Raw genomic sequence first — 144,179 nt, forward strand, 5'->3', positions numbered from 1 at the left:
TAGAAACCTTAACATAGGGATTGTATGCATGACAACTTCTAGGCTCGAGTCGTAGTCTCCCTAGTAGTTTGTGTCTCCCTTTGTATCTGGTTAGGTTAGTCCTTTTTCCCTGTTAAGGGGAACTACGTCGCCCTGATCCTCATATCAGATGAGGTACGTAGGCAGGAGATGAGCTGATCTCTCCGGGCGCCCTTTTTCTTTTTCAACCCTTTGTGTTGTGTGGAGTCTGACGTAAGTCCAGCGATTGGCAGTTGGTTTCCTGCGTGTGTGTTTGTTGGTTCAGAGTCTGATGTAAGTCCAGCGATTGGCATTCGATTTCCATGTTTGCCTGTTTGTGTGGAGTCTGACGTAAGTCCAGCGATTGGCAGTCGGTTTCCTGTGTGGGTTTTGTTTGGCGTGCGTTAGCCGAGCTACGAGTGCTCTGATTCTTCCTCAGTCAAAGAAGATACGTATGCATAGGAGGCGATATCCTAGCAAGCACGTTTCCCCTGTCCCGAACTACGTCGACTCTGATGTGTGTGCCTGACAGACTATGTAGGCCCAGGATGCGATATCCTGCCGAGTTAGTTTCTTTTGTCTTTCCTATGTCTCTTTCCAGCCTTGTGTGTGCAGTTTGTGATCAGTTTTTAGCAACCTTATCCTTTCTTTTGTGCGTGGATCCCTTCGAGTACGACGGATGCGTAGGGGTGCTAATACCTTCCCTTCGCATAACCGACTCCCGATCCCATCTTTCTCTGGTCGTGAGACCATGTCTTTTCCAGGTTTACTTCGAGCGTTTCCTTTCCCTCTTTTGGGATAAATAACGCACGGTGGCGGCTTTGTTGTTTCATTTTCCCGCCGATTTTTTCGCGTAATGCGACAACAGTGAACAAAAAATTTTTGAATGCAAAAAGACGTCCTTTATTTATGATAAAAAATGCAGGTATTCGCATAGATGAGCCCTGCAATGAGTCATTACGCCCTTGGCGGAACGTAAGACTTGGACATGCATGAATAAACAAGGAAAAATTACTCTTCAAGAAGAGTGACTTGAATAATCTCCTCAGAAGACCAATTGTTGATGACTTCACCCGGGACCCTCGGACGCACCCAATTATCAATGTCGCAATCACTATCCCCATCTTCATCGTTGATTGCAGAGATCTGACCATACTGAATAACGTCAGCGCTGGAGAAAGTAATCGTCCCCTGACGAATCTGAGACGCTGAAGTTGTAGAAGTCAGAGCTGGCTGATACCCAATCTCGAACTTGTCTTCTTTCACAGGTAAATCCAACAGACGTCCCCAACCGGGAGCAACACCTGAATCTACCAAGGCTTGTGCCTGCTTGAAGGACGAGATAGAGGCACCTACTTTAACCTCTTCCATCGGAGCTACATCTTTGACTTGAACTGCCTGGAAGGCCTGACAGAGAGTCTCATGAATTTCACCTTCTACCTCTACATACTTGAATGTAGACAGGTTACTGTCCAGAATGTCCTCCTCACCACACACAGTGATAATTCGTCCGTTGACCGGGAATTTGATCTTCTGATGTAGAATTGAAGAGACTGCCCCAACACTATGGATCAAAGGACGACCCAACAAGCAACTATACGAAGAATTGATATCCATCACATAGAAGACGGTGTTGAAGGTCTGTGATCCAATCTGAATTGGAAATTCTACCTCCCCAAACACCGACCTCTTAGAGCCATCAAAGGCTCTCACAACAAGATCTGAAGGCTTCAAGACCAAACCTTCTACTTCTAACCTTGACAAGGCTCTCTTGGGTAGCACGTTGAGAGAGGAGCCTGTATCCACCAGAACATGAGATAACACAGTGTCTTTGCACTCCATCGAGATGTGCAAAGCCTTGTTATGATTGCGTCCAGCTGGTGTCAAGTCAGAATCAGTAAAACCCAACCCGTTGCTTGCATGAACATTTGCAACGATCCCTTCTAGTTAGTTTACTGAGATCTCCTGAGGCACATATGCGGCATTTAGGACCTTCAGAAGTGCCTCCCTGTGTGCCTCCGAACACAACAGGAGTGAGACAATAGATATCTTAGACGACGTCTGAATCAGCTGATCAACTACCTTGTAGTCGCTTTTCTTTATGATTCTCAGAAGCCCGTCTACATCCTTCGTGAAAGTAGGCTCTGAGCCAGTCTGGGGTGGAGAGGTACCCTCATTCACAGCTTGTTTGCCCTTGGCTTTCGCTGCGGTGTCAGCATTATCAGCTTGGGTAACAGGTGGTGAAAACAGTCTACCACTCCTGGTGAATCGCCCGATTCCACCAACATTGTCCACTGCGGGATCTTTTGTTTCCACCTCAGATTCAGACTTCTGATTCTGCACCTCCTCTATTTTCAGTGGCTGTTCCACTCCATGATCGTGCGTGTATACACTCCCCCCATAATGCCAAGGAATGGCCCTTTCGCTGGTGAAAGGTAAAGGACCAGGGGTTGTGATGGTCATAGTGGATGGTCGCACTGGTTGCGCTTCTAGCACGCTGATCTGAGCAGTTGGATAGAAAATGGTGATAGTAGCAACATCATAGTCATACTCAGAAATCTCATTCATTGAAACATAAACGTCCGAAATATCGGAATCAAGTTCAATAGGTACATCAGAATCAACCACATTGTTTGGGATATCAGCAACAACATTGGGAAAATTAAATACGTCATCAGGAATTACAACATCATCAGAAACAACATTCGAAAATTCTTCCACAGCATCTTCAAACACCTCTTCGTCAACCCCTTCAACAGTCTCTTGGACAGACAAGTCTTCAACCTGGAGGATACCATCGTCGAGCAAGGCCTGGATACCTTGCTGCAGCTTCAAACAACCTTTGCTCTGTGTAGTACAACCCAAACAACCGTTCCCACAACCGGGGAAAACATCGGTCTTCAGCAAGCAGTCTTTAATCTCCAACAGCGGAGTCTTCAACTTCAACACATCCTTGATGGATCTGGCTTCTCCTTCCACCATATTAACATTTGCACCACCATGCTGCAGCATGGGATTGTTGACGACATTAGGAGCCGGCGCAAAGTTGATAGCCTTTGAATCTATGAGGTCCTGAACTACGTGCTTAAAAGCTTTGCAGTTCTCAATATTGTGGCCAGGTGCCCCATAGTGGAAACTACACCTAGCATTGGCGTCATAACCCAATGGGAGTCTGCCAACCGGAGGAGCCAAAGTGTGTAACTGCACAAGTTGTAATTGTTGAAGGCTAGGGAGCAACTGGGCGTACGACATTGGAAGAGTGTCGAAACGCCTGTCCATCATCTTTTGCCTCCGTTGATAGGCGGTTCTGTTACCCAGTTGCTATTGTTGGTAATGAGTTTGTTGGCGATGTGATTGTTGTTGTTGTACTGGTGCTGCAGCCGGAATGGTCACAGCTGCAACATAGGGTTGCTGATGATAATTCTGAAAACTGTTTCTCCGGATACCCTTGTTCTGATATGAAGACAAATAATTCGCATCCCCCTCTTTCCGCTTCTATCCCTGCATGAACGGTTTCTTCGCCCCTGATGATGATCCAACTCCATTCTGGATCTTGCACGTCTTCAAATAGTTCTCCACCCTCTCACCGATAGAGACTACACCAGCAAAGTTGGAAGCGTTGCAACCCACCAGACACTCCAAGTAAGACTCGGGCAGAGTGTTCATGAACATGTTGGCAATCTCCTTCTCCAACATCGGAGGCTGAACACGGGAAGCTGTCTCTCTCTAGTGTTGAGCATATTCTCTGAAGCATTCATTGCTTTTGAGAGATAGATTCGGAAGTTGGGTTCTATCAGGCGCCATGTCTGTGTTGTACTGATATTTCTTTACAAAAGCCTCAGCCAAATCCCTCCAGCAACGGATGTGGGCTTTGTCCAGCCTTATATACCATTCCAAGGATGCCCCAGCTAGGCTGTCCTGGAAGAAGTACATAAGCAACTTCTCATCATCAGAGTATGCAACCATCTTGCGGAAGTAGGCTTACACATGAGTCTTCGGGCAAGAGTTGCCATTGTATTTGTCAAATATCAGAACCTTGAATTTTGGTGGCACCCTCACACCTGGGACCAGCCCCAAGTCGGAAACATCTACTCCGAGAGTATTCTGTCCTTCCACCGCCTTCAATCTCTCCTCCAATCTACTGAACATGGGGTCCATGCCATGGCCCATGCCAAAATCCTCCTGCATCAAGGTGAAATGATCCTCCTGATCATCATGAATGGGTTGTTGATCAGGGTTAGCACGTGGGACTGGGATAGGCCCCAGACCACTGGGTCCGTTAACTTCTCCAACTAGAGGATCAATTACCGTCTCTGGTTGAGTAGTGGCGGGATTCCTTTGTATCATCTGTCTGAGCTCTTGCTGTCCTTGAGCCACCCCCTGAACCACATCCATAAACTGAGTCATGCGGATCCTCATCTAGGCGAGTTCTGCTTGTAGGCCCTCCATAGCTCTCTGTTGGTTTCTGCGGGTACCGTACCGGTGAATTCCTGAGTCAGCTATCCTGCTAGTGGAACATCAAACAAAATGAGAACCACTACGGCGGTACCTGTTATGCAAGACATGCAAATGAATATGTAAATGCAATGACATGTTTATCGATTCCAAAGGGTATTCTAACCCCTTGATTCCAGTCTCACGAGAAGATCGAGCCATGGATAAACTTCAGAGGACCAAGATGCAATAAGGAAAACCATCATATAAATGAGTTCAAAGGGAAGAGCCTTAGCCAACAGTACACCCAAAGAGGATCTCCACAACAGGCCTGTGGATCATCACTACAAAGCAACAACACAATAAGTAAAGAGAGGAACAAAAATCAGGAACCAGCCTCCTGTATACAACCCATAAGGACTGCTCCTCACTTCAGCCAGTAATGCCACCGTGTCAGGATGATCTGGAGATTATGTCAAACGCCGGATAAGCAAATTCCTCTTGTGAATAATCCCACCCAGTTCGTTGATGTGCTCTATGTAGTAATTCTCATCATCCTCTCCGAAAACCTCTTCAAGTCTGGATTTCTTCAAACCCGCCAGCACCTTGAGTTCTTCAATCTGTTCTTGAGCCTTGCCGAGTTGATCCGTGATGTAACCATTGGTTGAGCGGGCACACAGAAGTTCATTGTTCTTCTCCTTCAGCAAAGTCTTCAATTTCTCCATCTGACCAGTCAATTCGGCCACCATATCCTCCTCTTTTGCTTTCTGAGAAGCTGAAAATGCATCCCACTGCTTTTGCCACCCCGCTAATTTACCATGAGCATCCGTTAACTGCTGCTTGACTCGCCTCAACTTAGAACTGGATGACCCCAAGGCTTTGTCAGTCTTCCTGAAGAAGTCCACCTCCACAGCCAATTTCTTCTCTGCTTCCTCTTGCAATTTGATAGCTTCCCCCTTCTGATATTCCGCCTCATGGTACAAGTGCATACAGTCTTGCAATTTCGCACTCAAATCCGAGTTTTCAGTTTGAAGTTCCTCCATGGCTTTCTTTAATTTGCCATACTCCTCTCGGCTCACCGTTGTTGACTGCTCAGGAGTAGGTGGATACAAAGGTTCTTCAATAGGAAACGACAGACCAAACTCTTCAACTCTCCCCTGAACCCAATCTTCACACTGAGGGTAAGTCCTGCAATCTCCTTTTCCAAGCACAGTCCTTCCTCTCTTAATCACCTTAAGCTAGCCTCAGCTGCCTTATGGGACACAGTCAGATCAGATGACGAATGGAAAAATAGAGATTCTTCCACATCTTTTTCCAAAGGCGGAATTCTTAAAGCATATCCAAATTGTCTGACTGCTAGAGAAGGATTATAGTTGATTCCTCCTCTTCTTCCTACCAACGATACATTCGGGAAGTTCCCACAACTATGAATAATATCCACCCGAAGCAAGTTCTAGTCTGACCACCAAGAAACATCTTTAGCCCTTATCCCCATCAATCTCTTCGACCAACTCAACGAGTCCTTGAAATCAACAAACGCTCCTGACTTGGGTAAGTGAGAGATGAACCACTTATAAAACAAAGGTGCACAACAATTCACCAATCCTCTTTTCCTATTCTCGTTCCTATGATGCACTGAATGAAAGAAATCCCCCGGCAAGGTCGGCACTGGATTTCCCAACACGAAGAGGCGTATTGCGTCTACGTCCACAAATTTTGCAACATTAGGGAACAGGACAATCCCGTATACGCAAAGAGCCAACACAGCATTGAAACCCCTCAAATCACCATCTTCAAGCTTCTTCTTGGCTTCTCCCACTAAGAAACTCAAATGAAAACCACTGACTCCACCCTTCTAACACATATTAGACTTCAAGACTGACTTCCCCAAATATGTGGCTGAAGCAACCATGCTGAGATCGGGAAGGAACTCAGAACTGTAGAATAGCAACTGCAGCTTGATAGGAACTCTGAGTGAACTAGCAACCTCCTCCAGAGTAGGGACCAAAATATAATCCGGGAATGTGAAACACCTCAATGGGGGGTCATAGAACTGCAACAATGTAAAGAGAGCATCGTGTTGATCTTTGGAGAGAATCGTGACGAAACTTAGAATCATCCCGTAATCCTTCCGGAATCTTTCTAGCGAATCTTGATCCATTAACTTCATCAGCTGTTGAATGGGCTCCAAGCAAACCACAGGAAACTTGTAGGGGACATGTCTCTTTCTGCCAACATCCATCTCAAAAAACCAGAGAACCCCGATCGGAATCAAGAAGAAGATATAAACCCCTAGAAGTAGATAAACATGTGTTAAATGATATGAATGCAAGATGATGTGATGCAATGCAGTGACATGGAAATCAGGACTGCTGTATCTGCTTGAACCACTGACAGGTTGCTTTGTCTGAAAAGAAACCCATTGAGGAATATAATACGAGATCTAAGCTCTGCTCCAGAAAACCGGGTTGGTTGAAGGTTAAGGTTTCCTGAATTTAGCGCGCCCCTCACCGGTAGGTTCTAAGAACAAAAGTTTGTCAGCTTTAGCCCTTCAGTCAAGAATAATACGTTTACGACTGAAGGTTTGGCATTATTACGGGATAAAAGACCTCCACTGATTCCCCTCAACAGGACATCCTAAAGCAAGTTCCCAGTCTCGGGGTCCTCGGATTGAGCAGCGAGAATGCGCCCACCAGAGCTAACATAATCACGTCTCGGAGGAGAGGCCTTGACTGAGTCCTCGGGAAATGGTTACCAGAGTCGACGATTTCTAAAGGAATATCTGTCGTTATGGAACACCCATAGGACATAATATATCCAACAGAAACCTCGTCTGGGTGTGGGTCTCATGAACGACTTAACGTAGAAACATACTACGCAAGCCTCATGACTATCCACTCTAAAACCTGTGTGTACGCTCAAGCCTGGGTAGTGGGCTTATCTCTCATAGAACATCCCATCCCAACAAACAACCAACCCACAGAACCCACAGATATAACAAACATATGTACATGAATGCAATAAGGTAAAGCAGGTAAATAAATAACTGTACAAAAGAATAAACACCCAACAAACAAGAAACCTACAAAAGCTAGGAGGGACTCGCATAGGGAAACCAATGTCCCCAACAGAGTCGCCAGCTGTCGCAACCTAAAAATAGAATGATGCGAAAAAACAACCAGCGAAAAAGAAATGACAGAAGAGTCGCCACCGTGCGTTATTTATCCCAAAGGAGGGAAAGGAAACGCTCGAAGAAAACCTGGAGAAAGGAAAGGAAAAGACAAGGTCTCGCAACCAAATCTTGGGTTCGGGAGTCGATTATGCGAAGGGAAGGTATTAGCACCCCTACGCATCCGTAGTACTCTACGGGATCCACTCTTGTTGTTCTTGTCTAAAGGGTGTGTGTTTATCTAAGGTACTATTTACTAAAAGAATGGTCAAAAGAAAATGACTTGCACGGATGTCGCATCCACTGCATACGTATCTCATCTGAACATGAGAATCAGAGTCTTCGTAGCTCGGCTACCTATGTGTTAAAGAGAAGTGTGCTCGCTAAGACATCGCGTCTTATGCCTACGTATCTCATCGGGATGAGAATCAGAGCAAAACGTAGTTCAGCTAACTACGGGAACAAAGGTCTCGATTGCGACTAGGGCAAGAGAAAGGGAAAGGTCTCGATCGCAACGAGGGCGAGAGAAAAAGAATCGCAACAAGGGCGAAAGCAAGCAAGGATTAGTTGTTAGTTATCAGTCAAAACTCGGCAAGACATCGTGTCTCGTGCCTACGTATCTCATCTGGAATGAGAATTAGAGTTGTCGTAGTTCGACTACATAGGGTTAAGGATTGCCATCTGAACATGGACTTACAAAGGCGGACACCACTTGTGTCAAAGGAGAGTGAGCAATGTGTTCACGTCCTAGCAGTAGGTGTCGCAGCTCGCTGAATCGAGTCTTAGGCAGTTACCTCTTTGCAATAGAACGGACTACATGCCACAGGATCGGAGACACACAGAAGGACAAGGAAACATTCAAGGAATATGCCCAGAGGTGGCGAGAAGTGGCAGCACAGATCGTGCCTCCGCTAGAAGAGAAGGAAATGACCAAGATCTTTCTGAAGACCTTGAGTCCATTCTATTATGAGCGGATGATTGCTAGCGCTCCTTCTGAATTCACCGAGATGGTGAATATGGGGATGCGTTTAGAAGAAGGGGTTAGAGAAGGACGTCTGACCAAGGAGGAAGGCTCGTCTGCCAAACGTTATGGGGCGTTTGTAAAGAAGAAAGATGGAGAGGCACATGTTGTGACCTCCCATATGAAACCTAGAAGACCCTCTGTGAGGAGGAAGACTGTGCGTTCCGCCAGTAGCCAGCACTAGGTGGCTCATATAGCACCTATCTTCAGAGAAAATCAGCAGTATCAGCAGCATAACAATAATCAACAATCGCATCAGCAATATCAGCAACAACAGCACCGTCCGTAACAGCAGGCCTACCAGCCTCGAAATAGTAATCAAACCAGCACGAGTTACGAGAGGAAAAAGGTCACTTTTGACCCTATTCCGATGTCGTACGCAGAATTATATCCCTCTTTCATAGAGAGGAAGCTGATTACTCCGAGAGACCCACCGGCTATACCTGCTAACCCCCAGTGGTGGTATAAGCCCGAATTGCATTGTGTATACCATTCTGGTGCTCCCGGCCATGACATGGAGAATTGCTATCCTTTGAAGACCAAGGTTCAAGACCTTGTAAGATGTGGCATTCTGTGTTTTGAGGACGTAGGTCCTAACGTGAAGAAGAACCCATTGCCCGAGCATGGGAAATATGTCAACATGGTCCAGGGATGCCCTGGCAAATACAAGGTCAAATATGTTAGTCATATTCTACAGTCTCTGGTTGAGTTGCATCGTTTGTAATGCGAGTACAGTCACTATGAGCACGATCATGATAGATGCCGAATCTGCCCTATTAACCGATTGGGTTGTTGCCAGGTGCGTAAAGATCTTCAAGAAATGCTGGATGAAGGAGTTATTGAGATCCTTCAAAACAGAAATGTCGACGAAGATGAGCCTGAGGTCAATGTAATCTCCCCGGTGTTCCGGATGCTCGAACCTGTTATCATCAAGTATGATGGTAGCAAGCAGAAGGTTTCTCCTTCTCTGATTATTAAGCCTACCGGTCCTGTGCCGTACTCATCTGAAAAAGCAATTCTCTTCCGTTACAATGTTGTTGCTGTAGAAGATGGGAAAGAGGTGTCTTTACCATCCTCCTCCGTTGTAAATATCGCTGATGTAAGTTGTTTGACCCGCAGCGGTCGTGTGTTTTCAGCAACACCAAAGCCTCAAGCTAATGCTGATTGTGCTGTACGCCCGATTGGGAATACGGTGAATCCTCCGAATCCGGCACTTGCTGTTAAACCCTCCTTTGTACTGAAAACTCCTACTTCTGTTGGCCCTAGCGGCAATGTTAAAGAAGACTGTGATGAGATGCTGAGGCTCATCAAGAAGAGTGAGTAGAACGTTGTAGACCAGCTTCTACAAACGCCATCCAAGATATCCGTGTTATCACTACTTCTGAATTCAGGACCACATAGAGAGGCTCTGCAGAAAGTTTTGGATGTGGCATATGTAGATCATGATGTCACAATAGAGCAATTCGATAGCATTGTTGCAAACATCACCGCTTGTAACAATTTGAGTTTCTGTGACTCTGATCTCCCTGAGGAGGGAAGAGACCACAACTTGGCTTTACACATTTCTATGAACTGTAAAGACGACGCCATGTCCGATGTGCTGGTGGACATTGGGTCATCCCTGAACGTATTGCCAAAGTCCACTCTTTCAAAATTGTCATATCAAGGGCCTCCCATGAGGCAGAGTGGAGTTGTTGTGAAAGCTTTCAATGGGTCTCGAAAGGCTGTGATTGGGGAAGTTGATCTCCCAATCAAGATTGTACCAAGTGATTTCCAGATTACCTTCCAGGTTATGGATATCCACCCATCGTACAGCTGTCTCTTAGGCAGACCATGGATTCACGAGGCTGGCGCCGTGACATCCACCCTACACCAGAAGCTGAAATTTGTGAAAAACAAGAAACTGGTAGTGGTAGGGGGAGAAAAGGCTCTCCTGGTTAGCCACTTGTCTTCCTTCTTGTATATAGATGCTGAGGATGAAGTTGGATCTCCTTTCCAAGCTTTATCTATAGCTGAGCCTATTGAGAAGAGAACTCCTTCATTTACTTCCTATAGAGATGCGAAGTTGGCCATTGAGTGTGGTGCAATTGGTGGTTTGGGAAAAATGATTGAGTTGGAAGACAATAAGTCCCGGGCTGGCATTGTCTTTTCTTATGGGGTTTTCAACGAGAAAGGATTATTCAAGAGTGGAGGTTTCATCCACGATGGTCAGGATGAGGAAGCTGTTGCTGTCTTGGAAGAGGATGCAGAGGATTCGGGCAATTTCATTATCCCTGGAGGGATCTGCAATAATTGGGTCGCTGTGGATATTCCTACAGTTGTCCACAAGTCAACGTAATGATCACTTTGTTTAAAAACCCTTCTCCCATGCCAAAAGGAGAAGTGATGACATTGTTGGCAACATAAATACAATGATATTTGCATTCAATAAATTCATGTTAAATGTTTGTTTTTCCAAATTATTTTCCCTTTTTGCTTTTTGCATGAAATTGGTGATCACATAAAACCCTAAAAAAGAATAAAATCAATCTTTTCATCTACATAATGATTTGCCTTGTTTGAATTCTAAAGCTTTTCATATCCAAAATCATTATGCAGGTTGATTTCTAGACCCATTGAACATAATGATCCAACGCCATCTCCCAATTTTGAATTCCCTGTATTTGAGGCGGAAGAAGATGATGATGAAGAGATTCCTGACGAGATTACCCGTCTGCTTGAGCACGAAGAGAAGATCATTCAGCCGCATCTTAAGAATCTGGAAACAGTCAACTAGGGGTCTGAGGATTGTGTGCGAGAGGTGAAGATTGGGGCACTCCTGGAAGAATCTGTTAAGAAGGGGTTGATTGGATTGCTACGAGAATACGTCGATGTCTTCGCCTGGTCTTATGAAGACATGCCTGGTTTAGATATTGATATTGTGCAACATTTCCTGCCACTGAAGCCTGAGTGCGTGCCCGTGAAGCAGAAACACAGAAGAACTCATCCTGATATGGCAGTGAAGATTAAAGAGGAAGTTCAGAAGCAAATTGATGCGGGGTTTCTGGTGACTTCTACATATCCCCAATGGGTGGCCAATATTGTGCCCGTGCCTAAGAAAGATGGAAAAGTCCGGATGTGTGTGGACTATAGAGATTTGAATAAATCTAGTCCGAAAGATGATTTCCCCTTACCACATATTGATATGTTGGTAGACAATACAACTAAATTCAATGTCTTCTCGTTTATGGATGGATTTTCCGGATATAATCAGATTAAGATGGCACCCGAGGATATGGAGAAGACGACATTCATCACACCTTAGGGAACATTCTGTTATCGAGTGATACCCTTCGGTTTAAAGAACGCCGGAGCCACGTATCAACGAGCTATGACCACTTTGTTTCATGATATGATGCACAAGGAGATTGAGGTATATGTTGATGACATGATTGCTAAGTCAAGAACGGAAGTTGAACATATAAAGCACCTGTTGAAGCTTTTTCAGCGTCTGAGGAAATATAAGCTTCGTCTGAATCCCAACAAGTGTACATTTGGAGTCCGTTCTGGCAAGTTATTGGGCTTTATCGTCAGTGAAAGAGGTATTGAGGTTGATCCTGCAAAGGTCAAAGCAATACAAGAGATGCCTGCGCCCAAAACTGAGAAGCAAGTCCGAGGGTTTCTTGGTCGCTTGAATTATATTTCCAGATTCATATCCCACATGACTGCCACATGTGCGCCGATATTCAAGCTCCTCCGGAAAGATCAGTTTCATGATTGGACCGAGGATTGCCAGAAAGCCTTCAACAGTATTAAGGAGTACCTGTCTGAGCCTCCGATTCTGTCCCCGCCTGTGGAAGGAAGACCATTGATTATGTATCTGACTGTTCTTGAAGATTCAATGGGTTGTGTCCTTGGTCAGCAAGATGAATCAGGGAAGATAGAGTATGCTATCTACTACTTAAGCAAGAAGTTCACTGATTGTGAGTCTCGATACTCAATGCTTAAGAAGACATACTGTGCTTTGGCCTGGGCTGCTAAGCGCTTACGCCAGTATATGATAAATCATACGACTTGGTTGATATCCAGAATGGATCCAATCAAGTACATCTTCGAGAAGCCTTCTTTAATAGGGAGAATTGTCCGTTGGCAGATGTTGTTATCTGAGTATGATATTGAGTATCGAGTTCAAAAGGCTATTAAAGGTAGTATCTTGGCTGACCACTTGGCACATCAGCCGATCGAAGATTATCGGTAAGTTCAGTATGACTTCCCAGATGAGGAGATTCTGTATTTGAAAATGAAAGATTGTGATGAGCCTACACTCGATTAAGGGCCAGAGCCTGGTCCCGATGGAGTATGGTGTTTGATGGCGCTGTAAATCAGTATGGAAATGGTATTGGGGCAGTGATTATTAATCCTCAGGGCACACATATTCCTTTTACAGCAAGGCTAACTTTCAAATGCACGAATAATATGGCTGAGTATGAGGCCTGCATTATGGGATTGGAAGAGTGTATTGATCTCAGGATCAAGCATCTTGATGTTTATGGTGATTCGGCCCTTGTTGTTAATCAGATTAAGGGTGAATGGGAAATGAATCAGCCTGGCCTCATTCCATATAGGGATTATGCGAGGAGGATTTCAACATTCTTTACTAAGGTTGACTTCCATCATATTCCTCGAGATGAGAATTGGATGGCAGATGCTCTTGCTACGCTAGCCTCGATGATTGTGGTTAAATATTGGAATGAAGTTCCCAATATCACTGTGATGCGCTTGGATAGACCAGCTCATGTATTTGCGGTTGAAGAAGTAAAAGATGATAAGCCATGGTATTATGATATCAAGTGTTTCCTTCAGAACCAGACTTACCCGCCTGGGGCATCTGTGAAAGATAGGAAAACTTTGAGGAGATTGTCAGGCAGTTTCTACCTCAATGGAGATGTGCTTTATAAGAGAAATTTTGACATGGTTCTGCTCAGATGCGTGGATAGACACGAAGCAGACCTGTTGATGACTGAGGTCCATGAAGGTTCATTTGGTACTCATTCCAATGGACATGCCATGGCTAGAAAGATGTTGAGAGAAGGCTACTATTGGCTGACAATGGAGTCTGACTACTGCAAATATGTGAAGAAATGCCATAAGTGTCAGATTTATGCAGATAAGATTCATATTCCTCTGACACTTCTGAACGTGATTTCATCACCATGGCCTTTTTCCACGTGGGGAATTGACATGATTGGCATGATAGAGCCGAAAGCGTCTAATGGACACAGATTTATTCTCGTAGCAATCAATTACTTCACCAAGTGGGTTGAAGCGGCATCATATGCAAATGTGACCAGACAGGTGGTCGTGAAGTTTGTCAAGAATCAACTCATATGCCGATATGGTGTGCCAGATAAGATCATTACTGATAATGGATCTAACTTGAATAACAAGATGATGGAAGAGCTGTGTAGTGAGTTCAAGATAGCACATCATAATTCTTCTCCTTACAGACCAAAGATGAATGGGGTTGTTGAAGCCGCTAATAAGAACATCAAGAAGATTATCCAGAAGATGGTTGTCACGTATAAGGATTGGCATGAGATGTTGCCATTTGCTTTACATGGGTATCGTACATCTGTCCGCACTTCAACAGGGGCAACCCCTTTCTCTCTTGTTTATGGCATGGCGGCCGTGCTCCCAGTAGAGGTGGAGATCCCGTCAATGAGAATCTTGATGGAGGCCAAGTTGACTGATGTTGAATGGGTTCAGAGTCGTTATGACCAGCTAAATTTGATAGAAGAGAAGAGATTGACTGCCATGTGCCATGGTCAATTATATCAGTAGAGAATGAAGAAAGCTTTTGATAAGAAGGTCAAGCCTCGTGTGTTCCGAGAAGGTGACCTTCTGCTCAAGAAAGTCTTGTCTTTCGCGCCCGATTCCAGGGGCAAGTGGACTCCAAACTATGAAGGTCCACATGTTGTTAAGAGAGCCTTTTCAGGCGACACTTTGATACTTACAACTATGGATGGGGAGGATTTCACTTGTCCTGTGAATTCAGATGCAGTCAAGAAATACTTCGCCTAAAAAATAAAAACAGAATAGCTCGCTAAGTTGAAAACCCGAAAGGGCAGCTTAGGCAAAAATGAGCGTCTCGGTGGATTGAAAACCCGAAAGGGCGGTCCAGGCAAAAGTTAGAGACATGAAAAAATGATGAATATTTATATCCTGCTAGGTTGAGTACCTCATCCTGGGGCAATCTAGGCAAAAATTAGGGATTTGGCAAGTAACTGCATCCTGACAAGACTTTGTTCTACATCTGTCACCCGTCAGAGATTCTTGTTCATTCGTCATCAATCGAAGCTTCGAATACATTGAATTCAGAATTGGTGGAGAAATGGTCATTATGTTCAATGTAGCCCTTTTCCAATATATATCACCAACTTCAAACTTGTAAAGATCTATGGAGTCTTGCCATTTGCAGACTACCATTCCATCAAATAAATTTGAGCCTTTTATCCAGTTATTTGCACTCTTATTTGTTTCTATTCAACAAATGTTTTGCAGGTTTTAGTTGAGAAAATATCATTGTTTTAAACAAACAAATTTCTTCATAAATTGTTTTAAAACAAAGTGAACATTCACAGAGACAAAAGGATACTTAAGAGATCCTCAGTGCTCTCCCAAGGGTAGTATGGTCTCCAACAGGGTAAGACATTTGTTCATATTCCTGGCATGACAGTATCCTCTTCCTCCCAGATATTGTTGTGGTTTATCCCACCAAGTGGAGTGCTTGTTGAGGTTATTTATCTCTATTCCCTTCAGCAGAGCAGTTGATTCTTTCCTCCTCAACAAATGTGCTCTCTCTGGAAAATTCGATTTCTGGTGGTTGGTCCCCAGAATCCCTTTATCCCTCGGGTAGATTCCCCAGTAGAGTGGCTTGGGTAGCATATTCTACTTGTGCATTAAGCTATTTTCCCCAACTGAGACTAATGATTCATCCCCTGCAGAGATTTTGTTGTCTCTGATCCCCGACAGATTGGATACTCTCCGGTGATCCTGGCTCTGTCTCTTGAGATGTAGTACCGGGTGGTTGATTCCTGGACCTGTTTGTGTTAGATATGTCTGTTTGTCAGCATTCATCAAACATAAATCACGCATATACATGCATAATTATAACATTCAAATATTCATGCTGCATTTCTTTGCCATATATCGTTTGTTTGTTGTCTCCTGCTATTTGGTGGTATATATTTCCCCAAGCAGATGTGTGCGTCTGATCTCTCCATATAGAGTCAGCTCCATAGGCAGAAAGCGTATATCCCTTTCTTCCATATTCCCCACTGAGATACATCCTCGTGGATGACGATTGTTTCCGTTTCCTCCCAACACATATATTGGGATGGGTTCCCCAATTGAGTTATATACTCATTAGGGCGAGTCTTGATTCAGTTTGCCTCTTTGGTTTGATCCTAAATTGGCATCTTATGATTGTTTCCTTTTGCTTCCCTGTGGTATAAATGAATAATTACTCATGATTAGTGATCTTTCATATTACCCCGGCGGAACCTGTGGTCTTCTACCCTGATACCGGTGGTTGTAAACCCTATTCTCTTTCCCTTGCAGAGTTAACCTTTGATTCATCATAATTGATGACGGTTACTTTTCTGTGGTTTCTTATCCAGTATCCAGTAGGTGTAATCCCCTCCTTGGTGGTTATCTTCATTCAATATTTGGTGTTGATATCCCCTTATTTTCCTGGATAATTGCTCTGATTTCGCAATTTATCCCCAGCGAGTTATCTCTCGTCTATCCTGTTGTTGGTAACGATTGTTTCTCTCCTGAATTGGTCATCATTATATACCTAGTTTCGGTATCCCGATGCCTTTTCTTTTCGGTCGATTTATCCTTTATTAACCCAGTAACCGGTTTTGGATAATCTTCCATGCGAGTATATTATCTACGTTCTGACGGTAATAGATAATATATCTCACGCACTCTTCGGTCGAAGCCTTTTGTTCTTCCCCAGTCGAGTAAGATTCGTATCCCCTTTGCGGAATCGAATATCCACCCTGTAATCGAGTTTGCTTTTAGCCCTCTGTTGGATGATGAGTGTCTTGGGAATATTCCCTAATTCACGCATTGGTTGGTCACCTATTATATGCCCAGTAATCGGTATCCCTGGTGTTCCTCCCTTTCTGCTCCCTTTTATGACTTTTGTCCCCTGTGGAGTCAGATTTCCCTGAGTGGAAATATACCTTTTAGGTCTTCCTCAGATGTTTCGGAGTTTTGATATCTCTCACCCTTATACTGGTTTTAGATATTCATTTCTTCTCGAGCATGTTGTATCTCTGACCCTTATGTCGGTGTTCAGATCACATGTCTCATTGAGCATGTTACCCAGTAACCGGTAACACCTCATCTTGCTGCTTCCCTAGGGGAGTCTTTTTAGACATCCCCAGCGATCTTTGAGTCAGCTCGAGTCTTTCCATTGGTTTATCCCCTCTGGAATTCTGCTCCCCAAACCTTGTGGCATGCCCTGCTCACGCATTTCTTTCTTATCCCCATAGGAGTCCCCAAGATGTTTGGTCTCGCAGAACATTTTGCTCATGTGGATTGTCGGTGTCTCCTGTTTGTCTTTACTCCTTTGTGGATACATATCCCCACAGAGTATTACCCTTTTGCATACATACATTTGCATCATGAAGTCTCTTAGGGACCAAAATTCGTCTCTTTGTTATTATTTAAGCCCATTATACCTCGTCGAGACAAAGATTTTAACCTTCCCTTCTCCAGCTAGAATGACCTTAAATAAGGGCATCTGTAAGACCCCAATTTTGTCCCTAAGATCCCTCATGGCATCATAATATTGCATTTGCATAGCCTCAAGGATCTTTGAGCATCTTGGTTCCCCTTGCCTTTGGGTGGGACTCCTTGTGAGTGGTTTGAGATCACCAAGCATGTTTGAATTGTATATCATTGCTTTTCTCATTTTATTCACTCACCAAAAGCACAAAAATATGTCACTAACATCTTTTGTTTGTAGCTTGAGTAATCATAAGGCCAAAAGCTTCAAGGAGGTCATTGGTACAAATGCATGGCCAAGAGGAGGTGGAAGCAAGCATGGTAATGGTTCCCAAAGCTCTCATCCATCAAATATGCCCCCTAATATCTCAATTCATCATGTTTGATCAAAGCAAGTCAAAGGGTTTGAGGTTTGTTCCCTAGAGAAGCCCTAATTCATCTGTGCATCACAATGCCTTGCTCATGAAGCAACCTCAGCCCATGATCAAATACAATCAAGGTAAGTTCTTTAATTAATCATTTCATGCATATTTGAACTTATTTGAGTGTCCTCAATCATCAATTCATCAAGGTATGAGTCATAGATTTGAGAAGTTGATCAGTCAATTCATCTAACTATTCTGAAATACACTGAGACCTAACTTTTTATGTGTTGGTCAAATGGAAATGGTTCCAAAATAAAAAATGTTCTTAAGGACAATATGAACAACTTTCATGTTCATCAAAATTTGATTTGAAGCTTGGAAAACCATCTGCCATTCCAATACATTATAGGTCATTTTGACTGAAACCCTAATTTTAGGTCAACTTCCCAAAGACATAACTCATTCATTTTTTATGATTTTGAGGTGGGATCAAATGAATTGGAAAGCTTAATATGTTTACATAAAATGTTATGTTGGACAAAATTTCAAAATCTCAAAGGAAATACATGTGATAATGCAAGACATTATAGGTCCCTTTGGGTCAAAGGCATTAAAAGTCAAAAAAGTCCAAGTTCAAGTGCCCATAACTTCCCCATGAAAAATCCAAATAATTCAAAATTTAAGTCCATTTTTATTGTCTTGGAAATATCTACAACTTTTATGTTGGAGGTTGTTTCATTTGAAGCTTGCATCATCAAAGGAGAAGGGCTTGAAAGTTGGCCAAATTTAGAAACCTTGCCTTGACATGTTTTGCACATCACACTTTAAACTAAAAAATCACAAATTTCCACACTTCAAATGGACTTTTGACCAACATAACATTTGTTCCTGATACAAAAATCTTTCCAACCGTTACCCATATGCCTATGCTTGGATTTTCTAAATGGTATTTTCGAAGAGGTGAATGATTAGGTTCAATTGTGGAATTCATGTTGAAACCTTGTTGCACAAGCCAATTCAGGGAAAACTACACGTCTAATTCCCTTTGGTCTTTGCTCATAGTTCATTTGGCATTGTTTTTGGGCCTTTTGCATAGTCATGCAAGCCCATGCAATGAAGCTTCACATGCCATGCACACGGTTTCCTTCACCTTTTCCTTGCCAATTCAGCTATAAATACATGCTTCATTCCCTCCATTTCAGACACCAATTTCAACCTAAAATGCTGCTGAAATCGTTCCCTAACCATCACTAAAGAAGCAATTGCATTTTCTTCAAAAAAATTCAGATCTTGAATTCAACTTCATCTGGTTGTTTTCATAGATCTAATGCTTCTAGACCTTCACTCCACACTCCATTGAACTTCTGTTTTGATAAAGCAAGCAAGGTTTCAAGCTCAAATCACCAGAACTCAAACTTGAACTCCAACTGGTATTTTCTTCGATTCTCTTCATCCTTTGACCTATTGGCTGTGATTTTGTGTTGGCTGAAGTCCTCTCAATGGAGGCATCATGTTTATGCTTTTAATTTTTGCAATTCATTGAGTTCATGATGAACACCAGAATTTTCAACTTCTGATTTCTCAAATCATAGAGATCTAGAATTAAAATGGATGGTATAGGGATGATGTACATCATCCCAACTTTCTATTGATGTATAGATCGCACGTTTTGGTTGCCTTTTTATTTTCTGCAACTTGGCCGGAATCTGGGAAGCTCACCGGAGAAGACGGTGGCTCCGGTGGCTTCATCATTGCCAGTTTAAATCCTGGCCATTTGATCCATTCTCCAGATTGAATCTCGTCCCTTGTTTGTTATGACTTTTAATTGTTTCAAATGTGCACGCATTGACTTGGATCTACCATACGCGCGCGCTTCCTGGCATCTTGATTTGCCAGCTCAATTAATGAGCTTAGATCAGACGGTCCACGCTTTTTCCAATTTCTATTTTCTGTTTTATTTTCATTTTATTTTCTTTAATTCCAATTATTTTCAAAAATTAATATCTCTCTCATTTTTTATCCAAAAAATATGGGACCAATTGCATTATTTCTCATATAAATTCTAGTTTCTATTTCTGATTTTTAATATTTTTTATTTTGTAATTTGATATTTTTTGTGAATTTTTTCTTTTTTGGTTATTTTTAATTCATTTTAAATAGTTTTTGATATTCAAAAAATGCAAAAATATTTTCCTAACCTATTTGAATGATGATGGATCTATGAAAAATATTCTCATTAATTTTTGAATTGATTTGAGATTTATTTGAGATTTTAGTTCAATTAGGTTATTTTTATTCATTTTTAATTGATTAAAAATAGTTTCTGACTTTTAAAAATGCCGAAATTTTTTGTCAAACTTTGTTTGACCTTGTTGAACTTAGGATAAATCACTTGGACCTTTCAAGGTTGATTTGAAGTGATTTTGAAGTTTGACCTTTCTTTAATATTTTAATTCAAGTTTATTTTTAATATTAAAAAATGCCAAAAATATTTTATTCTTTTCTTGACTTCCAATCTTCATCTCACTTCTGTTTTTGATTGTTTGACCTTGACTTTCAATGTTATTGGTCAACATATGAGGATTGATACATTTTATTCCATTTAATGCATTTCATTTTGTCATTTCCTTTTCTCTTATCCATCTCCTTCTTCTTTTTCTTCTTCTTTTTTCTTTTTGATCAATGAGTTGAAGGTTGATAAGTTAGCATTGATTAGAAGGATTTAACCTTCCTTGATTCAAATCTAATTCATCTTGATCAATTGATCAAGTGAATGGCTTTGCATTAAGGATAGGTTGTCTTTTAAATCATGCAAAAGGCTTAAACCAATACAAGATCAATTCTCATTTTCTTTTTGGCATGGCAAGTTGTTGGGACTTGGTTCACTAATCAAGACTCCTAACTTGTGTTTGTTGCCTACATTATTATTGACCGACCTCAGATAGTTGTGACTTCTACATAAGTCCAATTACGATTGCTTAACATAGCGCTAAATTTGCCTTATGGCACACTAACTATTGACAATTAACATTTACTTAATGCAATTTACTTTATTCAATTTACTTTAAGGCAATTTACTATTCTTGCACATATTATTCATTTGCTTTTCTCTTTGCTCATTCGAGCACATGTTTATGTTAATGCCATTTGCCTTTTGCTCACTTGAGCACATAATTGTGTATATATTATTGTGCTTGTGTTTTGCTTTGTTTGTTGTGGACCAAAGTGCAAAGAAATGGACTTAGTTTCTAGGACTTCCCCTATGCAAAGAAATGGAGAATTGGACTTAGATTCTAGGACTTTCCTTATGCAAAATTGGAGTAAAAGGATCTTAATGATGAAGATGGAATTAGAAGGACCAAATTTCTAAACTCTCTCTTGTCCATTCTTGTTTTACTTCATGGAAGTTTTGATGTGTGTGCTTTTGTGCTAGGAATTTCCATTTGAGCTTAATTGGAGGACCATTGCCATGTTCATCTAAGTGGAAGAAACAAGATGCATTGAGGATCTCTTTTGAGACTTGTCTGATTGCTTATACTTTGTGGTTGCTTATTCCAAAGGATGGGAGCTACTTGGATCATCAATATGATCTCAAGAGAGGGACTCCTAGTGTGGTTTCATTTCTTTCCCTTTCCCTTTTATTTTCCTTAGGACTTAGCCATTCTTCTTCTTCTCCCCACTCTAACCCAAGCCAAAACTTTTGTGCAAACATTTAACATTTCTTTCCAAACATTAGAAACCTAAGCCTTAGGCTTTTGATTTTCAAACTATCTTTTCATAACACTTATTTTGAATTGAACCTTTTAATCCACTTTGACCATTTTGTACATACTTCTAATTGGTAAATATAACCCATTCAAACTTCTTTTTGTGGTTCCAATGGCCACATCCTTAATCAAAAAATTTCATAACCTTTAGCTATTACGTTTGAGTTATCCTTGTGGTAGATGTAATACTCACCTATATCCTTAGTGATGAACAATGAGTCTTCCATGCTTATTATAGGGTTAACCCCTCACTAGCATGTTGAAGTTATCCTCACATGGTGGATTTGTGGTTTGGTTGAGTTTTCTCCCTTTGATAACAAAAGTCCTTAAGGCTTTTGGACCAATCAATTCACCAACTTGTTTTGAGATTTTTACCCCGAACTACGAGGTTTTGATCCTAATCTTTTTATAAGATGGTACGTAGGCAATGGGTTCATCCATCCAAACACAAAATGTAAATAAACTTGTATATTCTTTTCTCATCTCTTCAATCATGTTTGCACAAACAAAATTTTCACAAGACAACAACCTTCACAAGTGTGAAAAGGGCTCCCTAGGAGTACCTGGGATGTTTTGGGTGCCTAACACCTTCCCATTGCATAACCAACCCCCTTACCCAGATCTCTGTTTCTTTTACTAGTTTTTGTTAAAACTTTTAGGTTTTTGTTCGCTTTCTAACCATTCCTTTGGATAAATAGAAGTGCGGTGGCGACTCGACTTGTATGGTTTACCTTGGATTTAGTCAATATCTCTAATGGTAACGAATACCCCGCTACAATTTGGAGCTTGGAACTTGGAGAAATTTGAGGTGGAAGTTTGGAAAAATTTGACATATCAAAATTTTTCTAAGTGTCAAGCCATACGTCTCAATATTCCACCTTGCTTAACTTTTTATGGGAGCTTCAAATGAGAAAAGTGTCATCATCAAAGTTGTATCTCTATCAAAGACCTTCAGAATGGTCACCAATTTCATCTCATTTGGATTTGAAATGTTAGAGTTATGCATTTTTGAAGTTTGGAAAAATCACTTGATCAATGGTATAGGTCAAAAGTGACCTATAATGTAGCCTCATATCACATGTTAAAAGAAGTTGAATTAGCTCCCACTCCAAACATAAAAGTTAAAGTAGACACATTGAATTTGATTGTGCAACTTGGAAATCTTTAATATCATAAAAATTGAGCAAGTTATGGCCTTGGGAAGTTGACTTTCAAATTAGGGTTTAGACAAAATGACCTATAATGTTTCAACATAGAAAATGACTTTCCAAGCAAAACTAGATCTAGGTCTCAACATTAAAGTTGTTTATAATGTCATTTAGAGTAAGTTTTATCTTGGAATCATTTTCATATGGTGAAAATTGTAGGAGATAGGGTCTATGGAGACCCAATTTTGATCAGATGAATTCATTTGGCCAACCACCATCAACCAACTTGCTAATTTCCAATTCTCTTGACTTTATTGGCTCATGGTAGATCATATATGCATAAGATGATGAAATTTGCTGTGCCCCTTGAGAAATTTGATCAATTGGTGAGATAGCTTATTGGAGAAGTTACTCAAGATACCCAGTCAAACTAGGGTTTCCAAGGCAAATCACCCTCAAACTCTTGAAGCAAACTTGATCAATATAACATGTAGAGAAAATTGGGACTCATATATGATGCTCATAACCATTCTTGAATCAATTCTTGGTTGTGCTCTTTGTTCATGAGGGTCTTAAACCCTAGATGTGATCAATGAATCAATGAGATCATGCCCTACCTACAAAAGAGTTAGGCAAATACAAAGACATATTTTTGGTATTTTGGTTAGTAAAATAATATAATACAAGTATGATATAATCACAAAGTGCTTGGTGATCTCTCATAAAACAAACCCAATGAAAAGGGGTAAGGAGGATGCCAAGGTGTGATCCCAGTGCTAGTGCTTATGATGAAATTGTATGAGGGATCTTAGGGTCAAAATTGGGGTCTTATAACTGCCCCTATTTAAGGACATTCTAACTGAGGAGGCGAAGGTTAAAATCTTCATGTCGACTCAGTAGAATGGGCTTAAATAACAACATAGAGAAACAAATTTTTGTCCCTAAGAGACCTCATAATGCATATGATATGAATGCCAAAGTTAATGCTCTGTGGGGAAATATTGCCACCAAGTAGAAAGAAATCTGAGAGACCGAAAGTCCGCAGGAGCACAATGCATTCCATAAGGAAAACTCACTGGGGAAACAGAGACTCTGGGGGATAAAAAGGAGTTATGCGTAGGCCAGGCTATGACTTAAAATTATTGGGGGACTCGAGGGAATCCATATAAAATGGATAGACTCATCCAGGGAAACAAACACAATGCCTGCAGGGGATATGAATAAGTCAGGATAAAACGGAGGTACTCGACTCGTGCAGGGGAACAACGATTTTACTAAGGAAATGCGCACTCAACTCAACTGGGGAGAAAAAGCTTCAACACAGGAGGAGCAGAAATCTATCATCTACTACCTATTACTGGTGAGGAGATAATAAATATCTGACAGAGAGGACATCCGTCATCGGTTAGGATGAATATATCAAGGATGAACTCGCTGAGGAAAAGCCAGGAGGGAGTATTCATTACCGGTTACTGGGTAAGAATAGCCTTGCTGGGGAAAACTTCACAAAATAGGATTTACAACTACCAGTTACTGGGCAGAAGACCAAAGGGTGAGATTATCCGTGATCGTTAGGATGAACATATCAAGGATAGACTCGACAGGGAAGAAAATTCGTCACCGGTTAAGATGAACATATCAAGGATAGACTTGCTTGGAAATGCCAAGGAGGATACCCATTATCGGTTAGGATGAACATATCAAGGATATACCAACTGAACAACACAAGGGGGAATTACATCTATCGAAAACTGGATAGAAAACCGTCAGAGAGAAAATCCGTCACCGGTTAGGATGAACATATCAAGGATTCACTCTACGAGGGGACAAAGTAGGATTTACAACTACAGGTTACTGGGTAGAAGATCAATCAAAGAGAAAATCCGTCACCGGTTAAAGTGAACATATCAAGGATAGACTCTGAAATAGGGAATAAAAGTAGGGATTGCATCTATCAGTTACTGGATAGAATACCAAAGAAGAGAAAATCCGTCACCGGTTAAAGTGAACATATCAAGGATTGACTCTTCATAGAAGAAAAGTAGGATTTACAACTACCGGTTACTGGGTAGAATACCAACAAGGAGAAGAAAACCCATCATCGATTAAGATGAACATATCAAGGATTAACTCTCTAAGGAACCAAAATAGGAATTACAACTACCTTTTTACTGGGTACAATACCAAAGAAGAGAAAATCCGTCACCGGTTAAAGTGAACATATAAAGGATAGATTCCACGGGGGAAGAAAAGATATCCATCACCGGTTAGGATGAACATATCAAGGATATACCTTTCGAGGAATAGATCCACTGGGGATTCTGCTGAGGAGAAAAAGGGTACTTTTTCCGGGTATTGGGCAAAAAGTAACAAACTACCAATTAAGAAGAATATTACCATTTACTGGGTAATAGACTCTTAGGGGACCAAAACATCTATCTAGGTAAGAGCTAGAAAGAAAAAGGTCAATCAAGACTCAACCCATTGAGGACATAACTGAGTAATTCCATCCAGAAAATTTGCTGGAGAGGAAACTGAAATAACAATCATCCACGAGGAAACAAACTTAGTGGGGAAATAGAGAAAGGTTAAAGTCTTTTCTGCTTAGGGGCTGACACTCTACAATTGCAAGAGGACAGACACCAGATTTGGTATGGGGATAAAATACTGCCATAACAGAGAATGAAAATCTCAACCAAATCAAATATGAAGATGCAGGATATAAAAATCATGAATTTACATGAATGTATATGCGTATGTATATATGGTGATTATGTTGACAAAACGATCACGAAGGATACATAGGTGTCTCAAAGAAGTTGAACCACCGGTACAATCTTCGGTCAATCCACAAATCATGGAGACAAACTGTTGGAGAACAGAGAGATCAACATCCCAAAGGTTCAACCCTGGCTGGGGAAAGACGGAGGAGATCTGCTGAGGATAAAACATCCAATCTGTAGGGAATTTTAGGTCAACACCATAAAATGGGAGACAACCCTACTGGGGAAAAAATCAAAAGCTGCTCAAGAACCAAGAGAAAACTCTGACTGGGATTAAAGATACAACGATAGGTGGGGACACCAAAGCGATCTACTGGGAAAGATCAAAACATCTCTGATGACGATCCTCCTGTTTTGGAAGGCCGAAACTCTGTTGGGGACAAGGACATGCCGCAACCAACTCAGCTGGGGAAAAAAAGAAATAAGCTCCACCGGAGGTCAAACACTCTACCGAGGACTGAATCAACACAAACGTCTAGGGATACCCGAAGAGTTAACTACTTGGGGGACCTCAGATGCTTCGCACTGAAGAACTTGCTTCTTATTGAAATGTCGTTGATATTCTTTTTACTTGCTTTGGAAAAGTTTTTTTTTATATATTAAAGAAAACTTGATTTTAATTTAAAAATTTAATGTCAAAATGATCATAATAAAATTTAAAACTATTGGCTGAAGTAAATAAGAGTAGAAACAATTGGATAAAAGCTCAACTTTATTTAATAGAATGGTAGTCTGTAAATGACAAGACTCCATAGATTTTACAAAGTTGAAAATGGTAATTTACATGGAAAAGGGTTACATTGACTACAAATGATCCTTAATCCCTCTACCAAATCTTGATATCCACTGTGCTCTTGAACGCTGCTAGGGTGATGAACTGATGCCAACCCTTGTGCTCCAACAAGTTTTCAAAATCACTGAAGATCAGCATAATGCAGTTACTTGCCATAATCCCTAATTTTTTCATAAGTTGCCCCAAGGTGGGGTACTCAACTTATCGGGAAATTCTTTTCTATTTTATGTCTCTAATTTTTGCCTGGATTGCCCTTTCGGGTTTTCAATCCACCGAGACGCTCATTTTTGCCTAAGCCGCCCTTTCGGGTTTTCAACTTAGCGAGTTGTTCTTTTCTTTTTAGGCGAATTATTTCTTGACTGCATCTGCGTTCACAGGACGAGTGAACTCTTCACCATCAATAGTTGTAAGAATCAATGCACCACCTGAAAAGGCTCTCTTAACAACATATGGGCCTTCATAATTAGGAGTCCATTTTCCCCTGGAATCTAGCTTGAATGTTAAAATCTTTTTGAGCACAAGGTCACCTTATCTGAACACTCGAGGTTTGACCTTCTTATCAAAAGCTTTCTTCATTCTTTGCTGATATAACTGACCCTGACACATGGCAGTCAATCTCTTCTCTTCAATCAAATTCAACTGATCAAACCTGGTCTGACACCATTCTACTTCAGTCAACTTGGCTTCCATGAGCACACACAATGAAGGAATATCAACCTCTACGGGGAGCACTGCTTCCATACCATAAACAAGAGAGAAAGGGGTTGCCCCTGTTGAAGTGCGGACGGATGTACGATACCCATGTAGAGCAAATGGGAGCATCTCATGCCAATCTTTATACGTGACAACCATCTTCTGGATAATCTTCTTGATTTTCTTGTTCGCAGCTTCAATAGCCCCATTCATCTTAGGTCCGTAGGGAGAAGAATTATGGTGTGCAATCTTGAAGTCTTTGCAAAGAGCTTCCACCATATTATTATTCAAGTTCGATCCATTGTCAGTAATGATCTTACTTGGCACACCATAACGACATATAATCTGATTCTTGATAAACCTTACAACAACTTGCTTGGTTACATTTGCATACGATGTCGCTTCAACCCATTTTGTGAAGTAATCAATTGCCACTAAAATGAAACGATGTCCATTCGAAGCTTTGGGCTCAATCATCCCAATCATATCAATTCCCCACACGGAGAAGGGCCATGGGGAAGAGATAACATTCAAAAGTGTCGGAGGAACATGAATCTTATCAGCATAAATTTGACACTTGTGGCATTTCTTCACGAATTTGCAACAGTCAGATTCCATTGTCAGCCAATAGTAACCTGCTCGCAACATATTCTTCGCCATTGCATGTCCATTGGAATGAGTACCAAAGGAACCTTCATGCACTTCAGTCATCAACAAGTATGCCTCGTGTCTATCCACGCATCTGAGCAAAACCATGTCGAAGTTTCTCTTGTACAGTACATCACCATTCAAGTAGAAATTACCGGCTAATTTTCTCAAAGTCTTCTTATCTTTCAAAGATTCCCCAGGCGGGTAAATTTGACTTTGGAGGAAACATTTGATGTCGTAATACCACGGCTTCCCGTCTTTGATCTCTTCAACAACAAACACATGAGCTAGCCTTCAAGATGCATCATAGATAAATTGGGAACTTCATTCCAATATTTCACTATAATCATTGATGCTAACGTTACAAGAGCATCTGCCATCCGGTTCTTATCTCGAGGGATATGATGAAACTCAACCTTTGTAAAGAAAGTTGAAATCCTCCTCGCATAATCTCTATATGGTATCAAACCAGGTTGATTCATCTCCTATTCACCTTTGATCTGATTCACAACCAAAGCTGAATCACCAAAGACATTCAAATACTTGATTCTGAGATTCATGGCCTCTTCAAGCCCCATAATGCAAGCTTCATATTCTTCCATGTTGTTTGTACACTTGAAAGTCAAACTAGTTGTAAATGGTAATTGTCCCAATTCCATTTCCATATTGATTAACAGCTCCATCAAATACCATGCCCCAACAGGAACCAAGTTCTGGCCCTTCTTCTAGCAATGGTTCATCACAATCTTTCATTTTCAAGTACAAAATCTCTTCATCAGGAAAATCATAATGTACTGACTGATAATCTTCAATTGGTTGGTGAGCCAAATGGTCAGCCAAGATACTACCTTTGATTGCTTTCTGAGATCGGTATTCGATATCATACTCTGACAACAACATCTGCCAACGGGCAATCCTCCCAGTTAAAGCAGGCTTCTCAAATATATACTTGATTGGATCCCTTTTAGATATCAACCAAGTGGTATGATTCAACATATATTGACACAGACGCTTAACAGCCCAAGCCAATGCACAACACGTCTTCTCAAGCATTGAATACCGAGTCTCACAATCGGTGAACTTCTTACTGGGGTAATACATTGTAAATTCCTTCTTCCCAGTATCATCTTGCTGACCAAGAACACAACCCATACTATCTTCTAGCACAATCAAATACATGATCAACGGTCTTCCTTCAACAGGTGGAGACAAAATCGGAGGTTCAAGCAGATATTCTTTGATACTATCAAAATCTTTCTAGCAGTCTTCGGTCCAAACACAAGATTGATCTTTCCGAAAAAGCTTGAATATAGGCGCAAATGTGGCAGCATGTGGGAAATGAATCTGGAAATATAATTCAAGCGGCCGGGAAAACCTCTGACTTGCTTCTCAGTTTCGGGCACAGGCATATCTTGTATTGCTTTGACCTTGGCAGGATCATCTTCAATACCCTTCTCACTGACAATAAAGCCCAACAACTTATCAGAACAAACACCAAAAGTACACTTATTGGGATTCAAGCGGAGTTTATACTTCCTCAAACGTTGGAATAACTTCAATAAATGCTCAACATGTTCCTCTTCATCAACCGATTTAGTAATCATGTCATCGACATAAACTTCAATCTCTTTATGCATGATATCATGAAAAAGAGTAGTCATTGCTCTCTGGTAAGTTGCACCAGCATTCTTTAGACCGAAAGGCATCACTCTATAATAGAATGTTCCCCAGAGTGTAATGAATGTGGTCTTCTCCATATCCTTGGGTGCCATCTTGATCTGATTATATCCAGAAAATCCATCCATAAACGAAAAGACTTTGAATTTAGCAGTATTGTCTACTAACATATCAATGTGTGGCAGAGGGAAATCATCTTTCGAACTGGCTTTACTCAAATCTCGATAATCAACACACATGCGGACTTTTCCATCTTTCTTCAACACAGGCACAATATTGGCCACCCATTGCGGATACTCAACGGTTACAAGGAAACCAACATCAATCTGCTTTTGAACTTCCTCTTTGATCTTCACAACCGTATCAGGATGCGTTCTTCTCAACTTCTGCTTGACTAGAGGGCATTCTGGCTTCAACGACAATCTATGCTCCACAATATCAGAATCCAACCCGGGAATGTCTTGATAGGACCAAGCAAACACATCTAAATACTCTCGAAGAAGATCAATCAACCCCTTCTTAGCATCTGGACACAGTCGAGACCCAATCTTGACTTCCTTCACATCATCCTCGGAACCCAAGTTGACAAGCTCAATCTGCTCTTCAAACGGCTGAATAACCTTCTCATCTTGCTCAAGAAGACGAGATAATTCCTCACTTACCTCTACATCACTTTCCTCCTCGGCTTCAAACACAGGGAATTCAAGATTTGGATAAGAAGAAGGATCATTGTATTCAATGGGGTTAGGAACCAACCTGCATAATGATTTGATATTTTGATTTTAGATAAGTGAATTTGTGACCCAATATTATGCAGATGGACAATTATATTGTTTATTTATGTTTTTTGTGATTACCATTTTCAAAAATAAGCAAAAAGTAAAAACAAAACATCAAAGATGTGGATGAATAGAATTTTTTATTGATGATCAATTTAAAATGCCCAAACAATGTTCACTTCTCCCTTAGGCATAGGAGAAGGATTTTTAAAATATAAAAGAAATTACTTAGATTGATGCAAAATAATAGGAATATCAATGGCAGTCCAATTGTTGCATGTCCTTCCATGCGTTACAAAGTTGGTGCAGTCTTCCTCTTTGCTATCCTCTAGCACAGCAGCTAAGTGTTGTTCATTCCCATGAATGAACCCTCCGCTATGGAAGTTGAGTTGTATCTCTTCAGATCTAACAGTTGACGAGCCCTTCTGGAACCCCAAACCAGTTCTTCCTTTATTGTCGGCGACCTCTACCACACGCCCCCACTGATAAACAGGTCCTTCTTCCACAATCTTCTGTGCATCTTTCAGAGAGGACATAGGTGCCCCAACTCTCTTCTCAGCAGCAATAGATAAGGCATGGAACGGAGTTCCAACCTCATCCTCAGCTTCCACATACGAGAAAGATGACAGATGGCTAACCAACAATGCTTTCTCACCTCCCACAATCACCAAATTGCCATTCTTGACAAATTTGAGCTTCTGATGTAGAGTGGACGTAACAACTCCTGCTTCGTGAATCCACGGCCTTCCCAATAAACAGTTGTAGTCCGGGTGAATATCCATTACCTGGAAAGTAATCTAAAAGTCACTCAGACCTATCTTGACTGGAAGGTCCACTTCTCCAATGACTGTCTTGCGCGAGCCATCAAAGGATTTAACAATCACCCCACTATATCTCATGGGAGCTCCTTGGTAAGATAACTTTGACAATGTTGACTTCAGAAGCACATTGAGTGACGAACCGGTGTCAACGAGCATGTTTGACAAAGCTCTTCCTTGCAATTCATCGAAATATGCAAAGCTAGATTGTGACTTCTTCCCTCCTCAGAGAGTTCTTCATCGCAAAAACTCAAATTATTGCACGAAGCGATGTTAGCTACAATATGATCAAACTGATCCATAGTAACATCTTGCTCCACATATTCATGTTCAAGAACTCTCTGGAGTGCTTCTCTGTGTGCTTCAGAATTAAAAGTAGAGGCAGCACGGAAATCTTTGAGGGGGTCTAGAGCAATTGCTCAACCACATTAAATTCACTTCTCTTAATCAGTCAGAGTACCTTATCATCATCATTGACTTTCAAGTTGCTGGATTCACCAGACTTATCTTTTGAACAGCCAACCGGATCTACAGTAGGCACCTCCACCTTCTTACCAACAATCAACTCTTCTTTGTTCTCCGGGAACACCGGTCCAAAAAATAGACCACTGCGGGTCACCTTCGTAACATCTGTAATGCTCACCACTGAACTGGTCGTAGGTAACGGTACCTCTTGACCATTCTCTAACATCGTAGCATTGTATTGATACGCTATATCCTTATCAGATGCATATGGGACTGAACCCGCTAACCGTATTACCAACGGCGAAACTGATCTATTATTGACATTCTGGTTACTGTTGCTATCGTACTAAATCACCAACCGCACTTTAGCAGATAACAATTCTCAATATCGTGCCCAGGTGCTCCCTGGTGAAAAGAACAACGAAATTCAGGTTTATACCACCAAGGAAGTGGTTCTGGGATCTGTGGTGGATTCCTCGGTTGAATCAAATTTTTGAGGACTAATGATGGGTACAGTTTTGCATATGACATAGGAATCGGGTCAAAAGAGACCTTCTTCCTCCCAAAGTTCTGTTGCTGGTGATGATTGTTGTTGGAATTGTTGTTGTTGTAGGTGTTTGTTCTTTGTTGCGTTGTTGTTGTTGACGTTGATTTAGATATTGATGTTGTTATTGTTGTTGAATTGGTGTTGTTTGCTGATTAGAGAATACTGGAAAAACGGAAGATACTTGATGATGACGATGTTGACGGGGTGGTGGATTTCTTTTGATTTGAGGCCTCCTCTGCCTTCCACTAGAAATTGTGTTTGTTTCACTATCCTTCCTCTTGTTGAAACTACTCCCATACTTCTTGCTTGTCGACGCCTCATCCTTTGACAATCGTCCTTCACGGACCCCTTCTTCAAGTCTCATCCCCATATTTACCATTTCGGTCAAATCACTAGGGGCACTGGCGATCATGCGTTCATAGTAAAATGAACTCAGGGTTTTTAGAAAGATCTTTGTCATCTCTTTCTCCTCCAAAGGAGGAGTGATCTGGGCAGCCAACTCCCTCCAATGATGGGCGTACTCCTTAAATGTCTCTTTATCTTTCTAAGACATGGACCTCAATTGGTCCCTATCCGGCGCCATATCCACATTGTACTTATACTGCTTCACAAAAGCCTCACCTAGATCATTGAAAGTGTGAATGCTTGCACTATCTAACCCCATATACCAACAGAGTGCAACACCTGTCAGGCTATCCTGGAAATAGTGAATCAGCAACTGGTCATTATCTGTCTGAGTTGACATCTTGCGGGCATACATCACAAGATGACTGAGTGGACAAGAGTTCCCTTTGTACTTCTCAAAGTCAGGCACTTTGATTTTCACTAGGATTTTCACATTGGGCACTAAGCACAATTCAACAACACTCTTCCCAAACAGATCTTTGCCTCTCAGCGTTTTCAATTCCTTGCGCAGCTCAAGAAATTGGTCCTTCATTTCATCCATCTTCTCATAGACATCCGGGCCCTCAGATGACTCGGAATGATAGATGGTGTCCTTTACACGAGGCAAAATATGCACAACTGGAGGTGGCACGGACATGACCGGGATAGATATCGGCATGGAAGCAAAAGTAAGAGCGAAACCTTCTGGCACAAAATTGGGCGGCATTCCCCACGGGAATCCAGCAGGCAGGTTGGGAGCGAAGTGGGCGGTGGCAGCAGGCACTGTAGAGGTAACCACTTCAGAAATGACAGTCCTCGCGGGAGGAGTTACAGGTGTTGGAGAAGCTTGGCTTTAAGCAGCAAGAACTGACTCCATCATGGCAGTCATCCAGGCAATCTCCTCTTTCAAATCTCGGTTCTCTTGCTCAAGGTGTTCCATGATTCTTGAATGATTAGCTCTGGTGTTGTACCGACGAGTCAGCTTGGCTAAAGCACAGAAGAACACCAATCAGACACCTGGCAAAAACCTGCTTATGCAAATGATGCATGAAATGAAATGCTTGTTTGTTTTTATTTCCAAGGAACTTACTATATCATTGGCAAATATATAAAATTGAAATGGCAATTGCAATAATTTTGATATGACCAAAAATCTCTTTTTACTTATATAAATTGGAAGGATTACACTGAGTACAATTTCAGAAACCAAAATACAAGAGAAAAGGAAATTAGTCATCCTAAGGATCCCTAACAACAATGTCAGAAGATCTGGCTGTAGGCACGTACTTCCTTCGAATGCTACGAATCTCGGTCTCAAAAGAAGCCTTCATCTGAGTCTTCTCGAGGACAAGCTGGTCAATAATCTTCTTCCAAGCAACGGAAGGCTGAGGCATGCTAGAAGATGAAACCTCTGGCTCTATCTGTCTCTTCGAGTAGCTCAATCAGTGCATCTTTGTCCTTAGACTCCAACTGCAACTCTTCATGCTTCTTGCTCAAAGCACGGAAACGCGCTTCCCACATATCCTTCTCTTGCTTCATTTCGATGAGCACGTCTTCCAACTCCTCCACATCTTGGTTAGGGAGAGTTAATGGCTCAACCACAACCATAGACATAGGTCTTTCACAAGGATAAGGCATCTTCAACTCCATAGCTCTCTTTTTCACCCAAAGAGTGTAAGCTTCTAAAGCTACACAATTGCGCGGACCAAGCTCGGATCTTCCTTTCCTATGCACATTATGCCAAGCGTGCACAATCTTCTGCTTCAAATGTTGGGAATATTTACCCTCCTGATAGAAAAGACCTTCTAACAAAGTGTTATTAGGTTTATCTCTCAAGGGGAACTCAAGTTGACGACGAGCCAAAGCAGGGTTGTAGATAGTTCCTCCTTGTGTACCAATGAGAGGCACATTAGAGAATTCACCACAACTATCAATAATCTCCAAACTTCTTAAGGACGGATCATACCAAACTATATCATCATTAGTGAGAGACATAAGTCTCTGAGACCACCTTAGACATTATTTGTTCTCCACAAAAGCAGGCGTCTGAGGCAAGTGCGAAATAAACCACTTGTACATAAGAGGAATGCAACAGACAATAGTTCCACCACCTTTAGAATTCCTTAGATGAAAAGAGAAATACATATCACCCAACAAAGTAGGCACATAATTCCCAATCAATAAAAGTCTAATGGTGTTAACATCAACAAAACCTTCAATGTTAGGGAACAAAGCTAATCAATAGATGAGCATCACAAAGATAGCTTCAAAAGCATAAACACTACCAGCTTGAGAAAAAGTGGTAGCTTCCTTGATGAGGAAAACAGATGGCAATCCAAATAACCCTCCTTTCTTCACCCAATGAGCCTCTATCTCAGACTTCTTCAAGTGAAGAGCTTCAGCAATAATACTAGATCGGGGATTCTCCTCCAATCCACTAAAATATGAGAATACTCCTCCAAGGTAGCCACAAGCTGAAAATCTGGAAAGTGAAACAATGGTAGAGAGGATTGTCGCATTACGCGAAAAACCGGCGGGAAAAAGACACAGAGCCGCCACCGTGTGTTATTTATCCCAAAGGAGGGAAAGGAAACGCTCGAAGTAAACCTGGAAAGGAAATGGTCTTACGACCAGAGATTGCGAGGATCGGGAGTCGGTTATGCGAAGGGAAGGTATTAGCACCCATACGCATCCGTCGTACTCGACGGGATCCACGCTCATAAAGGATAGAAGAAAGGTTGCTAAATAACTGCTCGAAATCTGCACACACACTGGAAGGAAACATAGATGAAAGACGGAAGAAGGTGACTCGGCAGGATATCGCATCCTGGGCCTACATAGTTTGTCAGACACAAACATCAGAGTCGACGTAGTTCGGGGGAATGGAAACGTGCTCGCTAGGACATCGCATCCTATGCATACGTATCTTCTCTAACCAGAGAAGAATCAGAGCACTCATAGCTCAGCTAACACACGATGAAACAAAACACTGAAACAGGAAACCGACTGCCAATCGTTGGACTTACGTCAGACTCCACACAAACAAACACCCACAGGAAATCGACTGCCAATCGCTGGACTTACGTTAGACTCCAAACACACACAAGGGTTGAAAAAGAAAAAGGCGCCCGGAGAGATCAGCTCATCTCCTGCCTACGTACCTCATCTGGTATGAGGATCAGGGAGACGTAGTTCCCCTTAACAGGGAAAAAACTTCTATCCTAACCAGAGACTAGGGAGATAACAGACTGAAGGAGAATAGCCATCCAAGGCGCAGCGGAATTTAAAAATTTCTCCATTTAGTGATCCTTACGAATGGGCATGATCAGTGATAGAATCGTTACCTCTTGTGGCGATTCAAACCTTTGGTGCAGATCTCTGATAATGATCAAAACCTTTGTTACAGATCCACGGGGCGATCACGAACGTTGAACGTTGACAACGTCTCTACTCAGTCCACACGAACGGATTCCTTCAATCGCAGTGCTAGCTGTTATGAATGAAGGCTTTGAGTGAGAGAAAGAGGGAAACAAAATTCCAAGTCTCTACTTGAATTTCTGTCTGAGTGGAATGGAGGGACAATGCTTCTACCCAAGGGGTTCTATTTATAGAACCACTTGTGTGGGCTTCAAGCCAAAAAGCCCACTTAAGTGCATTTTGGCCCATATCTCATAATATGCCAAAATCACTTAAGTATTTGGTACCTTACCATATTTCGTCTCCCACTTAAGTGCACCGTACCTTACGGTGTTCCTTAATTATTCTATCTCTCATCAATCCGTCCTTTGTGTGTGACCCTATAGGTTTTCGCGACGTTGGCAATTATATTAAATCACACATTTAACATAATAAACAGTGAGCGGTATCTAGCAACACATCACTGCTACCCAAGTCACGAAAATGTCATGTGATCTGACAAAACCTCCTGTGATAATAATTATGTGTATAATTACCCCTTTGCCCTTATGTCTATATTGAACACAAGGTATAGACCGTGTCACCCTTGTCCAGTTCAATATTGGGCCCATAGACATTTATCCTGTTACGCAGGATTGGCAAATTCCATCTAGGACACTCATGTCCCTCAGCATGCTTCGTGGAGTACTCATCAACTGTCTTTATGGTCATCCAGTTACGGATAACGTTGGATCAGTAATAAAGCACTCAACTCTACATCTAGGATCCATAGTGGTTTCAGGTCGAAGAGTGGTATACACTATTATCACCATGAGAATAACTTATGACACTTTGCATAACTTTCTATATAGTATTCTCATAGCGGGTCAATCCGGTATAAATATTACTCCTAATATTCATACCTACGTTTAAGACTTGATAACTCTTTATCCATGATCCATGAGATGTGATCATCAGTCTACAAACATAATAGTCTTAATGCTTTAATGTTATCCCACTTCACATTAAAGCTCGACTACGGATACTTTAAGAACAGTGCCCTTATGTTTAATGTGTTCTCATGATTAAGTCACACTTAATACATTAAACGGACTATCTATTCTAGGGACTTTATTAATCAACCATAATAAAGAAAATGCCTTTTATTATTAATAAATAATTCGATACAAGTACCAAAAGTATTGGCCTCTAGGGCTTACACCAACAATCTCCCACTAGCACTAGAGCCAATCTGGCATACCCCGTATGCCCATTGATCTAGTATAGCCATCATGCTTCTACTGCGCAAGAGGCTTTGTCAGTGGGTCAGCTATATTGTCAAGTGTAGGTACTTTACATATTTTCACATCTCCTCTATCTATTATCTCTCGAATGAGATGATAACGCCTAAGTATGTGTTTGGATCGTTGGTGAGATCTAGGCTCCTTAGCTTGTGCGATAGCACCATTGTTATCACAATAGAGACCAATGGGATCCACAACGCTAGGGACTATGCCAAGTTCACTAATGAACTTCCTGATCCAAACAGCTTTCTTTGCTGCACTTGAGGCAGCAATATACTCGGCACCGGTTGTAGAATCAGCAACTGTATCTTGCTTTGAACTTTTCCAGCTCACAGCGCCACCGTTCAAGCAAAACACATAACCAGATTGCGATCTAAAGTCATCCTTGTCTGTCTGGAAGCTAGCATCAGTGTAACCAATTACAGCCAACTCTTCCTGACCTCCATATATCAAGAATGATTCCTTAGTCCTTCTCAAGTACTTAAGGATATTCTTAACAGCTACCCAATGGGCATCACCAGGATCAGATTGGTACCTACTCGTTGCACTTAAAGCATACGAGACATCTGGTCGAGTACATAACATGGCATACATGATAGATCCTATTGCAGATGCATATGGAATCTTATTCATGCGTTCCCTTTCTTCCTTAGTTGAAGGGGATTGTGTTTTTGATAGACACAGGCCATGTTGCATAGGTATGAATCCTTTCTTGGAATCATGCATATTAAAGCGTCTCAGCACTTTGTCTATGTATGTACTCTGACTTAGGCCAAGCAGTTTTTGTGATCTATCTCTATTGATTCTGATTCCTAATATATAGGCTGTTTCACCTAGGTCTTTCATAGAAAAGCATTTCCCCAACCAAGTCTTTACTTGTTGCAGGGTAGGGACATCGTTTCCAATGAGTAATATGTCATCTACATATAACACCAGGAACACGATCATGCTCCCACTAACCTTCTTGTAGACACAAGGCTCATCTTCGTTCTTGATGAATCCATATTGTTTTACCGTTTCATCAAAACGAAGATTCCAGCTTCTGGAAGCTTGCTTCAATCCATAGATTGATCTTTGTAGCTTACATATCTTATGGGCTTCTTCTGGTATGTCAAATCCTTCGGGCTGTGTCATGTACACATCCTCAAGAAGATTCCCATTAAGGAAAGCAGTTTTGACATCCATCTGCCATATTTCATAATCATGATATGCAGCGATAGCAAGTAAAATCCGAACAGATTTAAGCATTGCAACTGGTGAAAAGGTTTCATCATAGTCAACCCCATGAATTTGTTTATATCCTTTTGCGACCAGTCTTGCTTTATAGGTATGTACCTTACCATCCATGTCAGTCTTCTTTTTGAAGACCCACTTGCATCCTATATGATTAACTCCTACAGGAGGCTCTACCAAGTTCCAAACTTGGTTTGTGTACATGGAATCTATTTCGGATTTCATGGTCTCTAGCCACTTCTCAGACTCGGGACCAGTTATGGCCTCTTGATAGGTCACAGGCTCATCTTGATCCATGAGTAATACATCACCTTGATCTGTTATGAGATATCCATATCTTTCAGGTAGGTGACGTATCCTGCTTGACCTACGCTGGTCTTGTTCTACTTGAGCAGGTTGTTCTTCCATAACTACTTGTGTTTCCTGCTCTAATTCCTCCATAGGTGTATCAATGCTTTGCGATTCTTGAATTTCTTCAAGCTCTACTTTCCTCCCACTGGTTCCTTTGGAAATAAAATCCTTTTCTAGGAAAACTCCAGTTCGAGCGACAAACACTTTGCCCTCAGAAGGATTGTAGAAGTAATATCCTCTTGTTTCTTTAGGATACCCCACAAATAAGCATTGGTCAGATTTGGGCTCAAGCTTAGTTGAAATTTGTCGTTTCACATAAACTTCGCAACCTCAAATCTTCATGTAAGACATATGTGGTCTCTTACCACTCCATATCTCATATGGTGTCTTATCAACCTTTTTGGATGGAACGCGGTTAAGTGTGTAAGCTGCGGTCAACAGCGCATGTCCCCAAAAGGAGTTTGGAAGATCGGCTTGACTCATCATGGATCGGACCATGTCCAACAGGGTTCGATTTCTTCTCTCAGACACACCATTCCATTGGGGTGTTCCAGGAGGAGTGAGTTGGGTTAGGATCCCACACTCTTTCAGATGGTCATCAAACTCTAGGCTTAAATATTCACCACCTCGATCTGATCGAAGAGTTTTAATATTCTTACCTAGTTGGTTTTGTACTTCATTCTTGAATTCTTTGAACTTTTCAAAGGACTCTGATTTGTGTTTCATTAAATACACATAACCATATCTACTGAAATCATCAGTGAATGTGATGAAGTACTGAAAACCTCCTCTGGCTGATATGTTCAGTGGACCACATACATCAGTATGTATGAGGGCCAAAAGATCATTAGCTCTTTCACCTTTTCCTGTGAATGGAGACTTTGTCATCTTTCCAATTAAACAAGATCTGCATGTCTCATATGATTCATAATCAAAAGAGTCCAAGAGTCCATCTTTATGGAGTTTGGAAATGCGTTTCTCATTTATGTGGCCTAATCGACAATGCCAAAGGTAAGTTGGATTTAACTCATTAGGTTTCATCCTTTTAGTATTAATGTCATAAATAGGCATTTCAAGATCAATGACATATAGTCCATTGTTCATTTGTGCAGTTGCATAGAATATATCATTCAAATAAATTGAACAACAATTGTTCTTTATTATGAATGAAAAACCGAACTTGTCCAAACAAGAAACGGAAATAATATTCCTGCTAATTGCTGGTACATAATAACAGTTCTCTAACTGAATTATTAAACCACTAGGTAAAGTCAATTCATAAGTTCCTATGGCTAAGGCAGCAACCTTTGCTCCATTACCAACTCGTAGGTCGACTTCACCTTTTGCCAATTTTCTACTCCTTTTTAGTTCTTGCACATTTGTACAAATGTGAGAACCGCATCCAGTATTTAATACCCATGATGCAGAAGTAGATAAATTAATTTCAATAACAAAAATACCTGAAGTTGGAGTCTCTACTCCATTCTTCCTATCTTCCAGGTACTTTGGGCAGTTCCTCTTCCAGTGTGCGGTCTTACCGTAATGGAAGCAGGTGCCTTTCTTTTCTATGTTTCCACTAGGCTTCAAAGTAGCACTAGTGGGTTTGGGTTTGACAACTTCCTTGCCTTTCCCTTTATCATGTTTGAGGACAATCCTCATGTCTTGGTACCAATCCAGAAAATTTGTCCCAAACAATTTTTCTTTGTCAAGGTTTGATCGCAATATGTTGTTAGAGGTGTTTGTTGTCATGGTAATCTACACAAGGATTAATGAAAGTATAAGTATCATTGACATATTTAATTAGGCCTTTAATTAAACATGCTCCCACTATTTTACTCAAAACAAATGACCCTCATCATCTGATTCGGAAAATCCCGTTGGAAGATTTTCTAGTGGGTCGAGATCCATATTTCACTTCGTTCTAAGTCCGCGTAGGCGGATTACACAAAACTAGGTTATTTTAGGTAGGAACTCCTTCCAATTGTATCTCATACAACTCTCGAAAATTTCAGTTGGGTGAATAACCCCTTATTCCAATCCATCATATGGATTATTTCCAACTCTTGCTTCTAAACATATATATAATCTTATTATAATTTGTTTAGTTAAGTTTGACCCATTGTTTTAACAGTTGGATATTACAATTATCCCATCGCACCTTACTAATATATAGATCATGCACCTCGCGTAGGCGAAACCTACATTATCCATTACTAGTCTTGATGAGTGTTAAAACTTGGAAAGCATAAACTTAATATTTAATTTTGAGGGAATTGCAATTTTCTGATCTCACCGGCTTGTTTATCATATAAACCGTCTCTCACATGCATCAACATACATACAAACAAAATGAAACAGTTATGGCCCCTAGCGCAATTGTTCTCCCAAGCCAATGAGAGAACCTAAGCTAACCTACGACGATCTAAGCTCCTCCAAGCAAGATCTTCAAGGTTGTCCTCCTTTGGCACTGACTTCTTTGCTTTCTTCATATCATTAGATTTCATGAAAGAAACTCGTTTTACATACGAGGGAGTGAGATGAGAAAAGAAGTTACATTTTGGAGATTAAGAGAGAGGCACGACACGCAGGTCGTATTTTAAAACCCAAAATCAAACAAAGGAAAACTAAGGCCATAACCGATCACCACAAGGCAATAATAAACACTTTATTATTATTATAATTAATTCCTTTAATTAATTAAAATCAAATTAAATTTCGACGACCGATCATCACATTTTAATGAACAATTCATTTAAAATCGATGTCGCTTTTCGTATCAACACTTGACACTTTTAAAGCACTGAGTTAGCCGAACGGGTGAAAATTTCCTTGCGTTAACCGGTTAACCATATGTGTTAACCGGTTAACACTGTTTGAAAACTTTTAGAAAATTCTTTTCTGCCTTGCGTTAACCGGTTAACCATATGCGTTAACCGGTTAACACTGTTTGAAAAACTCAGAAAACTGAATTTCGTCTTGCGTTAACCGGTTAACCAAAAGCGTTAACCGGTTAACACTGTTTGAAAACTCAACAAAATTTATTTCGCATTCCGTTAACCGGTTAACCATACGCGTTAACCGGTTAACACTGTTCCAAAAAGTGTTTAGGAAGCACAACTCTTGTGCGTTCAAATCCCAATCGCATAACTCTCTGACAACACAACCCTTGTGCCGTCACTAACCCTAATGCACCAATTTCAGACCGTCAAACACGTCTCGATTGTTAATTCAGTATGATTGATCAACACGTCATTGCTTCACCATACTAATGTCGGATCAAGAAGCAAACGACCATTGATCGCTCAAAGGAAAACAATCATCGAGGGTTTGAATGAACGAAACAAGAACACTATATCATATATAATGTATTTTGCATCAGGGTTACATATATCACATATATGTAACTTGATCGATCTCAATTTAACCTTTGATTCATTCTGTTTTAATCATATTATTACAGAACAAAAACAGTTATCAGATTCATGGTTTCGTAAGTGGCTCTAATACCACTGAAGGAGAATAGCCATCCAAGGCGCAGCGGAATTTAAAAATTTCTCCATTTAGTGATCCTTACGAATGGGCATGATCAGTGATAGAATCGTTACCTCTTGTGGCGATTCAAACCTTTGGTGCAGATCTCTGATAATGATCAAAACCTTTGATACAGATCCACGGGGCGATCACGAACGTTGAACGATGACAACGTCTCTACTCAGTCCACACGAACGGATTCCTTCAATCGCAGTGCTAGCTGTTATGAATGAAGGCTTTGAGTGAGAGAAAGAGGGAAACAAAATTCCAAGTCTCTACTTGAATTTCTGTCTGAGTGGAATGGAGTGACAATGCTTCTACCCAAGGGGTTCTATTTATAGAACCACTTGTGTGGGCTTCAAGCCAAAAAGCCCACTTAAGTGCATTTTGGCCCATATCTCATAATATGCCAAAATCACTTAAGTATTTGGTACCTTACCATATTTCGTCTCCCACTTAAGTGCACCGTACCTTACGGTGTTCCTTAATTATTCTATCTCTCATCAATCCGTCCTTTGTGTGTGACCCTATAGGTTTTCGCGACGTTGGCAATTATATTAAATAACACATTTAACATAATAAACAGTGAGCGGTATCTAGCAACACATCACTGCTACCCAAGTCACGAAAATGTCATGTGATCTGACAAAACCTCCTGTGATAATAATTATGTGTATAATTACCCCTTTGCCCTTATGTCTATATTGAACACAAGGTATAGACCGTGTCACCCTTGTCCAGTTCAATATTGGGCCCATAGACATTTATCCTGTTACGCAGGATTGGCAAATTCCATCTAGGACACTCATGTCCCTCAGCATGCTTCGTGGAGTACTCATCAACTGTCTTTATGGTTATCCAGTTACGGATAACGTTGGATCAGTAATAAAGCACTCAACTCTACATCTAGGATCCATAGTGGTTTCAGGTCGAAGAGTGGTATACACTATTATCACCATGAGAATAACTTATGACACTTTGCATAACTTTCTATATAGTATTCTCATAGCGGGTCAATCCGGTATAAATATTACTCCTAATATTCATACCTACGTTTAAGACTTGATAACTCTTTATCCATGATCCATGAGATGTGATCATCAGTCTACAAACATAATAGTCTTAATGCTTTAATGTTATCCCACTTCACATTAAAGCTCGACTACGGATACTTTAAGAACAGTGCCCTTATGTTTAATGTATTCTCATGATTAAGTCACACTTAATACATTAAACGGACTATCTATTCTAGGGACTTTATTAATCAACCATAATAAAGAAAATGCCTTTTATTATTAATAAATAATTCGATACAAGTACCAAAAGTATTGGCCTCTAGGGCTTACACCAACAATATCCCACTAGCACTAGAGCCAATCTGGCATACCCCGTATGCCCATTGATCTAGTATAGCCATCATTCTTCTGCTGCGCAAGAGGCTTTGTCAGTGGGTCAGCTATATTGTCAAGTGTAGGTACTTTACATATTTTCACATCTCCTCTATCTATTATCTCTCGAATGAGATGATAACGCCTAAGTATGTGTTTGGATCGTTGGTGAGATCTAGGCTCCTTAGCTTGTGCGATAGCACCATTGTTATCACAATAGAGACCAATGGGATCCACAACGCTAGGGACTATGCCAAGTTCACTAATGAACTTCCTGATCCAAACAGCTTTCTTTGCTGCACTTGAGGCAGCAATATACTCGGCCTCGGTTGTAGAATCAGCAACTGTATCTTGCTTTGAACTTTTCCAGCTCACAGCGCCACCGTTCAAGCAAAACACATAACCAGATTGCGATCTAAAGTCATCCTTGTCTGTCTGGAAGCTAGCATCAGTGTAACCAATTACAGCCAACTCTTCCTGACCTCCATATATCAAGAATGATTCCTTAGTCCTTCTCAAGTACTTAAGGATATTCTTAACAGCTACCCAATGGGCATCACCAGGATCAGATTGGTACCTACTCGTTGCACTTAAAGCATACGAGACATCTGGTCGAGTACATAACATGGCATACATGATAGATCCTATTGCAGATGCATATGGAATCTTATTCATGCGTTCCCTTTCTTCCTTAGTTGAAGGGGATTGTGTTTTTGATAGACACAGGCCATGTTGCATAGGTATGAATCCTTTCTTGGAATCATGCATATTAAAGCGTCTCAGCACTTTGTCTATGTATGTACTCTGACTTAGGCCAAGCAGTTTTTGTGATCTATCTCTATAGATTCTGATTCCTAATATATAGGCTGTTTCACCTAGGTCTTTCATAGAAAAGCATTTCCCCAACCAAGTCTTTACTTGTTGCAGGGTAGGGACATCGTTTCCAATGAGTAATATGTCATCTACATATAACACCAGGAACACGATCATGCTCCCACTAACCTTCTTGTAGACACAAGGCTCATCTTCGTTCTTGATGAATCCATATTGTTTTACCGTTTCATCAAAACGAAGATTCCAGCTTCTGGAAGCTTGCTTCAATCCATAGATTGATCTTTGTAGCTTACATATCTTATGGGCTTCTTCTGGTATGTCAAATCCTTCGGGTTGTGTCATGTACACATCCTCAAGAAGATTCCCATTAAGGAAAGCAGTTTTGACATCCATCTGCCATATTTCATAATCATGATATGCAGCGATAGCAAGTAAAATCCGAACAGATTTAAGCATTGCAACTGGTGAAAAGGTTTCATCATAGTCAACCCCATGAATTTGTTTATATCCTTTTGCGACCAGTCTTGCTTTATAGGTATGTACCTTACCATCCATGTCAGTCTTCTTTTTGAAGACCCACTTGCATCCTATAGGATTAACTCCTACAGGAGGCTCTACCAAGTTCCAAACTTGGTTTGTGTACATGGAATCTATTTCGGATTTCATGGTCTCTAGCCACTTCTCAGACTCGGGACCAGTTATGGCCTCTTGATAGGTCACAGGCTCATCTTGATCCATGAGTAATACATCACCTTGATCTGTTATGAGATATCCATATCTTTCAGGTAGGTGACGTATCCTGCTTGACCTACGCTGGTCTTGTTCTACTGGAGCAGGTTGTTCTTCCATAACTACTTGTGTTTCCTGCTCTAATTCCTCCATAGGTGTATCAATGCTTTGCGATTCTTGAATTTCTTCAAGCTCTACTTTCCTCCCACTGGTTCCTTTGGAAATAAAATCCTTTTCTAGGAAAACTCCAGTTTGAGCGACAAACACTTTGCCCTCAGAAGGATTGTAGAAGTAATATCCTCTTGTTTCTTTAGGATACCCCACAAATAAGCATTGGTCAGATTTGGGCTCAAGCTTAGTTGAAATTTGTCGTTTCACATAAACTTCGCAACCTCAAATCTTCATGTAAGACATATGTGGTCTCTTACCACTCCATATCTCATATGGTGTCTTATCAACCTTTTTGGATGGAACGCGGTTAAGTGTGTAAGCTGCGGTCAACAGCGCATGTCCCCAAAAGGAGTTTGGAAGATCGGCTTGACTCATCATGGATCGGACCATGTCCAACAGGGTTCGATTTCTTCTCTCAGACACACCATTCCATTGGGGTGTTCCAGGAGGAGTGAGTTGGGATAGGATCCCACACTCTTTCAGATGGTCATCAAACTCTAGGCTTAAATATTCACCACCTCGATCTGATCGAAGAGTTTTAATATTCTTACCTAGTTGGTTTTGTACTTCATTCTTGAATTCTTTGAACTTTTCAAAGGACTCTGATTTGTGTTTCATTAAATACACATAACCATATCTACTGAAATCATCAGTGAATGTGATGAAGTACTGAAAACCTCCTCTGGCTGATATGTTCAGTGGACCACATACATCAGTATGTATGAGGGCCAAAAGATCATTAGCTCTTTCACCTTTTCCTGTGAATGGAGACTTTGTCATCTTTCCAATTAAACAAGATCTGCATGTCTCATATGATTCATAATCAAAAGAGTCCAAGAGTCCATCTTTATGGAGTTTGGAAATGCGTTTCTCATTTATGTGGCCTAATCGACAATGCCAAAGGTAAGTTGGATTTAACTCATTAGGTTTCATCCTTTTAGTATTAATGTCATAAATAGGCATTTCAAGATCAATGACATATAGTCCATTGTTCATTTGTGCAGTTGCATAGAATATATCATTCAAATAAATTGAACAACAATTGTTCTTTATTATGAATGAAAAACCGAACTTGTCCAAACAAGAAACGGAAATAATATTCCTGCTAATTGCTGGTACATAATAACAGTTCTCTAACTGAATTATTAAACCACTAGGTAAAGTCAATTCATAAGTTCCTATGGCTAAGGCAGCAACCTTTGCTCCATTACCAACTCGTAGGTCGACTTCACCTTTTGCCAATTTTCTACTCCTTTTTAGTTCTTGCACATTTGTACAAATGTGAGAACCGCATCCAGTATCTAATACCCATGATGCAGAAGTAGATAAATTAATTTCAATAACAAAAATACCTGAAGTTGGAGTCTCTACTCCATTCTTCCTATCTTCCAGGTACTTTGGGCAGTTCCTCTTCCAGTGTGCGGTCTTACCGTAATGGAAGCAGGTGCCTTCCTTTTCTATGCTTCCACTAGGCTTCAAAGTAGCACTAGTGGGTTTGGGTTTGACAACTTCCTTGCCTTTCCCTTTATCATGTTTGAGGACAATCCTCATGTCTTGGTACCAATCCAGAAAATTTGTCCCAAACAATTTTTCTTTGTCAAGGTTTGATCGCAATATGTTGTTAGAGGTGTTTGTTGTCATGGTAATCTACACAAGGATTAATGAAAGTATAAGTATCATTGACATATTTAATTAGGCCTTTAATTAAACATGCTCCCACTATTTTACTCAAAACAAATGACCCTCATCATCTGATTCGGAAAATCCCATTGGAAGATTTTCTAGTGGGTCGAGATCCATATTTCACTTCGTTCTAAGTCCGCGTAGGCGGATTACACAAAACTAGGTTATTTTAGGTAGGAACTCCTTCCAATTGTATCTCATACAACTCTCGAAAATTTCAGTTGGGTGAATAACCCCTTATTCCAATCCATCATATGGATTATTTCCAACTCTTGCTTCTAAACATATATATAATCTTATTATAATTTGTTTAGTTAAGTTTGACCCATTGTTTTAACAGTTGGATATTACAATTATCCCATCGCACCTTACTAATATATAGATCATGCACCTCGCGTAGGCGAAACCTACATTATCCATTACTAGTCTTGATGAGTGTTAAAACTTGGAAAGCATAAACTTAATATTTAATTTTGAGGGAATTGCAATTTTCTGATCTCACCGGCTTGTTTATCATATAAACCGTCTCTCACATGCATCAACATACATACAAACAAAATGAAACAGTTATGGCCCCTAGCGCAATTGTTCTCCCAAGCCAATGAGAGAACCTAAGCTAACCTACGACGATCTAAGCTTCTCCAAGCAAGATCTTCAAGGTTGTCCTCCTTTGGCACTGACTTCTTTGCTTTCTTCATATCATTACATTTCATGAAAGAAACTCGTTTTACATACGAGGGAGTGAGATGAGAAAAGAAGTTACATTTTGGAGATTAAGAGAGAGGCACGACACGCAGGTCGTATTTTAAAACCCAAAATCAAACAAAGGAAAACTAAGGCCATAACCGATCACCACAAGGCAATAATAAACACTTTATTATTATTATAATTAATTCCTTTAATTAATTAAAATCAAATTAAATTTCGACGACCGATCATCACATTTTAATGAACAATTCATTTAAAATCGATGTCGCTTTTCGTATCAACACTTGACACTTTTAAAGCACTGAGTTAGCCGAACGGGTGAAAATTTCCTTGCGTTAACCGGTTAACCATATGCGTTAACCGGTTAACACTGTTTGAAAACTTTTAGAAAATTCTTTTCTGCCTTGCGTTAACCGGTTAACCATATGCGTTAACCGGTTAACACTGTTTGAAAAACTCAGAAAACTGAATTTCGTCTTGCGTTAACCGGTTAACCAAAAGCGTTAACCGGTTAACACTGTTTGAAAACTCAAAAAATTTTATTTCGCATTCCGTTAACCGGTTAACCATACGCGTTAACCGGTTAACACTGTTCCAAAAAGTGTTTAGGAAGCATAACTCTTGTGCGTTCAAATCCCAATCGCATAACTCTCTGACAACACAACCCTTGTGCCGTCACTAACCCTAATGCACCAATTTCAGACCGTCAAACACGTCTCGATTGTTAATTCAGTATGATTGATCAACACGTCATTGCTTCACCATACTAATGTCGGATCAAGAAGCAAACGACCATTGATCGCTCAAAGGAAAACAATCATCGAGGGTTTGAATGAACGAAACAAGAACACTATATCATATATAATGTATTTTGGATCAGGGTTACATATATCACATATATGTAACTTGATCGATCTCAATTTAACCTTTGATTCATTCTGTTTTAATCATATTATTACAGAACAAAAACAGTTATCAGATTCATGGTTTCGTAAGTGGCTCTGATACCACTGAAGGAGAATAGCCATCCAAGGCGCAGCGGAATTTAAAAATTTCTCCATTTAGTGATCCTTACGAATGGGCATGATCAGTGATAGAATCGTTACCTCTTGTGACGATTCAAACCTTTGGTGCAGATCTCTGATAATGATCAAAACCTTTGATACAGATCCACGGGGCGATCACGAACGTTGAACGATGACAACGTCTCTACTCAGTCCACACGAACGGATTCCTTCAATCGCAGTGCTAGCTGTTATGAATGAAGGCTTTGAGTGAGAGAAAGAGGGAAACAAAATTCCAAGTCTCTACTTGAATTTCTGTCTGAGTGGAATGGAGTGACAATGCTTCTACCCAAGGGGTTCTATTTATAGAACCACTTGTGTGGGCTTCAAGCCAAAAAGCCCACTTAAGTGCATTTTGGCCCATATCTAATAATATGCCAAAATCACTTAAGTATTTGGTACCTTACCATATTTCGTCTCCCACTTAAGTGCACCGTACCTTACGGTGTTCCTTAATTATTCTATCTCTCATCAATCCGTCCTTTGTGTGTGACCCTATAGGTTTTCGCGACGTTGGCAATTATATTAAATCACACATTTAACATAATAAACAGTGAGCGGTATCTAGCAACACATCACTGCTACCCAAGTCACGAAAATGTCATGTGATCTGACAAAACCTCCTGTGATAATAATTATGTGTATAATTACCCCTTTGCCCTTATGTCTATATTGAACACAAGGTATAGACCGTGTCACCCTTGTCCAGTTCAATATTGGGCCCATAGACATTTATCCTGTTACGCAGGATTGGCAAATTCCATCTAGGACACTCATGTCCCTCAGCATGCTTCGTGGAGTACTCATCAACTGTCTTTATGGTTATCCAGTTACGGATAACGTTGGATCAGTAATAAAGCACTCAACTCTACATCTAGGATCCATAGTGGTTTCAGGTCGAAGAGTGGTATACACTATTATCACCATGAGAATAACTTATGACACTTTGCATAACTTTCTATATAGTATTCTCATAGCGGGTCAATCCGGTATAAATATTACTCCTAATATTCATACCTACGTTTAAGACTTGATAACTCTTTATCCATGATCCATGAGATGTGATCATCAGTCTACAAACATAATAGTCTTAATGCTTTAATGTTATCCCACTTCACATTAAAGCTCGACTACGGATACTTTAAGAACAGTGCCCTTATGTTTAATGTGTTCTCATGATTAAGTCACACTTAATACATTAAACGGACTATCTATTCTAGGGACTTTATTAATCAACCATAATAAAGAAAATGCCTTTTATTATTAATAAATAATTCGATACAAGTACCAAAAGTATTGGCCTCTAGGGCTTACACCAACAATCTCCCACTAGCACTAGAGCCAATTTGGCATACCCCGTATGCCCATTGATCTAGTATAGCCATCATGCTTCTGCTGCGCAAGAGGCTTTGTCAGTGGGTCAGCTATATTGTCAAGTGTAGGTACTTTACATATTTTCACATCTCCTCTATCTATTATCTCTCGAATGAGATGATAACGCCTAAGTATGTGTTTGGATCGTTGGTGAGATCTAGGCTCCTTAGCTTGTGCGATAGCACCATTGTTATCACAATAGAGACCAATGGGATCCACAATGCTAGGGACTATGCCAAGTTCACTAATGAACTTCCTGATCCAAACAGCTTTCTTTGCTGCACTTGAGGCAGCAATATACTCGGCCTCGGTTGTAGAATCAGCAACTGTATCTTGCTTTGAACTTTTCCAGCTCACAGCGCCACCGTTCAAGCAAAACACATAACCAGATTGCGATCTAAAGTCATCCTTGTCTGTCTGGAAGCTAGCATCAGTGTAACCAATTACAGCCAACTCTTCCTGACCTCCATATATCAAGAATGATTCCTTAGTCCTTCTCAAGTACTTAAGGATATTCTTAACAGCTACCCAATGGGCATCACCAGGATCAGATTGGTACCTACTCGTTGCACTTAAAGCATACGAGACATCTGATCGAGTACATAACATGGCATACATGATAGATCCTATTGCAGATGCATATGGAATCTTATTCATGCGTTCCCTTTCTTCCTTAGTTGAAGAGGATTGTGTTTTTGATAGACACAGGCCATGTTGCATAGGTATGAATCCTTTCTTGGAATCATGCATATTAAAGCGTCTCAGCACTTTGTCTATGTATGTACTCTGACTTAGGCCAAGCAGTTTTTGTGATCTATCTCTATAGATTCTGATTCCTAATATATAGGCTGCTTCACCTAGGTCTTTCATAGAAAAGCATTTCCCCAACCAAGTCTTTACTTGTTGCAGGGTAGGGACATCGTTTCCAATGAGTAATATGTCATCTACATATAACACCAGGAACACGATCATGCTCCCACTAACCTTCTTGTAGACTCAAGGCTCATCTTCGTTCTTGATGAATCCATATTGTTTTACCGTTTCATCAAAACGAAGATTCCAGCTTCTGGAAGCTTGCTTCAATCCATAGATTGATCTTTGTAGCTTACATATCTTATGGGCTTCTTCTGGTATGTCAAATCCTTCGGGCTGTGTCATGTACACATCCTCAATAAGATTCCCATTAAGGAAAGCAGTTTTGAAATCCATCTGCCATATTTCATAATCATGATATGCAGCGATAGCAAGTAAAATCCGAACAGATTTAAGCATTGCAACTGGTGAAAAGGTTTCATCATAGTCAACCCCATGAATTTGTTTATATCCTTTTGCGACCAATCTTGCTTTATAGGTACGTACCTTACCATCCATGTCAGTCTTCTTTTTGAAGACCCACTTGCATCCTATAGGATTAACTCCTACAGGAGGCTCTACCAAGTTCCAAACTTGGTTTGTGTACATGGAATCTATTTCGGATTTCATGGCCTCTAGCCACTTCTCAGACTCGGGACCAGTTATGGCCTCTTGATAGGTCACAGGCTCATCTTGATCCATGAGTAATACATCACCTTGATCTGTTATGAGATATCCATATCTTTCAGGTAGGTGAGGTATCCTGCTTGACCTACGTTGGTCTTGTTCTACTTGAGCAGGTTGTTCTTCCACAACTACTTGTGTTTCCTGCTCTAATTCCTCCATAAGTGTATCAATGCTTTGCGATTCTTGAATTTCTTCAAGCTCTACTTTCCTCCCACTGGTTCCTTTGGAAATAAAATCCTTTTCTAGGAAAACTCCAGTTCGAGCGACAAACACTTTGCCCTCAGAAGGATTGTAGAAGTAATATCCTCTTGTTTCTTTAGGATACCCCACAAATAAGCATTGGTCAGATTTGGGCTCAAGCTTAGTTGAAATTTGTCGTTTCACATAAACTTCGCAACCTCAAATCTTCATGTAAGACATATGTGGTCTCTTACCACTCCATATCTCATATGGTGTCTTATCAACCTTTTTGGATGGAACGCGGTTAAGTGTGTAAGTTGCGGTCAACAACGCATGTCCCCAAAAGGAGTTTGGAAGATCGGCTTGACTCATCATGGATCGGACCATGTCCAACAGGGTTCGATTTCTTCTCTCAGACACACCATTCCATTGGGGTGTTCCAGGAGGAGTGAGTTGGGATAGGATCCCACACTCTTTCAGATGGTCATCAAACTCTAGGCTTAAATATTCACCACCTCGATCTGATCGAAGAGTTTTAATATTCTTACCTAGTTGGTTTTGTACTTCATTCTTGAATTCTTTGAACTTTTCAAAGGACTCTGATTTGTGTTTCATTAAATACACATAACCATATCTACTGAAATCATCAGTGAATGTGATGAAGTACTGAAAACCTCCTCTGGCTGATATGTTCAGTGGACCACATACATCAGTATGTATGAGGGCCAAAAGATCATTAGCTCTTTCACCTTTTCCTGTGAATGGAGACTTTGTCATCTTTCCAATTAAACAAGATCTGCATGTCTCATATGATTCATAATCAAAAGAGTCCAAGAGTCCATCTTTATGGAGTTTGGAAATGCGTTTCTCATTTATGTGGCCTAATCGACAATGCCAAAGGTAAGTTGGATTTAACTCATTAGGTTTCATCCTTTTAGTATTAATGTTATAAATAGGCATTTCAAGATCAATGACATATAGTCCATTGTTCATTTGTGCAGTTGCATAGAATATATCATTCAAATAAATTGAACAACAATTGTTCTTTATTATGAATGAAAAACCGAACTTGTCCAAACAAGAAACGGAAATAATATTCCTGCTAATTGCTGGTACATAATAACAGTTCTCTAACTGAATTATTAAACCACTAGGTAAAGTCAATTCATAAGTTCCTATGGCTAAGGCAGCAACCTTTGCTCCATTACCAACTCGTAGGTCGACTTCACCTTTTGCCAATTTTCTACTCCTTTTTAGTTCTTGCACATTTGTACAAATGTGAGAACCGCATCCAGTATCTAATACCCATGATGCAGAAGTAGATAAATTAATTTCAATAACAAAAATACCTGAAGTTGGAGTCTCTACTCCATTCTTCCTATCTTCCAGGTACTTTGGGCAGTTCCTCTTCCAGTGTGCGGTCTTACCGTAATGGAAGCAGGTGCCTTCCTTTTCTATGCTTCCACTAGGCTTCAAAGTAGCACTAGTGGGTTTGGGTTTGGCAACTTCCTTGCCTTTCCCTTTATCATGTTTGAGGACAATCCTCATGTCTTGGTACCAATCCAGAAAATTTGTCCCAAACAATTTTTCTTTGTCAAGGTTTGATCGCAATATGTTGTTAGAGGTGTTTGTTGTCATGGTAATCTACACAAGGATTAATGAAAGTATAAGTATCATTGACATATTTAATTAGGCCTTTAATTAAACATGCTCCCACTATTTTACTCAAAACAAATGACCCTCATCATCTGATTCGGAAAATCCCGTTGGAAGATTTTCTAGTGGGTCGAGATCCATATTTCACTTCGTTCTAAGTCCGCGTAGGCGGATTACACAAAACTAGGTTATTTTAGGTAGGAACTCCTTCCAATTGTATCTCATACAACTCTCGAAAATTTCAGTTGGGTGAATAACCCCTTATTCCAATCCATCATATGGATTATTTCCAACTCTTGCTTCTAAACATATATATAATCTTATTATAATTTGTTTAGTTAAGTTTGACCCATTGTTTTAACAGTTGGATATTACAATTATCCCATCGCACCTTACTAATATATAGATCATGCACCTCGCGTAGGCGAAACCTACATTATCCATTACTAGTCTTGATGAGTGTTAAAACTTGGAAAGCATAAACTTAATATTTAATTTTGAGGGAATTGCAATTTTCTGATCTCACCGGCTTGTTTATCATATAAACCGTCTCTCACATGCATCAACATACATACAAACAAAATGAAACAGTTATGGCCCCTAGCGCAATTGTTCTCCCAAGCCAATGAGAGAACCTAAGCTAACCTACGACGATCTAAGCTTCTCCAAGCAAGATCTTCAAGGTTGTCCTCCTTTGGCACTGACTTCTTTGCTTTCTTCATATCATTACATTTCATGAAAGAAACTCGTTTTACATACGAGGGAGTGAGATGAGAAAAGAAGTTACATTTTGGAGATTAAGAGAGAGGCACGACACGCAGGTCGTATTTTAAAACCCAAAATCAAACAAAGGAAAACTAAGGCCATAACCGATCACCACAAGGCAATAATAAACACTTTATTATTATTATAATTAATTCCTTTAATTAATTAAAATCAAATTAAATTTCGACGACCGATCATCACATTTTAATGAACAATTCATTTAAAATCGATGTCGCTTTTCGTATCAACACTTGACACTTTTAAAGCACTGAGTTAGCCGAACGGGTGAAAATTTCCTTGCGTTAACCGGTTAACCATATGCGTTAACCGGTTAACACTGTTTGAAAACTTTTAGAAAATTCTTTTCTGCCTTGCGTTAACCGGTTAACCATATGCGTTAACCGGTTAACACTGTTTGAAAAACTCAGAAAACTGAATTTCGTCTTGCGTTAACCGGTTAACCAAAAGCGTTAACCGGTTAACACTGTTTGAAAACTCAAAAAAATTTATTTCGCATTCCGTTAACCGGTTAACCATACGCGTTAACTGTGACACCCCGATAATAATAAAATAATTATTTAAATTGAGTTAATAATATATTTATTAACTTAATTAGATAATTGGATTATTATTATTATTATTATTTTGGAATTATTGAATTATTATTATTATTGGGATAATAATATAAAGTGGAAAATATATAAGTGTGAAATAAGGAAAAAGAGTCTCATTTGGGAAAAGAAAGTTTTCACGTGAAACAGAGAAGCGATTGAGAAAGTGGAGAAAGGGCAAAGAGGCAGAGCAAGAGGAAGAAGATTGGAGAGGAGAAAAGCTTGGAGCTTAGGGATTGCCGGATTAACTCAGGTAAGGGGGGTTTATCGTCGATTAATGGGTATTATGGGATAATATGTAATGGGTAGTGATAAACCATTGATTTACCTCTGATTGGAATAATTATGCTGAAAATTGTGAACTGTTGAGATGAACGAATTTGGATTATAATCGAAGGAATTCGTAGGAATTAGATGTAATAGTGTGAGAATTTGTGAAATTGAATAGGGTATGAATTGTGTTAGATGATATGAACGATTACTGTGTAAAAATTGGACTGTGGAAGGTTGAATTGGATAGGTCTCGTAGCAGAGAAAGCCATTGCAGATCTGGAAATTCTGGTTTCTGGTCATACGCGTATGGCACTAGGCAATACGCGTATGAGATGGCTGGTACGCGTATGGATGAGGCCTTACGCGTATGGGTGAGGAAACTGATGTTTTGAACGTAGAGTTGTCTCTGTTGGTACGCGTATGGGGGAGTGGTACGCGTAGCATACGCGTATGAGACAGATGATACGCGTATGGGTTGGGCGAGGAAATGCGCCATACGCGTATGGGCATAGGCAATACGCGTATGGGCAGGATTGTGATTTTTCTGAACCTTGGTTGCGCAGTTTTGGTGTTTTCAGCTGAGTGATGTATTTTAGCTGATGTATGATGTATTAGGGATTATTTCCCATTGTTTTGAACAGTGTAGGTATTAGTAGAGTGTGCTAATACTGTGATTACTAATTGGCATGACATGATATGATTTTGTGGTAATATGCTGATGATGTGTGAAAATATGCATAATGTTGTGAATGTATATATTATGCATGTATTTGTGAATGGACTGTTTTATGGCTTAGAGTGTGAGCATATGTCCATTGTTTGTTGTTGTTGATGGTTGTATGCTAGGTGAATTAGCATGCATATGGTGGCCTGTATGGTGGTAGCTAATTTCCATAGTGAGGAATTAGTGATGTTAGTCATTTTTGGACTGTTGTTGATGTTGCATGCTAGGTGATTTAGCGTGCATAGCATGGCCCTTGGGGTGGTAGCTAATTCCCATAGTGAGGAATTAGTGATGTGAGTCACTAGGTCTCAAATGAGTGGGACTAGTGAGCTTGGTAGCCGTACCTGGATTGGTCGGTGAAGTTGAACTATATGTTCACGAATAGTCGGTACCGCATGCATGGAGTCTCATTGCATAAATTATGTATGGCGTATAATATGAATGGATGTATTCCAGTATTATACGTGTGTTGTGTGTTTGTGTTGGCATTAAGTATGAGTATGAATTGTGCTGGTATTGAATATGATATTTGAGTTGATGTGCCGTTACTGAATGTATGATACGATTAGGGTGATTAATGTGTTAAATTACTTAGCATTACATGATATTTTATAATGCTTATTATATCGATTGAGGAACTCACCCTTACAACTATTTTTCAGGTAACGAGCAGTGATTGAGTAGAAGCTAGTGCTTGGAGTCTAGTGTAGTCTCCTTAGTGAGTCGTGCTCTGATAGATGTAACATCGGGATGGGATGTTTTAACTTGTTTTAATTGTTTTATTGTTGGTTGTGAACCATTTTACATGTAATGTGTTACATGTTTTGAATGATCGATTTGATCTCTATCCGCTGCGTATTATGCAAATGTTTATGTTTCGAATTAATAAAAGAGCATGACCGTTATATTGATGAATGGTGTGAAGTGTTTGTGTGACACCCTTGACTGCATAATTACTCTGATTGATATATGTTGTTATTTTAATTGAATATTTGGGGTATTTTAGAAGGGTGTTACATTAGTGGTATCAGAGCATAGTCGGTCGAGTCGAGTCGTAATTATTCTGTTTCCCCTGTACGGGATAGGTGTTGTGTAACCCTATCAGTACTTATTGTTTAGCTTTTTGGGCTTTCAGAATAGAGATGGCTGGAAGAAGTAGAGACGATGCTGTGATTGCTGAGGCTCTGGGTATGCTAGCTGGAGTATTTGGAGGAAATCCGAATGTTGTGGGAATGGGAGCTGCTCGTCAACTGAGTGAGTTCCAGAAGAACAATCCTCCAATGTTCAAGGGAGCATACGATCCAGATGGCGCTCAGAAGTGGTTGAAGGAGATCGAGAGGATCTTCCGAGTGTCTGAGTGTGCCGATAACCAGAAGGTCAGGCTCGGTACGCATATGCTGTCAGAGGAAGCAGATGATTGGTGGGTTGCTACCCGCACTGAGTTGGAAGCTGCCGGGAGTGCTGAGGTCACTTGGGCGGTGTTCAGAGAGAGATTTCTGAGGAAGTACCTTCCAGAAGAGGTCAGAGGAAGGAGAGAAATAGAGTTCTTAGAATTGAAGCAGGGCAATCGGTCTGTTACTGAGTATGCTGCTAAGTTCACAGAGCTGTCGAAGTATTACATTCCCTATGATGAGGCTACTGGAGAATTTTCAAAATGCGTGAGGTTTGAGAACGGGTTACGTCCCGAGATCAAGCGGGCTATTGAGTATCAGCGGATTAGGGTGTTTTCTAATTTGGTCGACTGTTGCAGGAGGTTTGAACAGGATACCAAGGCCAGAGCGGAAAGCTATCAGCAGAGGGTTGATAGAAAAGGCCAGAATCAGAATGATCGTGGGAAACCGTATGCAGCTGGCAGAGGTTTCCAGAGACAGAGTGGGATGAAGAGACCTAGTGGGGGGAGACTCTAGTGCTCCTGCTAAGTGTTTCAGATGTGGTCAGGCTGGACATCGTGTCCATGAGTGTACCAGTGCTGAGAAGAAGTGTTTCAAGTGTGGAAAAGGTGGTCACTTGGCTGCAGAGTGCCGGTTGAAGACTGCGACTTGTTTCAACTGTGGAGAGGTGGGTCATATCAGTCCACGGTGTCCTAGGCCGAAGAAAGAGAATCAGTCGGAAGGCAAGGTCTTTGCTTTATCGGGTTCTGAGACTTCTGCAGATGATCGTTTGATCCGAGGTACGTGTTATATTAATGGCTTTTCTCTTGTAGCTATTATTGACACTGGTGCGACTCATTCCTTTATATCTTTGGATTGTGCTGTGAAACTTAAATTAGAGACATCTGAATGCATGGAAGTATGGTGATTGATACTCCTGCGAAGGGTTCAATGACTACTACTTCAGTTGTTTAAAATGTCCTTTGAGTATTTTTGGTAGAGACTTTGGGATGGACCTAGTGTGTCTTCCACTTGTGTAGATTGATGTTATCTTGAGTATGAACTGGTTGGTGTTTATTGCAGACATTTTGGTGTATTCGAAATCTGAAGAAGAGCATGCTGAGTATTTGAGAGTGGTTTTAGGAGTTCTACGAGAAAAGAAGTTATTTGCTAAACTGTCTAAGTGTGAATTTTAGTTAGAAGAGGTGAGTTTTCTTGGTCATGTGATTTCAAGAGGTGGTGTTGCTGTTGATCCTTCTAAGATAGAAGCGGTATCTAAGTGGGAAGCTCCGAAGTCAGTTTCTGAGATAAGAAGTTTTCTTGGTTTGGCTGGTTATTATAGGAAGTTCATTGAGGGATTTTCTAAGTTGGCGTTACCGTTGACGATGTTGACTAGAAAGGGGCAAGCGTTTGTTTGGGACTCAAAATGTGAAGAAGGTTTCCAAGAGTTAAAGCGAAGGTTAACTACTGCTCCTTTTCTGATATTACCAAGTTCGTCGGAACCATTTGAGGTTTATTGTGATGCTTCATTGTTGGGTTTGGGTGGTGTTTTGATGCAGAATAAGCAGGTTGTAGCTTATGCTTCGAGACAACTGAAGGTTCATGAGAGGAACTATCCGACACACGATTTAGAGTTGGCAGCTGTGGTATTTGTTCTGAAGTTATGGAGGCATTACTTGTACGGGTCAAGATTTGAGGTTTTCAGTGACCATAAAAGTTTAAAGTATTTGTTTGATCAGAAAGAGCTGAATATGAGACAGAGGAGATGGTTAGAGTTTCTGAAGGATTATGACTTTGGTTTGAATTACCATCCGGGTAAAGCAAACGTAGTGGCTGATGCATTGAGTCGGAAATCATTGCATATGTCTATGTTAATGGTTAAGGAATTGGATTTAATTGAGCAGTTTAGAGACTTAAGTTTGGTGTGTGAGAGTACTCACAATAGTGTTAAATTGGGAATGTTGAAGTTAACGAGTGGTATTCTGGATGAGATTAGAGAGGGTCAGAAATCCGATGTGCTTTTGGTTGATAAGTTGACTCTAGTGAATCAAGGTCAAGGTGGTGAATTCAGAGTTGATGAGAATGGTGTTTTGAAATTTGGTAATCGGGTGTGTATTCCGGATGTTACCGAACTTAAGAAGAGTATTCTGGAGGAAGGACATCGTAGTGGTCTGAGTATTCATCCTGGAGCTACGAAGATGTATCATGATTTGAAAAAGTTATTTTGGTGGCCGGGAATGAAAAGAGAAATTGCGAGTTTTGTTTATTCCTGTTTGACTTGTCAGAAGTCAAAGATTGAGCAGCAGAAGTCGTCTGGGCTAATGCAACCGTTGGCTATTCCAGAGTGGAAGTGGGATAGTATCAGTATGGATTTTGTTCCTGGTTTACCGAGGACAATTAAGAATTTTGAAGCTATTTGGGTGATTGTTGACAGGTTGACAAAATCGGCTCATTTCATTCCGATCAGAATGGATTATCCGTTAGAGAGATTAGCTGAGTTGTATATTGAGAAAATTGTAAGTTTGCATGGTATTCCGTCGAGTATTGTTTCGGACAGGGATCCTAGATTTACATCGAAGTTCTGGGAAGGTTTGCAGAGGGCTTTGGGAACTAAGCTGAGATTGAGTTCTGCATATCATCCGCAGACTGATGGTCAGACTGAGAGGACGATTCAGTCACTAGAGGACCTTTTGAGGGCTTGTGTTTTGGAAAAGGGAGGTGCTTGGGATTGTTATTTGCCGTTGATTGAGTTTACCTACAACAATAGTTTTCATTCGAGCATTGGTATGGCACCGTTTGAAGCTTTGTATGGTAGGAGATGTCGGACGCCTTTATGTTGGTATGAGTCCGGTGAGAGTGCTGTGGTTGGACCGGAGATTGTTCAACAAACTACGGAAAAGATTAAGATGATTCAGGAGAAGATGAGAATTGCTCAGAGTCGTCAGAAGAGTTATCACGACAAGAGGAGGAAGTCACTTGAGTTTCAAGAGGGAGATCATGTGTTTCTTCGCGTTACTCCGATAAATGGGGTTGGTCGAGCTTTGAAGTCAAAGAAGTTGACACCTCGATTTATTGGTCCTTATCAGATTTTGGAGAGGATAGGAGAGGTAGCCTATCGTGTCGCTTTACCGCCGTCGCTTGCGAATTTGCATGAGGTTTTTCATGTGTCTCAGTTGAGGAGGTACATTCATGATCCGTCGCATGTAGTCCAAGTAGATGATGTACAGGTGAGAGATAACCTGACTGTTGAAACATCGCCTATGAGGATCGAGGATCGAGAGTTGAAGCAGTTGCGGGGTAAAGAGATTGCCTTAGTGAAGGTAGCTTGGGGAGGACCAGCAGGTGGCAATGTGGCTTGGGAACTGGAGAGTCAGATGAAAGAGTCTTATCCGGAGTTATTCGCTTGAGGTATGTTTTCTAGGACGAAAACTCTTTTAGTGGGGGAGAGTTGTAACACCCCGATAATAATAAAATAATTATTTAAATTGAGTTAATAATATATTTATTAACTTAATTAGATAATTGGATTATTATTATTATTATTATTTTGGAATTATTGAATTATTATTATTATTGGGATAATAATATAAAGTGGAAAATATATAAGTGTGAAATAAGGAAAAAGAGTCTCATTTGGGAAAAGAAAGTTTTCACGTGAAACAGAGAAGCGATTGAGAAAGTGGAGAAAGGGCAAAGAGGCAGAGCAAGAGGAAGAAGATTGGAGAGGAGAAAAGCTTGGAGCTTAGGGATTGCCGGATTAACTCAGGTAAGGGGGGTTTATCGTCGATTAATGGGTATTATGGGATAATATGTAATGGGTAGTGATAAACCATTGATTTACCTCTGATTGGAATAATTATGCTGAAAATTGTGAACTGTTGAGATGAACGAATTTGGATTATAATCGAAGGAATTCGTAGGAATTAGATGTAATAGTGTGAGAATTTGTGAAATTGAATAGGGTATGAATTGTGTTAGATGATATGAACGATTACTGTGTAAAAATTGGACTGTGGAAGGTTGAATTGGATAGGTCTCGTAGCAGAGAAAGCCATTGCAGATCTGGAAATTCTGGTTTCTGGTCATACGCGTATGGCACTAGGCAATACGCGTATGAGATGGCTGGTACGCGTATGGATGAGGCCTTACGCGTATGGGTGAGGAAACTGATGTTTTGAACGTAGAGTTGTCTCTGTTGGTACGCGTATGGGGGAGTGGTACGCGTAGCATACGCGTATGAGACAGATGATACGCGTATGGGTTGGGCGAGGAAATGCGCCATACGCGTATGGGCATAGGCAATACGCGTATGGGCAGGATTGTGATTTTTCTGAACCTTGGTTGCGCAGTTTTGGTGTTTTCAGCTGAGTGATGTATTTTAGCTGATGTATGATGTATTAGGGATTATTTCCCATTGTTTTGAACAGTGTAGGTATTAGTAGAGTGTGCTAATACTGTGATTACTAATTGGCATGACATGATATGATTTTGTGGTAATATGCTGATGATGTGTGAAAATATGCATAATGTTGTGAATGTATATATTATGCATGTATTTGTGAATGGACTGTTTTATGGCTTAGAGTGTGAGCATATGTCCATTGTTTGTTGTTGTTGATGGTTGTATGCTAGGTGAATTAGCATGCATATGGTGGCCTGTATGGTGGTAGCTAATTTCCATAGTGAGGAATTAGTGATGTTAGTCATTTTTGGACTGTTGTTGATGTTGCATGCTAGGTGATTTAGCGTGCATAGCATGGCCCTTGGGGTGGTAGCTAATTCCCATAGTGAGGAATTAGTGATGTGAGTCACTAGGTCTCAAATGAGTGGGACTAGTGAGCTTGGTAGCCGTACCTGGATTGGTCGGTGAAGTTGAACTATATGTTCACGAATAGTCGGTACCGCATGCATGGAGTCTCATTGCATAAATTATGTATGGCGTATAATATGAATGGATGTATTCCAGTATTATACGTGTGTTGTGTGTTTGTGTTGGCATTAAGTATGAGTATGAATTGTGCTGGTATTGAATATGATATTTGAGTTGATGTGCCGTTACTGAATGTATGATACGATTAGGGTGATTAATGTGTTAAATTACTTAGCATTACATGATATTTTATAATGCTTATTATATCGATTGAGGAACTCACCCTTACAACTATTTTTCAGGTAACGAGCAGTGATTGAGTAGAAGCTAGTGCTTGGAGTCTAGTGTAGTCTCCTTAGTGAGTCGTGCTCTGATAGATGTAACATCGGGATGGGATGTTTTAACTTGTTTTAATTGTTTTATTGTTGGTTGTGAACCATTTTACATGTAATGTGTTACATGTTTTGAATGATCGATTTGATCTCTATCCGCTGCGTATTATGCAAATGTTTATGTTTCGAATTAATAAAAGAGCATGACCGTTATATTGATGAATGGTGTGAAGTGTTTGTGTGACACCCTTGACTGCATAATTACTCTGATTGATATATGTTGTTATTTTAATTGAATATTTGGGGTATTTTAGAAGGGTGTTACATTAACCGGTTAACACTGTTCCAAAAAGTGTTTAGGAAGCACAACTCTTGTGCGTTCAAATCCCAATCGCATAACTCTCTGACAACACAACCCTTGTGCAGTCACTAACCCTAATGCACCAATTTCAGACCGTCAAACACGTCTCGATTGTTAATTCAGTATGATTGATCAACACGTCATTGCTTCACCATACTAATGTCGGATCAAGAAGCAAACGACCATTGATCGCTCAAAGGAAAACAATCATCGAGGGTTTGAATGAACGAAACAAGAACACTATATCATATATAATGTATTTTGCATCAGGGTTACATATATCACATATATGTAACTTGATCGATCTCAATTTAACCTTTGATTCATTCTGTTTTAATCATATTATTACAGAACAAAAACAGTTATCAGATTCATGGTTTCGTAAGTGGCTCTGATACCACTGAAGGAGAATAGCCATCCAAGGCGCAGCGGAATTTAAAAATTTCTCCATTTAGTGATCCTTACGAATGGGCATGATCAGTGATAGAATCGTTACCTCTTGTGGCGATTCAAACCTTTGGTGCAGATCTCTGATAATGATCAAAACCTTTGATACAGATCCACGGGGCGATCACGAACGCTGAACGATGACAACGTCTCTACTCAGTCCACACGAACGGATTCCTTCAATCGCAGTGCTAGCTGTTATGAATGAAGGCTTTGAGTGAGAGAAAGAGGGAAACAAAATTCCAAGTCTCTACTTGAATTTCTGTCTGAGTGGAATGGAGTGACAATGCTTCTACCCAAGGGGTTCTATTTATAGAACCACTTGTGTGGGCTTCAAGCCAAAAAGCCCACTTAAGTGCATTTTGGCCCATATCAAATAATATGCCAAAATCACTTAAGTATTTGGTACCTTACCATATTTCGTCTCCCACTTAAGTGCACCGTACCTTACGGTGTTCCTTAATTATTCAATCTCTCATCAATCCGTCCTTTGTGTGTGACCCTATAGGTTTTCGCGACGTTGGCAATTATATTAAATCACACATTTAACATAATAAACAGTGAGCGGTATCTAGCAACACATCACTGCTACCCAAGTCACGAAAATGTCATGTGATCTGACAAAACCTCCTGTGATAATAATTATGTGTATAATTACCCCTTTGCCCTTATGTCTATATTGAACACAAGGTATAGACCGTGTCACCCTTGTCCAGTTCAATATTGGGCCCATAGACATTTATCCTGTTACGCAGGATTGGCAAATTCCATCTAGGACACTCATGTCCCTCAGCATGCTTCGTGGAGTACTCATCAACTGTCTTTATGGTCATCCAGTTACGGATAACGTTGGATCAGTAATAAAGCACTCAACTCTACATCTAGGATCCATAGTGGTTTCAGGTCGAAGAGTGGTATACACTATTATCACCATGAGAATAACTTATGACACTTTGCATAACTTTCTATATAGTATTCTCATAGCGGGTCAATCCGGTATAAATATTACTCCTAATATTCATACCTATGTTTAAGACTTGATAACTCTTTATCCATGATCCATGAGATGTGATCATCAGTCTACAAACATAATAGTCTTAATGCTTTAATGTTATCCCACTTCACATTAAAGCTCGACTACAGATACTTTAAGAACAGTGCCCTTATGTTTAATGTGTTCTCATGATTAAGTCACACTTAATACATTAAACGGACTATCTATTCTAGGGACTTTATTAATCAACCATAATAAAGAAAATGCCTTTTATTATTAATAAATAATTCGATACAAGTACCAAAAGTATTGGCCTCTAGGGCTTACACCAACACAGACTACCAGGGAGACTACGACTCGAACCTAGAAGTTGTCATGCATACGATCCCTATGTTGAGGTCTCTAATCAGCACCTAACTCGCACAGGGAGCAAGCTAGCCTAAACATCAATCAAGTAAGCAAACACCAGCACAAGAGAGCAAGCACACACACTATATGCAAACAAGTGGCTCAAACGAGGCTGGGCTTTAGTCAAGGGGTCATATCAACCTCGACAAACAAGCCAACTGAAAAGGGTATCTGAGGCTCTTAACCACTGACATTGACTATCAGGGTGAGCAGATGACATGGGAGATGAGGGTAAGACCTCATAGCTCTTATCCCTGGCCTGGGAGAGCTTCAATCAATGAAAGTGTGGGAGTCCAGAATGTGGAACTCTACTCCACAATGACTGACACAACAAGATTTTGGGGTATTTATTCAAAGTGCATCAACACATGGTGTGAGCAAGATGAAAGACACAACTGAGTAGCAGGGGATAGATTGCACCTCCCTTTTATCTGCCAATGCCTCTTCACTTAGGAGGTCTTTACATGTACAAGGCACAAAGATAAACAAGCACAAGCATGGCCTCTTAAGGAGGGCTTCAGACAGGTGCCTGCCAAAATAACATGACAGGTCTTCCAGACTACATGGAGAATAGGAAGTTACCTAGGTGGTATTCCAACCACAAGCAAAGAAAAGCAACCCAAATAATGAGTTAATGCGGCTAAAGTACATGTGTAAACAACCAAACAATCAGTATAGTATTCAGACAAATAACCAACAGATAACACAGTCAGACAACCAATATACACAACATGTAAGCCATAGAACTCAAACGAGTTAGCCACCAAAGACCTTCAACACAATCAACATTAGTTAAACAAAGCAAAATCAAAAGCTCAAATGAGGAAGCAACATCAACCATGGAGCTAAAGGCTTGATCCTGCAATACAAAAGCTCAAATGTGAGTCTAAACCCCTAGGGAAAAGCCTAGGGTCAAAGATGGAGAAAAAAGTCAAACCAGCAACTAAAACTCAACATGAATCATCTTTAATCGAACGAGAATATGTCACAAAAAGAACCAAATCAAAATCCTTAAGCAAGGGCATCACATAAGCAATGTATGGCAAAGACAATTTCAAAGCACATATTTGGTCATTAAGAATCAAAATTCTATATTAAAACAGAAATGACTCAAACAATTCTGGAATTTTTATGAGCAATCCACATGTCAAATACAATCATCATACCAAAAATCAGAATCAACAGAGTTCATTTGATATGGAAATGAAAATGCATAGGCAAGACATCCAATTGTGTGACACAGATTGTCACACCTAAAGTACATGTGTCCCAAAAAGTGAAAAAAATATCAAAAAATGCCAAATAAAATCACACAAATCCATCATCATGTTATCAATCATCATGCAAAATTTCATGGCATTTGGATCATGTATGAGCATTCTATGATAGGATGAATGAAGCAAGGTCACAAAAGCATACATTGCCAATCACTCTAACACAATTTAATTTCCAAGCATGGTAAAATCACAAAATCAATACCATAAAATTCTAGACATTCATAGGATCATGTAGGAAAAAACCTGGAATTAATTGGATCATTTTTCAATTTGATATGCATTTTTGAAGTTGGCAAAAAAAATGAAATAAAATGTGACAAGATGGTAGACACTGAAGCGCGATGAAGTACAGATAACTCAGACTGTAGTCTTCGCTCTAATCCCTTTTTTGCCTGGATCGCCTTTTCAGGTTTTCAATCCACCGAGATACCCATTTTTGCCTAAGCCGCCCTTGCGGGTTTTCGACTTACCGGGTGTACATATTCTTTTTATTCTTTATCCCTAACTTTTGCCCGAACCTTTTTCTTTTTTCCTTGGTTCGCCGGGATGCCCTTTTTTGCCTGGACTTTTTTATTCTTTTCGTCCAACGGGTCAATTTAGGCGAAGTATTTTTTGACTACATCTGAGTTCACAGGGGACGGAAAATCTTCACCATCCATCGTTGTAAGCATCAAGGCTCCACCAGAGAAAACCTTCTTAACAACATATGGACCTTCATAATTAGGAGTCCACTTGCCCCTGTTATCTGTACCAGGAGGAAGGATCCTCTTCAAAACCAAATCACCAGTCTGATAGCTTCGAGGATGCACTTTCTGATCAAAGGCCTTCTTCATCCTTCTCTGATACAGTTTCCCATGGCACACGGCTACTAACCGCTTCTCCTCGATAAGGCTCAACTCGTTAAACCTTGTCCTGACCCATTCAGCTTCGTCTAGCTTGATATCCAACAGGACTCTTAGAGAAGGAATCTCCACTTCAACTGGTAGGACTGCTTCCATACCATACACAAGGGAGTAAGGGGTTTCCCCGGTTGACGTACGTACTGAGGTACGGTACCCATGCAGAGCGAAAGGCAACATCTCATGCCAATCCTTGTACATCACAACCATCTTCTGCACAATCTTCTTAATATTCTTGTTTGCCGCCTCTACAGCACCATTCATCTTTGGTCTGTAAAGAGAATAATTATGGTGTTCGATCTTAAAATCCTTACAAAGCTCTTTCATCATCTTGTTATTGAGATTCGAACCATTGTTAGTGATGATTCTCTCTGGAACCCCATAACGACAGATAATCTCCTTCTTAATGAACCGGGCAACCACTTGCTTGGTAACACTGGCATAGGAAGTTTCTTCCACCCACTTGGTGAAGTAATCAATCGCAACCAGGATGAAGCGATGTCCATTAGAAGCAGTAGGTTCAATCTTCCCAATCATATCGATGCCCCACATCGCGAATGGCCAAGGAGAATTCATAACATTCAGAGGGCTTGGTGGCACATGCACCTTATCTGCATAAATCTGACACTTATGGCACTTCCGAGCGTATTTGAAACAATCGGATTCCATAGTCATCCAGTAATAACCGGCTCTCAACAACTTCTTGGACATGGCATGACCACCAGCATGGGTACCGAAAGATCCCTCGTGTACTTCCTGCATCAACATGTCTGCTTCGTGTCTATCCACGCATCTGAGCAGAACCATGTCAAAGTTCCTCTTATACAACACATCATACTGATTCAAATAAAAGCTTACAGCTAGCCTTCTCAGGGTCTTCTTATCATTCTTTGACACTCCTTCAAGATACTCCTAGCTTTTGAGGAAATTCTTGATGTCATAGTACCACGGTTTCTCATCAACGACAGACTCGGCTGCAAACACATACACAGGCCTCTCGAGTTGATTCACAGCAACATGTGGCACATGATTCCACCAATGAACTTTGATCATAGAAGACAAAGTAGCCAAGGCGTCAGCCATCTGATTTTCATCTCGGGGTACATGATACAACTTCACCGTCTTGAAGAAAGTCAAGATCCTTCTGGTGTAATCTCGATAAGGAATCAAATGCGGTTGGTGAGTATTCCAGTCTCCATTAACTTGGTTAATCACTAGAGCGGAATCTCCATAAATGTCCAGAGTTTTGATCCTTAGATCGATGGCCTCTTCAATCCCCATGATACAAGCCTCATACTCAGCCTCGTTGTTGGTTACGTCAAAAGTCAATCTGGCAGAAAAAGGTAAGTGTGCACCTTTAGGATTAATGAGTACTACCCCAACACCGTTGCCATTCACATTCACAGCCCCATCAAACATCAATGTCCACTTGTCATCAGGATCCGGTCCTTCCTCTACAAGAGGCTCTTCACAATCCTTCATCTTTAAATACATGATGTCTTCATCAGGGAATTCAAACATCATTGGCTGATAATCATCAATCGGTTGCTCGGCAAGGTAATCCGACAGGATACTACCTTTGATGGCCTTCTGCGAAGTGTACTGGATATCATACTCAGTCAAAATCATCTGCCCCCGAGCCACACGCCCAGTGAGAGCCGACTTCTCAAAGATGTACTTCACTGGATCCATCTTAGAAATCAACAAGGTAGTATGGTTCAACATATACTGTCTCAGTCGGCGAGCAGCCCATGTCAAAGCACAACAAGTTTTCTCGAGCAGTGAATATCTTGTTTCACAGTCGGTAAACTTTTTGCTATTGGTGGTATATAGCATGCTCTTTTCGACCAGACTCGTCATGCTGTCCCAATACACACCCCATCGAATTCTCAGTCACTGAAAGGTACATTGTCAGAGGCCTCCCAGGAACTGGAGGTATAAGGATTGGAGGTTTCTGCAAATATTCCTTTATCTTATCAAAAGCTTTTTGACAGTCATTGTTCCACCTGATTGCTTGATCTTTTCTTAGCAATTTGAATATCGGTTCACACGTGGTTGTTAGGTGAGATATGAACCGTGCAATGTAGTTCAACCTCCCTAAGAACCCACGAACCTGCTTTTCTGTTCTCGGTTCAGGCATTTCTTGAATAGCTTTTACTTTCACTGGATCAACCTCAATCCCTTTCTCACTGACAATGAAGCCTAACAGCTTCCCAGATCTCACCCCAAACGTACACTTGTTTGGATTCAGCCTCAGTTTGAACTTTCTCAGCCTTTCAAACAACTTCTGCAAATTTACCAAGTGCTCCTCTTCTGTCTGAGACTTCGCAATCATATCATCCACGTACACTTCAATTTATTTGTGCATCATGTCATGAAAGAGAGTCGTCATAGCCCTCTGATAGGTAGCACCGGCGTTCTTCAGCCCAAATGGCATCACCTTATAGCAGAACGTGCCCCAAGGAGTAATGAATGTCGTCTTTTCCATGTCTTCTGGCGCCATCTTGATCTGATTATAGCCAGAGAATCCATCCATGAAAGAGAAAACCGAGGATTGAGCAGTGTTATCAACCAATACATCAATGTGAGGTAATGGGAAGTCAACTTTTGGACTGGCTCTGTTTAAATCTCGGTAATCGACACACATCCTAACTTTACCATCCTTTTTCGGCACGGGAACGATGTTGGCCACCCACGGGGGATAATTGGTAACTGCCAAAAAACACGCATCCCACTACTTCTGAACCTCTTCTTTGATCTTGACAGCCATATCAGGACTAGTTCTGCGAAGCTTCTACTTTACCGAAGGACAATCTTCTCTGAGAGGTAGCCTATGCACCACAATATCTGTATTCAAACCAGGCATATCTTGATACGACCATGCAAAGATTTCCACATATTCTCTCAGCATCTCAATCAGCCCTCTCTTGGCAGATTCCTCTAAAGCAGCCCCGATCTTGATCTCTTTCCTGGCGTCCTCAGTACCAAGGTTAACAACTTCCAACTCATCCTGATGAGGTTGGATGACCCTTTCCTCCTGCTTCAATAATCTGACCAATTCTTTGGGGAGTTCACAATCTTCCTCACTCTCCTCTTTAGCTTGGTAAATGGGATTATCGAAATCATACTGAGCCATAACAGAACTGTTTTTAATGGAGTCCACAAGATCAATTCTGCATGTTTAATGCTTTATTTTAGAAAAGAGTTCAAGAAAGTCACAAAAAACAAAAACATTGCCATTTTTATTGTTTTGAAAGTGAAAATAAAACAGAAAGACAGTGAGCATAAATTTGATTGCAAAACGTCCTTTATTAATGATAATCATTGAAAATTCAAACATGATGTGGCCCTACAATGAACCACTACGCCTCGGGCAGAGCGCAGGGTTTTTATGCAAAATGAAAAACAAAAGAAAATTACTCTGTCTGAAGAGTAACTTGGACTATTTCTTTGGCTGTCCAATTATTCACCATCTCCCCTGGAGCACACGGGCGCACCCATTTGTCCACATCATAATCACTGTCACCGTCTTCGCTACCGGCTGCAAAGACGTCACCATGATTCATCAATCCCGCGCTGGTGAAGGTACTCGGCCCTTTTTGAACACCCTGCTCTGCCTGAAGAGGCTGATAACCAATACCGAATTTGTCCTCTTTGACGGGCAGGTCAACCATCTTGCCCCGACCTTCTACATTACCCAATTTAACAACCTCCACAGCCTGCTTGTATGATGCAATTGAGACACCCGACTTCTTCTGCTCGACGAAAGCCACCTTCTCAATCTCATGGATCTCGCCATCCACCTCCACATACTTGAAAGAGGATAAATGACTCACAAAAATGTCCTCCTCGCCGCACACGGTTACAACCTGACCATTCCATACATATTTCAGCTTCTGATGGAGAGTTGACGAAACTGCCCCAGCCCCATGTATCCAGGGACGCCCCAATAAGCAACTATATGCTGGTTGGATATCCATCACATAGAAAATAATGTCAAATACCTTCGGGCCTATCTTCACGGGCAACGTGACTTCACCAAAAACCGATCGCTTGGACCCATCGAAAGCACGGACGATGAGATCACTCGGAGTGAGGACAACCCTTTCAACATCAATTTTTCTCAGAATCTTCTTGGGCAACACATTCAAAGACGAGCCCGTATCCACTAACACATGTGACAACACTGTGCCTTTGCACTCCATGGTGATATGCAGGGCTTTGTTATGATTGCGACCCTCGGGTGTCAAATCCAAGTCTGTGAACCCCAAACCATGTCGTATGCTCACATTAGCAATAACACCCTCAAGTTGATTGACAGAAATTTCCTGAGGCACGTAAGCCAGATTCAACATTTTCAGCAAGGCATTGCGGTGTGCCTCAGAGCACAATAACAATGAGAGGATAGAAATTTTAGACGGAGTTTGATTCAGCTGGTCCACGATCTTATAATCAATCTTCTTAATGATCTTCATGAACTCCTCCACGTCTTTCTCAAAGGAGCCCTCAGGCGCTTCCTTCTGCACGGGTCCTTCCTCGACCACCGCTTGCTTACCTTTTGCTTTGGCAAGAGCCTCAACATTGTTATCCCTCAAAGTCTGTGGTGCAAACAGACGACCACTTCTAGTAAACCCTCCAGGTCCTCCCACATTGTCCACAGCTGGACCAACAGTTACAGGAGCCTTAACTGGCACACCAATGGTCACTGGAGCCTGATTCACCGGTCTGACCTGACTTTCTGACCTTCTGTTATTGCGGTAAGCATTATCATACTTCCATGGGACCGCCCTACTGTTCTCAACAGGTCTTCTATTAGAAGCAACAATAGTAATAGGAGTACCAACCGTTACTGGCGCAGATATAGTGACAGGGGCACCAATAGTTACGGGTGCATTAACAGTTGGAGCACGTCCAGGACCCTCGGACGGTTTGAAGTAAATGGTGACAGTTGATACCACCCCACGTTCTTTTACAGCCCAAGCAAACTGCAGGCAACCATCATCCATCAGACCCTGGATACCTCTCCTCAGCTTGTCACAACCATTCTCTTGATCAGCACAATCTGGACAGCCTTCCTCACAACCTGGGAACACTCCCCCTTTCAGCAAACGTTCTTTTACCACAATCAGCAACGTCTGAACCTCATCAACACTGATCACCAAATCCAAAGCCTCCCCATCTTCCACATTGTTCACCCTGGGCCCCCCATGTTGAGGCATAGGGTTATTTATAACATTCGGCACAGGAGCAAAGTTGATTGTCTTAGCATCAATCAAATCCTGGACCTTATGATGGAAAGCCCGACAGTTCTCAATATGATGCCCCGGTGCACCGGAATGAAAATCACAATGAGCATTGGCATCATACCCAGCAGAAATCCTTGTCAACGGAGCCATGGTGCGAAGCTCAACAAATTTCATTCTGAGCAGTTCAGGAAGCAATTCAGCATACGTCATTGGTAGTGGATTAAAATGACGCTCGGGCATTCTCTGCCTTGGTTGAAACGGGCGTTGCTGTTGTTGTTGTGGAGCTCTTTGTTGTTGTTGCTGAGGTTGAGTTGGGATGGTCACAGCGGCAACCTGACGATACTGCCCTCTGTTTGTATTTCTCTTGTGTTGCACAACATTAGTCTCCCCCTCCCTCCTTCGGGGTGCCCCAAAAAATGGCTTCTTAGAACTGGAAGATGAAGAACCAGCATCTTGAATCTTCCCTGCTTTAATAAGGCTCTCAGTCCTCTCTCCGCAGATTACCACATCAGAAAAGCTACCGAACGGGCAACTTCCCATCCTGTCCATGAACACACCCTGCAGTGTTCCAATAAACATGTCAGTCAGCTCTCTCTCCAACATAGGAGGTTGCACTCTTGCAGCTAACTCATGCCACCTCTGGGCGTACTCCTTGAAACTTTCACCAGATTTCTGGAACAGACTCTGCAGTTGGGTTCTGCTCGGAGCCATATCCATGTTGTGTTTATATTGCCTCAAGAAGGCTTCACCCAAGTCTTTCCAGCTTCTAACAGACTCTCTCTTCAACTCCATGTACCAGTCCAAGGAAGCTCCAGACAAGCTATCCTGGAAAAAATACATCCACATCTTCTCATCATCTGTGTATGCTGAGATTTTTCTATAGTAGGCCTGCACATGGGTGCGAGGACAAGAAGTGCCATTATATTTGTCAAAAGATGGCGCCTTGAATTTGTAAGGAATCCTCAGCCCATCAACCAATCCCATATTGGTGACATCAAATCCCAAAGAGTTCTGACACTCCATGGCACGAATTTTCTCAGCTAGGGCATCAACCTTCCTATCTCTCTCTTCAGTTCTTCCCACTTCCTCATCATCACTAAGGAGAGTGAACATGTCTTCCTGTCTGTCCACAAGCGGAGCAGGATGGCGAACTGGAGCACGGGTTGCTCTGACATTAACAGTCTCTGCAGCAATGGGTTGTCCATTGATTCTGATACCCCTCAGTTCATCACCCACAGCATAGTTGTTGACGGGGATAGTAGCAGCAGCAACGTTGTCACTAACAGGGACTCCCTCTGGTGAAGCATGGTTGACAGGTGGAATCACGGCTTCCTGTCTCTGAAGCAAGGCTCGCAGTTCCTCTTGACCTTGCGCAACCCCTTGCATCATATTCATAAACTGGGCCATGTTAGCCCTCATCTCAGCCAACTTAGCTTGAACTTGATCCATACTTCTCCGTTGATTCAGTCTTGTCGCATAGCGGTGCGAATGACTATCAGCAATCCTGCCTAAAACAGGAACCAGAATGAAAAGTCTTGTTCAAGAACACCTGTAATGCAAGAATGATATGTGTATGATTCGTATGATGCGTATGATGCATATGCTATGTTCATCTCTCAGGCATTCAAGAGTCTTGTCCATTTTTTGAAAAATGGCAACCTGCAATATGGACAACAAAGAAGCAACCTACTCGAGATGATGAGCACAAGTGAAACATCGACAATCTCATCTATAACCATGAGCAATAAAGGTCATACAACATAGTTCAATCAAAGATTCAAACATCAGAGTACAACAAGGAATCCCATCCAACAATCCTGGAGGTGATTCTCAAAATAAACAACAAGACAAAACTAAGAAGGTCGTCCTCCAGGAATAAGAGTCTTCAGGTATTGGCACTGATCAATCAATCGGTCGCACTCTGAACAATCAGGTAAAGGGGTGATCTTCTCTTTCAGTTGCCCTTTGAGTTCCACAACTTCTTCTCTGAGTTGGCTCTCTGATGCAAGCCTCTGGTCTACTTCCTTCTTCAACTGAATATCCTTGTCCCTGAGCTGCTTTTCCAAGTCTCGTATCTTCTTCTGGTAGTTGGCTTCTGCTCTTTGCAACCTTAAACGCTCACGGCGTTCTTCATTCAACATTGCTTCTATCTCCTCATAGGACCTCTTCTTGCTCTTCAATCTACTATCACTTTCACCTTGCACTCCTTTGAGTTTGTGGGCCAAATTCAACTTATCAGCTTTGGCTTTGTAAAGTTCCATCTGGATATCTTGTTCTTTCTCTTTCAACCGGCGATTCTCCATCAAGGCTTGTTTATAATACTCAGCAGACACATTCTCAGAAAGGATTAAAGGCGGTTGCTTCTGCAATGATTCCATCCTATCATAGGGTAACAACAAGGTTCCAACTCTATCCTTGACCCACTCAATGTAGGCAGGCATGGCAATGGCAAACTTCTTCCCTAAAACAGATCCATCCTTAACACCAATATGCTCCCAAGCTCTTCCCACTTCCTCCAATCTAGCTGGATCACTCCGCTTCTCAAAGTACACGCTCTCAGCTATCTCAGCATCTAACGGTCTTCCATTCATGACAAACCCCAACTGACGGAGAGAAAGAACTGGGTTGTAATTGATGCAACCCTTAGTTCCTATGAGTGGAACATTACGAAACCCTCCACAACTCATAATGACATTGCGCATATTCATCCTGTAAGCTTGCCACTTGATATCATAGGATGTGAGTGACATAATCCTATGAGTCCACTTATGAGTGTTCTGAGTATCCACAAAAGGTCCACTGGTGGGTAGAAAGGACAAGAACCATCTGAGTAGCAAAGGGAGACAACACCTGATAGCTCCACCCTTACCATGCCTACTGTGGATAGCATAATAAGTGTCAGCTAACAAGGTAGGAACCGGGTTTCCTCCAATGAAAATAGTGATTGCTGCAAGGTCCACAAAATTAGGCATACTCGGGAACAAGACAACTCCATAGATCATGACAGCTAACTGAGCGTTGAAAGCTTCCCAATTCCCTTTCTTCGCTTCTTCCTTAGCCATCCTTACCAGATATTTCAAGGACAAACCCACAACATCACCACTTGGTTTCCAATTGTCACTCACCTCCTTGATACTCAAATAAAGAGCCTTAGCAACAACCCTGAAATCCACCTCCTTTGGCACATCCAGGAAGGGCACCTGGTACTTGATCGGGACATTCATCCGGATAGAATACTCTTCAAGAGTGGGAGCCAACTGATAGTCCTGAAAAGTGAAGCAACGGAGCTCTGGGTCATAGAACTGCAAAAGAGTCTGCAACGGTACTGGATCAACCACCATCTTCAACAGCATTAGAATATCCCCATACTGATCATCAAACACCTTCTGATTACAACCGGTTACCGGATTACTTAACTCTACCAAAGATGTCAACGGCTCACGGTAGAAACTGTAGGTGCAAGTCTTCCTCTTCAACCCTGGAATGGCTGCCATCTCTCACTGTGAACAGACTCCTGAATGAACCTGAGAAATGATATGCATGTACAGGTTAATTCTTTTTTTCTTTTTTTTTATCATTTTTTTTTGCATTATTTTTTTTGAAAATAAACATGCTATGATGCAAATGATGCAATTATGACTGGTTGGCTGTGTATCACGGAGCACAGGATCAAGACTTCGGCATCGGAACCGGAAGCCACAGATCAAAGTCATCTGAAACCCAAGGTCATCTGGAACCCATACTTCTGAACCAAGTCACCAACAGGATACAGTCACCAACAGATCAAGTCACCAACAGTACCTGTAATGATTCATTCCCTCCCCACTCACGGGTGTCATCTAGGCTTGGGTAAGGTCAAGAGAAACGCAGGATAAACAACCCTTTCAAGAATATCATCATATACACACCAAATGTATGCAACGATAATACCCCATCAGGATCTGAACTGCTCGTGATATCATGTTCCGCTAAGTGGCGCCACACCACCCGTTTCCCATGAATCACTATATTCCTAGGTGTCCTAAAGTTCACTCATAGCCTGGGTATTGGGCCTTTTACCTCTTGTAACTCCCATCCCACAGAGAGATAGATGCACAGCCAGCATAATGATAATATGATGCATGCAAACATATATGCAAATAAATACAATCACATCATAATCATAAATGCAATAAATAAAACAGCAAAAGCAACCAAAACATATCCTAAAGAGCGCTAGGATTGACTCGCTTAGGGAAGATGGACCAGCAATAGGTCAACTTCTCGGAATAGTCCCCAGCAGAGTCGCCAGCTGTCGCATTACATGAAAAACCGGCGGGAAAAAGACACAGAGCCGCCACCGTGCGTTATTTATCCCAAAGGAGGGAAAGGAAATGCTCGAAGTAAACCTGGAAAGGAAATGGTCTTACGACCAGATATTGCGAGGATCGGGAGTCGGTTATGCGAAGGGAAGGTATTAGCACCTCTACGCATCTGTCGTACTCGATGGGATCCACGCTCAGAAAGGATAGAAGAAAGGTTGCTAAATAACTGCTCGAAATCTGCACACACACTGGAAGGAAACATAGATGAAAGACGGAAGAAGGTGACTCGGCAGGATATCGCATCTTGGGCCTACGTAGTTTGTCAGACACAAACATCAGAGTCGACGTAGTTCGGGGGAACGGGAAACGTGCTCGCTAGGACATCGCATCCTATGCATACGTATCTTCTCTAACCAGAGAAGAATCAGAGCACTCGTAGCTCAGCTAACGCACGCTGAAACAAAACACTGAAACAGGAAACCGACTGCCAATCGCTGGACTTACGTCAGACTCCACACAAACAAACACCCACATGAAATCGACTGCCAATCGCTGGACTTACGTCAGACTCCAAACACACACAAGGGTTGAAAAAGAAAAAGGCGCCCGGAGAGATCAACTCATCTCCTGCCTACGTACCTCATCTGGTATGAGGATCAGGGCGACGTAGTTCCCCTTAATAGGGAAAAAACTTATATCCTAACAAGAGACTAGGGAGATAACAGACTACCAGGGAGACTACGACTCGAACCTAGAAGTTGTCATGCATATGATCCCTATGTTGAAGTCTCTAATCAGCACCTAACTCGCACAGGGAGCAAGCTAGCCTAAACATCAATCAAGTAAGCAAACACAAGCACGGGAGAGCAAGCACACACACTATATGAAAACAAGTGGCTCAAACGAGGCTGGGCTTTAGTCAAGGGGTCATATAAACCTCGACAAACAAGCCAACTGGAAAGGGTATCTGAGGCTCTTAACCATTGACATTGATTGTCTGGGTGAGCAGATGAAACGGGAGATGAGGGTAAGACCTCATAGCTCTTATCCCTGGCCTGGGAGAGCTTCAATCAATGAAAGTGTGGGAGTCCAGAATGTGGAACTCTAATCCACAATGACTGACACAACAAGATTTTGGGGTATTTATTCAAAGTGCATCAACACATGGTGTGAGCAAGATGAAAGACACAACTAAGTAGCAGGGGATGGATTGCACATCCCTTTTATCTGCCAATTCCTCTTCACTTAGGAGGTCTTTACATGTACAAGGCACAAAGATAAACAAGCACAAGCATGGCCTCTTAAGGAGGGCTTTAGACAGGTGCCTGCCAAAATAACATGACAGGTCTTCCAGACTACATGGAGAATAGGAAGTTACCTAGGTGGTATGCCAACCACAAGCAAAGCAAAGCAACCCAAATAATGAGTTAATGCGGCTAAAGTACCTGTGTAAACAACCAAACAATCAGTATAGTATTCAGACAAATAACCAACAGATAACACAGTCAGACAACCAATATACACAACATGTAAGCCATAAAACTCAAATGAGTTATCCACCAAAGACCTACAACACAATCAACATTAGTTAAACAAAGAAAAATCAAAAGCTCAAATGAGGAAGCAACATCAACCATGGAGCTAAAGGCTTGATCCTGCAATACAAAAGCTCAAATGTGAGTCTAAACCCCTAGGGAAAAGCCTAGGGTCAAAGATGGAGAAAAAAGTCAAAACAGCAACTAAAACTCAACATGAATCATCTTTAATCGAACGAGAATATGTCACAAAAAGAACCAAATCAAAATCCTTAAGCAAGGGCATCACATAAGCAAAGTATGGCAAAGACAATTTCAAAGCACATATTTGGTCATTAAGAATCAAAATTCTATATTAAAACAGAAATGACTCAAACAATTCTGGAAATTTTTATGAGCAATCCACATGTCAAATACAATCATCATACCAAAAATCAGAATCAACAGAGTTCATTTGATATGGAAATGAAAATGCATAGGCAAGACATCCAATTGTGTGACACAAATTGTCACACCTAAATTACATGTGTCCCAAATAGTGAACAAAATATCAAAAAATGCCAAATAAAATCACACAAATCCATCATCATGTTATCAATCATCATGCAAAATATCATGGCATTTAGATCATGTATGAGCATTCTATGATAGGATGAATGAAGCAAGGTCACAAAAGCATACATGTTCAATCACTCTAACACAATTTAATTTCCAGGCATGGTAAAATCACAAAATCAATACCATAAAATTCTAGACATTCATAGGATCATGTAGGAAAAAACCTGGAATTAATTGGATCATTTTTCAATTTGATATGCATTTTTGAAGTTGGCAAAAAAAATGAAATAAAATGTGACAAAGTATATGAAGAAATTGGAGGGAAAGGCTAAAATGTGGAATTGATTTGAACATAGTGTGGCCAGGCGGAATCGAACCGTGTTCAGATCAAAAAGGCGCTGGAAACAAAATAATATTCCAAAAAAGCCACAGCCAGGAATCGAAGCGAGGGAGTATGAAACGTTGTAGTTTTGGTTAATTGATGAAAATATAAAAAAAAGGACGCTCGCAGGTTTCGAACTCAGGACGTAGCGGTCACGAGCGCTTCCACTAACCGCTGAACCAGGGAGGCCGCGCTACAGTGATATCCAAACCAGTAAACCGTAGGCCTGTACAGGCAGGGCGGCACACGGTGGAAACCACCGTCTTCTTCATGAAGATGGTGGTGAACAGTAACCTCAAATATTTTTTTTCCAGATTTTGCAAAGCCATATACCTAACGAATTGTCTTGACATGAGGAAACCAAATCTACCATTATTTTACTCTAATTCCTAAAGAATAAAGCAAATTGAAAAGAAACTTCCATGAACGTTCAAACTTTAATCTCATGTATCTTCCTCAATATTGCACCATTTTTCATGAATTTTATATCAGTAGAATCAGCATGCAGAGGACTACAAGATTATATGCATATAAACATGAATTAAGAGATGCGAAAATGTGACCTCTTGAAGCTCCAACAATGGCAGTGGTGGATTCAAGGCTTGGCAAGCATCCAAATCTCTTCTATCAACCTTGTAATGACTTCTGAAGTTGAAATTGAGGCCTGGAGATGCTTGGATCTAGCTCAATCAACAATTTCCATCTTCATGTTCTTGCTTGGAGTATGCATAAATTCTGCTCGAATTCAACGATCCAATGCTTGATCTACACTAAATCAATACCAGAGAACAAGAATATGGAAGAAAAATCAAGTGTTCTTTGAAGAATTTTTGAATTATGGTGGAGAGAAAATTTTGGAGGGAAAAAAGTTCTAGATCTAGAAATGATGAATAATGAAAACTCTATTATGATTAGCTATTTATATGACATGTTAATCCATTTCCTAATCACACTTAACTTGGCTAATGAAATTTTAATTCAAAAATGAGGTGTTATGCAAAATTTAGTTTTTTCACCCCATGCATGCAACATGCACGTGAACAGTAACAATGGCCATGCAATTTCACTTAAAATCCTCCTATGAACATGTTGGAATGGTTAAAAAGTCCATATGATGCACCAATTTTGAATTCATGATTTTCCCTCCAAAAATCACATGAATAAGCAAATGATTATGTGATGAAATTTCATGTAATGTGATAAATGATTTGGAAAGTTCATGTCATGAAAAGAATTATGCAAAAAGGAGCACTCAATTTGGAATTATGAGTCAAAAGTTATGGCCTTTTGAAGTTTCAATCACACTTGGCAATGATTTAATCATAACTCCTTATCCATTCATCATAAATTCATGATCTTGGACTTTTTGGAAATGGGAGAGAAAGATCTTCAGCTTTCATGTTGGACAAAATTTCATTTGAAGCTTCTTTGATGATGTAAAATCAAGTTGAATTTGAACTAAAACCCTTCCATTTTTGGAAAGTTTCAATTACAAGTCACTTTCCATTTTTGGAAACTTATGATCTGGCCTCAAATCCTTCAAGATGGATGTTTGGAATGTCAAATGAACCTCTTTTGAACATGAATGAGATGTCTCAAACCATTTCTCCATCTCCTAGCCCTCAGTTGACTTGAAGTTGACTTTTATGGGCCCCAGATGACCTGAAACTGCACTGTGAACCTTTGAGCCTCTAACACTTGGTCAAGTTACTTCAAAATGAACCTTGGTTCATATAAGCTCTCTAGAACAACCATAGGGCCTTTATCTCAAGAAAAAACCCTTGCTCCTTGGTACTGATGAATTCTCCTGATGCCAGTCTTGACTGATAAGATGCAAGGTACTATGCAATGTTAATGCAATGTCAATGACCTAAAAATAAAATGAATGAATGAATGGGGGGGTGAAAATTTGAGGTGCTACAAGGATCATAGAACTGCACTAGCACACTTAAAAGTCCTCCAACCACATCAGTAGACAAGATGGACAAAAGCTTCCCATGACATTGTTTAAAGTCCAAGGGATCTAATACAAAAGATGCTAGCTTCCTTAACTTTTTCTAGTCTGGACATCTGAAACTATACTTCTTAGTGTTCCTTCGTCCATAATCCATGGTCTGGAAATATTTGCAAACGATACCTTAGTTCCTTGAAATTTTGTGTGATGAATGTTATGATGCGCCTGAATGCATGAATGCAACAATCACAAATAAGGGATCACACACAAGGCAAACAAAGGTCAAGGGATGAATCAAGTCATTGTTAAGATCAATCATCCATTTTGGTGGATTATGGTTTACACCTTATCAACACCCAAGTTCCATTGATATTGACAAGACTTGATTGGATCAACCAAGAATCAAGGGTTTGTTGCAAGTCACGAGCATGGAGTCTGGGTAAGAACCATCCCAAAGGAGTGAACTAAAGATAAAAACCTGTAGATCATGTTCTAAAAAGTTCCCAGAGTCTTAATTCCATCTATCGGATATTACAGGTTAAAATGACTAACTCATCGACCCATAATATTCTCAAGAGAAACTCGTCTGAGTGTAGTATCGTGTAACAACTATTATCAAGTCTACACTTGAACAGTCTCCACACTACGTCCTAAATAGGCCAAGATGGGTTAGGTTATCTAAGGTCCTCAGCTTCTCAGACTATATTAGAAATAGTAATGCCTAACCATAAATACTTGTGTGACATTTCCAAATCCAAAGGAGTCTCCACTAAGCAGATGGATCTCAAGCCAACTTGTTAAGGACTACTCCACACAAGTCGAACATGACTATACCATCCTCCTATCTTAATTGCACTCAAGTTCGTGTTAGAACTTATCTCACCACTCAGAGATCACCAAGCACAACAAGTAGATTATATCACACATACATATATACAAACATCACAAATATACAAATATATTCACACAAAAAGTAGGCTAAACCCACTGGAGACTACTCCCCAACAAAGTCGCCACTTAATTTCTATAGCGGGAAATTCATGATCATCAAGCTAGAGATCAATCAACAAGATTCGCCACCGCGCTTTTATTATTTCCAACGGAAAAGGGAAAAATTACGAACAAAACCTAAATAGTAAGAAGTTTTCAAATAAAAACTAATAAAAATCAGAGATCACAGGTAAGGGGGTTGGTTACATAGAGGGAAGGTGTTAGCACCCAAAGTGTCCTAGGTACTCCTAGGGAGCCCTTTTAGTGTGCATATGTATTTTGTACAAAGTGATGTTTACAAACAAATAGAATGGGGGATGAGAAAAGAATTCATTAATTATATTTTTGTGTTTGACAAGACCTTCGGTCTTGTGCGTACATACCAACATAAAAATGAGGGATCAAAACCTCGTAGTTCGTGCTATAAATTTCAAAATGAGTGTGTTGGTTTTAACAAAATTTAAGTTTGAAAGGCACAAAGGCCTAAAATGGTTTGAATGAATTAGTTCTTTTTCAATTTTTGAAAGTTTAAGTCAAGTATAGTTAAGTTCATTTACAAGTTTGATTTAAGAAAATAAGTTTAAAAATGCAATGGCATAAGGCCAAAGTTTCTACCTTTTGCAAAAGTGGTTTAAGTTTAGAACAAAAATAGTTCACACAAATAAGGTTTTGAAAATGGAGGGAGAGATTTTGAAATTAAAGAAATAGGGAGAAGATGAAGAGACTATCCTATGCACAAAAATTTAAAAGTTTAAAGTTGAAAAGATCTGACCAAATGGGAGCAATCCAATAGACAAATATGTCAATAGAAACCCAGAATTCCCTTGGACTTTTAGATTCAAGCAATACACAAATGCACAATTATATCAATCTTGAAGAGCAAAGGCATCAAATAAAGATGGCCTCATCCAAGCTTATCCACTTCATGATCTTCTTCAAAATAGCCTATGTAGCAGATGAATTCCACAAGTTACAGGTGCAACATAATAGCTTAACAATGACCAATGTTGCAGATGAAATGGAGAGATCTTGAATGATGTATCGGATGAATTCAAATTGCAAGAACTTGGTTCTTCAACAAATTGGCATTGGCCAAGTCCTTTAGCAAAGGAATGTTTCCTAAGTTCTAAGTCCAATTGGGCAAGATCAAACCAACACTCCACTCAAAAGTCTTTTAGGGTTTTTGTTTTTATTATGTACATTAAATGGTCAAAGACCACACAAACAAACAAGGTATGAAAACAAGATAATATCACACAATATGGTCCAAGTGGACAAAGTGAAAATTACATTAACATAAACAATTAGAATGATATGTATAATGGAAAATGATATAAAGTGCTAAAAGTAAATTGCATTAAAGTAAAAGCTTGAAATTAAAAGTTAATGGTTAGTAAGTTAGAAGTTAGTTTTGTTTTTCTTTTTGATTTCAACACATTCTTTGGAGAACACTCAACCCACTTGCCACAAGCATGGATCCTTGAACCAAAACATCTTCCAAAGGAATGAAAGAAGGCCAAGTTTCCACACAATACCATGGAAGAGGGGAGACTTACAATATCACTAACTAGAATACTTATGCCTTTTGTATCACAAATTTAGCGCTATGTTAAGCAATCGTAATTTGACTTATGTAGAAGTCACAACTACGTAGAGACCGGGCAATAGACCGGCCAATGCCAATTTGTTGAAGAACCAAGTGCTTGCAATTTGAAATTCATCTGATACATCTTTGAATATCTCTCTAGATTCATCTGCAACATGATCATTTTGAAGCTGTTATTTTAAACCTGTAACTTGTGGAATTCATCTGTTGCATGGGCCATTTTGAAGAAGATCATGAAGTGGATAAGCTTGGATGAGGCCATCTTTATTTGATGCCTTGCTCTTCAAGATAATATAATTTTGCATTTGTGTGTTGTTTGATTCTAAAAAGTCCAAGGGAATTCTGGGTTTCTATTGACATACTTGTCTATTGGATTGCTACCCATTTGGTTAGATCTTTTCAACTCTAAACTTTTAGTTTTTGTACATAGGGTAGTCTTTTCATCTTATCCCAATTTCTTTAATTTTAAAATCTCTCCATCCATTTTTAAAATCTTCTTTGTGTGAACTACTTTTGTTCTAAACTTTGACCACTTTTGCAAAAAGTTAGAAACTTTGGCCTTATGCCATTGCCTTTTCAAACTTTTTTTTTAAAATCAAACTAGTAAATATACTTAACCATACTTGACTTAAATTTTCAAAAAGATAAAAAGAACTAACCCATTCAAACCATTTTTAGGCCTTTGTGCCTTTCAAACCTAATTTCGTTAAAATCAACACACTCATTTTGAAATTTGTATCACGAATTACGAGGTTTTGATCCCTCATTTTTATGTTGGTACGTAGGCACAAGACCGAAGGTCTTGTCAAACACAAAAATATAATCAATGAATTCTTTTCTCATCTCCCCATTCTATTTGTTTGTAAACATCACCTTCCCTAGGAGTACCTAGGACACTTTGGGTGCTAACACCTTCCCTCTGTGTAACCAACCCCCTTACCTGTGATCCCCATTCTATTTGTTTGTAAACGTCTTACTATTTGGGTTTTGTTCATACTTTTTCCCCTTTCCCTTGGAAACAATAAAAGCGCGGTGGCGACTCTTGTTAATTGATCTCTAGCTTGTCAATAGCCTGATGATCATGAATTTCCCGCTACAGAAATTAAGTGGCGACTCTGTTGGGGAGTAGTCTCCAGTGGGTTTAACCTACTTTTTGTGTGAATATATTTGTATATATGTGATGTTTGTATATATGTATGTATGATATAATCTGCTTATTGTGCTTGGTGATCTCTGAGTGGTGAGATAAGTTCTACCCCAAACTTGAGTACATTTAAGGTAGGAGGATGGTATAGTCATGTTCGAATTGTGTGGAGTAGTCCTTAACATGTTGGCTTGAGATCCATCTGCTCGGTGGAGACCCCTTTAGATTTGGAAATGTCACACAAGTATTTGCGGTTAGGCATTACTATTTATAATTGGGTCTGCGAAACTGAGGACCTTAGAACATTTAACCCATCTTGGCCTATTTAGGACGTAGTGCGGAAACTGTTCAAGTGTAGACTTGATAACAGTTGTTACACGATACTACACTCAGACGAGTTTCTCTTGAGAATATTATGGGTCGATGAGTTAGTCATCTTAACCTGTAATATCCGATAGATGGAATTAAGACTCTGGGAACGTTTTAGAACATGACACAGGTTTTTATCCTTATTTCACTCCTTTGGGATGGTTCTTACCCAGACTCCATGCTCGTGACTTACAACAAACCCTTGATTCTTGGTTGATCCAGTCAAGTCTTGTCAATATCAATGGAACTTGGGTGTCGATAAGGTGAAAGCCTTAATCTACCAAAATGGATGATTGATCTTGACAATGACTTGATTCATCCCTTGACCTTTGTTTGCCTTGTGTGTGATCCCTTATTTCTGATTGTTGCATTCATGCATTCATGCGCATCATAACATTCATCAGACAAAATTTCAAGGAACTAAGGTATCATTTGCAAATATTTTCAGACCATGGATTATGGACGAAGGAACACTAAGAAGTATAGTTTCAGATGTCCAAACTTGAAAGAGTTAAGGAAGCTAGCATCTTTTGTATTAGATCCCTTGGACTTCAACCAACGTCATGGGAAGCTTTTGTCCATCTTGTCTGTTGATGTAGTTGAAGGACTCTTAAGTGTATTGGTGCAGTTCTATGATCCTCTCTACCGTTGTTTCACTTTCCCAGATTTTCAGCTTGTACCTACCTTAGAGGAGTATTCTCATCTTTTAGGGATACCTGTTTCTAGTAGAGTGCCTTTTAGTGGATTGGAGGAGATTCCCCGATCTAGTATTATTGTTAAAGCTCTTCATTTGAAGAAATCTGAGACAGAGGCTCATTGGGTGAAGAAAGGAGGGTTATTTGGGTTGCCATCTGTTTTCCTCATCCAGGAAGCTACCACTTTTGCTCAAGCTGGTAGTGTGGACGCTTTTGAAGCTATCTTTGTGTTGCTCATATATGGATTAGCTTTATTCCCTAACATTGACAGTTTTGTCGATGTTAACGCCATTAGACTTTTCTTGGTTGGGAATCATGTGCCTACTTTGTTGGGTGATATGTATTTCTCTTTGCATCTAAGGAATTCTAAGGGTGGTGGAACAATCGTATGTTGCATTTCTCTTCTGTTCAAGTGGTTTATTTCGCACTTGTCTCAGACGCCTGCTTTTATGGAGAGCAAACAATGTCTAACGTGGTCTCAGAGACTTATGTCTCTCACTAATGATGATATATTTTGGTATGATCCGTCTTTGAGCAATTTGGAGATTATTGATAGTTGTGGTAAATTCTCTAATGTGCCTCTCATTGGTACACAAGGAGGAATTAACTACAACCCTGCTTTGGCTCGTCGTCAACTTGGGTTCCCCTTGAGAGATAAACCTAATAACATGTTATTAGAAGGTCTTTTCTATCAAGAGGGTAAAGATCCCCAACATTTGAAGCAAAAGATTGTGCATGCTTGGCATAATGTGCATAGGAAAGGAAGATCTGAGTTTGGTCTGTGCAATTGTGTAGCTTTGGAAGCTTACACTCTTTGGGTGAAGAAGAGAGCTTTGGAGTTAAAGATACCTTATCCTTGTGAAAGACCTATATATATGGTTGTGGTTGAGCCATTAACTCTCCCTAACCAAGATGTAGAAGAGTTGGGAGACGCGGTCGCCAAGATGAAGCAAGAGAAGGATATGTGGGAAGTGTGTTTCCGTGCTTTGAGCAAGAAGCATGAAGAGTTGCAGTTGGAGTCTAAGGACAAAGATGCACTAATTAAGCTACTTGAAGACCGAGTGACGAAGAGACGGAGAGAGCTAGAGGTTTCATCTTCTAGCATGCCTCAGCCTTCCGTTGCTTGGAAGAAGATTGTTGACCAGCTTGTCCTCGAGAAGACTCAGATGAAGACTTCTTTTGAGACCGAGATCCGTCGCATTCGAAGGAAGTACGCGCCTTCAGTCAGATCTTCTGACATTGTTTTTAGGGATCCTTAGGATGACTAGTCTCCTTTTCTCTTGTATCTCTTTATTTTGGTTTCTGAAATTGTACTTAGTGCAATCCTTCCAATTTATATAAATAAAAAGAGATTTTTGGTCATATCAAATTGTTGTAATTTCCATTCAAATATTATATATTTGCAAATGATATAGTAAGTTCCTTGGAAATGAAAAAAAAATCAAGCATTACATTTCATGCATCATTTGCATAAGCAGGTTTTTGCCAGGTGTCTGATTGATGTTCTTCTGTGCTTTAGCCAAGCTGACTCACCGGTACAACACCAAAGCCAATCATCAGAAAATCATGGAACACTTTGAACAAGAGGACAGTGAGCTGAAGGACGTGATCGCCCGACACCTGCAACTCCTCCCGCGAGGATGTTATCTCAGAAGTGGTTACCTCTACTGTACCTGCTGCCACCGCCCACTTCGCACCAAACCTGCCTGCCGGATTCCCGTGGGGAATGCCGCCCAACTTTGTGCCAGAAGGCTTTGCGCCTACTTTTGCTTCCATGCCGGCATCTAGCACGGTCATGTCTATGCCACCTCCCGTTGTGCACACTTTGCCTCGCGTAGAGGACACCATATATCATTCCGAGCCGTTTGAGGGCCCGAATGTTTACGAGAAGATGGATGAAATGAAAGACCAATTCCTTGAGTTGCGCAAGGAACTAAAGACGCTGAGAGGTAAAGATCTATTTGGGAAGAATGTTGCTCAATTGTGCTTGGTACCCAATGTTAAAATCCCGGTGAAATTCAAAGTGCCTGACTTTGAGAAATATAAAGGGAACTCTTGTCCTCTCAGTCATCTTGTGATGTATGCCCGCAAGATGTCATCTCAGACAGATAACGACTAATTGCCTATTCACTACTTCTAGGATAGCCTGACTGGTGCTGCACTCCATTGGTATATGGGGTTGGATAGTGCAAGCATCCGCACTTTCAATGACTTGGGAGAGGCTTTTGTGAAGCAATATAAGTATAATGTGGATATGGTGCCAGATAAGGACCAGCTGAGGTCCATGTCTTAGAAAGACAAGGAGACATTCAAGAAGTATGCGCAGCGATGGAGGGAGTTGGCTGCCCAGATTACTCCTCCTTTGGAGGAGAAAGAGATGACAAAGATCTTTCTAAAAACCTTGAGTTCATTTTATTATGAACTCATGATCGCCAGTGCCCCCAGTGATTTTACCGAAATGGTAAATATGGGGATGAGACTTGAAGAAGGGAAGGACGTTTGTTAAAAGATGAGGCGTCAACAAGCAAGAGGTATGGGAGTAGTTTCAACAAGAAGAAAGACAGTGAGACTAATGGAATTTCCAGTGGGAGGCAGAGGAGGCCTCAGATCAGAAGAAATCCACCACCTCGTCAAGATCATCATCATCATCAAGTATCTTCTGTTATTCCAATATTTTCTAATCAGGAAACAACACCAATTCAACAACAACATCAACGTCAACAACAACAACAACCGCAACAAAGAACGAACACCTACAACAACAACAATACCGACAACAATCATCAACAACAGAATTTCAAGAGGGAGAAGGTCTCTTTTGACCCAATCCCTATGTCGTATGCAGAGCTGTATCCATCTCTGGTCCTCAAAAACTTGATTCAACCGAGGAACCCACCGCAGATCCCAGAACCACTTCCTTGGTGGTATAAACCTGTGCTTCGCTGTGCTTTTCATCAGGGTGCATCTGGGCACGATATTGAAAACTTTTATCCATTGACATATGAGGTGCAAAAGCTTATGAAGAGTGGTATGCTGTCCTTCGAGGACCGCGCCCCAAATGTGAAAGCTAACCCTTTGCCCGCTCATGGGAACTCTTCAGTGAATATGGTGGACGGTTGTCCTGGTGAGTACAAATTATTTGATGTGCGTTTTATCCGTGGACCCTTGGTGCAGATACACAAGGACATTTGTATGGTGAGTGACTGTGAACATGACCGTGATGGTTGTGTTGTTTGTAGCGTGAACCCAAGAGGGTGTGATGTGGTGAAAAGGGACATCCAGCATCTGATGGATGAAGGCATGATTCAAATTGTTCAATACCGTCATGTAGATGACGATGTTAATGTCATAGTGGCCGTTTTCAAATAGCAAGAGCGGTTAGTAATCCAGTATGATAGCAGCAGCAGTAGGAACGTCAGTCAAAGATCAGTATCATCGTTGGTAATACAGTTAGCGGGCCCAGTCCCGTATTCCTCTGATAAGGCTGTACCGTATCAGTATAATGCTACAATGGTAGAGAATGGTCAAGAGGTCCCGTTGCCTACTACCAGTTCAGTGGTGAGCATTGTTGATGTTACGAAGGTGACCCGCATTGGTAGAGTATTTGGACCGGTGTTCCCAAAAAGTAAAGAAGAAACAAGTGGTGATAAGAAGGCGGAGGTACCTAATGTAGATCCAGTTGGTTGTTCAAAAGATAAGTCTGGTGAATCCAGCAACTTGAAAGCCAATGATGATGATGAGGTACTCCGATTGATTAAAAGGAGTGAATTTAATATGGTTGAGCAGCTGCTCCAGACTCCCTCAAAGATTTCCGTGTTGTCTCTGCTTTTGAATTCCGAAGCGCACAGAGAAGAACTGCAGAGAGTTTTTGAACAGGCATATGTGGAGCAAGATGTTACTGTGGATCAATTTGATCATATTGTGGCTAACATCACTTCATGCAATAATCTGAGCTTTTGCGACGAAGAACTCCTTAAGGAGGGAAGAAATCATAATCTGGCTTTGCATATTTCAATGAACTGTAAGGAAGATGCTTTGTCAAATGTGCTAGTTGTCACCAGTTCGTCACTCAATGTGCTTCCGAAGTCAACTTTGTCGAATTTATCTTACCAAGGAGCTCCCATGAGGTATAGTGGGGTGATTGTCAAAGCCTCCGATGGCTCACGCAAACCAGTTATTGGCGAAGTGGACCTTCCAGTCAAGATAGGTCCGAGTGATTTTCATATTACTTTTCAAGTAATGGACATCCACCTGGCCTACAGCTGTTTATTGGGAAGGCCATGGATTCATGAGGCAGGGGTTGTTACCACGACTCTGTACCAGAAGCTTAAATTTGTCAAGAATGGCAAGCTAGTGATTGTGGGAGGAGAGAAGGCGTTGTTGGTTAGCCATCTGTCATCTTTCTCGTATGTAGAAGCTGAGGATGAGGTTGGAACTCCGTTCCAAGCCTTATCTATTGCCGCTAAGAAGAGAGTTGAGGCACCTATGTCCTCGCTGAAAGATGCTCAGAAGATTGTTGAAGAGGGTGTTGTTGATCAATGGGGGCGCATGGTAGAGGTCTCCGACAATAGAGGAATAACTGGTTTGGGGTTCCAGAAGGGCTCGTCAATTGCAAGATCTGAAATATGCAACTTAGCTTCTGTAGCGGAGGGTTCATTCATGGCAATGAACAACACTTAGCTGTTGTGCTAGAGGATAGCGAAGAGGAAGACTACACCAACTTTGTAACGCACAGAAAGACATGCAACAATTGGATTGCCGTTGATATTCCTGTTGTTTTGCATCGATCTAAGTAATTGCTTTTATATTTTAAAAATCATTCTCCTATGCCTAAGGGAGAAGTGAACATTGTTTGGGCATTTTAAATTGATCATCAATAAAATTAATTCTATTCATCCACATCTTTGATGTTTGTTTTACTTTTTGCTTTATTCTGAAAATGGTAGTCACAAAAAACATAAATAAACAATATAATTTTTCATCTGCATAATATTTTGTCACAAATTCACTTCTCTAAACTCAAAATATCAAATCATTATGCAGGTTGGTTCCTAACCCCATTGAATACAATGATCCTTCTCCTTCTCCAAATTTTGAATTCCCTGTGTTTGAAGCCGAGGAGGAAAGTGATGTAAAAGTGAGTGAGGAATTGTCTTGTCTTCTTGAGCAAGATGAAAAGATTATTTATCCGTTTGAAGAGCAGATTGAGCTAGTCAACTTGGGTTCCAAGGATGATGTGAAGGAAGTCAAGATTGGGTCTCGACTGTGTCCAGACGCTAAGAAGGGATTGATTGATCTTCTTCGAGAATATTCAGATGTGTTTGCTTGGTCCTATCAAGACATGCCTAGGTTGGATTTTGAGATTGTGGAGCATAGATTGCCGTTGAAGCCAGAATGTCCGCCAGTCAAGCAAAAGTTGAGAAGAACACATCCTGATATGGATGTGAAGATCAAAGAGGAGGTTCAAAAGCAGATTGACGCCGGTTTCCTTGTAACTGTTGAGTATTTGCAATGGGTAGCCAATATTGTGCCTGTGCCGAAGAAAGATGGAAAAGTCCGCATGTGTGTCGATTATAGAGATTTGAATTAAGCCAGTCTGAAAGATGATTTCCCTCTGCCACACATTGATATGTTGGTAGACAATACTGCTAAATTCAAAGTCTTTTTGTTTATGGATGGATTTTCTGGATATAATCAGATCAAGATGGCACCCAAGGATATGGAGAAGACCACATTCATTACACTCTGGGGAACATTCTATTATAGAGTGATGCCTTTCGGTCTAAAGAATGCTGGTGCAACTTACCAGAGAGCAATGACTACTCTTTTTCAGGATATGATACATAAAGAGATTGAAGTTTATGTCGATGACATGATTGCTAAATCGGTTGATGAAGCGGAACATGTTGAGCATTTATTGAAGCTATTCCAACGTTTGAGGAAGTATAAACTCCGCTTGAATCCCAATAAGTGTACTTTTGGTGTTTGTTATGGTAAGTTGTTGGGCTTTATTGTCAGTGAGAAGGGTATTGAAGTTGTTCCTGCCAAGGTCAAAGCAATACAAAAGATGCCTGCGCCCAAAACTGAGAAGCAAGTCGGAGGTTTTCTCGGCTGCTTGAATTATATTTCCAGATTCATTTCCCACATGACTACCACATGTGCGCCTATATTCAAGCTTCTTCGGAAAGATCAGTCTTGTGATTGGACCGAAGATTTCCAGAAAGTATTTGATAGTATCAAGGAATATTTGCTTGAACCTCCGATTTTGTCTCCACCTGTTGAAGGAAGACCGTTGATCATGTATTTGAATGTGCTAGAAGATAGTATGGGTTGTGTTCTTGGTCAACAAGATGAGACTGGAAAGAAAGAATTTGCAATTTACTACCTCAGTAAGAAGTTCACCGACTGTGAGACTCGGTATTCAATGCTTGATAAGACTTATTGCACATTGGCTTGGGCTGCTAAGCGTCTGCGTCAGTATATGTTGAATCATACCACTTGGTTGATATCGAAAATGGATCCAATCAAGTATATATTTGAGAAGCCTGCTTTAATTGGGAGGATTGCCCGTTGGCAGATGTTGTTATCAGAATATGATATCGAATACCGATCTCAGAAAGCGATCAAAGGTAGTATCTTGGCTGACCACTTGGCTCACCAGCCTATTGAAGATTATAAGTCAGTGCAGTATGACTTTCCATATGAAGAGATTTTGTACTTGAAAATGAAAGATTGTGATAAACCATTGCTTGAAGAAGGGCCAAAACCAAGTTCCTGATGGGGCATGGTATTTGATGGACCTGTTAATCAATATGGAAATGGCATTGGGGCAGTGATTTTTACTCCTCAAGGCACACATCTACCAATTCTAGCTAGATTGACTTTCAAGTGTACAAACAACATGGCAGAATATGAAGCTTGCATTATGGGGCTTGAAGAGGCCATGAATCTCAGAATCAAGTATTTGGATGTCTTTGGTTTGATACTATATAGAGATTATGCGAGGCGGATTTCAACTTTCTTTACCAAGTTTGGATTTCATCATATTCCTCGAGATGAGAACCGGATGGCAGATGCTCTTGCAACATTGGCATCAATGATTGTAGTGAAATATTGGAATGAAGTTCCCAATTTATCTGTGATGCATCTTGATAGACCAACTCATGTGTTTGTTGTTGAAGAGATCAAAGACGAGAAGCCATGGTATTAAGACATCAAATGTTTTCTCCAAAGTCAGATTTACCCGCCTGGGGCATCTTTGAAAGCTAAGAAGACTTTGAGAAGATTAGCCGGTAATTTCTACTTGAATGGTGATATACTGTACAAGAGAAACTTCGACATGGTTTTGCTCAGATGCGTGGATAGACACAAAGCAGACTTGTTGATAATTGAAGTGCACGAAGGTTCCTTTTGTACTCATTCCAAAGAACATGCAATAGCGAAAAAGATGTTCCGAGCAGGTTACTATTGGATGACAATGAAATCTAACTGTTGCAAGTTTGTGAAGAAGTGTCACAAGTGTCAAATTATGCTGATAAGATTCGTGTTCCTCCGACGCTCTTGAATGTTATCTCTTCCCCGTGGCCTTTCTCCATGTGGGGAATTAATATGATTAGGATGATTGAGCCCAAAGCTTCTAATGGACGTCGTTTCATTTTAGTGGCAATTGACTACTTCACAAAATTGGTTGAAGCGGCATCGTATGCAAATGTAACCAAGTAAGTTGTTGTAAGGTTTATCAAGAATCAGATCATATGTCGTTATGGTGTGCCAAGTAAGATCATTACTGATAATGGATCGAACTTGAATAATAATATGGTGGAAGCTCTTTGCAAAGACTTCAAGATTGCACATCATAATTCTTCTCCTTACAGACCCTAGATGAATGGGGTTGTTGAAGCCGCGAATAAGAACATCAAGAAGATTATTCAGAAGGTGGTTGTGACGTATAAGGATTGGCATGAGATGCTCCCATTTTATTTACATGGGTATCGTACATCCGTCCGCACTCAACAGGGGAAACCCCTTTCTCTCTCGTATATGGTATGGAAGCAGTACTCCCTATAGAGGTTGAGATTCCTTCATTGTGTGTGCTCATGGAAGCCAAGTTGACTGAAGCTGGATGGTGTCAAACTAGGTTTGATCAGTTGAATTTGATTGAAGAGAAGAGATTGACTGCCATGTGTCATGATCAGTCATATCAGCAGAGAATGAAGAAAGCGTTTTATAAGAAGGTCAAACCTCGAGTGTTCAGAGAAGGTGACCTTGTGCTCAAGAAGATTTTGTCATTTAAACCAGATTCCAGAGGAAAATGGACTCCCAATTATGAAGGTCCATATGTTGTTAAGAGAGCCTTTTCAAGCGATGCATTGATTCTTACAACTATGGATGGTGAAGAGTTCACTCGTCCAGTGAATGCAGATGCAGTCAAGAAATACTTCCCCTAAAAAAGAAAAGAATGGCTCCCTAAGTTGAAAACCCGAAAGGGTGGCTTAGGCAAAAAGGAGCGTCTCGGTGGATTGAAAACCCGAAAGGGCGATCCAGGCAAAAATAGAGACATAAAACAGAAAGAATTTCCCGATAAGTTGAGTACCCCACCTTGGGGAAACTTATGCAAAAATTAGGGATTGTGGCAAGTAACTGCATTATGCTGATCTTCAGTGATTTTGAAAACTTGTTGGAGCACAAGGATTGACATCAGTTCATCACCCTAGCAGCGGTCAAGAGCACAGTGGATATCAAGATTTGGTAGAGGGATTAAGGATCATTTGTAGTCAATGTAACCCTTTTCCATGTAAATTACCATTTTCAACTTTGTGAAATTTATGGAGTCTTGTCATTTACAAACTACCATTCTATTAAATAAAGTTGAGCTTTTATGCAATTGTTTCTACTCTTATTTACTTTAGCCAATAGTTTTAAATTTTATTATGATCATTTTGAAATTAAATTTTTAAATCAAAATCAAGTTTTCTTTAATATATAAAAGAAAGAATTTTTCCAAAGCAAGTAAGAGTAATATCAACAGCATTTCAATGGATAGCAAGTCTTTAAGTGTGAAGCATCTGTGGTTCCCCAAGCAGTTAACTCTTTGGGTATCCCTAGACATTTGTGTTGATTCAGTTCCTCGGTGGAGTGTTTGATCCCCAGTGGAATTTCTTTCTTTATCCCCAGTTGAGTTGTTTGATTTAGATATCCTGCGGCGTGTCCTTGTCCCCAACAGAGTTTCGGCCTTCCCCAACGGAGTTCGTATTTCCTCAGCTGGTGGATCTTCATCAGAGATGCTTCATTTTCCCCAGTAGATCGCATTGGTGTCCCCACCCATCGTTGTATCTTTGCTCCCAGTCAGAGTTTCCTCCTGGTTTTTGAGCAGCTTTTATTGTTATTATTTTTCTCGGTAGGGTTGTCTCCCATTTTATGGCGTTGACCTAAAATTGCCCACAGAGTTGATATTATTCTTTCTCAGCATATCTCCTCCATCCTGAGCTAGGGTCAAGCCCTTAGGATGTTAATCTCTCTGTTCTCCAGCAGTAGTCTCCATATTTTGTGGATTGATCGAGGATTGTACCAGTGGTTCAATTTCTTTGTGACACCTCTGTATCCTTTGTGATCGTTTTGTAAGCATAATCATCATATATATACATTCATACAATTCCATAATTTGCATATCCTGCATCTTCATATTTGATTTATTTGAGATTCTCATTCTCTATTATGGCGGTACTTTATCCCCATACCAAATTTGGTGTCTGTCCTCCTTCAATTGTAGAGTGTCAGCCCCTTAAGCAGAAACACTTTAGCCTTTATTTGTTTCCCTACTGAGTTTGTTTCCTCGTGGATGGTTGTTATTTCAGTTTCCTCTCCAGTAGATTTTCTGGATGGAATTACTCCCCTTGAGTTATATCCTCAATGGGTTGAGTCTTGATTGACTGTTTTCTTTCTAGCTCTTACCTAGACAAATATTTTGGTCCACAAACAGTCTATTACCCAGTAACTGGTAATATTCTTCTTAGTTTGCAGTCTGTTACTTCTTGCCCAATACCCGACAAAAGTACCCTTTAATCTCCTCAGTAGAGTCCTCTGAAATTATATCCTTGATGTGTTCATCTTAACCGGTGACGGATATCTTTCCTTTCCCCCGCAGGAGTCTATCCTAGATATGTTCACTTTCACCAGTGATGGATATTCTCTTCCTTGGTATTCTACCCAGTAAAAAGGTAGTTGTAATCCCTATTTCGTTCCTCATAGAGTTAATCCTTGATATGTTCATCTTAACCGATGACAGGTTTTCTTCTCTTTGTGGTCTTCTACCCAGTAACCAGTAGTTGTAAATCCTACTTTTTCCCCTGTGCGGAGTTAATCCTTGATATGTTCATCCTAACCGGTGACGAATTTTCTCTTCTTCGATATTCTATCCAGTAACTGATAGATGTAATCCCTATTTTTGCTCCCCTTTTCAAAGTATATCCTTGATATGTTCACTTTAACCGGTGACGGATTTTCTCTTCTTTGGGCTTCTACCCAGTAACTGGTAGTTGTAAATCCTACTTTGTCCCCTCGCAGAGTTAATCTTTGATATGTTCATCCTAACCGGTGATGGATTTTCTCTCCGACGGTTTTCTATCCAGATATCGATAGATGTAATTACCCTTTTTGTTCAGTTGGTATATCCTTGATATGTTCATCCTAACCGATGATGGGTATCCTCCTTGACATTTTCTAGGCAAGACTATCCTTGATATGTTCATCTTAACCGATGACGGATTCTCTTCCCTGTTGAGTTTATCCTTGATATGTTCATCCTAACCGATGACAGATACTCTCACCCTTGGTTTTCTGCCCAGTAACTGGTAGTTGTAAATCCTATCTTTCTGTGTTTTCCCCAGCGAGGCTATTCTTACCTAGTAACCGGTAATGAATACTCCCTCCTGGCGGTCCTCAGCGAGTCATCCTTGATATGTTCATCCTAACCGATGACGGATGTTCTCCCTGTCAGACTTTTATTATATCCTTACCCAGTAACAGGTAATAGATAATAGATTTACGCTCCTCCTATGTTGAATTTCATTTCTCCCCAGTTGAGTTGAGTGCGCATTTCCTTAGTGAAATCGTTTTTTCTCCAACGTGAGTCGAGTACTTCAGTTTTATCCTGACTTATTTGTATCCTATGCAGATGTTTGTTTCCCCGACTGAGTCTCTCCATTCTATATGGAATCCCTCTAGTCCCCTAGTAGTTTTGAGTCGTAGCCTGGCCTACGCATAACTCCTTTTTTCCCCCAGAGTCTCGGTCTTCCCAGTGAGTTTTCCTTATGGAATTCATTATACTCCTGCGGATTTTCGGTCTTTCTGATTTCTTTTCCTTTGTGGCAATATTTCCCCACAGAGCATGAACTTTTTCATTCATATCATTTGCATCATGAGGTCTCTTAGGGACCAAAATTTGTTTATGTGTTGTTATTTAAGCCCATTATACTGAGTCGACATGAAGATTTTAACCTTCGCCTCCTCAGTTAGAATTTCCTTAAATAGGGGCAGCTGTAAGACCCCAATTTTGACCCTAAGATCCCTCATGTAATTTCATCATAAGCATTAGCATTAGGATCATATCTTGGCATCCTCCTTACCCCTCTTTCATTGGGTTTGTTTTGGGAGAGATCACCAAGCACTTTGTGATTATATCATACTTGTATTTTATCATTTCACTAACCCAAATACCAAAAATATGTCTTTGCATTTGTCTAACTCTGTTGTAGGTAGGGCATGATCTCATTGATTCATCAAGTTCACATCTAGGGTTTGAGACCCTCATGAACAAAGAGCACAACCCATAATTGATTCAAGAATGGCTAAGAACATCATATATGAGTCCCATTGTTCTCTACATGTCATATTGATCAAGTTTTCTTCAAGAGTTTGAGGGTGATTTTCCTTGGAAACCCTAGTTTGACTGGGTATCTTGAGTAACTTCTCCAACAAGCTATCTTACCAATTGATCAAATTTCTCAAGGGACACTTAAAAATTCATCATCTTATGCATATATGATCTACCATGAGCCAATAAAGTCAAGATAATTGGAAATTAGCAAGTTGGTTGATGGTGGTTGGCCAGAGGAGTTCATCTGGTCAAAACTGGGTCTCCCTAGACCCTATCTCCTACAATTTTCAGCATATGAAAATTATTCTAAGATAAACCTTACTCTAAATGACATTACAAACAACTTTCATGTTGATACCTAGAGCTAGTTTTGCTTGGAAAATCATTTTCTATGTTGAAACATTATAGGTCATTTTGTCTAAACTCTAATTTGAAAGTCAACTTCCCAAGGCCATAACTTGCTCAATTTTTATGAGATGAAAGATTTACAAGTTTCACAATCAAATTCAATGTGTCTACTTCAAATTTGATGTTTGGAGTGGGAGATGATTCATCTCTTTTGAGCATGTGATATGAGGCTACATTATAGGTCACTTTTGACCTATACCATTGATCAAGTGATTTTTCCAAACTTCAAAAATGCATAACTCTATCATTTCAAATCCAAATGACATGAAATTGGTGACCATTTTAAAGGTATTTGAGAGAGCTACAACTTTTATGAATACACGTTTCTCATTTGAAGCTCCCATAAAAAGTTAAGCAAGATGGAATATTGAGACATATGGCTTGTCACTTAGAAACATTTTGATATGTCAAAAATTTCCAAACTTCCACCTCAAATTTCTCCAAGTTCCAAGCTTCAAATGAAAAAGTGTTCAACATCAAACTTGTTCCTCTTGATCTCACCTTTCCAAAGAGCTTCAATTTCTGCATTTTGGATGAGAAATGAATAGGCTTCACATGGCTTAAACATGCTGATATCATTTGGCATGGATCATTCTTCAAGCATCAATGTACATTTGCCTTGCAATCTAAGCGAACTTCAAACCATCTGATATGCAATTTTGGACCTTTAGCTATCATTTCATGGGTCTATGCGCGCCCATGCACCATTGCATCATCATTCGCCAATTTTGGAAAGTGAAAGTGAGTGTGCAAATATCACATGATTCAGCTATAAATAGAGCTTCAATTGCTCAAAATTCACAACATCATTGCGCCAACTTTGACCCCCCATTAAAAACCCTTCACTCTCATAGGATAAGCCTGGTAAATTCATTTGAATTTGAGCTTGAATCTCCACTGTTTTGGAATTCAATTCTCCAGGAATCCATTGCTTCTAAACCTTTCCGTTCTCTTCCTGCAAGCAATTGAAGTGAGTCCAAGCATAAGCCAGATCAAGATCCATCGTGTTAAAACCTCCATTGAAGGTAATTTGCAGAAATTTTATACTCTTCGATTCTCTCAAATTCTTGCTCAATTCCATTGATTCTTTGGTTGTCTGAAGTCCTACCAATATAGGCTAGAAGATTGAGTTGCTTTGAGGTCAAATCGAAGCAACTCAGTTCATGTACCTCAAATTTCAATTCCACATATCTCTCAATATATTTGGAATTGGAGTGAATGGAGGTCAGGTTCGAGCTCAATGCCATTTTTTATTCAAGAACATGTCCTTGTTTTCCTTTTTGGTGATGGTTCATGATGACCAGTCCGGTGAGTGCCACTGGAGAAGACGACCGGAGCTCTGGCTCCGGTGATGAGTTGTCTTGCATCTGAACCACAGGATCCATTTGCCATGTTTTAATCTTGAGCGTTTGTTTTAAATACCAATTGTGTGGCGCTATTGACTAGCATCCATGTGGAACGCGCGTTTTGGATCATCAGATCTGCCACATCAATTAATGAGGGAGATCTGATGGTCCACGTAATTTAGAATTTCTGAATTTTTATTTTAATTGCATTTTCTTCAATAATTCATATTAAATTTAATATTGATCCAAAAAATATGGGACTTTCACAAAAAAAAATCAAATATTTTTCTCTTTCATATTCTGAATTAAAATTATTTTTTGGATCATTATTAATATTTTTCATGAATTAATTGATTTTGCATTTGTTTTTAATTGTTTAAAAATATTTTTAAATGTCCATAAATTATGAAATTTTTTCTCCAAGGTCCTTTGACCTTGTTTGACCTATGATAAATCTCATGTCCATTTCTTTGGTGTTTTGATGAGATTTTAGGAATTGGACAAAACATATTTGATTTTAATGCGTTATTTTATTGTTTTTAATTGAATAAATGCCATTTAAATTTTGTTGACCATTTGTATTGACTTGTTTGAGTTTGCTTATTATTTTTGGGCCTTGGTCAAGGTTGACTTGACTTTGTTAAGTTAATATCATTGGATTTAGGGGATTGATGGAATGTACATTCCATCTCCCAAAATGAATGAATGATATTAATTTGGTAAAAATCCTCCTTTGACCAATTTGTGATCTCATTCATCCTCTTCCCTCTTCATCTATTTCCCCTTCTTCATCCATTCATTTCCATTTGGCCTATGACATCTCAACTTCCTAATGCTAGTTGATTGAAAAATTGACATGAGTATGGATGAGATTAGGCCACACCTTTGGCATATATTTTTTTTGTGTGGCATGTTTCATGAGCATAGTTCATAATATTATGTCTCCAACATGCATTAACACCAAAAGTCTATTTCCCGACCTCAAATAGTTGTGACTTCTACATAAGTCCAATTACGATTGCTTAACATAGCGCTAAATTTGTGACATAACAGGCATAAGAATTCTAGTTAGTGAGATTGTAAGTCTCCCCTCTTTCATGGTATTGTGTGGAAACTTGGCCTTCTTTCCTTCCTTTGGAAGATGTTTTGGTTCAAGGATTCATGCTTGTGATAAGTGGGTTGAGTGTTCTCCAAAGAATGTCTTGAAATGAAAAGCAAAACAAAACTAACCTAATCTACTAACTACTAACTTTTAATTTCATGCTTTTACTTTAATGTAATTTACTTTTAGTACTTTATTTTCATTTGCCATTGTACATATCATTCTAATTGTTTATGTTAATGTAATTTTCACTTTGTCCATTTGGACCATATTGTGTGATATATTTTGTTTGTGTTACTTTGCTTGTTTATGTGGTCTTTGACCATTAATGTACATAATAATCATAAAAACCCTAAAAACCTTTTAAGTGGACTGTTGGTTTGATCTTGCTCAAATGGACTTAGACTTTAAGCAACCTCTCTATGCAAATGGACTTGGCCAATGCTAATTTTTTGAAGAACCAAGTGCTTGCAATTTGAAATTCATCTGATACATCTTTGAAGATCTCTCTAGATTCATCTGCAACATGATCATTTTGAAGCTGTTATTTTGAACCTGTGACTTGTGGAATTCATCTGTTGCATGGGCCATTTTGAAGAAGATCATGAAGTGGATAAGCTTGGGTGAGGCCATATTTATTTGATGTCTTTCTCTTCAAGATAATATAATTGTGCATTTGTGTGTTGTTTGATTCTAAAAAGTCTAAGGGAATTCTGGGTTTCTATTGACATACTTGTCTATTAGATTGCTACCCATTTGGTCAGATCTTTTCAACTCTAAACTTTTAATTTTTGTACAAAGGATAGTCTCTTCATCTTCTCCCAATTTCTTTAATTTTAAATTATCTCCCTCCATTTTTAAAATCTTCTTTATGTAAACTACTTTTATTCTAAACTTTGATCACTTTTGCAAAAAGTTAGAAACTTTGGCCTGATGCCATTGCCTTTTCAAACTTTTTTTTTAAAATCAAACTAGTAAATATACTTAACCATACTTGACTTAAATTTTCAAAAATCCAAAAATAACTAACCCATTCAAACCATTTTTAGGCCTTTGTGCCTTTCAAACCTAATTTCGTTAAAATCAAGACACTCATTTTGAAATTTGTATCACGAACTACGAGGTTTTGATCCCTCATTTTTATATTGGTATGTAGGCATAAGATCGAAGGTCTTGTCAAACACAAAAATATAATCAATGAATTCTTTTCTCATCCCCCCATTCTATTTGTTTGTAAACATCACTTTATACAAAATACATATGCACAAAAAGGGCTCCCTAGGAGTACCTAAGACAATTTGGGTGCTAACACCTTCCCTCGGTGTAACCAACCCCCTTACCTGTGATCTCTGACTTTTATTAGTTTTTATTTGAAAACTTCTTACTATTTGGGTTTTGTTCATACTTTTTCCCTTTTCCCTTGGAAACAATAAAAGTGCGGTGGCGACTCTTGTTAATTGATCTTTACCTTGTCAATAGCCTGATGATCATGAATTTCCCGCTACATGGTCCTTTGACCTTGTTTGACCTATGATAAATCTCATGGCCATTTCTTGGGTGTTTTGATGAGGTTTTAGGAATTTGATAACCATATTTAATTTAAATGCTTTGTTTTAGTATTTTTAAATTGAATAAATGCCAAATAATTATGTTGACCTCTTGTGATAATTTGTGTAAGTTTGACTTGTGTTGTTGGGCCTTGGTCAAGGTTGATTTGACTTTGCTAGGTTAATATCATTGGATTTAAGGGATTGATGGAATGCACATTCCATCTCCCAAAATGAATGAATGATATTAATTTGGTAAATGTCCTCCTTTTACCAATTTGAGTTTTGATCCATTTCCCTCCCTCTTCATCTAATTCCCCTTCTTTATGCATCCATTTCATTTGGCCTAGATATCTCAAAGTCCTAAAGCTAGTTGAGTGAAAAATAAACATCAGCATGGATGAGATTATGCCACCTCTTTTGCATATTCTTTTGTGTATGGTATGTTTCATGAGCATAGTCCATTATACTATGTCTCTAACATGCATTAACACCAATTTTCTATTTCCCGACCTCAAATAGTTGTGACTTCTACATATATCCAATTACGATTGCTTAACATAGCACTACATTTTGACACAAAAGGCATAGCATTCTAGTTAGTGAGATTGTAAGTCTCCCCTCTTTCATGGTATTGTGTATAAACTTGGCCTTTTTTCCTTTCTTTGGAAGATATCTTGATTCAAGGATCCATGCTTGTGATAAGTGGGTTGAGTGTTCTCCAAAGAATGGCTTAAGGAAAAGCAAAAGCAAAACAATACTAACTTCTAACTCGTTAACAACTAACATTTAATTTCAAGTCCTTTATTTTAATGCACTTTAATTTTTAAGCTCTATTCATTTTCCATTATTCACACCATTCTAATTGTTTATACTAATGCCTTTTCACTTTGTCCACTTGGACCATATTGTGTGATATGTCTTGTTGGTGTATATTTTGTTTGCTTGTATGGTCTTTGAACATTAATGTACATAACAATAACAAAAAACCTAAAAGACTATTATGTGGACTGTTGACTTGATCTTGAACAATTGGATTTTGAATCTAGGCAACATTCCTATGCTAAACGACTTGGCCAATGCCAACTTGTGTAACACCAAGTGCTTGGAATTTGAAACTTCATCTGATACATCTATGAAAATCCCTTTGAGCTCATCTGCAACATGATCATTATGAAGCTGTTATTTTGAACATGTGACTTGTGGAATTCATTTGCTACATAGGGCAATTTGAAGAAGATTATGGAGTGGCTAAATCTTGGATGGGGATATCTTTATTTGATTCCTTGCTCTTCAAGTTAATATTGTATGCATTGTTTTTTGCTTGATTCTAATATCCAAGGGAATTTGGGGTTTCTATATGGCTTTCTTGCCTATTGGATTGCTACCCATCAATCAGATCTTTTCAACTCTTAACTTTTAATTTTGTATATAGTATTAGTCACTTCATATCCTCCCCATTTCTTTAATTTCAAAATCGCTTCCTACTTTTGAAAAACTTCTTTGTTTGAACTTGTTATTTTCTAAATTTTGACCACTTTGCAAACTAGAAACTTTGGCCTTATGCCATTGCATTTTCAAACTTCTTTTCTTAATCAAACTTGTAAATAGAATTAACTATACTTGACCTAAACTTTCAAAATACAAAAAAAGAACTAACTCATTCAAACCATTTTTAGGCCTTTGTGCCTTTCAAACTTAATTTTTGTTAAAAGCAATGCACCCACTTTGAAATTTGTATCACGAACTACGAGGTTTTGATCCCTCATTTTTATGTTGGTAAGTAGGCACAAGTCTGAAGGTCTTGTCAAACACAAAAATATAATTAATGAATTCTTTTCTCATCCCCCCATTCTATTTGTTTATAAACGTCATTTTATACAAATACATATGCACACAAGAAAGGGCTCTCTAGGAGTACCTAGGACACTTTGGGTGCTAATATCTTCCCTCTGTGTAACCAACCCCCTTACCTGTAATCTCTGACATTTTATTAGTTTTGATTTGAAAACTTCTTACTTTTGGGTTTTGTTCGTACTTTTTCCCTTTTCCCTTGAAAACAATAAAAGTGCAGTGGCGACTCTTGTTATTTGATATCTAGCTTATCCATAGCTTGATAATCATGAATTTACCGCTACACCCTTTCTCTCTTGTTTATGGCATAGATGTTATGCTCCCTGTAGAGGTTGAGATCCCATCATTGCGTGTCTTGATGGAAGCCAAGTTGACTGAAGTTGAATGGTGTCAAACCAGATTTGATCAGTTGAATTTGATTGAAGAGAAGATATTGACAACCATGTGTCATGGTTAGTTATATCAGCAGAGAATGAATAAAGCCTTTGATAAGAAGGTCAAGCCTCGTGTGTTCAGAGAAGGTGACCTCGTGCTCAAGAAGATTCTATCTTTCAAACCTGATGCTAGGGGAAAATGGGCTCCTAATTATTAAGGCCCAATATGTTTTTAAGAGAGCCTTTTCAGGAGGTGCTTTGATTCTTACAACTATGGATGGTGAAGAGTTCACTCGTCCTGTGAACGTCGATGCAGTCAAGAAATACTTCACCTAAAAAAAAGAAAAGAACGACTCGCTAAGTTGAAAACCTGAAAGGGTGGCTTAAGCAAAAATGAGCGTCTCGGTGGATTGAAAACCTGAAAGGGCGATCCAGGAAAAAATTAGAGACATAAAACAAAAAAAATTATCCTGGTAGATTAAGTACCCCACCTTGGGGAAATCTAGGTAAAAATTAGGGATTATGGCAAGTAATTGTATCTGGCAGGTCCTGACCTTTGAAGCAGTTTTGAATAGTCATTTGATTATGATTCATCATTATCAACAAAAGACAATAGCACAATGGATTTCAAATTTGGTAGGGAGAGTAGTGGTCGTTGTATTCCATGTAGCCCTTTTCCATGTAAATTACCATTTTCAAACTCTATAAAGATCCTTGGAGTCCTGCATTTGCGGACTACCATTCTATTAAGTAAATAACTCAATGAAAAACATTTTTTTTTGAAATAATAAAACCTTTACTTTAAAGAACATTAAATTCAAAAAGGAATGTCAACAAAAATCTAAGAACGGTAAAGTCTTGATGTGTGAAACAGTGTTGTCTTCCCCGAGAAGTTGTTGGTGATTTTACCTCCCCAACAGTTTGTCGTTCATCCCTAACATGGTTGATGAGTTGCTCCCCTAAGCAATTTATCATCCCCGATAGAGTTGATGGGTTACTCCCCAAGCAATTCATCATTTATCTCTAGTAAATGTTGACGTGTTGTTCTCTTTGCAGTCTATCCTTCCTCGGTCAAGGCTTTCATATTTGCATCCTTAGTTTGTTTTTTTGTGAATGAACCCTAGATCTCTGTGAAACCTTTATTTGGTATTCATATCCCCAACGCCTTTATTTGGTTATTGTATGGTCGTGGCAGTTTCTCCCTTGCATGAGTCTGCAGATCCGGTTGATAGTTTATACCTTGGAATTGGTTTATTTCTATCTCCAAGTAGAGTCTGATAACTGCAGTTTTCCTTTTGAAGAATTTGTTGCTAATTCGTATCCCTGTGTTGTCTTTGGTTTGTCCTGGAAGGTTTTGCATCCTCGGTAAAGCCCCACAGAGTTGGTTTTGATGGAATCCCTTGTAGGTTGTCTGGTTCCCCACTCAGAGTTTTTCCTCTCGTTGTGACTTGGGTTCCCCAGCAGAGTTCCATCTTCTAATAGAAGTTTTTCTTCATTCAGACAGTATTTGATTCTAAGCAGTATTATAGTTGTCCCTTGCAGGGTTGTCTCCTATTTGATACGGTGTTGATCTAAAATTCCCCGTAGTATCGACTTGTTGCTTTGCATATATATATATATATATATATATATATATATATATATATATTATATATATATATATATATATATATATATATATATATATATATATATATATATATATATATATATATATAATTCATCATTTATCTCTAGTAAATGCTGACGTGTTGTTCTCTTTGCAGTCTATCCTTCCCCAGCCGAGGCTTTCATATTTGCATCCTTAGTTTGTTTTTTTGTGAATGAACCCTAGATCTCTGTGAAACCTTTATTTGGTCTTCATATCCCCAACGCCTTTATTTGGTTATTGTATGGCCGTGGCAGTTTCTCCCTTGCATGAGTCTGCAGATCCGGTTGATAGTTTATACCTTGGAATTGGTTTATTTCTATCTCCAAGAAGAGTCTGATAACTGCAGTTTTCCTTTTGAAGAATTTGTTGCTAATTCGTATCCCCGTGTTGTCTTTGGTTTGTCCTGGAAGGTTTTTCATCCCCAGTAAAGCCCCACAGAGTTGGTTTTGATGGAATCCCTTGTAGCTTGTCTGGTTCCCCACTCAGAGTTTTTCCTCTCGTTGTGACTTGGGTTCCTCAGCAGAGTTCCATCTTCTAATAGAAGTTTTTCTTCATTCAGACAGTATTTGATTCTAAGCAGTATTATAGTTGTCCCCTGCAGGGTTGTCTCATATTTGATACGGTGTTGATCTAAAATTCCCCGCAGTATCGACTTCTTGCATTGCATATATATATATATATATATATATATATATATATATATATATATATATATATATATATATATATATATATATATCCCTCAGCTTAAGATGTGGATCCTCAACAGATCTCTCTTTTCCTCAGCATTTTGGTTGATATTTTCAACAGTGCTTTTCTCCCCTATGGAGTTTGCCAGTCTGTATTTTCACCTCTCCCAGAGAGTTTAAGTTTTAAGCAAGATCTTTGTCAATCTTGACTTATCCCCTGGCAGTATCTCCTTCTCTTTTAAGAGTTGAGTTTTGAGTTGGATTTGTTTTAACCCTTTCGATTGCTATGGATATATATATATATATATATATATATATATATATATATATATATATATATATATATATATATATATATATATATATATTTCATTTCCTTAGAGCGCTGAGTTTTTTGTAGTTTTTGGCCGGATGCATGTTCACCATGTCTTCCCCAACCAAAGTTGAGCTTTGTTTTGGATAGTTATATCTTAGGCCTTCCTTTAGCTATGATGGTCTGCCATCCCCGGGAATTGAATTTATTTTAAGCTAGGATTTTTATCCTCGATGATTTATTTTCATGCCTAGCAGGTTCTCCAGTTGGTGTTCCCATCTTGTTGAGATTAGCCGAGTATCTAGTCGTGATGATTCAGATCTTCATGTTTGTATCCTTTGTGCTTGTTTGTCAGCATAATCATATACATACTCAAGCATATTCATGCATAAAAGATAGCATCAGATATTTCATTGTGCTTTTTGTCGCATTGACCTTTCTTATGATCCCCTGCTTTGGCAATATTATTTCCCCAAGCTGATTTTGTATGTCTGTCCTCCTTCAATTGTAGAGTGTCAGCCCCTTAAGCAGAAAGAGTTTATCCTTTCTTCCTCCCCATTGAGTTATTTCCTCGTGGATGATTGTTATTTCAGTTGTTTCCCCAGTTCATTATCTGGATGGAACCACTCCTCTGAGTTTTATCCTTACTGGGTTGAGTATTGTTTGACTGTTTCTTTCTAGTTCTTACCTAGATAGATCTTTTGGTCCCCAAGAGGTTATTACCCAGTAACTAGTAATATCCTTCTTGATGGTTGAGTATTTTACCTGTGCTAATTTACCCAGTAACTGGTAAAAGGTAATTTACTTCTTTGATTTTTCCAGCGAATTCATTTTTTCGTTTCCCCAGCAAGTCTATCCTTGGTATGTTCATCTGAACCGGTGACGAATATTCTTCCTTTTTGGTTTTCTACCTAGTAAAAAGGTAGTTATAAATCCTTCTTTCCCCATAGAATCTATCCTTTATATGTTCATTTTAACTGGTGACAAATTTTCTCTTGTTTGGTATTCTGCCCAGTAATTGGTAGATATAAACCTTATTCCCCCCTTTGAGTTTATCCTTGATATGTTCACTTTAACCGATGATGAATATTCTCCTTTTTGGTCTTCTATCCAGTAACCAGTAGTTGTAAATCCTATTGTTTTTTGGTGGTTTATCCTTGATATGTTCACTTTAATCGGTGACGGATATCCTTCCTGTTCGGTAGTCTACCCAGTAGACGGTAGATATAAATCCTATGTTTTTATGGTCGATCACCTTTGTTAAGTTTCCCTAACCGGTAGTTGGTGATTCTCCATGGTAGTTTATCCTTGATATGTTCATCTTAATCGATGACAGATATTCTTCCTTTGGGTTTATCCTTGATATGTTCACTTTAACCGGTGACTGATATTCTCTTTTTGGTCTTCTGTCCAGTAAAAAGATAATTGTAATTCCTATTTGGTTTCTTTTTCTCCAGTAGGTTATTGTTACCCAGTAACTGATAATTAATATTCCTCATATTCCTCAGTGAGTCATCCTTGATATATTTACCCTAACCGGTAATGAATGTCCCTTTGTCCGAGTATATTATCTCCCTACCCAATGATCGGTGGTAGATGATATATCTCTTTTACTCCCGTGGTGAAGTTTTTTTTCCCTAGTTGAGTTGTGGGTTAGTATTTCTTTGTGAAATTGAATTTCCTTTTATGTGAGTATTTCAACTTTGTTATGATCTACCCTCTTCCCCCACGGATGTCTTGTGCTATGTTGGTGTTATCCCAATACATACATACTTACTTTTTCCCCAAACCGAGTCTTTCCATTGATTTATTTTCATGGAAATCCCCTCGTGTCTCCAGTAGTTTTCAAGTTGTAGTCTTGCCTATGCATAGCTTTTATCGCTAGAGTCCTTGTCCCTCTAGTGAGTTTTCCTTATGGAACGCATTACGCTCCTGCGGGCTTTCAGTCTCTTCGGATTCTTTTCCCTTGTGGAAATATATTCCCCATAGAGATTAATTTTGCATTCATATCATATGCGTCATGAGGTCTCTTAGGGACCAAAATTTGTTTCTTGATGTTGTTATTTAAGTTCATTCTACCGAGTTGATATGAAGATTTTAACCTTCACATCCTATACTAGAATGTCCTTAAATAGGGGCAATTGTAAGACCCTAATTTTGACCTTAAGATCCCTCATGTTATCTCATCATTTGCATTGTCTTTGGGATCACACCTTGGTATCCTCCTCACCCTCATTCATTGGGCTTGTATTGGGAGAGATCACCAAGCACATTTGTGATTGGATCATACTTTATTTTTATTTGTTTACTAACCAAAACATCAAAAGTATGTCTAATATAGTTTCATTTATTTTGTAGGTAGTGTGTCAATCCACATGTGCCTCATCAAGCTCATATCTAGGGTTTGAGACCCTCAATGTAAGAGATCAATCAAGGAAAGGTTCATATTGGTTCTAAGCATCATATATGGATCTCCATGTTCTTTATTTGTCATTTTGATCAATAATTCATCAAGAGTTTGAAGCTTGGTTGCCTTGGAAGCCCTAATTCATCTAGGTATCTTGTGTGACTTCCTCATCAAGTTTCTTCAACAATTGGTGAAAGATCTCAAGGGATACTGATCGGTCACCATTTTCACTATGTTTTCGTTGCTTATCTGACAAGAAACCAAGGACTTTGGGACATTGTGTATGCATTATGGTACCTTTAAAGTTAATTTTCATTTCCGTAAGTATTTAAGCATTTTTATGAATTGTCAGTTTTATGTTATGTTTTAGTGATTTTATGTGTTGGTTGTCTGTGCTTATGTCCTCCAGGTCTAGGTAGAAGATCCAAGGGATTCGACTAGAGACAGTGAGAAGTTTCGGCAATCGAGAAAAGAAGAATTCTTAACACAGGAGTGTAAGAACAAAGTTGTTTCTACAATATATCTCTAAGATTTTGATGATAACAAAGGATGAAACCAAAAATGGTACTCTAACGAGATTTTATCTTAGTGTGCAGGACTCTGAACATTTACGCAGGATTCTGACCATACATCAGAGACAAAATTACATCAGATATAAAGTATTAGATGATCAGACGCCACTTAGAAAGGAATACGTCCAGAAGGTTCTAATTCTGATCAACGCAGATACCAGCACAATAGTAAGAAGTCAGAAGCTCTGACAAAAGACTACTGGATTCAGACTCTGACACTTAAGAAGTCTAGAGCACTGAGAAGCTCTGATGAAGTCAGACATAGTCATCCTCTAAAGACAAACTCTAATATATCAAGACTCGATGCAGACTCACCAGTCCAAAACGCGTAACCGAAAAGAATCTCATTATGGAAAGAAAGTATTTAAAGAAAGAAATAATGAGGCGGACAAAATGGTTTTAGAAAGAAACAATAAAAGTAATAACATTAATTATTCTTCAATGACCAAGATTCTGTCATCACTCCAACGGTCCTTCACAACGACTATATAAAGGACAGATTACTTCTCTAGAGAACACACCTGAGACACACAAAAATATCATTCCTTCTCTCTCTTTTTCACGAGTTGTTGCTCTTACGTGAAAAACTATTGCTCTCATATTTTCTGTAATACTTGCTTGTTGTTAGAAGCCCTTTACATTATAATTTACTTTTGCTTAAACTATTTCCTCAAGTGACTCTGCGCAGTCTGAATACTTGAGAGGGCTAAGAGATTATTCTCTTAGACGATTGGTTGTGTAATCTTTCAAGATTAGTGGATTAAGTCCTTTTTGAAGGCGAAATCACCTTGGCCGGGTGGACTGGAGTAGCTTTGAATTTCAAGCGAACCAGTATAAAATTCTGTGTGTGTTTTAATTTCTAAAAAGGTTTTTATTTCCAAAAACAATTCAAACCCCCTTTCTTGTTTTTCTCAACCAGTAGTTGGTATCAGAGCTACGGCTCTGTTATTGATTTTCTAATCAAACACTTAACAGTATAGAGAGATCCAGTGTGAGAAAAACTATGGCCAACACCAATGAAAGAGATAGTTACAACGGTAAACCTCCAATCTTTGATGGAGAAAAATTTGATTATTGGAAATACAGAATTGAAAGTTTCTTTCTGGGCTACGGCGCTGATCTCTGGGATATTGTCACAATTGGCTACACACCACCTGTGACAGACGCTGGAGTTGTTATTCCCAGAAGCAGAATGTCAGATGATCAGAAGCGTGAATTCAAGAACCATCACAAATCCAGAACGATACTACTCAATGCTATTTCCTACAATGAATATGAAAAGATCACCAACAGGGGAACAGCTAAAGAAATACTTGACTCCCTTAGGATGACTCACGAAGGAAATTCTCAAGTCAAGGAAACAAAGGCTCTGGCTCTAATCCATAAATATGAAGCCTTCAAAATGGAGGATGATGAAGCTGTAGAGGTAATGTTTTCTAGATTTCAAACTTTAATTGAAGGACTCAAAATGCTAGATAAAGGATATACAACTACGGATCATGTCAAAAAGATTGTTAGAAGCTTGCCAAAGAAATGGAGACCTATGGTCACAGCTTTAAAGTTATCAAAAGATCTGAACAGTATCAGCCTTGAGGAAATCGTCAATTCACTCAGAAGCCACGAGATAGAACTGGAGGAAGATGAACCTCAAAAGAAGATCAAATCTGTAGCACTAAAGTCCAGATCTGAAAGACGCAAACCAGAGAGAAACAAAGCCTTCCAGGCTGAAGAAGAAGACATTGATGAATCTGAAAAGGAAGACTCTGACGACGAAGAAGAATTATCCCTTTTAACCAGAAGAGTAAAACAACTCTCGAGAAAAAGTAATAATAACTTCAGAAGACCAAGACCCAAGGGAGATCGATCAGAATCAACTTCCAGAGGTAAATCTAACAAAGATATAACATGCTATGAATGTAAGGAAACAGGTCATTACAGAAACGAATGTCCCAAGTTGAAGAAATAAAGCTCTAAAAGAGAAAATTTCAAGAAAAGTTCCTTCAGAACCAAAAAGGGACTGATGGCCACCTAGGACGACAGTGGATCTGATTCCTCAAAATCAATCTCTAAAGAACAGGAAAACGTTGCACTCATGGCTACCACCTCCAGAAATACTTCAGATGGAGAATCTGAATCTGAAGAGGTATTTTCTGATCTTTCTCGCTCTGACCTCGAATCATGCCTTTCTGAAACTCTAAACTCATACCAGAAACTTAAACAAAAATTTAAAGCTGTAAAAGAGGTTCTTGAAGAAACAATCGAAGAATGTGGTAAACTTGAGATAACAGTTTCAGATCTAAAAGATGAAAATCGAATTTTGATATTAGAAAGAGATTCCATAAATAAACAATGTTTAAAACTTGAAGAAGCGTTATCTCAAGCTCCACAAACTTCGAACACAGTAATTTATGAATATGAAAAATCTTTTCAAAAGTTTCTGAAGAATGGGATAGAGAGAAGCAGAATGGCATCCATGATTTATGGAGTTAGTCAGAATAATAGAAGAGGAATTGGGTATGACCCTAGTGAAGATAAATCTTCCACTAATGACAAACCTAAATCTCCGTTTTCTTATCACTACACACATACACAAGCACAACGTTTTGATAATGCTAGAAAACCTAAAGTTCCAAGAAACTCTGGGAAAACTAATCATAAAGGACCCAAAAGATTTTGGGTACCAAAGGATAAGATTATTTATGTTGCAGATATCTTATGCAGCAGAGTTAAGACACCAGTCATGGTACCTGGACTCTGGATGCTCGTGACACATGACGGGAAGAAAGTATATATTCCAAAGCCTGGAACTTAAAGATGTTGGCTTCGTAGGTTTCGGAGGAAATCAGAAAGGAAGGATCAGAGGCTCCAGAACTATTGGTAAGGGAACTCTTCCATCTATATCTGATATTCTCTATGTAGAAGGATTAATGCATAACCTGTTATCAATAAGTCAATTAAGTGATAACGGCTATGATGTAATCTTTAATCAAAAAACATGTAAAGCAATTAATCAGAACAATGGAACAGTCATATTCACTGGCAAGAGGAAAAACAATATTTACAAAATAAATCTTTCAGACTTAAAAGAACAAAATGTAAAATGTTTGATGTCTGTTCATGAGTATACAATACAAAAACCAAAATTGTGGAAGAATCAATTCATGTTAGATTTGAGGATAAGCTTTACCCTAAAAAGTCAAAGCTAGTTGAGAAACTTGCAGATTTGGAGATTACTCTTGCAGGTTCTGACGAAAAGACCAAAGCACCAGAAGTATCTGATAAACAAAGTCCAGATGCAACTAAAGCCCCAACTATCCAGAAGAAATTAAGAAGTCGCCCCAACATCTCTGAAGATTTGATTCTGGGAAACAAGGATAAACCTATCTGAATTAGGTCAACATTCAAGGTACCTGAAGAAATTCCTCTAGGACTAGTATCTCTAATTGAGCCTACTTCTTGTGATGAGGCACTTCAAGACGATGACTGAGTTCTAGCTATGCAAGAAGAGCTAGATCAATTCTCAAAGAATGACGTCTGGGATCTTGTTCCAAAGCCTAAAGGCACTCACATTATTGGAACCAGATGGGTGTTCAGAAACAAACTAAATGAGAAAGGCGAAGTTGTCAGAAATAAAGCTCGACTGGTGGCACAAGTGTACAGTCAACAAGAAGGCATTGAGTACAACGAAACCTTTTCCCCAGTCGCCAGGTTAGAATCTATTTGCTTACTTTTTTCATTTGTTGTAAATCATTCAATCAAACTATATCAAATGGATGTCAAGAGTGCATTTCTTAATGGCTATATACCAGAATAAGTGATGTCAATAAACCTCCAGGTTTTGAAAACTCCAGTTGTCCAGAACATGATTTTAAACTTAAGAAATCTTTATACGGTTTAAAACAAGCTCCTAGAGCTTGGTATGAAAGACTAAACAATTTTCTTCTGGAACATGACTTTATTAGAGGAAAGGTTGACTATACACTCTTCTGTAAAAACATTAGTAATGACCTCATGATATGCCAGATATATGTTGATGATATTATTTTTGGTTCAGCTAATCCTTTTGTATGTCAAGAATTCTCTGAGCTGATGCAGGCAGAATTTGAAATGAGCTTAATGCAAGAACTAAAGTTCTTTCTAGGAATTCAAATCAATCAAGCCTCAGAATCCACCTATGTTCATCAAAGTAAATACATTAAAGACATTCTGAAGAAATTTGAAATGGCGGAATGCAAACCTGCTAAAACACCTATGCATCCGACTTGCATTCTGGAAAAAGAAAGAAGTTAGCCAGAAGGTTTGTCAGAAGCTCTATCGTGGTATGATAGGCTCTCTTCTCTATCTGACTGATACACGTCCTGATATTCTGTTTAGTGTTTGTCTATGTGCCAAATTCCAATCAGATCCTAGAGAATCTCATTTAACAACTGTTAAAAGAATACTCAGGTATCTGAAAGGAACCCCTAACATGGGCCTGATGTATGAGAAAACATCAGAGTATAGACTTTCTGGTTACTGTGATACAGATTACGCAGGGGACAGAATGGAACGTAAAAGTACATCTGGGAACTGTTAGCTCTTGGGAAAGAATCTGATATCATGGGCCAGCAAAAGGCAATCAACCATAGCTCTGTCCACTGCAGAAGCAGAATATATTTCAGCATCACTATGCACTACTCAAATGCTCTGGATGAAGAATCAACTAGAAGATCTTCAAATCTGTGAGAGTAACATTCCTATCTTCTGTGATAATACTGCTGCCATCTGTTTAAGTAAGAATCATATTTTGCATTCCAGAGCTAAGCACATAGAAATAAAACATCATTTCATTAGAGACTATGTTCATAAAGGGGTAGTAACATTAAAATTTATTGATACAGACCATCAATGGGCTGATATTTTTACCAAACCCCTTGCTAAAGATAGATTCTCTTTTATCTTAAAAAATCTAAACATTCAAAATTGTCCAGAATGAAATGTGCCTCTGAGATAGCAAAATAAGACTCTGAAGTAAACAGTTGGATTCTGTATCTGACTCTAATGCTACTACCAGTTAGAAGTCATTTGAGTTAGAAATCTCCAGGAACCAACCCTTTGGTATTCCTGAAGATCAGATAAAGTAACATGTGGTACATCTTGCGTCTGACCTTGGAACTTCTAGACAGTTGTCTAGTAGTAATCAAGAAACAGACTCTTGATATCTCCTCGAGCAGTATGCTGATTTTGGGATTAGACGTCATTTATGAACTGTAATCATTCTCCTCTCTAACGTGCTTACTTGGTTAACGTGCTATCTGTTAAACTCTCATTTCTGTGTCATTTTGCATGCGCCCTAATTGTGTATATATACTTTTCACAATCTATAATTACACACTTTCACACTCACAAACTCACAAAACCCTTTCTCTCAGTTCTCTCCTCCTTCAAAGGTTTTTCTGCAGTTTTTACCAAAGTTCTTCAGCATTCATCATCATCTTCAACCATTCTTCATGGATTCTCAACAATAGTCAGTGTACAACTTCTCCCAACAGATGAACTCCACAGAGCAAGCACCAAGTTCCATTCAACAAACCCCTGCAACCACCAGCGTCGTGTCCACTCCTATCTACAAGGAACCTCACATTCTTGATCGTGAGCCTCACATTCATCTTGCAACTCCTTTTGACAAGCTGGAAGTTCTTTGTGAAACCTTGGTGGATTTTGATAACATGAAGCGCAATGGCGTCGACCTCACTGAAGAACTGAAAAAGCAAGGGTGGGAAAATTACTTTCAACGCCTCTATGGCCCGGTGTACACGAATCTGGTGAAGGAGTTCTGGCGTTTTGCAGACTCTGATGATCACTACATTGTCTCCTACGTTCTGGGAGTCAAGATAGTCATCATAGAGAAATCGATTGTATCTCTTCTAAACATGGAGAAGACAAGAGGAAGACACATCTACAACATCAACCCTAGGGCAAAGTACTTGTCCTAGGAGATAAACCCTACCATCTTCCAACAAAATGCTGAAGGCAAGCATTCCAAGAACAAGGACTTGCATCAGAACCTCCGGAACTGGCTGAAGATTATCTTAGGCACCATCCATCATCGTCCAACTTCAAACTCCTCCGACTACATCAACATAGACCAAAAGTGCATCCTCTACTGCATTCACAAGGGTCTGAAGCTCTGCCTACCTGCACTCCTATTCAAGTAACTCAGAGATCCATCAAAGACACCAGAAACAATATGAAGACAAGGAACTACATCCCTATGGGGAGACTGATATCTGATATGCTGATCGAGAGTGGCCTCGTGGACCATCTGATTCAGCTCAGACTCATGGAAGACGTCATGATTGATACTGGCAGACCCCTGAATGCTCGCAATCTGAAGAGCATGGGAATCATTAATCAAGTGAGAGCCAAACCAACACTTGACACCTCTTGGGAAGCACTTAAAGATCGGAGGGAGATTCCCAACGGACTCTACTTATTCTCCAAGATCGACCCTCCAAAGGTAATTGCTTACTATCAAGAGGATCTGTACAAGCAAGGAATGGATATCACATAATTCCAAGTGGACTGGCTGCCTGAGTTTCCACCAAACTTCCAGAAGAGGATGCGAGAGCCCTCTGAGAAGACCAAGCAGGCGAAGAAATCTAAGCTGGGAGAAACATCTGGATCAAGACCCCTAGTGCCTCTGGTTGGCTCTCCAGGTAAGTCTGTATCTCTCCCCCCCCCCCCCCCCCCCTGTAAAAATTAAACCCATTGCTTCTTCACTTCCTCAAACAAACCCTATATACATAACTGTTGATACTCCTCCCTCAACCACCAGATCCTCTAACCAACCATCTCAAAAATTCAACCTCGCCACCACAACTCTACCTGTTTCAGAAGCAGAAATGCTAAATGAAACCACTTCACCATCTTCATCACCATCTCCTCAATCCCCACCTTACTACCACCTTTCATATGACACTGAACCTTCTGACCCTCACTCCCCCACTCTGGCTCAGCTCCAAAACCGTGCTCTGGCCTCTCAAAAGCCATCACATCCTAACCTTGAACCTGAAGTCACTTCCCCACCTCCAGAAAATCCAAACACAACCACCTCTGAACCACAACCTTCAGAACCAATCCACCCTGAATCACAACCATCTGAACCAACACACTTTGACATACAATAACCCATCACTTCCGCTGACCCAACAACTCCCACACGTAACCTAAGTGCCCCCGCCTCACCCTCCCAAGCCTCTACCAATGAACCAGAAACTACCCTTCTGACCCTTGAAGAAGCAATTAAGGTTTTTGTAGAGTCTTCAGTTGAAAAGTTCAAGTCTCTGACCATCAACTCTAGTATCAGTGATGATTCCTCCAGTATAAGGACTCACTGGAATAGAGCGATAAGTTGGATAACCTCTGAAGCCTTCAAGCTGAAAGGCCTCTCTGAACAAGTCCGCAACGACCTCATCAGAGACGCTGAGATCAGACTCCAAGAGTGTCTAGCCAGAGAAGCTGAGGAACGGGCAAGATAGGAAGCTGAAGAGAAAGCGCGTCAAGAAGAACTTCAGAGAATCAGAGAAGCTGAAGCAAAAGCTCTTGCTGATGCTGCTGCTGCTGAACCTGAGGCAAAAGCCAAAGCCGACGCTGAAGAAGCAACGCGCCTTGTTGAAGAGTCTCTGCCAAAGCCAGAGCTGATGAACTAACTCAGGGGGAGTCCTCCAACTCTGGATTCGTCCCTCTGGTCCTGAAGACTCTCGAAGAGCTGCAGAAAGAACAACAGGTAGTTTGAGCCATACTGGATCAATAGGATTCTATCAACATAGACATTCAGAACATGTTGTCCCAGCTTCTCCAAAGGATACCTCCTCCTCCAAACCCTTAGGTACCTAGGCTATCTGTGCTTGTTGCTTTCTATATTTTTCTTGTTGCTTTTCTATGTTTTGATGTCTGGTTCTTGCTTTCTTGCTTTCTGCTTTCTGGCTTATGTAAATGCTCATCTATCAATATCAATTTTTTTTGCTATGTCCTTTTTTATTCTGACAAAAAGGGGGAGAACTAAAAACAGCTCTGATGAAAACATAACTAATTCCTTTCAAGCACTACAAACATTTTCTCTAAAATCAATGAATTAAGATATGCAGGAAAGTAGCTAAAAGCACCAAACCATGGAAGGTCTGGTAAGAACTTCTGAACTATCCAAAGATCTAACTCAGGGGGCGCCCACTATAATATCTGATCTAAGAGTTTCTTTAAATGTTTCATCTTTAATCTGAATTGTTTTCTCATCATCAAAAAGGGGGAGATTGTAAGAACAAAGTTGGTTCTACAATATATATCTAAGATTTTGATGATAACAAACGATGAAACCAAAAAGGTACTCTAACGAGATTTTTTCTTAGTGTGCAGGACTATTAACATTTACGCAGGATTCTGACCATACATCAGATACAAAATTACATCAGATATAAAGTATTAGATGATCAGACGCCACTCATAAAGGAATACGTCCAAAAGGTTCTAATTCTGATCAACGCAGATACCAGCACAACAGTAAGAAGTCAGAAGCTCCGACAAAAGACTACTGGATTCAGACTATGATACTTAAGAAGTCCAGAGCACTGAGAAGCTCTGATAGAGTCAGACATAGTCACCCTCTAAAGACAAACTCTGATATATCAAGACTCTGATGCAGACTCACCAGTCCAGAACGCGTAAGCGAAAAGAATCCCATTATGGAAAGAAAGTATTTAAAGAAATAAATAATGAGGCGGACAAAATGGTTTTAGAAAGAAACAATAGAAGTAATGACATTAATTATTCTTCAATGACCAAGATTTTGTCATCACTCCAACGGTCCTTCACAATGACTATATAAAGGACGGATTACTTCTCTAGAGAACACACCTGAGACACACAAAAATATCATTCATTCTCTCTCTTTTACACAAGCTGCTGCTCTTACGTGAAAAACTATTGCTCTCATATTTTCTATAATACTTGCTTGTTGTTAGAAGCACTTTACATTAAAATTTACTTTTGCTTAAACTATTTCCTCAAGTGACTCTGCGTAGTCTGAATACTTGAGAGGGCTAAGAGATTATTCTCTTAGACGTTCGGTTGTGTAATCTTTCAAGATTAGTGGATTAAGTCCTTTTTGAAGGCGAAATCACCTTGGCCTGGTGGACTGGAGTAGCTTTGAATTTCAACCGAACCAGTATAAAATTATGTGTGTGTTTTAATTTCTAAAAAGGTTTTTATTTCCAAAAACAATTCAAACCCCCTTTCTTGTTTTTCTCAACCTTCAAGGAGTCCTGACACGGCCATCTGTGTCACCTAACACGGGCCGTGTCAGGAAGAAGGAGACTCAACCCCAAGAGCGACCAAGACAGAGGCCTGGCACGGTCGACCGTCTCAGGTCACCTGGGACGTGTCAGGAAGGAAGTGGAAAGGCAGAGATCTTACACGGTCACCCATGTCAGCTGACACGGGCCGTGTCAGCTCAGGAGCACATTCTTCCAATTTTCGGGTTTTTTCACCAGGCTTGAGCTGCATGGATGTTTTTGGAGATTTCCACCTTCTACCAAGCGATTTTCACTATATTATGAGAGTTTCTACAAGAGAAAATGGTACCTTGGAATGAGGAGAACACATAAAATTATCAGACAATCGAGAATTACAAAGATTAAGGAATTCATAGAGCGAAAGATTTTCATGAGTGCAAGCGATTGAAGATCTAAGTCATCCAATTACTTGTAATGTGTAGTTTTTATCTTGAATCTGTTTTGAACAATATGAGTTGCTAAACCCCTAAATGCTAGGGGGTGTCCCTGATTTAGATCTGTAATGACTTTGAGTTTACGATTGCATTATAATATTGTTTTTATGATAATCTTTTGATGTGCTTAATGCTTTATCTTTCAGACCAATCGAGATTGTTGTATGGTTATCAATTAGGTTGGACCGCCATTGGTAAGGTTTTCATCAGATTACTCTGCAGTATATATCACCTAGGACTAGGGATACCATGTATGAATCAGAGCATTCTTGATATAATAAGGCTTAATTTCACTGATAATTTCCTATGGACATAGAAATTAGGGTAGAATGATTAAAGGTTTTCTCACCAAGGACTTGGGAGAAAATACCCTTGAGAATTGTTATTAATTGGTATTTGTTGATGCAATAGTGACTCCGAGTTGTTGGAGGGACAAATTGTACACCTTCCCTGACATTGTTCGTCTTCCCTTGCAAACCCTTATTTTTTCATTATTATTTTCCTTTGCCTTTATTTTTATAATTTTGAATTTAAGAACCCCAACACTAGTTTTTGTTTAATTGAACGATGATTTGAACTCAATATTAACTTGCAGTCCTTGAGATCGAAATTCGGGGGATTTTCCCTCTATTACTATAACAGGCAAAATAGTACACTTGCTATTTTTCCGATCAAGTTTTTGGCGCCGTTGCCGAGGACTGCCAAAATATAGAGTTTAATTTTAAGTTCAATTAAAATTCTATTGCTCTGCAATAAGATTATTTTTCCGTCATTTATATAATTTTATTTACTAATTTGTGTATGCGAGGAGAGCCCTTCGATGAATTTCTTTTTGGTGCAGAAATTGAGAGAACCCATCATCAAAGACACAGAAACTCAAGATTGAATTCCAAAGAAGAAGTTCCCTCTGATCACTCAGATTTAGAAAAGGATTGAATTCCGGTGGTAGAGTGACCATTACCAACCAATCGGTGAATGTGACAAATTTTCAACTGCATCCTAGCACAATCAATCAACTTGAAAATAAACCTTTCACCAGAAAGGTTAATGAAGATGCCAACAAGCACTTACAAATATTTTTGACCATGAGTACTACTTTGAAAATTAATGGTCATACTGATGAAGCAAAAAATTTAAGAATATTCTCGTTGACTTTAGCTGAAGATGCGGAAGAGTGGTTCTACTCTCTCCTAGCCGGCAATATCACATCATGGGAAGAGATGGAAATTGCGTTCTTAAATGAGTATTTTCCAGCATCATTATTCCCGAGAAAAAGGTATGAAATCCTAAACTTCAAATAGAAGGATGATGAGTCTTTGGGAGATGCCTACAAAATATTCAAAAGGGTCTTAGTGTTGGTGTAAGCCCTAGAGGCCAAGAATTTTGGTACTTGTATCGAATTATTTATTAATAATAAAAGGCTTTTTCTTTATTATGTTTGTTTAATAAAGTCCCTAGAATAGCTAGTCCGTTTAATGTATCAAGTGTGACTTAATCATGAGATCCCATTAAACATAAGGACGTTATTCTTAAAGTATCTGTAGTCGAGCTTTGTTGTGAAGTGGGATAACATTAAAGCATTAAGACTATTATGTATATAGACTAATGATCACATCTCATGGATCATGGATAAGGGGTTATCAAGTATTAAACATAAGTATGAATATTGAGAGTAATATTTATACTGGATTGACCCGCTATGAGAATACTATATAGAATGTTATGCTAAGTGTCATAAGTTATTCTCATGGTGATAATGGTGTATACCACCCTTTGACCTGAAACCACTATGTACCCTAGATGTAGAGTCGAGTGCCTTATTGCTGATCAAACATTGTCCGTAACTGGATGACCATAAAGACAGTTGATGGGTACTCCACGAAGCATGCTGAGGGACATGAGTAACCTAGATGGAATTTGCCCATCCTGCGTAACAGGATAAATGTCTACGGGCCCAATATTGAACTGGACAAGGATGACACGGTCTATCCCTTGTGTTCAATATAGACATAAGAGAAAAAGGATAATTATACACATAAGTATTATCACAAAAGGATTTGTCAAATCACATGACATTTTCGTGTCTTGGGTAGCAGTGATGTGTTGCTAGATACCGCTCACTGTTTATTATGTTAAATACGTGATTTAATATAATTGCTAATATCGCGAAAACCTACAGGGTCACACACAAAAGGACAGATTGATGAGAGATAGAGTAACTAAGGAACACCGTAAGGTACGGTTCACTTAAGTGAATTGTAGAACATCGTAATGTATGGTGTACTTAAGTAGAATACGAAATATGGTAAGGTACCACACGCTTAAGTGATTTTGGCATATCATAAGATATGGGCCACATACACTTAAGTGGGCTTTTTAGCTTGCAGCCCACACAAGTGATTCTATAAATAGAACCTTGTGCAAAAGCATTTGTGCAGTTGTAATTTCATTTCTCTCTCTCTCACTCAAAGCCTTCATTCGTAGCAGCTAGCGCTGAGATTTAAGGAATTTGTTCGTGTGGACTGAGTAGAGGCGTTGTCACCATTCAACATTCATGATCGCTCCGTAGATCTGCATCAAAGGTTTCAATCGTCACAAGAGGTAACGATTCTATCACTGATCATGCCCATTCATAAGGATCACTAAAGGAGAAATTTTAAGTTTCGCTGCATTTGGATCGCTCTTCTCCTTCACTTAGTAACTTGTCCAACTCATAATATGGATCAGTCTGAACAGATGCAGATGTTTGTTAACGGGCTGAAAATAAAGACAAAACAATTGATTGATACAGCAGCCAGTGGATCAACCAATTTCTCAACAGCCACCGGTATTAAAAGGATTATCGAAGCGACAACTTCCAATGAGCATCTGGATTTATACGATAGGTGTACATGCAAGCCTGGATGAGTCATTGATATGAAATTGGAAGCTAATAAAATTTGTTTGGAAGACATAGTCGCTATCAAAGTGGAAAAGAGATTAAAGGCTATGAATATAGGTACTCAACAAATAGCTCAAGTTCAACCGACTCAAGTCATCACTTGTGAAATCTGTAATGGACCTCACCACACAGTATATTGCTTTGCAACTCCTCACAAAATTGAAGAGATAAAGTTCTTAATGCAGAATAATCCCTACTCCAATACTTACAACCCGGGTTGGAAGAATCATCCTAACTTCTCTTGGAAATATCAGAGAGGGAATGCTCTGCAACAGGGTCAAGGACAATATCAGGCCCAATATCAACAACAACATCAACAACAAGCGCCTAAAAAGGCAGACTGGGAGTTTGCCATTGAAAAATTAGCCGCTCACAATATTCAGTTCCAAGAGGATACTAGAAATAATCAAAATAACACCACTGCCTCAATAAAAAATCTCGAAGTTCAGATGGGTCATATAACACAACAGTTAGCTTCAAATTCTCAAGCTCTAGGTACCTTTCCAAGTGGTACAGTGACAAATCCGCGTGAGCATAATAATGTTAACACTGTAGTGACTAGAAGTGGTAATTCAACTGAAGAACCAGAAGAAAACAATGCAAAGGAAGATGGTTTGTTAGAGGTCGATTTAGAAATCAAAAAAACCAATTTCCTAAACCAATCATCAAACTCCCTTACCCGCCAACACAAAAGAAGAAAGATCGACATGAATTTTTTTTTGAGAAGTTTTTGGAAATGTTTAAGAAACTTGAAATAAACATTCCATTTTCTGAAGCTCTAGAACAAATTCCAATATAAGTCAAATTCAGGAAAGACATCATCTCCAAAAAGCACTCCACAAATGTAGACCCGATCATCCTAACTGAAACGTGTAGTGTCATTCTCCCAGGTATGAAAATTCCTGTGAAAAAGGAAGATAGGGGTTCAGTTACTATTCCTTGAACTATTGGTGATAGAAAATTCAAGAAGACTCTGATTGATTTGGTAGCTAGTGTGAGTTTGATGCCACTATCCATTTTCAAAAAATTGGGCATGTGCACCGTTCAAGACATTAGGATGACGCTCAAGTTTGCCGATCACTGAGTTAGGCGACCCTATGGAATCGTGTAAGATGTTCTGGTAAAGATAAATAAGTTTGTATTTCCAGTTGACTTTGTCATTCTTGAGATGCATGAAGATGAGGAGATCCCTCTCATATTGGGCAGACCATTTTTAGAGACAGGATGGTGTATGATAGACATAGAGGAAGGAACAATGACTCTCAAAGTCTATGACAAAGAATTGAAAATTGATGTTAGAAACACTATGCAATACAAAGATGATGTTGGCACGAGCCACACTACCGAGGTAATAAATCAAGTGATTGCTCAAGGAATTGAAAAGAAAATGCCTCAGTCACCGTTAGAACGTGTTTTGAGCTTATCAATTTTTGAAAGTGATGAAGACGAGAGAGAGTAAAAAGTGCTAGCTATGATGGAGGAACAACCTCAGTGGATTAGATCTAAACCACACCGATGGGAAGATTTAAGACCACCTCCACCATCAAAAGATACTCAAGATCCCAAAAAGGGAGCAGATCTGAAATAATTACTAACAAATCTAAAATATGTGTTTCTTAATGCTGAAAAGAAGTGCCTAGCTATTATCAATGCCAATTAAAAAAGTGCCCAAGAAGAAGAACTCATTCAAGTACTCAAAAAATACAAGAGTGCGATTGGATGGGCGATTGAGGATTTGAAAGGTATTATCCCGACCATTTTCATGCACAAGATCTTAATGGAAGATGATCACAAGCTGGTAGTTCAACCGAAACGAAGACTTAATCCATCCATGAAATAAGTGGTCCGCAAAGAGGTTGTAAAATTGTTGTATGTGGGGATAATTTACCCCATATCCGACAGCTCATGGATTAGTCCAGTGCACGTGGTACCCAAAAAAGGGGGAACTACTATGATAAAAAAATGAGAAGAATGAGTTAATCCCAACCAGAACTGTTACAGGTTGGAGAGTATGCATTGATTACTAGAGGCTGAATATTGCAACAAGAAAATACCACTTCCATTTACCATTCATTGATCAAATGTTGGAAAGGTTAGTCGGTCATGATTACTATTGTTCCTTGATGGGTACTTGGGGTACAATCAGATTGTTGTGGCTCCTGAAGATCAAGAAAAAACCTCCTTCACATGCCCCTAGGAATGCCACTTGGGTTGTGCAACGCACCTGCCACATTTCAGAGGTGTATGACATCCATATTCGCAGACATGCTTGAAAAGCATATGGAAGTATTTATGGATGACTTTTTTGTTTTCAGTTCTTCTTTTGATAAATGTTTAACTAACTTGTCCCTTATGCTAGAAAGATGCCAATAAATAAATTTGATCCTAAATTGGGAGAAGTACCATTTTATGGTACGTGAAGGGATCGTGCTGGGACACAAAATTTCCAACCGAGGCATAGTAGTTGCCAAAGCAAAAATGGAGGTAATAGCTAATTTTCCACCACCGGTGAATGAAAAAGGCATCAGAAGCTTCTTGGGTAGGCCTCAAACCAGAATCGCGATGGACGCTCGTGTTCGGCGGTGCTTCCAATGCTCGTGGTCATGTCATATCTGTTGGTGTAAGCCCTAGAGGCCAATACTTTTTGGTACTTGTATCGAATTATTTATTAATAATAAAAGGCATTTTCTTTATTATGGTTGATTAATAAAGTCCCTGGAGTAGATAGTCCGTTTGATGTATTAAGTGTGACTTAATCATGAGAACACATTAAACATAAGGACACTATTCTTAAAGTATCCGTAGTCGAGCTTTAGTGTGAAGTGGGATAACATTAAAGCATTAAGACTATTATGTTTGTAGACTGATGATCACATCTCATGGATCATGGATAAAGAGTTATCAAGTCTTAAACATAGGTATGAATATTATGAGTAATATTTATACCGGATTGACCCGCTATGAGAATACTATATAGAAAGTTATGCAAAGTGTCATAAGTTATTCTCATGGTGATAATAGTGTATACCACTCTTCGACCTGAAACCACTATGGATCCTAGATGTAGAGTCGAGTGCTTTATTGTTGATCCAACGTTGTCCGTAACTGGATAACCATAAAGACAGTTGATGGGTACTCCACAAAGCATGCTGAGGGACATGAGTGTCCTAGATGGAATTTGCCCATCCTGCGTAACAGGATAAATGTCTATGGGCCCAATATTGAACTGGACAAGGATGACACGGTCTATACCTTGTGTTCAATATAGACATAAGGGCAAAAGTGTAATTATACACATAAGTATTATCACAGATGGTTTTGTCAGATCACATGACATTTTCGTGTCTTGGGTAGCAGTGATGTGTTGCTAGATACCGCTCACTGTTTATTATGTTAAATGCGTGATTTAATATAATTGCCAACGTCACGAAAACCTACAGGGTCACACACAAAGGACGGATTGATGAGAGATAGAGTAACTAAGGAATACCGTAAGGTACAGTGCCCTTAAGTGAATTATAGAACATCGTAAGGTACGATGTACTTGAGTAGAATATGAAATATGGTAAGGTACCATGGGCTTAAGTGATTTTGGGCATATTATAAGGTATGGGCCAAAATACACTTAAGTGGGCTTTTAGCTTGAAGCCCACACAAGTGGTTCTATAAATAGAACCCTTGTGCAGAAGCAAAAATTTGCGGTTGCATTCTTTTCGTTTTCACTCTCTCTCTCTCTCACTCAAAGACTTCATTCGTACCAGCTAGCACTGAGATTGAAGGAACCCGTTCGTGTGGACTGAGTAGAGACGTTGTCATCGTTCAACGTTCGTGATCGTTTCCGTGGATCTGCATCAAAGGTTTTGATCGTCACAAGAGATCTGCACCAACGGTTTCAATCGTCACACGAGGTAAATATTCTATCACTGATCATGACCATTCGTAAGGATCTCTAAGGAGAAAATTTTAATTTCCGCTGCGTTTTGGATCGCAATTCTCCTTCAGTGGTATCAGAGCCACTTACGAAACCATGACTCGGATAGCTGTTTATTTTCTGTATTAATATGATTAAAAGACAGAATGAATCAATTAATTAAACGAGTAATTAAATTTGGCATCATGAGTGTACGAGTTGGATGATTGATTTTGACTATGCTTCGGAATCCGACATTAGTATGGTGAAGCAGCGATACATCGATCGTCCATAGGTTACGCAATTGAGACCGATCAACTTATATATGATATAAGTAATCCTAATGCAAAGTACGGTATATGTGATATACTGTTTCTATTTCATTCATTCAAACACTAAATGATTGTTTTCCTTCAATCACTTAAGCCCAAAAACACTAAACGGTATGGTGAAGCAATGACCTGTTGATCAATCATACTGAATCAACAATCGAGGTGTGTTTGACGGTCTGAAATTGGCGCATTAGGGTTGGTGACGGCGCAAGGGTTGTGCCGTCAAGAAGTTGTGAATTTAGGGCTTTTTTGGAAGAGGTCCGTAGACTGTTTCAAAGTTCTATTAGTTTGGCCGCGTGAAGTTCGTGTGACGAGCGTAACAGGCGTAACAAACTGGATGCGTGACGGTCGTAACACACCCATGACGGTCGTCACACTCACATTGCCTGTGACGGTCGTCACACGCCTGTGACGGTCGTCACACTCCCAGAGTCAAAATTTTGGGGTTCCTGTTTTGTGACTACGCAAGGGTTGTGTTCATGCAAAACAATGTCCATTTCAAATGAATTGTTCATTAAAGGAGGACAACCTTGAAGATCTTGCTTGGAGAAGCTTAGATCGTCATTAGGTTAGCTTAGGTTCTCTCATTGGCTTGGGAGAACAATTGCGCTAGGGGCCATAACTGTTTCATTGTGTATGTATGTTGATGCATGTGAGAGACGATTTATATGATAAATAAGCCGGTGAGATCATAAAATTGCAATTCCCTCAAATTAAATATTAAGTTTATGCTTTCCAAGTTTTAACACTCATCAAGACTAGTAATGGATAATGTAGGTTTCGCCTACGCGAGGTGCATGATCTATATATTAGTAAGGTGCGATGGGATAATTGTAATATCCAACTGTTAAAACAATGGGTCAAACTTAACGAAACAAATTATAATAAGATTATATATATATTTAGAAGCAAGAGTTGGTAATGATCCATATGATGGATTGGAATAAGGAGTTATTCACCCAACTGAAATATTCGAGAGTTGTATGAGATACAATTGGAAGGAGTTCCTACCTAAATAACCTAGTTTTGTGTAATCCGCCTACGCGGACTTAGAACGAAGTGAAATATGGATCTCGACCCACTAGAAAATCTTCCAACGGGATTTTCCGAATCAAATGATGAGGGTCATTTGTTTTGAATAAAATAGTGGGAGCGTGTTTAATTAAAGGCCTAATTAAATATGTCAATGATACTCATATTTTCATTAATCCTTATGTAGATAACCATGACAACAAACACCTCTAACAACATATTGCGATCAAACCTTGAGAAAGAAAAATTGTCTAGGACAAATTTTCTGGATTGGCACCGAAACATGAGGATTATCCTCAAACATGATAAAGGGAAAGACAAGGAAGTTGCCAAACCCAAACCCACTATTGCTGCTATGAAGCCTAGTGGAAGCATAGAGAAAGAAGGCACCTGCTTCCATTGCGGTAAGACCGCACACTGGAAGAGGAACTGCCCAAAATACCTGGAAGATAGGAAGAATGGAGTAGAGACTCCAACTTCAGGTATTTTTGTTATTGAAATTAATTTATCTACTTCAGCATCATGGGTATTAGATACCGGATGCGGTTCTCACATTTGTACAAATGTGCAAGAACTAAAAGGGAGTAGAAAATTGGCAAAAGGTGAAGTCGACCTACGAGTTGGTAATGGAGCAAAGGTTGCTGCCTTAGCCATAGGAACTTATGAATTGACTTTACCTAGTGGTTTAATAATTCAGTTAGAGAACTGTTATTATGTACCAGCAATTAGCGGGAATATTATTTCCGTTTCTTGTTTGGACAAGATTGGTTTTTCATTCATAATAAAGAACAATTGTTGTTCAATTTATTTGAATGATATGTTCTATGCTACTGCACAAATGAACAATGGACTATATGTCCTTGATCTTGAAATTCCTATTTATAACATTAATACTAAAAGGATGAAACCTAATGAGTTAAATCCAACTTACCTTTGGCATTGTCGATTAGGCCACATAAATGAGAAACGCATTTCCAAACTCCATAAAGATGGACTGTTGGACTCTTTTGATTATGAATCATATGAGACATGCAAATCTTGTTTAATTGGAAAGATGACAAAGTCTCCATTCACAGGAAAAGGTGAAAGAGCTAATGATCTTTTGGCCCTCATACATACTGATGTATGTGGTCCACTAAACATACCAGCCAGAGGAGGTTTTCAGTACTTCATCACATTCACTGATGATTTCAGTAGATATGGTTATGTGTATTTAATGAAACACAAATCAGAGTCCTTTGAAAAGTTCAAAGAATTCAAGAATGAAGTACAAAACCAACTAGGTAAGAATATTAAAGCTCTTTGATCAGATCGAGGTGGTGAATATTTAAGCCTAGAGTTTGATGACCATCTGAAAGAGTGTGGGATTCTATCCCAACTCACTCCTCCTGGAACACCCCAATGGAATGGTGTGTCTGAGAGAAGAAATCGAACCCTGTTGGACATGGTCCGATCCATGATGAGTCACGCCGATCTTCCAAACTCCTTTTGGGGACATGCGCTGTTGACAGCAGCTTACACACTTAACCGTGTTCCATCCAAAAAGGTTGATAAGACACCATATGAGATATGGAGTGGTAAGAGACCACATATGTCTTACATGAAGATTTGGGGTTGCGAAGTTTATGTGAAACGAAAAATTTCAACTAAGCTTGAGCCCAAATCTGACAAATGCTTATTTGTGGGGTATCCTAAAGAAACAAGAGGGTATTACTTCTACAATCCTCCTGAGGGCAAAGTGTTTGTCGCTCGAACTGGAGTTTTCCTAGAAAAGGATTTTATTTCCAAAGGAACCAGTGGGAGGAAAGTAGAGCTTGAAGAAATTCAAGAATCACAAAGCATAGATACACCTATGGAGGAATTAGAGTAGGAAACACAAGAAGTTGTGGAAGAGCAACCTGCTCGAGTAGAACAAGACCGACGTAGGTCAAGTAGGATACGTCAACTACCTGAGAGATATGGATATCTCATAACTGATCAAGGTGATGTATTACTCATGGATCAAGATGAGCCTGTGACCTACCAAGAGGCCATAACTGGTCCCGAGTCTGAGAAGTGGCTAGAAGCCATGAAATCCGAAATAGATTCCATGTACACAAACCAAGTTTGGACCTTGGTAGAGCCTCGTGTAGGGGTTAACCCTATAGGATGCAAGTGGGTCTTCAAAAAGAAGACTGACATGGATGGTAAGGTACATACCTATAAGGCAAGACTGGTTGCAAAAGGATATAAACAAATTCATGGGATTGACTATGATGAAACCTTTTCACCAGTTGCAATGCTTAAATTTGTTCGGATTTTACTTGCTATCGTTGCATATCATGATTATAAAATATGGCAGATGGATGTCAAAACTGCTTTCCTTAATGGAAATCTTCTTGAGGATGCGTACATGACACAGCCTGAAGGATTTGACATACCAGAGGAAGCCCAAAAGATATGTAAGTTACAAAGATCAATCTATGGATTGAAGCAAGCTTCCAGAAGCTGGAATCTTTGTTTTGATGAAACAGTAAAACAATATGGATTCATCAAGAACGAAGATGAACCTTGTGTCTACAAGAAGGTTAGTGGGAGCATGATCGTTTTCCTGGTATTATATGTAGATGACATATTACTCATTGGAAACGATATCCCTACCCTACAACAAGTCAAGTCTTGGTTGGGGAAATGCTTTTCTATGAAGGACCTAGGTGAAGCAGCCTATATATTAGGAATCAGAATCTATAGAGATAGATCACAAAAACTGCTTGGCCTAAGTCAGAGTACATACATAGACAAGGTGTTGAGACGCTTTAATATGCATGATTCCAAGAAAGGATTCATACCTATGCAACATGGCCTGTGTCTATCAAAAACACAATCCCCTTTAACTAAGGAAGAAAGGGATCGCATGAATAAGATTCCATATGCATCTGCAATAGGATCTATCATGTATGCCATGTTATGTACTCGACCAGATGTCTCGTATGCTTTAAGTGCAACGAGTAGGTACCAATCTGATCCTGGTGATGCTCACTAGGTAGCTGTCAAGAATATCCTTAAGTATTTAAGAAGGACTAAGGACTCATTCTTGATATATGGAGGTCAGGAAGAGTTGGCTGTAATTGGATACACCGATGCTAGCTTCCAGACAGATAAGGATGACTTTAGATCGCAATCTGGTTATGTGTTTTGCTTAAACGGTGGCGTTGTGAGCTGGAAAAGTTCAAAGCAAGATACAGTTGCTGATTCTACAACCGAGGCCGAGTATATTGCTGCCTCAAGTACAGCAAAGGAAGCTGTTTGGATCAAAAATTTCATTAGTGAACTTGGCATAGTTCCTAGCATTGTGGGTCCCATTGGTCTCTACTGTGATAATAATGGTGCTATCGCACAAGCCAAGGAACCTAGATCTCACCAACGATCCAAACACATACTTAGGCGTTATCATCTCATTCGAGAGATAATAGATAGAGGAGATGTGAAAATATGTAAAGTACCTACACTTGACAATATAGCTGACCCACTGACAAAGCCTCTTGCGCAGCAGAAGCATGATGGCCATACTAGATCTATGGGTATTAAGGGTATGCCTGATTGGCTCTAGTGCTAGTGGGAGATTGTTGGTGTAAGCCCTAGAGGCCAATACTTTTTGGTACTTGTATCGAATTATTTATTAATAATAAAAGGCATTTTCTTTATTATGGTTGATTAATAAAGTCCCTGGAGTAGATAGTCCGTTTAATGTATTAAGTGTGACTTAATCATGAGAACACATTAAACATAAGGACACTATTCTTAAAGTATCCATAGTCGAGCTTTAGTGTGAAGTGGGATAACATTAAAGCATTAAGACTATTATGTTTGTAGACTGATGATCACATCTCATGGATCATGGATAAAGAGTTATCAAGTCTTAAACATAGGTATGAATATTAGGAGTAATATTTATACCGGATTGACCCGCTATGAGAATACTATATATAAAGTTATGCAAAGTGTCATAAGTTATTCTCATGGTGATAATAGTGTATACCACTCTTCGACCTGAAACCACTATGGATCCTAGATGTAGAGTCGAGTGCTTTATTGCTGATCCAACATTGTCCGTAACTGGATAACCATAAAGAAAGTTGATGGGTACTCCACAAAGCATGTTGAGGGACATGAGTGTCCTAGATGGAATTTGCCCATCCTGCGTAACAGGATAAATGTCTATGGGCCCAATATTGAACTGGACAAGGATGACACGGTCTATACCTTGTGTTCAATATAGACATAAGGGCAAAAGGGTAATTATACACATAAGTATTATCACAGATGGTTTTGTCAGATCACATGACATTTTCGTGTCTTGGGTAGCAGTGATGTGTTGCTAGATACCGCTCACTGTTTATTATGTTAAATGCGTGATTTAATATAATTGCCAACGTCACGAAAACCTACAGGGTCACACACAAAGGACGGATTGATGAGAGATAGAGTAACTAAGAAATACTGTAAGGTACGGTGCCCTTAAGTGAATTATAGAACATCGTAAGGTACGGTGTACTTGAGTAGAATACGAAATATGGTAAGGTACCATGGGCTTAAGTGATTTTGGGCATATTATAAGGTATGGGCCAAAATACACTTAAGTGGGCTTTTAGCTTGAAGCCGACACAAGTGGTTCTATAAATAGAACCCTTGTGCAGAAGCAAAAATTTGCGGTTGCATTCTTTTCGTTTTCACTCTCTCTCTCTCTCACTCAAAGCCTTCATTCGTACCAGCTAGCACTGAGATTGAAGGAACCCGTTCGTGTGGACTAAGTAGAGACGTTGTCATCGTTCAACGTTCGTGATCGTTTCCGTGGATCTGCATCAAAGGTTTTGATCGTCACAAGAGATCTGCACCAAAGGTTTCAATCGTCACACGAGGTAAATATTCTATCACTGATCATGACCATTCGTAAGGATCTCTAAGGAGAAAATTTTAATTTCCGCTGCGTTTTGGATCGCAATTCTCCTTCAATATCTTCATTTATCACTTCTCTAACTAGCTTCCACCTTCCATTCATCTCCAGATTATGCTTTGACTGCACCAACAATATGGTAGAATACAAAGCATGTATCTATGCTATGGAGGCGGTCATCGACTTAAGGATCAAGATCCTTGAAGTATATGAAGATTCAACTATGGTGATAAGTCAGGTAAAAGGTGATTGGGAAACTCGTGATAGGAAGTTGATACCTTATAAAGAGCATATAAGAAAACTTATACCCTACTTTGATGAAGTCTCTTTTCATCATATTCCTAGGGAAGAAAATTAGTTAGCAAATGTTCTAGCTACGTTGGCATCTATATTCAAAGTTAAATAGAAGAATGAAGCACTAGATATCCATATTGACCACTCAGATTAGCCATCACATTGTCTAGAAATCAAGGCAGATCCTGATGATAAGCCATGGTTCTACGACATAAAGACATTTCTGGAGAAACAACAGTATCCCGAGGGTATATCTATTACTAATAAGAAGGCTCCGAGAAGACTCTCTTCCAAGTTTTTCTTAAACGTTGATGTGTTATACAAACAAGATTATGATTTTGTATTGCTTAGATGCATGGATAGACACGAAGCTAGTACGATCATAAAATCTATACATGAAGGTTGCGAGGGTGTACATGTGAAAGGTCCTGCTATGGCTAAGAAAATCCTTCGGGATGGGTATTATTGGACGATAATGGAGGTTGACTGTTCCAACTTTGTTAGAAGATGCCACAAATGTCAAATATATGGTGACAATATCTTTGTGCCACCAACTCCGTTGAATGTTCTGACGTCTCCATGGCCCTTTTCTATGTGGGGTATCAATATGATTGGGATGATAGAGCCTAAAGCTTCCAATGGTCATCGATTCATCCTAGTAACCATCGATTACTTCATGCAATGGGTCGAAGCTACTTCATATGCCAATGTCACTCGATAGGTGGTTACTCGGTTTATCAAGAAAGAGATAATTTGTCGCTATAGAATTCCTAGCAAGATCATCATTGACAATACCAGTAATCTCAACAACAATATGACAAAGGAGTTGTGCGAAGAGTTTAACATCGAGCACCACAACTCTTCACCATACGGGCCCAGGATGAACGACGTCGTAGAAGCAACTAATAAGAACATAAAGATAATCGTCTAGAAAATGGTTAAGACATATAAAGACTGACATGAGATGCTAGCCTTCGCTCTGCACGGTTACAGGACCTCGGTTCGCACATCCACTAGGGCAACTCCATATTCATTGGTGTATGGGATGGAAGTTATACTAATTGAAGTCGAGATTCCTTCACTCAGAGTCTTCATGTAGGTTAACCTCGATGAAGCTGAATGGGTTCAATCGCGGTATGACCAATTGAATCTGATCGAAGAAAAATGTTTGACGGGCGTTTTCCATGGTCAGTTGTACCATAGACGCCTCAAACAAGCTTTTGATAAGAAATTTCTTCCTCCTGAGTATCACGTAGGAGAACTCGTGCTCAAAAGGTATTATCCTATTCACTCAGTTCCTTGGGGAAAATGGACTCCCAACTACGAAGGACCTTTTGTCATTAAGAAGGCCTTCTCAGGTGGATCCCTATTCCTCACGACAATGGATGGGGATGAATTTCCATCGCTAGTGAATCCAGACATAGTCAAAATATATTATGCCTAAAAATAAATGGCAATAAAATCCTGCTAGATTAATCCTTACGAAATTAATCTAGGCAAAAATGGCTATTCCGATGGACCAAAAAATGAATTGTCCATGCAAAAGTTAGGGATCAAATAAAGATATAAAGCTAGCTAAGTCGAAAAACCGAAAGGGCGACTTAGGCAAAAAGGAGCATCCCGGTGGATGAAAAAAATAGAAAATGGCGAGGCAAAAGTTAGGGATAAAGGCATTGACTATGATCCTTGAGCCTACTATGCTACAAGCTAGATTTTAGACGGTCAAAGATCGATCCAATCATCGTCAATCAGAGCAAGGTCTTGGGATTCAAATCCTACAGTGGATAACGACCAATGTTGTAATCAATATTACCAAAAATATTTCCCATTTCCATTTCATTTAATTTTTAATTTTTTGCGATGTCCTCTTTAAGGATGCTTGCATCTTTGTACACACCATATGTACATTTTGTTCGTGATCAATAAAACTCAGTTTCAAATCAATAGTCTTTACTTCTCCTGCATTTTTTCTAGCAAAATAATTGATTTATTTTAATCACATAATGCTTTAAAATTTTGGAGAATAATAAAAGTTGCATTAAAAGAAAACTCTATGCATCGTTGTAAACTCCCGAAAAGCTTAAAAAGATGACCGGTAGCTCGAAAGTTTGATTGAACACCTTCAACACCTTGATTACTGCCCAATTGGATCATATATCCTGATATCTATCAGCAGGGTAAATGGATCCTTAACAACAATGTTAACATATTGATTTCAATACCAGTCTCTTTGGTATAATTGATGACAAGTCGGAGTTCCCTCAATACCAAAGGACCATACCCCGTGAATAACATTTGTCTAACCAGATGAACGCTCATGCATTATGAAAATAAAGCATACATCACGCGACATGCATATCATGCTCCCCATCCATAATTTCCCCACAGAATATCAAAAATAAATATATACCTCAGCAGTCTGACCATTCGTTCAGCCAAATTTTTGGGTACATTAGCATTTAATCCTCTTCTACCTTGAATACCTGAAAAGCTTCCTCAATTTTCGTATTCATGTTCAAGAAGATTAAATAGGGGCAGTCGTTGTACCCTAAAATTTACCCTCCCCTTTTCACATTTTCATACAACCATTGACTTGAGTTTCATCTTCACAAACCCGTGTTTCATTCATATGCATCATGCGTTCATGGATACTTGATAGATGATTACTATGGATTCAAAACTCTATGGCTTGCAAATCTAGGGTTTGTGTATGGATCAAACCTTGGAAATGTAACTTGATTATTCATCTGATCATAGGGGATGTGAAATCCTAATTGTTTGGTCTTGGAAGCATGGATTCAATAAGATCTCATCAAGGTACCCTTCAGGGCATTCAAACCCTAAATTCTTGATGATATGGCTTTGGGACTTTATGGACGTTCTCTAGGACTTGTCTTGGCCATCTAAACCCTAATTTGGGGACTAATTCATTGAAGATTTACTTATGAGGCATCTTGCTTCATTCAAAGGTATTGTTGGAAGGGCATATACCCCTTTGAAACTCTAATAAAGGAAGATTTGGTCCTAATTTACCTCCCAGCTTCACTGTTCATCTAGAGATAATGTAAACCCTAATTCATTGAGGAAAGATGTTGGCTAGCATGTCATGCACCATTCACTCTCAAAGTTGCATACCCTACATGATGAAGGTTTCATCTGAATCATGGCATCGTTCAAGCCTCCACGTATGCATCCTAGTTAGCGTCCCCTAGGCCATTGACTTAGGTCTCTTGATATTGTCAATTGCATAGGCTCATAGGTCCTTGATTCCTAACCTATGATTATAATCTAGCATTGATATCTTGATCCATTTGTTTGTGTTTCATGAGGGCATTATAGGCCTTTGGGTCCTGATTCATCCATGTGCCCTAATTCACCTCATTCGTGCGATTCAAATGATCAGAGATGATTGACTTATCTAAACTTGGCTCCATTTTGATTCATTCATGGATGCTTAGCATTGGACATTGATCATTGTGCCATAAACCATGTGTTGTTTACACATGGACATGTTCAAAACCCCCAGTTGATGTTGGTCAACTGTTGAATTTTTGGTCAACCAAATTGACCAAAGTCAACCATCCATTCAAAGGTCCATTTAATCTTGACATCATTGATCATATACATTCCTTATGCCATTTAGTTCAATTTACTTTTGTTTAGCAAGCATTCAAAGATTCAAATTCATTAACCATTAATCCCCTTTTTTCCTATTTGTTGGTGCATTCAATTCATATTCAATTTTCAAATAATCTTTCCATAATCCATTCAATACATGCTTTCCATTCATGATTTTTCCAATTATATACTTTCCATTCATGATTTTTCCAATTATATACTTTCCATTCATACACTTTCCATAAAAATTGCAAAATCCATTCGATACAATTTCAAACTTTCCATACATTCCATTCAAATTCCATTATTCAAATCAATATAATGTCAATTTAAACTTACATCCAAATTACAAGAAAATCATTCTAATACATCTCCACATTTCAAAATTTCAAAATAAGCAAAAAGATAATCCTAATTTATCAATTCGTTTACATCCATAATTACCTTTGGTAATGTGCTTCAAAGTGCAAACCATCATTTCTGGCTGGACTTGATGTTAATCTGCAAAACCGAAATTCATTTCAATCATCATTCAATCATGCAAACCAAGAAAGGAAACATGTGAGCATTTTGCAGGATAAGGAATTTAGACACCAAGTTGCAGGCTCCATAACAAAAATTCAACAAGAAAAAGAAGTTGAACATGTGGTTTTCGAATTCGCAAATCCACTTCAAACTAACCAATTTGTCATGTAGCTGACTTTTAACCCAACCACATGGCATAACACTATCCAAGAAACCAAGCACATAGCCGAAAGTTCAATTTGTTTTCCACCTGCAAATTCTGTTTAACACCTCAAGCATAACTCCTTCATGACTAACTGCCAACCTGTGACTTTGCTAAACAGAATCAGCTATCAACCTGCATTTCTTCAGTAGAAAACCGTGACCTGCATAATCAAACCAACATTCCCTATAAGGCTCATGACAAACAACCTAGTGGCAACAACTCATATCAGTTTCACAACAAATTCCTTGTAAACATCACAATGCAATCAGGAAAATCAGCATGATAACAGAAGACTAATCTTTTTCAGTATGATAATAACGATCACGAATAACAACAATTTATTTCCTAACTATTAATATAACAGTAGAATCTTTTAGAAGCTCAATTCAAAAAACAGAACCTCTCCTTTTTAACGGAACACTCCACCACATTTCTAACACCTCTAACTAACCTAACAGTTCCTTTTTTCACTCTAACTAACTTGCACGAATTCCAAGTTAAGAGGGTCACAAACCCTCAACCGATATCATCTGATTAAGATTAACAGAGTTAGAACTCTGTTAACTTTCATTCTCTATAAAAAAAACCTCACCATCTCCAATCGAGATCAGTTTTGAAATCTCACACATTCACATTATCTCAATCCTCTCAGAACCATTCTCACAGTACCTTCGCTCTGCAATCACCCACTCTCCCTGAATCCCTCATATTCAACCTTCAAACCTCACACTCAATCACTCTCTAGAATTCTAAATAGAAGCAACAAGAAAAAGAAGAAGAAACATACAACCCAACCTGGTTGCAGAAGATCGCAGAAGAAGAGGAAGATAAGCAATTTCAGATTTGGTTCGTACCTGTTTGTGATTAAAGCTTCGAATCCAGTAAGTTTTCGGTTCTCCTGCAAAAATCTTTATCCTCTTCTTCTGTTCGTGCACGATGGTAGAAAAGCGATTCGATTTGAGATGATGGAGCCTCATTCTACATTTCATTTTTTCTTCGAAGTTTGCATAGAAGAAGAAGTTGCGACGCCGAATCTGTGATTCATCGGTATGTCTGTATTTCGCTTTGACGCGTTTCAAGGACGACACAATAATGGCGGATGCTGGCGAGAAGACACCAATACGGAGGATATTGTTCGCTTCGCTTCTCCAACGAGCATTTTTGTCTGTTCTCTGTTGATACGTGTTAGATTGATGAATAAGATTTGAAGCGAGGCCAAGACATGTCGTAGCGATGACGATAAGCTCCGAAACGCAAGATGCAATCCAAGGATGATGCGCCACTCGCCATTCTGAACTTTTCTCGTTTGTCTTCCGTTGTTAGAGCGCCATGTTTGACCTATTTCAAATAGGTTGGGCCGGTGCAATTCGTTGGAACTAAGGCCCACGGTTTTCTTTGGTATCACCAGCTCTTTCCTCGTTGCACCCCCTTCTGTTGGGATTACTGGATCGGGTCTTAGGTCCAAACCCGCTGCTCCATGGCCCGCGCTCAGCAGGCTAATTGGACTTCCCTCCATGGGCCCTCATTTCCTACAGCACAAAGGCCGATTCTTGGATTGTTGTTTTTTTGGGTTTGCTTGTTTGTGTTGTTAATTAGGATTAGATTGTTAGAATTTAATTAATTTCTAGGTTAAGTAGCTTAATTAGATATTAGTTTAATTAGGTGTTATTAGTATGATTAGAATGTAACCAGATTTTTAACCTTGATTAGTTCAACAAGATTTGTTAGAAACATCAAATTTGATTAGTTGAATTAAATTTGGAAAAAAATAGAAATTAATTAGATAATTAGATGATTTTCTAGATTTCTAGAATAATTAGATTTGTTTAGTATTTAATTGTTTTATGGTTTTTCATGAGTAGAAATTAATTCATTGTTAATATTCTTGTGAAATAATCATTTTGCCCCTAAGGGTTTATCTTGTTGTCTTAGCCATATAACTTAACATGCACCCTTAGGAATAACCTTTGAAGTTAAAATCTTAACCATTAGATTATGATTAATCGTAGTTTTCAATTCAAATCAAACCTTCGATTCAACTTGATCAAAAGTAATTTTGATCAACTAAATCCTTTGATATTGTATAATTCCACAATCTAATTTGAGTGACCAAAAAACCCTTGGCCACTTCATAAGACTTTTCCTGTCAGCTGTGGAGCATGAAGCCTCAAGTCAGCCTCTCAATCAAGGCATCATCAGTCATACCAAGCAACAAATTATACAAGATAAATCAAAGGCCAATACTTTGTAAATACAATTCAAATTGTATGATACGAGCCTTAAGCAATAAGGAACGATGACTCCGAGTTTCTCCTATCCTCGTCTAGAGAGAAATTGCGTGCAGGGCGTAGGTCCTAGCTATTCAAAGTGTTCGCCCTTATTCATAGACTTTAGTGCAATACAAATCGAGTAAACTACAAAGTATTCTTCACGCGAAACAAGATCAACACAAGGAGCAACAAGGAAGATTCTTCCCTAATAACTTGTCAGTTATGAGAAGTATCATGCGCCATGAGCCTTAAGCAATAAGGAGTGATGAGACGAAGTTTCTCCTATCCTTGTCTAGAGTAACTTTGCGTACGGGGCATATGCCCTAGCTATTCAAAGCATTCGCCCTTATTCATAGACTTTAGTGTGATTCTCATCAATCAACTGCCAAGTCTCTCTCTTCACAAAATAGTAATGCAACAAACAAATGACTATTTTGCCAACTTATCAATATGATTCAAGTTGTACAACACGAGCCTTAAGCAATATAGAATGAATGGGACCAAAGAATTCCTACCCCCATTCTGAATATCTTTGGTATGAGGCGCTTGACCCAGCTGCTCGTTGTATTCACCTCTATTCATAGACGTTAGTGCAATTCAAATTGAATGGTTGATAAGGTTTTCATCATCACTACTAGAAGAAACAAAGACTCTTCTCCAACAACTTGAAAGTTAAGATGAGAACTACATGCCACAAGGCTTAAGTATTAAAGAAGGGATGAGACTAGAGCTTTCCTACCCTCATTATGGATATCTTTGGGTGCGGGACATTTGGCCTGTTGCTTATCGTATCCATCTTTATTCATAGACTTTAGTGTGATTCTTACCCAAATAACTATCAAGTCGCTTCCATTATCAATCATTTTCTTTTGCCTCATCAATCATCTTGTCTTCAGCCCTAGTGGGATGAACTACGGAAGCTATGATTTCCTTATTGCACAATAAGGATATGTAGGTAGGAGAAACCAGATTCTCTATGAGCTTCCCTATTTATTAATCCTTCAATCTTCATTCATCAATCAATACCATCCTTTTGAGATCAAATATACTTCTCATTGGACTCCATGTACATCCTTTTAGGATGATATAACCGCAGTCCACCCCATCAATCAAGAGTTGTTTGGATTGTCCCCAAACATTTAATTCATTCTTTTTTGGATAAGATGTCAGTTTACTCTTTGATTCAGAGTCTATCTCCTTCATGGATCTAAGATACTATTCTTTTTTGATCTCAAACTATTTGTTTCCCAGCCAGTGATATACTATTCCTTGTACACAATAATAATTTTTTTTAGGACCCCACATATACCCTTTTAGGACGATATAGTGGCAGTCCATCTTGTGAATCAAGAGTTGTTTGGATCGTACCTAGACATTTAATTCACGATTGTTTTTGGCCTTACTTTATAGCGGCAACCATGCTAGCCCACGTATTGGTAAACGTTAGTTTTACTCTTTGGTTCCAATTTCACTTTCCATTTGTGGGTTCCCTTGATACCATTATGTTGGTACAAGTTATACTTTTCATCACTTATCTCCTCTTTATTCTAGTGGTTCCACGAACTACGATTGCTCTGATTTTCTCATTACACAATGAGAATACGTAGGCACGAGGATGCGAATCCTTGGCGAGCATATTCCTAATTATTCCTTCTTCTGCCTTAGGGCACTGTTCATATCTTTCATGATCCAGTATCTATCTTCAATCATGAAACTGCTCACCCTATTGACATACTATTTCTTTGACACCGAAACCATACAGTTTTCCTTGGAATTTCATATACACCCTTTTAGGACGATATAACGGCAATCCTCATTTGTACCTAGAGTTGTTTGGCTCATACCCAGACATTTAATTCCTTCTTTTTTTGGCTAAGACGCTATTTTCATCTATGGTACAAACTATACCTCTATTTTCCTTATTTGGATTTCAATACACCTTTACCTTCGGTTTCAAACTATACCTCTTCAGTCACTTGTTATGAAATACCTCAATTCTGTGACTTTGGTCACTTCATTCCATTCATCTCCATGATGCATTCATATTCTACATTGATTCACTCCATATGATATACCCGCTATCTTTGAACCAAATACACTATCTCTTAAGCTCCATCCTGCATCACCTTGTGAACCAAGAGCTGTTTGGATCGTCCCCAAACACTTAATTCACCTTGTTTTTGGTCTTACCCTATAGCGATAGCCATGCTAGCCCACGTATCAGTAAAAGCCAATTTTACTGTTGGGTTCATGTTTTCACCTCTTGTTGGAGTTCAAATCAGATTATCCTTTGGTTTAGACCATACTTTGATCATAATTCTTTTCATCTCCTACCACTAGTTCTTTGAACTACGGAGCTCTGAATTCCTCATTGTACTATGAAGATACGTAGGCATGAGGGCCCCAATCCTCACCGAGCACTCTATCTATTCTCCTTTCTTTCCCCATTCTTTTGCAAGTAATTCTTAGATATAACACCCATTCGAGCGAGAACAATCAAAATGGTTCCCATGGAGTACCATGGATGTTAAGGGTGTTAATACCTTCCCCTTGTATAACTGACTTCCTTACCCATCATATCTCTTTCCCCTGAGTTTTATGGATGTTTTCCCTTTCCTTTAGGAATAAATAAAGTTTAATGGTGACTCTGTTGTATGTTCGAGTTTGTGATACATTTGAGTATATTTCCGCTAACTTCACTCGGCATTATGGCCTTCAATGATAGATCAAGTGAAAGTTGATGGCACATGACATTTAGGTCGATCCCAGGAATGTATGATGGCTTCCATGCGAAGAGATTGGCGTTATCTCTCAACACCTTAAAGATGTCTACTTCATCTTCCTGAGATAGCCCTGCACCTATCTGTGTGACCTGAAAATATTCAACACTGATTTAAGTAGGTCAATCATGACTTTAGTCACAATATTATTTTGTGTTTGTGCTCAAGCTCGAGTATAAAGCTTTTCTCTCATGCAACATCATCCCAACCTAACGAAGACTATATAACAGATATCCAACATATAATGAATATATAAAACGCAATATAGAATGTGGTAAATGAAATAATGATAAAGCAAGCAAACGATAAAGATAAACACCTAAATGAACAAGGAAACGAATAAAACTAGGCTCGACTCCTACTTGAAAAAGAAAGGACTCCACGACAGAGTTGCCAACTGAAGCTATGCAAAAAATACCCAAGCACATCGCACGCTCGAAGACACAACAAAGTCGTCTTCGAACTTTATTTATTCCCGAAGGAAAGGGAAAACATAGATAAAACCCGAGGGAAAAGAAAACGGGTAAGGAAGTCGGTTAGGCAAGGGGAAGGTATTAACATTCTTTGTACTCAATGGAAACCGTTTTGATTGTTCTTTGCTCGAATGGGTGTTACTGTCTAAAGGTTACTTGCAAAAGATCTGAAAAAAGGGAAAAAGAAAATAATTGGGGCTCTCGCTGAGGATTGGGGCCATCGTGCCTACGTATCGTTATAGTGAAATAAGGAAATCAGAGCTCCGTAGTTCATTGAACTAAGAAGGACAAAAAAAAGGAAGATCTGATAGAATTGGTGTTTAAACCTAACAAGAGATACAACTGGTGTTTGAACCAAAGATAAAAGGTAAAAGGATGTAAAGTTGTTTGGGGTAATAATGGTGTGAAGTGATGGATATTTGTTTGAAGTGACAAAGTGGATAATGGTGTTTAAATCATATAATAGGATTATGGTGTTTAAGCCGGAGGATTGGTGTTTAAACCGACAAAGTGATGTTTAAACCAAAAGGTATTGAAATGTGATGTCAAATTGGTTGATGTGGTGTTTAAATATGATCATGGTGTTTAAACCAAAGGATATGATATGGGTGGTGTTTAAACCAAAGGGTTGTAATAATGTGGTGTTTAAACTGGATAATGGTGATTAAACCTAAGAAATGGTGTTTAAACCTGAAAAGTGGTGAATAATAGTGGTTTTTAAACCAGATGGTGGTGTTTAAACCAAAAGGAAATGATAATGGTGTTTAAACCGGGTGGTGGTGTTTAAACCAAAAGGGTAATATTGGTATGGTGTTTAAACCAAATAGAAAGGTGTTAAAACCTGATAAATGGTGTTTAAACCAATGCAATGGTATTTAAACCTAAAAAGTGGTGTTTAAACCAAAAGGTCAGTGTTTAAACAGGAAAATGTAGGATTTATACCAATGCAATGATAATGGTGCTCAACCAAAGAAATGGTAATGGTGTTTAAAATAAGAACAATGTTTAAACCTGAAAAGTGGTGTTTAAACCAAAGGGTCGGTGTTTAAACCAAAAAGGAAGGTATTTAAACCTGAAAAGTGGTGTTTAAACCAAAGTGTCGGTGTTTAAACCGGAAAAGTGGTTTATACCAATGCAATGGTAATGGTGCTCAACCAAGGTAATGGTAATGGGGTTTAAACCAGGAATGATGTTTAAATCAGAAGTGGTGTTTAAACCAAAGAGTTGGTGTTTAAACCGGAAAAGTGACCAACTGGTGTTTAAACCGAATGGAAATACAACGGTGGTGTTTAAACCAATAAAAGAGACAAGCATGGTGTTTAAACCGGAAAAATGGTGTTTAAACCTAAAGGGTAACATGAATGATGTTTAAACCAAAGATACACAAAATGAGACTAGATGAACAAGGTTGCTTGTTATAGTGTTAAGTAGTTGATGTGCTTGC

The 144,179-nt window shown here is 39.5% G+C and overlaps 1 long non-coding RNA gene across 1 annotated transcript; it reads right to left on the reverse strand.

The window, feature by feature from the left end:
- Nucleotides 1–136,747: 136,747 nt before the first annotated feature.
- Nucleotides 136,748–138,538, reverse strand: LOC127085198 (uncharacterized). The gene is made up of 3 exons (XR_007789005.1): nt 138,067–138,538; nt 137,164–137,372; nt 136,748–136,983 (listed from the first exon to the last, which is right to left on the reverse strand). It is a non-coding gene; the product is annotated as an uncharacterized LOC127085198 (long non-coding RNA).
- Nucleotides 138,539–144,179: the final 5,641 nt, after the last annotated feature.

Source organism: Lathyrus oleraceus, chromosome 5 (assembly GCF_024323335.1).
Source record: "Lathyrus oleraceus cultivar Zhongwan6 chromosome 5, CAAS_Psat_ZW6_1.0, whole genome shotgun sequence".
NCBI lineage: Eukaryota > Viridiplantae > Streptophyta > Magnoliopsida > Fabales > Fabaceae > Lathyrus > Lathyrus oleraceus.